Here is a 115,242-nt window from a genome sequence, read left to right as displayed (position 1 = left end):
CATACGACAGTATAGAATGGCTCAGACAAATTTTTTGGGGAAAACTGTTTGGATCTGGAAGCATGGGTCGTATAACATCAGCTATATTATCGCACGATGCCGCAAGTAAGTTTTGAGTAACAACATGTAAAGCCCGAACAATTTCTGCTCTGGTAGCTGCATGACGCTCTGGGATTAACTGTGGCTTGATCGGTGTTGCGTTCACCTCCAGTGCTTGGGGTCGCTGGTTGGATCCCAGCTCGCGACGTGTGGACTTTGTGGTGGACAAACACCGTGCTCGTGGGTTTTCTCGGGGTTCTCCCGTTTCCTCCCACTTTCTTCATTCCACCATTTCACTCATCTCTCATCATTACCGTCTCCTTTAGCCTAACCGGCATAAGCGTGGGACGTAAAACTTAAAGATTTTTTTTTTTTTTGGATCGGTGTTATTGTTTCAGTGAGAAGTGGTTGGTTTGGATACGGCAAAGACACTGGACTTACCGCACTCACAGTATCAGTTAAATCAGTACTCACGAAACTTCACTTCCTAAGCACATGCTAGTCGGGCAGATTTTCAACTGCAGCTCACTCAGTTTCTTCTTTGCATTAGTACCATGTTTTGGTGTTAACACATGCTGTGACACAGCTTGGAATCCTTTACTTTCAATGTTTATTGTTGCGCTACAAACGCGACAGAACACTTCCACTTCACTCTTCTTTGATAACCAAGATGATAGTTAGTGTAATAAAGCATCAGTTCGTTGAAACCAATCATCCAAAACGTGATACCTCGACTTCGACATTCTGCAACGCTCAAATTACAATTTCTGCACTCAAAAAACACTGACCTGCAGGAAAACACAATATGGCTCCATTAATGGCTGTTCCAACTAGAAGATTCACACTCTGAGATAAAATAAAAATTAAGTGAATGGCCTTTATGTAAAGCTTGGCAACTTTTAACATTATAAAAAGACTAACAAATAAAGCAATTCATTAAAATAAAAGCAAATTCATAGATTCAACAAGTTGGAAAGAGGCTCTTCCACAAAGCAGATTCACTCCCTTCCAGAGCACCAGTGAGGAGGCAATGTACACAATGCAGGGAAATTCAAATGCAGGTTTGTTCATCCATTAGTTTTTCCATTAATTAGTCATCCAGTAATTTTTCACCCATTAGTTTTCGCAACACAAGTTTGTTTAATCAGCCAAGAGATTTTATAAATGTAATTTCCACTTGAGAATTTAAATAGTCCGTAACAAACGGGGTCAAATGTACAAATTTCTCCCACTCAGCCACATTTAACTCAACTCCAAACACAAGTCCTTTGCCAACACGAATCACTGGTTCAAATGTATCACTATCCAGACCAATACAAATTAATTTCCTTTTCATTGAATTAAGTCCATATTCCACATTTAACAAGTACTCTTTCTTGGTATCCATAGTTGATGCACAAGCACTCAGACATGTTACTTCAGTAGCTGATCAACATAAAATGACACTATGCATAAAGATGACTAAGCATGCATGAAGAGGAGGGGGCGAAGAGGAAAATTCATGTTTTATCTGGTTTCTACATGCCACCATACACTTACGATGAATATACCAACTCAGTAAATTCAAGATTGTGCATATTACGTCCAGATACATTAATCTTCATTCCTTTATATGTTAAACATACATTTCCAGTTTGTAAATACGTTAATAATGCACCATTATCTGCTTCCAATTTTTCAGTACAGCGTCCTAGTAAAATCACTTTTTCGCCTCCTTCAAATGTTACACATGCCTTCCTACCATATATCGTAATTATCTCAGTTTACAATACGAAATGGTACGCCAATCTCCAAATCTCGTATTTTTGTAAAGGGTACCTGGCATATTAAGCTTATCTAATAAATTCATTGACGATACCATCTTTAATTTGACGTTTCTTCCTTTTGCAACAGCTGCTAATGGAATGATCTATACAAACACATACGTTCTGCTCATGCTCTTCGCAGGAGGGGCGGGGCTGGGGGTCCAAATAACTAGCCAATACACAACGAGAAGAGGAAAAGGCATGTTTTATCATGTTTCTACAGCCGGCAGGCGTCCAAGAGTATGAGCATAGCAACAACGGGTTCCCAGGACCAAAATTTTCCCACGGGGGGATCAAATTTCTGCTGAACGGGAGGGATCAAATTTCAGCCATAGTGCTTCATCTCTACTTACATATCAGGTACAAATTTTGGGGGGTTGGCCTAGAAAAAAGATGTATGAGAATGCATCTTGAGGAGATGGATAATAAATCATGACTTCATTTTATAGTGTATAAATTCAACGGCATTCTTGTGTTTCTGAGATGATGAGTCGTTGCTCTTTTTGTCTATAATAATAATAATAATAATAGCATAATGATGGTGGTGCTCAGTCAACACAAGCAATGTGAGCTGCTTATGTTGGGCCTTATCAACTGAGTAGATCATAGTTTAACTGGTTGGAGTGTGTTTCGTCTATTTTGGATTTATTTCTTTGAGAAAATAAGGATGATACTTTACGTATTTTAATTTAAATATTATTTATTTTTATATGTGAAGTATGTATACAAATCACAAATAACATACCATTACTGACTGATACAGCTAACGACGACTACATTTCTATTACGCTCTTTTTTGTGTTAACCTTTCTATTACTTCGTGATAATAGATATTTAGAATTTCTTCTTTTGTTAATTAAAATTCTTATTAAAAATATATACAACCTTGCCGTATGTAAGTAAATTATTGAAAAAATGTACTAGTTCCTACAAAAATTGGGGGAAAATATGCTGAATTACTGTATAGCTACATTGAAGTAGACGAACACAAGCCTCGACTGTCCCTGCCACCTAGCGGTCAATTTTTTGTTTTTGTCGTACGCTATGAATCGTTGTTTCGACAGGTCGTATAGAGAGCGAGCTAGAGGAGTGACTCCAGCGGGCGGTGGTCTAAACTATCAAGATGTCAGTGCTACAGAAGAATTCTTCTCACATGACTTCATGTGTGTTCGCATATTCCACTTCTGAGCAAATCTCTTCCCACATAAATCATACAAAAATTTACGCACTCCAGCATGAAGCTGCAAATGCGTTCGCAGGTTGTTGTGACGCGCAAATTTACGACCACAAATCTCACATACAAATGGTTGTTCACCTATGTGGGTTGTCATGTGTAGTTTAAGTCTAGTATTGTTGGCAAATTGTGCACTACAAAGTTCACTCTGTTCTGATTTATTGCGATTCTTCATATGTTGTGTAAAATTTCGTTTCTTCACCAATTTCCCACAAACTTTACAACAGATGAAACTTGGATTATGCGTTTTTTTTATAACTACAATTTTATTCTTGAAACAAACTTCTCATCACATTCAGGACAACTATACTTTACATTTTCTGCATGTATTTCCATATGGTCCTTCAACTTGATCCTTAGTATCTTTTCATTACACAATTCACAGTTCACACTATTCTCGTCCTTTTTATGAACAATACTAATATGTATGTTTCGTTGATGCTTATCGAAAAATAATTTTTTACAAATTTCGCATGGACAATCTTTGGAACGTGTTTTTGAGTGTATTATTAAATGATATTGCAGACGAGAAAATTCGCTGAAAAGTTTAGAACATTGTGGGCACTTATATTCCCCGACATTATGCTTCTTTAACATGTGATCTCGACGATATTTAGCATATATAAACTTCTCTCCACATATAGTACAAGTCTTGTTACATAGTTTTGTGTTGGGTTCTTTAACTCTGAATATAATCTTATTTACTACAAGAGAGAGAGAAAGTATACATAAAGCTATTCTATTATTCATTAAACGTAATACCTTATTAGAATCTTGTTGTCAATAGACCCTACATTTAGTTGTTTCGGAACACAATTTGAAATTTAAAAAACGTACTACACCTGTACAATATTCAATATTTTTTTTTATTTAGTTCTTAGCTGACACTTACATCCCTTCTTTCATTTTAAATTATTGATATTGTTTATCTTATTGGGTTTTGTACAGTCTATGAGCTTCTTGTATTAACTTTGCTTCAAATAAGATTCATGACAAACATAAAATGTGTTAATACTATTGTACTATCGAACACCTAAATAATGATACAGTGACGTAAATTAACTGCAGAAAACGAGTATATATATATATAAAATTAACTTAAGAGGCGTACATACTACGTTGAAACGAGATTTTGAAGATCTCTTGTTTAAGACTTCTAGGCCAAAAGACACGAATGATTAATGAACGTGAATCATTATGAAATACATTTGCTGAGGTGGAAATGTGGAACGAAACATGAAAACCCCACGAAAATCTAGGGTGTACAATCTTGTCCACCACAAACTCTGATGGTCAGAATCGAACCAGGAAGAATGCCACTCTATGAGTGTCACTGTACTATTGTGCCCTTCCACTACGATTTATGTTCTGAATTCTAATAATTAAAGTATAAGTTATAAACGTGTATTATAGATGGTTTATCATTATATAATTTTCAAAACATTAATATAGTAGCCCTACGTGATGCTACAATAGTTTAAATTTTATGACGAGTGTAGGTCGTCATTGTGTGATTTGGCACTGGGAGGCCATGACGAGCTAGACTCGTCATTTCAGTGCAAGGGGTTAAACTGGTTAGCGCAATACAGATGATATTGAAAGTAAATAACTGTATAAAAGTAACTAATTTCAATTATATGTTTTTTGGTACAGCGAAGCCACTTTTAACAAACACTTCCATAACAACGACAGTTTTTTCTAATGGCAAAAATATACGAATTATGAGAGAGAACCCTACTTTTTACGGACACTCAAACACAGATCCGGACAATCTTCTTCAACCCGAGTGTTTACTAATCTTTTCATAACGGACAGGAACTATTTGTCATACTTATGTAGTACAGAAAATACTTACTGCAACCTGAAAATAGACTTTCAATTGATCTCTTCAAGTGATTAACCAGTTACAAGTACATCTGATCAAAATTAGTGACCACAATATAATACGGTAGGCAACTATTGCAGACTTTTCCCCGTAATCATCATAAACTGTCATGATTGTTACGTTTTCCCTACACTTCTAGTATTTAATTATAATGTTGCACACATTTATTGGGTTACTTTTAGTTTTAAGAGTCAATAAGTGAATTAACGTATGACTTTTACTTGAGAATACAATGTTCACACAATAATTTTGCAGGATACTTCCATATAAACACATTCCCCATGGATATTTATCTTTCTTTACAGAGGTGCGGCCCTCATTTCCCCAATAATTCGTAAATTGAGTGCAGTATCTCGATATTACACTATATTTACATTTACAAATAATGTATATATAAATACTGCACACAATTACCACTGAACTTTAAGTAATCTAAATTTGTGAAGCCTCTGTATAACGAACACTTGAAAGATAACACTATATATATCACTATATATTGGACAAACCTGCAGACTATAGTTTAGCCCCTCCCTTGATCATATCCTGGATCCGCCACTATATATATATATCTGGAGCTGAGAGGTAAACTATGCCACGTCACTTTTTGACCGAAAATGAGTTGTAACTTACATTAGAACGAGGAACACAAGGCAAGGTTTGAGATGTGAACAACTAGAACGCAGGAAGTGAACAATTTTTCCGTCAATAAACAATCGACTCAATTCAACAAAATATTGTCTTGAAAACACTTTTTCGCTTGTCCTGTGAAATTAATATTTTATGACTTACACTACTTTACTTCTCAGCCCCAGATATATCGGGTGTTCTAAAAATGGTGGCCACTGACCACAGAGAACTATTCTACAGGTCAAAATAAAGTGAAAATGTTATACGACGGAATGTCTTCCAGGGCCTCCTTCAGCCACTATGGGGAATCAAAATTTCACTATGTGGCAACATGGCATATTAACTTGGAAACGTTAGCACTGTTCTACAAATCCATCAAACAGTTACATCGATTGTTAAGATAATAAATAGTGCTACTGTCAACGTCTACTGATTTTAACTGTCATCTAGCAAGAATCGACGCGTAATTATTTGATGGATTGATGGATCTAATTTGTGACGTTGCCACATAGTGCAATTCGCGTCTCCAGACAAGGACCCGAAAGGTAGGTAGGTAGGTAGGTAGGTAGGTATATATATATATATATATATATATATATATATATATATATATAGGTTTATTTTGACTTGTTGAATAGTGATCTGTGGTCCTTTGGAGCATTTTTAGAACACCTTTATTTTCTCACTAAATGAATAATGCAATAAATTGATACTGAATTCTTAAATTGAACATTCTGTTTTGGTTATTCTATTCTGAGTGAGAACGGGGAAGTCCAGTTAGTACAATTTTTTAGTAAAGAAGTAATAAGGTGTTGCAGACGGGACAAGTAGTGGCGGCCAGAACTGGTCACTCCCTCACTTTCCCGCAAGAATGCCTATACACTGGGTAAGTACTTGTCGCTAGTTAGAGTATCGTCCGTCGGTAAAGTGTTCACATCATGCCTGACGTTGATGCAGATTAATGAAGCTTTCAACGAAGTTGTTGACGAGTGTGTTACTATTAATAGCAAAGAACTGCAAGCAATTTTTAACGAAGTAGGGTGTGGATGAAAAAGTGGATTAGTAGATGGGATGAACTTGGGACGTCTGCAAACCTTTTTCGCGAACTAGGCATTGAAGATCCCCTTGAGCACAAAAGACATTTACGGATGTCCGTAAGAAAAAAAAAATTGATGAGCTTCTGCAAATGGCTGAACCCAAAATTGCAAAACAATATTCTTATGCGTCCAGTATACCTTCCCAGCGAAAACTAGTTATCCTCAGATATTTAGCAAGTAGTGACAATTTGCAATCATTATCTTTGTTATTTCGCATACCTGCTCCAGTTGAAGCTCTGGAAATTTTCTTCCTGAAGCTCTGGAAGCAATTGTTACATATTTGAAAAGCTTTATGCAAGTAAGTCGAAATTAGTAATACCTAATTAAGAATAGCATTTATATGAAATAATATAGATTTTATCTTATTATAAAGAATCGTAAGTAATAGGCACGAAGTAGTACCGGTATGGGTTGAATTAGAACTTATTGATTCAATACTGCATGTACCATCTTTTTAATGGCTTAATATTTAAATACCCAAAATTGTTTATTAACATATTTAAGGAAGAATGAAAAGACAAGTATATTCAATAGAATTGATGAGTATATTTGAGCAAAATATATAAACAGTGAATTATTAAAGAAAGAATGATGGTATTTAATAGAACTAAATTAGCTAAACTAAGTTGTTTATAAATTAATTAAACCAAACATTTCTTTTCAAAACATATTCATTACCTAATGCAGGATTGTTTCAACATATTCAATCTCTTTTTATTGTAGTTACTATTACAGAATTAAACAAAGGAAACACTATATTCAGTGGCGTATTTAGGGGTCTGGCTATCGTGCTCAAGACCCTCTCCCCCCCCCCCCCCCCCCCGAAATTCTACGTACAACAATAATCCTTCTTACCATTTCCAAGGAAAAATATAAGAAATTATTCACGTGTTCTGCATAGCCCCCGTCCCCCGAAACAAAATCGTAAATACGCCACTGACCGAATTGTTAAATTAATAATAAGTAAAATATTAAACAAAATCACTTTCAACATCCGAAAGTACACTATGTCTCAAAATGTTCAGTCTTTTTAATTTAATCTTTGGATTTTACCTACACTACTGAACAAAAGGAACACTGCAATACGAAAGTAATATGAAATAAAATTTAAACAAAATTATTTCCAACAGTGAATGTACCCTATAACTGAAATAATTCAGGCTCTGTTACTCAGTCATTTAAATTCATTTTTATGACGCTATAACAAATAAAAATTTATAAATCCTGAAGCATTATAATATTAAAGAGAAAAAGCTATGAAAAAATCAGAATATAATTTGCAAGGAACTTACTGAACAAACTTGCAAATACTCCCGTTATAGGACACCACAATGAATAGGACTAGTAAAAAAAAAGTATTAATTAATAAATAGGCAAAAGTGAATTTAAAACAATTGGGTGTACACCTTTGTTCCTTCGAGAAGGAGACTATCAATTCTCAATTGCGTCCTCACTGGTGAAATCGCCGTCAGGTAGACTTGGTTCTGAAAGCAAAGGTGAATTTGTACTGTCAGTACACACACTGAAAGAATACACTGATCGAAGGCTGTTCAGCCTTTCTTCCGTTATCAACCCTTGACACTTTTCTTGCAGCCGCAGTTCTCGTATTTGGGCAGCAATATGTTGTGCAAACACATCATATTGGTCCACAGACTTATTAGAGGAAGCAGTAGTTTGAACTTTTAGGCGGTCATCTGAAATGTTTTGCAATTTATTTAGTGCTTGATCCAATTTTACAAGTTTTCCAGCTCTGTGTTTTTTCTGTACACACTGGGACCGGATAAAGTTACTATGGGGGTTTGCATTAGTATCATTAGGAGATTCTTAGATATTTGGGGTTTCTGTGTTTTCTGTGAACACTGTCTGATCCTCCTGTAGCACATCGTTTTCATTAGGAAGTGTTATCAAATGATCCTTTACCTACCTGAAATAAATATGATTTACGTAAATTAGTTAGCACAGTGTATTGTATTTTGTGTGTGTGTGTTTCAATGAGTGTGTGATAATAATATATGGGTTTGTTTCAGGTTCCTCGTTGTAGCGTTTCTATCCGCTATCGGAAGCAGAGCCTATGTTAAGAGGTCAACATCTCGAGGATACTGAGGCCCAAGGTAACGTTGACCTGTCAACACCACCCTTATCCGACTGCAGAAGGATCTACTGAGACAGGCGAAACCTCACAACGAATTACGAGATTGATTGATTGATAGTTCTGCATAAGAATAGAACATAAATACTTCACCAATAACAAAAAATATACATAAAGCTACAATAAATAAAAACAACAATTTCAAAGAATAGCCTTTATTACAATAAATACAACAAAATGTGAAAAACAAAAAAAATCAATAGTAAAATTAATATTCTTTCTTCTCTCTCTCTCTCTTTTTTTTAAGATGCTGGAGTCTAATGGTCGACATAAAATTTTAATCAAACGTAATAAATAAAAAATATTATTATTTCAATTTGTCCTATCCAGTAATATTAACTTTCAATTGAAAATTAATAATTAAGTCATTAATTTCAAAATTAGCAATTTCCTAAATCCAAAATGATCCAGAGCTAGAGGGAATGAGAAGATTCCTTCGGTTAATCTGAAATCCATTCAAATGAAGCAGTCACAGATCCATCACGATCCATAGCAAAGACAATTTACAAAATTTGGGGGGGGGTATCGAATTTCTAGAATTCCATACATTAACTGTAGGCAATAACTATAAGGACTGACAATCAAAGGCAGTCTAATTCGTCGAGTAAAATTTCGACAGCCGTGCCCCATCACAATACTCGCCTACAGCAACTATCTATTAAATTCAATCCCAAATATAGCAAATATTTACTGAGAACAAAACCAGCGTTTCTCAGAGCAATCAACTGCTGAAATAAAAAAAAATATACCAAGAATAATTAATATACATTTCGGGTTTTAACCCATTCACCAAAATAATGATGCTGAATTATCGATTTTTATCAGAATCATTAAGCGGTCGTGGACAAGCAAAAAGATTCTAATCACAAGCCAGTTGGAATCGAATTGACAACCCACAAACATATAAACATAGTCAAAGGACAACCAAACTAAATATATTTAAATGGTAACTCACTTTTCATAATCTTCTTACTCTCATTTTTACCTTCGTATCCTCTCAACATTTGGTCTGCATGTAGACTGTTATATCGAAACAAGAATAATTTGTACTGATACAACTATTCTAAACTTTCTCAAGGTGACCATGACTTAGGTCAAAAGGCAAAAATGGGAAACCAATCTTAATAGTAAACTACTTCACTAGTTCAAAATTTCATGCTTCAGTATTATCGAGTATCTCGAAACTAATTCAGCATTCAAACAGAGAAGGCTACTGACCAAACTTAGGTCTAATTCACCCGGTGGGAATTTTACTTCAACTGACGAACCAACCTCCCACCTTGGCATTCCACCACACACAACTCGGGTAAAATACTATTATCTTCGTTTTCAAAAAAAAAAAAAAAAAAAAAAGCACAAGAATTAGACCAAAACTTAGGTCAACTAATCCCTTGGAAACACTATTGGGCACCGGAAAAATACCTTCAAACTTAGGAACATTAAACCATTCATCAATTATACGTTTTTCAGAATGCAGAAAAATATCGTAGGAAGAAACGAAACAAATACTTCAAATTTCACTCTATTTAGAGATACTCGGCGAATCCTTGATTTAACTATTTCTGGTTTCATGCTTCCCATACACTATTTCGCATGCGGTCAAAGGCCAAATTTCAATTTTTTTTCACCACAACTCTTTCATTGCTTCTTTAAAAAAAAAAAATAACGCACTTCCCGCACTATTATTCTTGCTTCGTTATACACACTGTAATTAACGTACACCAAAGATTATCGAAACACCAAAGAGCAAATCCAACAGAAACAGAAACTAAATCCCATTCTCCGGAAATACGAAGCTGCTACGAGGCACACCCGCCTCATACGAGGATTCACGACATAATTCACGTCCCTGAAGGACGTGAGTTGCCTCCAAAGACCATGGCGCTGCTATCGCTGGAACGAAACCACAAGCAGCGTAAGCAACCTTGAACTGCCAATAAAACCGAAGGAAGTTGCTTCTCTCTCTCTCTCTTTACAGAGAAAACATATACTCTTCTTTACTTTAAAAAAAAAAAAAAAGAAAAAGAAAGCAAGATCAATGACAGTTATTACATCTTAGTCAATTATTAAGAATGAATAGTACAAAATATTATCATTCTTCTTCTTTCCCCAAAACATAGTAACGGGATCGTTACATAGTACTACAGAAGAATGGATTAATGTCCAAAAAAATTTTGAAGTAAAATTGAATTTCTCAGCATGCTGTGATACCATTGACGGGAAACATATCTCAATTAAACGATGCCTTTCCAATGCGCACAAATTTGTTGAAACCCTTTTCTGGTTGAAACCTTTCAATGACACAGCGAACTTACAAGTATCGTTTACCTCGCGCTCGTAGAGCTGTAAAAAATGCTTTCGGCATTTTGGCTGCACGGTTTATGGTGTTTGGTAAATTGATTGCCCTTGACTTAATGACCCTACATCTTATTATTCAATATGCATGCACGCTTCATAATTGGCTTCGCTCAACATCCAGTGCAAGTTATTTTAAAAGGAAGAGTGTTGATTTTGAAGACACAGAAACGGAGCAATTCACCCGAGCGATTGGAGGTCTACCAACACAAGTCTACTATCCTTCGTCACTTTCTTTATAAACATTTTGTATAAAATGGAAATCTGTCCAAAACGAAAGAAAAATTCGGGCCCATCGCCTTCCATTTTACACAAGTTTCACTGTATATAAAAAGCAAGTTAACTTTTTGTAAATATTTATTTTTACATGCAAGTCCACACTTTTATCTACTTTTCTCCAATATTAAGGCACTTATCACATCGAACAATAAGCTTTTGTATTCCGTCTTGATAGAAGCTTGCTGCCTAAATTATAGATTTTCGAAGAATACCCCCCTTAAAATTTTTAACACCCTCCCAAATGAAAAAAAAATTGGGAAAACCCCTGCAACATCCTGTAATTTGCCAAACGCCCACAATTTCTCTGTACACATTTTGCTTACAGAAATATACAATATACAAGAATAATTAAGAATTTGATAAATTTTACCTTGAGATTTGAAATGTAAGGCCTTGTCACGACTACTCTTAAAAACGAGTCAGCTGCCCTATATCATGCCAACTTCGACTCGTACACTTCATCTAAACCTTTCCGCTTGATTTAGATTCAACAACTTTTAAAAGCTCTTGCCTGTAAGTGGTTCTTATAGATTTAATTTTTGATTGCAAGAAATTAAATATTAGTTACTGCACCACATCGACGAATAGAGAGGACAAGGGAGTGAGAATTCGGATATATAATACAGTAAAAGAAAGGAAAATGCGTGGAGTTATCACTCCAGCCAAAGGGGTAAGGCCTGTCGAAACATCAGGAACATTTGAAAGCAGAAAAGACGTGACACCAGACCAGAAGTTCCACATGCACTCTCTAAAAGTAACAGAATATCATATACTATACATAAATTACGTACATACTTTTTTTTTTTTTTTTTCACGAGGAAACTGTTCTTGGGGGCATGAGTCCTGGCTAATTGTGACAGTGCCAAAACATAAGCCATCAGAATACACATACCTAAAAGAATTTAGCGTGTCGTTTGCCTATAGAACACTTGAAAGCAGAATGTAATTTCATGTCCAGAAATTTCATCGCATGTCTTTACAAATTACATAAATAGAAAAACTCTCTTTCTTATGAGAGATTTTATTTGACTTCTTGGCAACGTGCAAGAGAAAACATGTAATTCCGAGGGAAAAAAAAGTCAAGAAAAATTTAAAACATAAGCAAGTTATAATCAAAGAAATCTTTGAAACTTTTTTGTGCCAAATACGTCTGCATGGAGAATAGTTTCTGTCCGCTATGAAGAGGTAAAATGCGAAGGGGGAGGGGGAGTAAAGACTGTTCATAATCATATCTAAGAGTGTCCGTGATATTGTGATATTGAGGGATCTTCCCACAATAATACACATATTCTTACCGGGACAAAAAAATCTGTTCATATTGTGGAGGTGTCTATTAATGGAGTTTAACTATATATATATATATATTAGTGTATCTGCATACAAAATGGCAGATTAAGCATTCTTGGTGGAATTAAGCATAAAGTTAATGAGCTGTTTTATTTTTTATTTTTTTATTTTTTTTTATTTTTTTATTTATTTTTTTTTTTTTTTTAAATTCGGCAATCACTTCAATACCTTCACCACAAATTGTAGAAGACAAATGGCTCGTATGACGTTTCCTTGGATTTCCCATACCGTTCAATCTGTCCTACAGGAAATGGATTGAACTCGGCAATAATCACTAGAGACATTATGTATTATGTCTATTATGTAGAGAATTGATTATTTTTTCATGGCTACGTAAGGGAAGCCTGTGACAGAACCAGCTGTCTGAAAATGTGAATGGAAGTATTTTCCGAAGTTACAATAGATTCCTATCTTAAAGAGTGCCAAATTGTACATTTTGGTCTCTTCAGAATTTTTATGAGATGACAGAATTTTTTAAATGTTTTTCTGTTTTAGACTGAAATGCAATTAGATGTGATCTTTGTCTTGCCCTTGAATAACCTACATGATGCACAACACACGGCGCCAGGCTGCACGAATGTACTATGTAATCCCGCAAAATCGATTCACCATTTTCAAGTTTGTAAAAAATAGTTTACTTTTACCTCATACTGCTAACCGCAATTGCTAATCTCACAAATCTCTTGTTTCTTTCGTTACACACATACATAATATATGTTGTGTTGAGTGTTTTCTGTAAGACTGTTTCTCTCTCGCTTTTCGTTCGTAAGTTTAAGATAAGCCGTTCCACTTAACTTTGCTCGCTTAACACGGGTAAGAACACAAAAAATATGGCTAAATTAACAAATCAGACAGCGACAGGGATGTCATTTGCAGACTGCAGGTGTCAATTGCCCCCCCCCCCCCTTCCTGGGTTTTAGGAACACAAGCTTTTTAATAAACTGAATATTATATATTAATATACCTACATAATATACTAACAAAGTTCAAGAATCCTATGTAGGTCGACAATCTCCCCCCTCCCCCTCTGGAATTACAGTATTGTACAGCGAATATCAAAAGTTTCACTCACCTGTCAATAGACTTCACAATGACGTACTGTATTTTCTTTTTCCTCCTACTCTCTTATCTTATTTTATTATTTTTCAAAGAGTGACGCTGTAATAAACACACGGGAACTTCAATATTAATAACTCATTCTAAACGACTTTCAACTCCACATTTCTTTCGTAAGTCTCTCCTTAAAAGTTTTATGAGCAAAGTTTGGACATAAGAATTTTAATTAGCTGCACAATTTTTACAATAAAAAACAGTTACAAACTGGGTATCTTCAGCAAAAATATTTTTTCACATTAATTTGAAGATAAGCAATTTCTGGCTATTATATCTGATGTTCTGGAAAACGTATTTGTCACTTCTAGGCATGTGTCTAGTGAGCTTATCGGCTAATCAGGCAATGTACACCTACAGCGATAGTTTGAGCTTCTTATACTGAAAAAATGCTATGGTGAAGTTTTGACCACGCCAGATTTCGTCCCGCGAGGTTTTAGCAGGCGAATCTTTGGTCTGCAAGACTGTGACCTGCGAGATTTTGTATGCACAATCCATATGTAATACTTCAGACATAGCAGAGTGAGCTACATACGTGTATACACTCCAAGAGTACATACTCCGTTACACTTCAAGAGTAAACTATCCCTCGTGGACATTCTCATGAAAGTTATTTATGCAACATTGTAAGAATATTAATCAAAAATTTATTTATGAAATATGAACAAAATCGCATGAGTCGTTTTTCAGAAGGTAGTCTGAAAAAAACTCACCCCGTGAGCAAACTACCCCTTGTGAATTTATTCGTAAGAAGGAATTTACCCAACATTATAGTTATTAATGAAACATTTATTTATGAAATACTAATATCACCTAAGTTGTTTTAGGAGAAATCACCCGAAAATCTCATTCTCAAAAATAAACTACCCCTCGTATATTTTTTGAGGACAAATGATTTGTAACATATTATCAGGTTATTAATGAAATACTTACCGGCAGTTATGAAATATGAACAAAATCGCCTGAGTCGTTTTTCAGAAAATCGTCCGAAAAAAAAATCATCCCAAGAATAAATACCCCTTGTATATTTTTTGAGGTCAAATTAGTTATGTCATAGTTATGTCAGGTTGTTAATGGGATATTTACTTATAAAATATGAAGAATAACACTTGAGTCGTTTTCGAGAAAATCGTTCGAGAAAAACTACCCCTTCTTGATTTTTTCCAGAGAAATGACTTAAACCAAAGTATGGAATTGTTATTGAAAAAAATGATTCATGAAATATAAACAAAATCGTTAAAGCCATTTTTGAAAATTTCGCAAATTTTTATTATCACCCTTCAGTAAACTACCCTTACTTTTAGGGTAAGAAGAAAATTCGAAAACTTCCCTGGAGAATCACATAAAAACCTTAAGTTTAAAATTTGGTTTCGATATGTTGAACGGTATGGCATCTAGCCGAATGTACACCATTACGAACGGACAAACAGACGGATAGATATGGAAAAATTACTTTCTCGGTATTTTTGAGCCATGAAAGCGTAAATCAGTTGAAATCTCGAATTCGATTTTTTCACGATCCTTTCTCTCCTTACGTCGCTCAAAAGTAAAAATTAAATTGAAATGCTTTAACTAAGCCATAAAAATTTGCTCATTATCCGTTTAAGTACTTCAACTGCACCACAACGCAGACATTCTTATTAATGTTGTTCTTTTCTTCCGGTATTAATTAAAGCCTAATTTCTTTTTCTACTGAGATTTTCCGTAATACCTTTTTCAATCTAGTAAGGTCACCGAACATACGTGTACTAATCATTTGGGTAGAAGGAAAGAATTTCTACAAACAGTAAAGCTGGGTTTCTAAAAATACGGTAGAAACTATCATTAGCGAATTGAGTACCCATTTCAAGGAGAAAAAATGTGAAAAGGGTATTACGGAAATTACTTTTTTAGATCCAATGCGAGTTAATGACTCCATGAGAACATGTATAGACTTGTTAAAGTATGAAAGAAAATTACGCAATTCACCAATATAATGATTATATAACGCATCCACACCTTATAATTCCAATTTAAACTCCTTAAGTTTTTCTCACAATATAGAACAATTTTATAATTCAAACTTTTTTTTTTTTTTTTTTTTTGGTACGTTATACAGAAACACTTTACAATATTAATGGTTTGTCGAGTACGATTTCCAGCACACATCTAACAGCTTAGCTGAAGTGCTGGCTAATATCGCATAAAGTCGCCACCAGAGGCGCTATAATCAAAAATTTGACAATCAAAATATTTAACCAAAGACCCCATATGGAATCAATTGAGATATAATAAAAAGCTGCTACAACTCTTTTTTGTTCTTTCTTTCATTTTCAAGTAACTAACAGAGTGACATGTTACAGTGGCTGATCAGGAAGCAAACTGGAGTCTTAGGGGTTAACACACTGGCACAAGTCAGACACAGGAGTTCGATTCTCAGCTCGTTCCTACATTTTTTATACTTTGACTTCCATAGCAGCGAATTAGATTAATATATATATATATATATATATATTGTCAATAATTGTCATTACTGAAAGTATGAAAATAGATATCACACCTTTCATTCATTACGTTCCAAAGTAACACGGTTACACTAATGTTCAAAACATTCGTGCTGCAGACGAATTCTTCTGACATGAATTCATGCGTGCTCGCAAATTTCATTTCTGACCAAATCTCTTTTTGCATAAATCACACCAATTTACGCACACCTACACAAAGCCTCAGATGTGTTTGTGTATGCAGATTGTTAAATCGCGCAAATATGAGATCACAAATCTCATATACAAGTGGTTGTTCACCTGTGTGGGTTGTCATACGAAGTTTAAGTGTCTGACAATTGACAAGCTTTGCACCACGAAGTTCGCATTATTTTGATTGATTGTGGCTCTTCATGTGTGATGTGAAATTCTGTTTTCTTACTACGTTCCCACAAACTTTGCAAGAAATGAACGTTTGGTTGTGACTGATTTTATGATCATAAAATTTTCTAGCTGAAACGATCTTTCTGTCACATTCAGGACAACGATACTTTTTAATCCCTATATGTTCTCCCATATAGTCTTTCAACCTGTCCCTTAGTATATTACACATTCTACATTTCACAGAATGTTCGTCTTTTCTATGAACATTCTGAATATGAATATATAGTGAATCGTCTGATGGAAATAATTTGTCACAAATTTTGGAAGCTAAATCTCTGATACGTGTATCTGAATGTATTATCAAATGTCGATGCAAAGTATATACGTGCTTCACTGAAAATCTTATGACATTATGGGAATATATATTTCATGATATTATGTTTCTTCAACATATAACTCTTACGATTTCTAGATTCACTAAACTTCTCCTCACATACAGTACAAGTTCTGCTACATATTTCTGAAATTTTGTGTTCAAGTCTGGAACATAATATCCACTTAATAGACTTCAGTATAAAAATTATTTTTATTGTATTAGGAAAGTGAAGCTAATACATAAAAAGATTTTTGTCACTTTTTTTACTGAATGTATTACTATATTAGAACCTTATTTTATTGATGATTACTTACCTACTGTTCCAAATATTGTTTCTGACACAATGCGTACTCAACTGTCGTGACACAAAGAGACACAAACATAACTTAACATAAATATAGTAAAGCTATATGAAGTTCAATATTTTTCCTTGAATGCAACGCAGACGATTACGCCGTCTCTTCCAAGCGAAATATATGCTTTAACCGTATTCTGAATGGAATCTAATATATTTTTTATTTAACTTTGTTACACGTAGAATACGGAACAAAGAAAAATACGCATATATATATATATATATATATATATATATATATATATATATATATCAGTCTCGTACTGATCAACTGAGTGCTTTTTATATAATTTCTTATTAATATCCATCAGGTAGACTTACTTTCTTTATTATTTGTTCTTAATTCATTTTTACTTATATCTTAAGCTCGGAACAGCCGAAACAAATCAGCTGGAATGTTATACTTGATCAATGCAGGGGTATATACCTACTTTTGGGTCATCCTGTATATTTCAGTGTGGCGAGAAAACAAAATAGCACATGTATCACATATAAAACTGAAACGGTACTGTTCGAATTCAATCTTGGACCAGAGTTAGTATCTACCTCGAACTGGATCTTTATTATGTCATATCGATCAAAATGCGTATCCTAAGGGGGAAGAAGGGTTTGCAAATTTATATCAAAAATAGAGTATCTCACGACCCCTCAAGTTAGGACGATGAACTTGGCCGTTCTTCCGTGATAAGGTGACAACATCGAATTCAATGTGGCGAAAAACAATTCCCTCTTCTTCTTACAAGTAGAATATTCGAAAATGCTAGAATACTACTTTCGTCACAAAATACTGTATTTTTGGCAGACATTTTGAATTACCTCTCACTCCTTAGAATATGCATTTTAATCAAGGTAGGTACTCACAATTTTCCAAAATGGGCAGGCTACTTTTTCGTGAACTGCATTGTACTATGTAAACACTATTGAATAACGTTCCTAAAATTGTGGCTCCGTTCTTCCTAGGGATAGAGCAGCAAATTGCATAGAACCGGCTCTGATCTTGGTGTTATCACAACCAACCCAATTAGCAGATAACCGAAGTTCCTTGTGGCTAAGCGCTTAGCGTATGCTTCTTTGCCGTGGGAGACCCGTGTTCGATTCCTGGCGGGAGCTCACGTGGTTCGTATCCTACGTTAAGCTGTACGTTCCTGTTTCATATAACCTCGCTTCCTAGAAGGGATGCTAAACTTAAATCAAATTAGCCAGTAGCTAGCTCATGGCTCCTCTACTATTTTTTATTTTATTTTGTTTTTTGGGATGGGAGAGTGGACTCCAATGCTTGCATTTTGCTTCGCAATAAGTAAATATGTGATTTGAATCCAGTGACTAATCATCATGACTAAAGTTATGATGACTGAAGGACTGCCTAAAGTCCAACGGGTTAAGGTCCGGTCTGCTAGAAGGCCAATCAGCGGTAGAAATGAAGTCGGGGACGTTCCGTGCCAGCCAGTCCTGGGTTGTTTTTGCTTTGTGGCATGGAGCGGAATCCTGCTGGAAGGTCCACCTTTCTCCAGGGTACATGGTAGCAGACAGTGATTTCACTATAGGTGTTAGCACTGTGTCCTGGTACTATGTGACGTTCTGTGTGACGGCAGAATCATGGTAAAGAATAAAAGAATAATTTACCAAACTGTAATTAGGTCAGCAGTGATATAAGGAGCAGAAACACGATCAATACAGAAAGCACGGGGAAAAAATATTGAAAGTTACCGAAATGAGAACGCTGCATTGGATGTGTGGGATAATAAGACGAGACAAAATGAGAAAGAAAGAGTAAGGGAAACCTCCAAGATGTAGAGATGTCTAAGAAGACTGCCGTGGTATGGCCACCTAATAAGAACAACAAATAACTATGTAGCCAGAAGAGTGGTGGCAATGGAAGTAGATGGGAAAAGAGATAGAGGAAACCGAGTAAGGAGAGAGGAAAGAGAAATATGGATATGGTTAAGAATGACTTCAGAGAAACAGATCTAACAGGAGAATAATTCCAAGATAGGGCTTTAAGAAGATGCTTCATCAGAAACGTCGACTTCACGTAAGTGGAAAAAGACGGTGAGGAAGAAGTAGCTACTTTTTCATGCGTTAGTAGTCTGTATAACACTATACGTGCGACGCAGATTAAACTAGAAAGTTCTGTTTTTTAACTACATTTTTTCGCTTCTGTCGCCGTCATTAAGTGATCGCATTGCGATATGGATTTATGTACATGTCTTACACGATTATCAAAACCAAGTCGGTTGGTAAACGTAAACGCACTTAATTGAGCTTTATTCGCAAATCTCCAGTCTGAATTGTGCTTTATTCCTGTACGTACACATGCTTTCCTTTAATACTTTTCTCGTAGTAAACCCAAATATCAATCATTGCAACAGGAAGAACCTTCTCACTTGACAATTCCAAAGACATCATTTTCTGAGCAGAGTCAACGTGCTGCAATATTTTTGTTTCACACATCGAGCTAACAAATTATACAGTAAGTCCAAAAGTGCTGTATGCATACAAGGAAATTTTTAGTGGCTTTGGAGACTGAAATTTTCGAAGAAACGCTTCACATTCTGCTGAAATAACTTTGAAACCTGCCAACTTACTCTTCAAGAAAGGGTTTTTCATCTGTTCCTTTAAAGAAGATTGCTGCCGACAACTAGGTAGTGTAGAATCTTGTATGAATTTCTTAGCATTGTCATATACTTTCACTTTTCTCAAGTAGTCTGCATTCTCAACACATCACATTGAGCAGAACTTCTTTGGGAAATCAGCAGATTCTGTAATGGCAGTATACTATGCCTGGCGAGCTGAGCTGTTACTTAAAAGGTAATACATGTCTCTTAACAGTCTCGTCTAAAAACCACTGTGATGCCTGTAGGCCATTCTTCATAGCACCATGCAAAATATGTAGTCCACATACACCATAAGTCTTTTTATCGGGATTTTGTTTGTACATTTCACTTTTCAGTTTTTCTCCGAAGCTGAGATTTACGTTTGGATCATCCATGGAAACCTGTATTAAATTGTTTAGTGGAAGACCTAGTTCTTCTTCGGGGACACGTCCTATGCAAGAAGAAAAGTTGGGGTTCAATTCTCATCTAGCCATTGGTTACTCAAGAAGGTTGGTTTATTAGCAATTATGTTGCAAACACATTCAATTTAAACTTGTAAACAAAGAAAATGATACATCTGAAGTAATGCAAAGAAGTATTTAAAAAATACATTATTGATCTTTCACAATAAAAATCAAGAAATAAAGTCTCTAGGTTTTCTAGTTTTAAAAGAGAGTTTTGAGGAAGAGATTTAGAGTATTCTACTGTGTTTTCCCTGACTTTCTCTGATTTTGTAAGCATTTTCTTGGTTTCCCTGACTTTCGTGACTAAAATCAAAGTATATTATACTTGAGACTCGCAACACTTACACAAAATATTGAAAATAGTAATTTAACAGACCAGTACACACACACATATTATATACACAAAGGAAAAAAAAATAGAAATGTGGAGTATCATTTGCAAGCAATGAGCAGCTCACTGACTCTATTCTTGAACATAATTGAAATAATCTACCAGGGAATTTAAAAGAACTTCCTGTGTATGGTTAGCTACCCTACTTTTGGTGTATTTGTTTTAGAATTAGATTTACAGTGGCGGCACAGAATATACTGAGTTCACTAAGCATTATTGGATAACTGGGAAGGTTCTTAAATTAAGGTATATTATGCTGTGGACAGCGAATCACCCAAATAAACATGTTTCATCTTTATAAAGGGAAAATGCACTTTTTTAATGGTAATAATTCGGTATTCAATGTACTAACCTCTTCACTTAAAATTAATTGATGTACCACGCATTTACGTAGTGTACTCCCCTCCCCCCCTCTAAACGGTCTTTAGGTCTTGTTGATCCTAGAAGCATCGAAGCATTAAAGGATTTCTGGGACAAAATGATTTCTAACAGTAAGTGGAGTTTAAACATAAAATAAAGTTTCAATAGGTATAAAATTCTATTTCAATAGGTATAAAATTCTATGTCAGGAAAAAAAAAAAAAAAAAATCTGCATCAATTTAACTTTACGAATGGGTCTCTTTACATGTTTCGAGATGAACATTTACTTCCAGCATTACGAGTACACAACAACGAAGCTGTAGCACCTTAACGAGCGATCCACCTCACAGATACCCTTACAAGAAATCAAACCCAGGTATTGCACCCAAGGCAAGAGAACTAGCCATCTAGTCACAAGGGTTGTTACAAAATTGTTCATGTTGAAAGGTGGATTTGCCTATACATATTTTCTTTTCGTAGTAACCTTCAAATAGAGGGAATGATTTCAGGAGTGCTTTTATAAGTTCAGTAATTTAAGACAAGAAACTAATTGTAGCTAAGAAAATTGCCGTATCTACTAGTTATAAATGGACTATCAAATTTCAACAAATTCTAACAAAATACATCATAATATTTTTTTCATCTTACGTGAAAGACCCTATGTATATATATATATTCGATAAATCACGTTTCAAAACGCCCTGATTTAGAAACTATAGGACCTATCCCAAGCGGTTTAAGGAATTACACAAGAACTAGTATGCGTTCTATCTAAATATCCATGTTTAACTATCCTCCGTTATCGGCGAAACGAACTGTAAAAAGGAAGTTGAGGTATAGGGATACTCCTTTAAGTACTAACGGTGCGTTAATTTCGCTGGTACCGGTGAATTCTGAAACATGGATATTTAGACAGACCGCATAATAGTTCCTCTGTAATTTCTTAAACCGCTTGGGATAGACCGTATAGTTTCTAAGCCAGGCCGTTTTGAAACTTGATTTTTCGAATATTCGGCGTTGTATAACTCTGAAAGGAGACGTATTTCGACACATGTTTATTAGAACTTTTTCCTTCCATTTCATATAAGGAATCACCTCCCAAAGTTTTCGGTGGAGTTACCTACAACCCTATATAGATATAGATATAGATATAGATATATTCCCTTTATTTACTTTTTGTTAACTTCAACTAGACTTATAAATATCTCGTTTTAAGAATATATAAAAATAAATAAGTAAATAAATACTTACGAGCGACATTCTTCTGATCTGGACATCCATTATTCCAGCTGATTTATTCAAAAACAATTCACGTTCTGCAACCGAAGAGTATGGTCTGTCGTTGACTTCAATATCATTATCATAATATAATTACCGCATCTCATACTGAGGAACCAATATCATCCACTGTTACAATAGTTGATACGAAGGATAAAAGACTTTAGAATGATGTATGATGGATAATACTTACCTAGTTTCTGGTCCTTTTTCCTGTGCATTCATCTTTGTAGAATTGTCTAGTCCATCTTTGCCAAGAGTGCTGGCACATTCATTACTTTGAACAGTATTTTTTTTGTTATTCGATGTAAGTTTAGATTGAGATTCACTACTATCACCAGCTGATTCATCATTTATTACAGAAGACATGTCTTTTAGAGAGCAAGGCACTTGACTTTCCCCTTTTAAGGCAATGTTATTCTTATCATTTGGTTGTTTACAAGTACCTTCTCCCACTGATTCCAGTTTTAGATTAATAGTGTCCTGTAATACATTCAAGATGTCAAGAACACCAGAATTTTCCTTCTCACTATGCGAAGGATTCAACACACAGCTATCTGTACTAGAACCTATTTCACCCATTTCGACTTTTATATTGTTTGCCGCTTCATACCTTCCAGGAACACGTAACACACTAGTGGTCAATTCACAGATGCTTGGTTTCTGTTCACTATTTAATACTTCCAACTGTGAGCTATAGTTTTCACTCACAGAATTTGAAGGATCGGATGCAAATCTACATGCAGAGAGTCCATCATACGAGCTCTCATTCTTCAAATGACTCTGTTTGACGAGATTCGTAATTAACTGTTCAAATGATTCAACACACCCAGGACTATCATCATTGATTCCTCCACTTGGACTCTGTAAATATATAAGTAAATTATTATTAGTTCCCTTAGGCAGGTTTCAATGACTTCTGCAGATACGGACAAATTATTTTCACAACTGAAACATATTTCTGACATACTGAATATTTTACGTATTTGTTATTTCACAAAACAAAACATCAACTGACTTCCTTGAAGTGAAACAGACCTGCTGCTGATGGTGTACAATAAATTTATTTTAATAATTTGGATGCATTCAATTTTTCTGAACTGCTAATGTAAGTGCGTATAAATGAAGTGTGACAATGTACTTCCGTTTAGCATTTTGTGTCGTTTCTTTTTATAAGTAAGAGTGAAGAATGATTATATGAATTTATTTCATCAGCTGTCGCTCCTTACACGTTCCACAATTTCCAAGTTTCCAGCAATATTAAGCGGTAAGTATTATCGACAAAATTAGTTGTATTTATTTCATTCTATCTAAATCATTTATTTGATTATTATATAAACTGTACTGTAGTTTTTCAATGTTTTACCATAAGTGTATTTACGATCATAAATTCCCTTTTTATCGTTTAGACATTTCTGCTCCTTTATTTCGCAATCCTGTTTGCCATTTATGGCTATTTTGCCATCAATTACGTGTTTTAGTAATGACTTCAAGCTACAGTGTTACTATTAAAAAAAAAAAAATCCTATTTTAGATAAGATATTCCACATACCATATAACAACCGATATATATATTTAAAAAAATCATATTCTGATCATCTCTATCTGATTTCACTTCATTTCACTTATCATATTTACCTCAGAATCTGACGGTTCTGCTTTCACACTTGTCAATATGTTATGGCACTTCAGACGGAATACATGCAAGTTTTCTAATGATTCAAGGCAGTCCATACAAACTTCATTAGAGAACGCATCATCTACTGATACCTGTCGAATATAAGAAAGGGGGGTTCTTTAATATGCAGTATTTATCTATTTATAATTATTTTCTTAATAAGCAATTTCTGTACCTGCAGTACAACTACTTGTTAGCAAGAGATACTACAAAATTTGTAAACAGAAACTACATATATTTACATAGAAATACTTAACAGAAATTAATGAAAACAAAAAAACAGAAAATCCACACCCACATCCAGACTCTGCATTCCAAAATGGCCCCCACCTATACGGTTCACAGCTACTTTCTGTTCCTGAAACATTCCTTCTCTTTTCTCCCTACCTTTTCGCTTTCCTACGTTACGGAGCTTGAAGAACAGGTTTTCAACCCACTACGTAGTGCAGGCTGTATTAACAATTTCAATAATGATCATGAACAACTACGCGGTATTTATGATTACCCACAAGACGAAACAAGACGGAACTTTCGTGGCAAGATATGAGACGAGCAATTGCCCACGATACAAGATTTGAGGCTATCTCGTCTCGAGGAAGCGTCTTGAAAGTGGAGTTTCATCTAGAAAAATATATCTGTTTTTATTGGAAAAGCTGTGTCTCGTCTCGTATCTCGAAACGAAAATTCAGTCTCGTCTCGTTTCGTAGGCAAGACTAGATAAGAGACAGAGCTCTTCAAATGGATACATATACACTTCTCGAGACGATACAGAAATTTCATGACAATAAATAAGACGAAACAAAGCTCTCTCAAAACACTCACTTGCCGACACAAGGCATTATTTTCACAACACTTTTCGACACGAAACAGAATTTTCGTAACATGATCAGGAGACGAGATAGAGATCTTTCAACAGAAATACTCTTCCCAATACATCATTTTCGCAACACCTTTTCGAGACGAGACAGCTTTATCTCTTGTCTCATAGCCAATCCTAATGGCACTTCAAAATTTTTCCATTCCATATTTTCCGGCAAAGAATTTGCTTCATCTCGCCAGTCGCTTTATGATTTATTTTATTTTATTTATTGAAACTATTACATACAGCATTAGACATCTAAAAGTACCACCTGAAATACCACAGAAGCGAGAAACGCTAGCGATATACGGTTTGCAGTAAACAGCAACATCAAATGGGACTCGTCAAACGAAGATATGATGTGGTAGAAACAATATCAACGAATGGGGCATCACGATCGAAGTGAATTTTTTGTAGTGGAACGATGCACAAAAACATAGATGAGCATACACGGAGAAACACAACGCCATTTGTCTCATGCTTCAACGGATATGACCATGGATTCCCATGGTTGTAAACAGAAAGAAAAGTGAACCATTTGACCGCCAATATTCCGGTATGCATGCCACCTGAGATATCTGAAAGAGAGTTCTTGACGCGGAGCAAGTTGCGACTGCCGAGCCATGAGATCGTACTAGTTCATAGCAGCAGTCGTAGTGGTAAGAATAAAGACAGTTTTCATTCATTTTGATTTGTGCTAGTCCAGTGAATTTTTGGTGCGCGTATCTTCTGTTTTGTTTTATTTTGTATAGTTTTCTTGTTATAGTTACTTCGTGTGTTATCTATTTTATTATTAGTGTTGTTATTAGTTAATTTTGTGTTTAACTGCTATAGTGTTTTTTTTTTTTAAGAGAGAGAGAGAGAGAGAATGACTGAAAATTCCCCACATTGTTATAAGAAGCAAAGAAAGAAAGGGAAACCTCTTTCTACTGGTGAGAAAACAATGTTATTAAACGTGTATTCATATTTTCGAAACCAGGCAGTGAAGGGGGGTATTGAAACTGTTTCAGAAGCACTGAGGAAGACCTCTGAAGCAACATTAGTGGGAATCACAACTATATCGAAAGTGCGTCAGGAATTCCATCGCACTAAAGGAAAAGTTTCTACTCCACGCAAGAAAAGACCAAGCGACAATAAAAATACAAGGCTGGAGAAATATGACTCTTTTACCCAAGCAGCAATACGCCGCAAAATTCATAAAATGTATAGGGACAATGAGCTTCCTTCTTTGCGAAAAATTCATCGTATTATTGCAGAGGACGACGACCTGCCTATTTATCGACGTTGCATCGCCTTCTACTTGACATGGGATTCAGCTTTATGTCTCGTAAGCGCCGATCTCTGTTGATTGAGAGAGAGGATATTATCGCATAGAGGCATCGATATTTGAAGAATAATAAGCAACGGAGGCAAGAAGGTAAGTGCATTGTTTATACTGACGAAACCTGGGTCAACGCTGGTTACACAAAGTCAAAGGCATGGCATGATATTACTATCAAAACAGCTAACCAAGCTTGGAGAGAAGGTTTGTCCTCAGGCGTCAAGGCAACTTCTGGAAAGGGGGATAGAGGGTAATAGTTATTCATGCAATGACTGAGAGTGGGTTAATTCCTGGAGCTGACCTCGTTTTTCGCGGCACAAAAACAGGTGATTATCACGGAGAATTAGATTCAGAAAAATATGAACAATATTTCCAAGAAAAACTCCCTCCGAATGTACCACCAAATTCCGTGATTGTAATTGACAATGCTCCCACACACTCAGTAAAGGACGAAAAAATCCTAACGAAATCATGTAGTAAAAAAGAAATTGTGGAGTGGTTAAAAACTAAAGGTGTTGAATGTAATTCAAACTGGAACAAATTTGAATAGAAATGTTAAATAAGGTTGCTTTCTCCTATAGACTAGACCGTATTGCAAAGGAAGCCGGACACGAAGTACTTCGTCTGCCCCCTTATCATTGTGAACTCTCTCCTATTGAACTTGTGTGGAGTAAAGTTAAGGGCCATGTTGCTTCAGAAAATAAAACATTTAAATTGTCTGACGTTCAGATTTTGCTCGAGGAAGGGATAAAAAAAAAAAAATTAGTTCAAAATACTGTAAAAACTATTTTGAACACATTAAAAAAATTGAGAAAGAAATGTGGGATGCAGATGGACTGATCGAAATTGTACATGACAGACTCATTATAGATTTAAATAGTGATTCAGAAAGTGAAAGTGACGAAGAAGCAGCCAACAGTTTTAATGAAGATCAGGACATGGACCTGGATGAAGACGATTTGGGTGTTTCTTGCCTCCGAGAGTAAATTATGTATGGTAAGTACTTACACTTCTTCTTCTTCTTCTTCTTCTTCTTCTTATTATTATTATTATTATTATTATTATTATTATTATTATTATTATTATTATTATTATTACTGAGTCGCTTACCGCTGCGCTGCTTGGTTTATGTTCCTGTTTTTTTTTTCTCTCTCTCTCAAATCGGCGTCCTAATACTCATTATAAGTGGCAACGTCGCGCTCGTTGAACGTCATTTCCGTTTTATATTCTTCATAAAGTGAAACAGAGAGTAGGCAACTTCGTTGGTGATCCAAATGGTGAAGCTTCGTTGACCTTGTACTTTTTAATAACATTTTTTATTCCACTTAAACTGATGTTGCAACCATTCTTCTTGAACTGCTTTCTAATGACAGAAACACTAAAATGGGCGTCATAAAGAGCTGCAACATAGCCTTCCCAAAACCGGCTTAGTTTGGACGACATTTTGGTCACAAAGCGGAAACCCACATACTTGGAAACAAATTTAACACAACACTCACAACAATGGTCCTGTTTTGTGTGTTATTGTCATCCGCGCGGAAAAACAACTCCGTTCCCAGGAAGCCACTGCACAACACTGCAGGACGCCACGCCATTCTGCCCGGGAGGGGAAGGAACGAAATCGGCCAAACGTAGGCTGAACATCCTCTGTATTTAAGCACCTTTACGAAATAAAGGCTTTCGAAAACAAGTCAAATTTTTAATCCCTTGTTACTTTGTTTGTATTCATTCAAAATTAGTCACATCAGATCATAGTATTATACGCTAAAGTATTTTGGATGTGCATTGAATGCCTGCCTCATTTGCGTTATTATTGATGTAGAGGCCATCAAAATTTAGATGTTTGTAGCGTTCTTAGTTTGCAACACTAAGTGACAAGTGTTATATTGTATGCTTTGGATTTACATGTACATTTGAAATATCAAATGTTGCGCAACTGTGGATTGACAACAGTGTCAACCTTGTATCAGTGTGGTATCTGCATAACAATTATTATAAAGGATATCAGGGTAACAAAGTCTTCATGTAAAAGTAAAGTTAAATCGATTTTTATGTGACAAAGAATGTTTAGAAAAGTGCTGGATATTATGGTGTTAATATGGGATGTTCAATATTACATTTTGGTTTTATTGAATAGTTTCTCTTATTGCTGGATGTAATGCTTTTGTATTTGAGATTTAGTTTTTGATTGTTGGTTAGTTTAAACATACCTTTTCAAGAACGAGCTTGTATGAGACATACTTCCAATTTAATGTGTGATCCAATCCATATAGCTCTCTCCAGGAATCGAACCTTGCTCTTAGGTACCAAAGGTGGGAAAGCTGATTACTTACTTACTCACGAAGGAGTCATTTTGATGTTTGTCAGAGAGTACTCGATATTACTGAAGTAATAGATAATATATATTTTGGAAGTCTAAACTACTTTCCGTTTTATAAACTGAGTTAGGGTGCAATAATGTAGTTCTCGGGCTAGTGACTGCGCAGGCATGTATTGAAAATAGTTTATACGAACTTAAAACTCTGATCAAATTAAACAAAACTTGTTTAGATTTATTACTTTCGTGTTTTGTGGGGAATAGCGAATACTGTACTAATATTGCAATAAGGAAAATATAAGTGAGTAATAACGATCCAGTGGATTGGTTCGACACAAGATAGAATCTAATTAACAAGTTCGTTTCTTCGGTGATGGGCCTTCGGAATTAGTTGTATTTTCTCGTAAGTATTCCATTTCTTACTGCAGTCTTGCCAAAAACCCGTCGTGCGAAATTTATCTTCCTTCACCAAGCTCTCGCTACTATATGCCTGCAACGCTGTTACGTGACTGTATTATCATAACGGTGCACGTTTCACAGATTCAGCTTCTGTCTTTAGATCATTTTTACCGTTATTTCAGTCCATTCGTATCTAATGAAGCAACATGCGAAAGAAAGAAAAAAATATCCTTTCTTCTTATGCTTTAAGCAATGACTCTTTCGAAATTATTCATATCTACAAGGAATTCATTGAGTATAAGAATTACATCTATGAACGAATACTATTATTACAGTTCAAGAAAATCCGATGAACTCCCTGGTGGCTAGATGTTAGCGTACGAGTCTTCGGCGTGGGAGACCCTGGTTTGATTTTCTGTGGGAGCTCTAGTTCTGATCCCACATTAACCTACAGGTCCATGCCTCGATACTAAATGGGACGTTGAACTCCAAATCAACCAACCAAGGGGACACGGTGGCTCAATGGCAGAGCGCTTAACTCTGGTTCGTGGGGTCCCTGGTTCGATCCCCGGCCAAGTAAGTTTGTGGTGGACAACATCGTGTTCGTGGGTTTTGTCGGGGAAACCACGTTTCCTCCCATTTTCTCATTCCACCAATTCTTCCATCATCATTCACTTGCTTCAATCATCGTCTCCCTTAGTTTAACCAGCGAAGTAACTACGCTAGTTATCGCCCGGGACAAGAACTCGCCTTAGCGCCCCCCTGACCAATCAAACCGAAACATTTCCTCAAATATTTGCCCAATTTTGCCCCCTCCCAATCCGTCGCCCGGGTCACAAGCGCCGTTTGCCCTCTTCCCTAGTTACGTCACTGAGCTTAGCAGGCACAATTGTGGGGCATTAAACTCAAAGTTTTCACTTTATTTTTTTCTCAAATCAACCAACCAAGAATACCCGATGTAGTAAAATACGGATAGATTCCAACCTTAGTACAACTTAATATTTGATTGGTAATTAAGAAGTTAGTGAAAAATTTAGCGGATCTACAATATTTGTTATACATTTCTTCCCTATAAGTGAAATTGTAATGTACAAATATTATACACTGATAACACACAATATAATACAGAGAAAATCAGTGAAAATATGCCGATTGGAAGAAAATAATATAACAGAATACAGTGAAAAGTACTTACTGTAATATTTAAACATAATTGAATCTTGGTAGTTATATTCACACTTTCTCCAGAGATATTGAATATATTAATCTTGTTGTTCTTCTCATCCGCACAAAGTCGACATATATTATTCTGTAAAGTAAAAGGAAAAGATCTACAGTGAAAGCTATTTGTGCTGGCCTTTAATTCCACTGGAAACTGAACTACTTAGACAGGTAAACCACTTACAAAAAGCCATATGCATATTTTGAAATAAAACACTAATACTGACTGCTAATGTACTTCTTATAATCTTATTGAATAACTATATAAAAACATAAAACTATTAACCTTTATTTTACGGCTGTCACTACACTGCCAGAATAGTAAATCCGTTCTTTACCGCGTGCCACTGTACTGACACAGGCGAAAGGTTTACTTTGACCCGCGAGCACACATATTTTTTTTTTAAATGATGTGCCTTATTGTATGAAGAGATAGTCCATAGTGAAAGGAACCAGAAACGTTGGTTCTCAACCGGTGTGCTCGCGGGTCAAAGTAGACCTTTCGCCTGTGTCAGTACAGTGACACGCGGGAAAGAACGGATTTACTATTCTGGCAGTGTACTGACAAGCCGTAAAATAAAGGTTAAGCAGAAATAATAATAATAAGAATATATGAAAAAGAGAAATAATGCATTTTATGGATGTATAAACTTCCGAACACTGAATTTATTGGTATAAATTCAATACTTATTTCCTTAACCCTTTTCGCCTACTTCGTTCAGCTGCAAATTTGCAATTGTTATCTGTTAACAACCGACAAATTTGCAATTGTTATCTGTTTCCAACGATGTGGTCATGATCCAATTTCCTGTGCCTTTGTTGAAGCAAACAGTGAGCGGTAAAACAGTGGAAAAGTTGAAGTTGCAGGATGCAACTAGTTCTTAGGCGAGTTGAATTACGCAAACGATAGAAGTCCAAGCTAAAAATAATCATGTGAGAGCAATTCATGCAGTCATTTATCAATCAACCAGCGGCGTGCCGTCAAGGGGACTAGGGGACTAGGCTAGTCCCCAGGCATTTTAATTAAAATATTTTGTGATAAATATATATCAAAGAAAACGAAAACATTGTTTGTATTTCTCTATTTTCGTAAAATAACACTATTTCAGTTGTTCTGACACAACTATAGTCAGTGCCCGTGTGCTGGGTGCGACAGCGAAGTGGAGATCGGAAACGCTCGGGTTTTAATCGGCTTTTCTCGGGGAAGGGAACAGGGTCCAGCCAGCTAGTCCTCATATTATGTTGTCTAAGCTCTAAGCACGGGCGTTCTGTCGTAAGCGAATTTAATGCTCGTTTGCTTTTTACAGTTAATAGTTTTAACGCTATTAAATTTACAGTATTAATCTTGACACTTTAAGAAATGTAGTGAAGTGTGAACTTTTTAGATTATCAATATATTTTGCAAATGACTCGAAGAATAAAGTATGGAAGGGGACTCGTCTGAGAAATCGAGTCCCTTACAGCAAAGCGATGGCGCAAACAGTGATATTACTTCAATTGGTATAGGGGACAGTAGGAGTGGGGATCGACCGTTTCAGTCTTGTATTCTGGTCCATTGGATTCCTTAATTTTCAAGGAATGCAACAAATAATAACCAGTGGTAGAACAACTCCAAGCATTTCCATTTAAACAAAAATGAAATATAATATACATAATATCAAAACGGATTATTTTGCTTCTTCGAAATAGTTAACTGCATGTAAGACAAGAAACAAACTGTATTGCTGGCCTTGTATTCTGTTCCACATAGAAAAGGACGTGTGGAAGAATGATGGCTTTTGTGACATGAACAATTTTCACAAACCCAAGTTGCGCCAAGAAAAATGTTATTCACACCTGTCCACAATAACTAAATTGAAAACTTTCGGGAAACCAGAATTGATTTTCAATTGAGCAAGCAATGCAGAAGTTAATTCAAACCGAGAACTAATGAACCGATTGATTTATTCCTCTTGTTTTATGGCTAAACAAGAGCTATCATTTAGAAGTCATAACAAACAGGAAGATTCTGTCAATTAGCGAAATTATATTGAAGTAATTCAGTTACTTTCTAAGTACGACACTAAATGGACTTGCAGGGGCGCGCGAATAAAATTTTCTAAGGAGGGGCCCATCTCCATGGTTGCTATGTTCCGTCTGGTATTTAATATACGTGGTTTGATATATTACGTATACATTTTCGTGAGCCAGAGGAGGTCCGGGCCCCACCCTGCCCTCTCGTTCGGGCGCCCATGTTGACTTGTCATCTTCACAGCATAGGAGTGTTTAAAGGAACATCAAACAGAATTCAGAATTATATTATTAAATGTGTTGGTGGGTAATTCTGGATAAAATTAAGTCAGAAATAAACAATACACTTCTTACAGCAATAATGTTGGACAAAACTACGGACATTGTGCTATCGACCACCGACAGCAAGAAAAATTAATGCGTATATTTTATTAAATTTATAATTGACTTTTGGTGATAAAACATAATAGTTGGCAACTATGTGCATGCTCGTTTAGCACATGACTTCTCTTCGACGCCACAAACTGACTTTTCTTGTGAATGTGTGTGTGCAAAGCAGAGATTCTTTGTTTCAAAGATGATGAAACTTCCGGTTGAATAGCTTCGAGAAAGTTCTAGAAGCTACTAGACTATTTCGTACTTCCGGTGATTTTCTAAAATGAGTGGTGATTGGACAACTTTTCAAAAACTGACCAATCGGAAACTATGTTACGTCCTAAGTGCATTCTGTACACATGCTTTGTGTGTTCAGGAGGGACGCTCAGCAATCGGGAAAGAGGACCCAATGGATGCGTGACGCGACCCGATTCAATGACACAGTTTTTCAGTGAAACTTCATTTTATTAAAAGCATCGTGATTTGAACAATATGTATAAAAAAGGTTTAACGTGTGTAAATGATTTCTGGAAGTAACGGTCGTCATATTAAACAAGAAGACTCGAAATTTATGCAATTGGTTCCATTAGAGCTCTGCAAGTCCAGAGGAACGACAAGGTGGCCACGCCATTTTTGAGGACAATGTGATGTAAGTAAATGTGAATTAAAATAATAGGAGCATTCAGGAAAATAAGCTTCGCGAGCATTGACATCAAGTTTGCCTAATTCAGGAACTTATCGACGGAATGCAGAAGTGATTCTAGCTTTGGGATTGTGTTTTACCCGCCAGGTATCTCGTATTGCCATTAAATAGTGAACTTCGAATTAAAAAAAAAAAAAGAAAAAGAATTGATAACAAACGTAAACTTACAACGCAAACGGTCGCAATCCATTAAAACGCATGCGTATAATTATATTATGTAAACATTTTCAGTTCTATTTTTTTTACATGTTGTTTAGCTAGATAGGGAATTCCAAAGTAATATTTCGAAAAATTATTGTTTATTTGATGTCATTGATGAGAGTGTTGTTTTAGTGATGTAAATGATTAATACTTATTGTTCATTCCAGCTCAGATATATGTTAGTATTCAAACTTCCCGTGTAAAACCAGTGCATGTAAAGTTATTAATTTTGCTTTCTGTTAAATATGAACGATTGATATCTAAGTCCCAGTGTTTCAATTGTTTGCCAGATATTTCTTTTTTTTGTGATTGTTTTTAGTGCTGAACAGAGACGCGAGAACAGGTTGCGGAATGTACATGATTTTAATTATATTTATGTAGTGAACTATCCCTCGCGCCAAACTTCCAGTTAGATAAGAAAGGTTTAAGTCGATATTTTTATTTACAAATTTTTATATTCGGATAGTTCGGACGCAGCCAAACACGTTGCCACCAACTCTTCCGCTTGAGTCTTTCCCAAGCTCAGGGGAAAGTTGGCAAAACATGCGTATACTTCCCGGTGGAAGGGATGATTGGGAAAATTTCTAGTTCAAAATTAGTGTAAACGAGAGACGTAAATAAGCTTGTACGATCCCCCTTTCACCAAGGCGATAGTATATTTAATTGGTGCCGAAACTAACCCGGGACAGGTTGATAATAGCATACTTAATTGGCGTTGCCTTCCCAGGAAGATATAGTTACTTGATCCAGAAACCAATTTGGGACAGATTCATAATACGGTGACCTTGTTTATTCTTATTCTGCACTGGTATTAATAAGCACAAAAGTAAAATCCGCGACCAATTTGTGCATTGCTTCAGAGTGTCTTACTTTTAAATAATTTGTTGTTAATTGTGTGTTTTATTATGTTTGTGTTTCTGTAGAGAAATCATTAGCAACCAATAGAGTGCATTCTTAGTTTGAATTAGAGAAATTATTAGCTTTCTTTAGTTACTGATTATTGAACCTGTACAAAATGTCCGAGTCTGAGGAATTAAAGAACATGCTTCAAGCTTTGTTTGAAAAGCAGTCCGCACAGATTAACGACACAATTGAGGGTTTGAAAAAGGAACAGGTAGAAAATGTTGCTAGTTTGAAGGAAGATATTGTTAGTTTAAAGCACGAGCAGGCAGAAAACGTTGCTAGTTTGAAGGAAAACTTAGAAAGTAAATTAGAACAAGTTGGTAAGGATGTTTTGCAAACTAATAATGCTATTGTTCAAATTACTACGCGTATTCAGGCCATGGAGGAGAAAATAGAGGAATATAAAAATGAGTGTAGATCAAATTACGAATCCGTACAGGCACAGATTGACAATTGTAGGACCGAGATAGTACAAGATCGCGTAAGCAACCAAGAGAGGTTTCAGGAAGCAAAAGATAGGCAGGTGTTATTAGAACTTAATACAAACCGGTATCATGCTCAGGTAGAAGAGCGCGTAACTAATTTTCAAGCAACCATTGACACCCACGGTACATTTGTGCGGGAAGCGATGTTTAGTTTGCGAGAACAGCGCGGCGAAATAAACGAAATACGGGATGACATGTTAGAAATTAAGAAAGTAGCTGCCGAAATAAAGAGGAAATTACGCACGTTACGGCAAGGGTAAATAAACTAGAGTCTCACACCATTCAATCTATTCAACAAGTTATAGACCAAGTACAGAATATCCCCACGCGAACGGTTGTAAAAGCGGAAGTGAATCGAGAGGTGAATGATCGCGTTTTGAAGTTAGAACAAGAGTTGAATAATTTACGGAGTAATCAGTTTAGTCGCGAACCTCACCCTTCCTCACGAGAAACTTACGAAAATAGCGAGTACGATAGTGGTAGTGAAGGTTATGAATCCGATCACTCGAATAGTAAGGGGAAGAATAATCCATTTTTCGTGAAAACTAGTAAACCTCGACGCCGTATTACAATTCAAGAAATACGAGACCTACCGACATATAGTGGGATGCCAGATAAGGAAACTGCGCGTTCATATTTACGTGATTTGCAACATAAGTTGGACTTATTGAACGTACACGAAGATGCAGTGTTGCCGGTACTACCAAGTTTACTGCAGAATCCATGTTTGGAGTGGTTTCGAACACGCCAACATTTGTTCACCACTTTTGAGGAATTTAGCAATACTTTAGTTAACGCATTTGAATCAGAAGCAATTGTAGTAAGTAGGCTGACCGCGTTGCGGAATACTTCCTTTGATCCAAGAGTACACGGTTCAGTTTTGGAGTTTGCAACCACTCAATACCGTGCATTAAGTGATTTGAATCCCGAAAGCACTCCAGCGAAGATATTAGCTAGTATTGTACCTACGTTGCCATACAAGTATCGAGAAATGTTTGCGTTTTATCCATGCACAGATTTTGCACAATTTATTGCTAGTGTCAAACGTCTTGAATCTTTACGTTTACCAAACGAAAAGGGTTTTAAGCGCGAAGGTAACAGTTATGAGAATCGTAATAAGCAGTACCAGGCGGTTCGGGTACAGTATAGCAGACCGACTAGAGAGAGGCCTAATAATACCAATAATCATCCACGGAACGGTAGAAATTCTGAACAAAGCAATTTTAGGAGAAACGAGCGAGAGAATAGGCGCGAACAGCAATTCACGAGTGATGCGCGCGGGAGGAATGAACGATCTAATCAGAACACTAGGTCACAACGTGGTAACAATAACTCTCGTGACTTTGGGAATCGCTTCAATTGGAGAAGGGGAAACAATAGTAATAATAGAAATAGTAGGCCTAATTTCAATTTCCAGTCCAATAATGAACGGCAGAATTGGCGAGAGCGCACGCCCGAGAGAGATGGTGGGCATACGTCCGATCATAGTCAGCAGGGAAACTAAGATCCGATGGGCACGAAGGGGTCGCGTCCATCGAAGGCGATTCGTTTATAAATTCCCCAAACATTCTCCGTGTCAGGAATTATACTTTCGCAAATGATGATATTTTAGATAGTGATGGTCGAAGTGATGTAGAGGAAGACAATGAGGAAAGAGAACTCGTCACCGCTTACGATCGAAATTATTCTGCGTACATAGAAACAACAGTTAATGACATTCCAGTTAAAACTCTCCTCGATACAGGCGCTGATGCCTCGTTGATCTCGTACGAATTTTGGAAAGAAATAAGCAAAGACATTTCCGCGCCTAGGTTGCAGTCAGCAGACGACGTTCTTTTGGTCGATTACAGTGGCCGCTTCAAAAGAAAGTGCAAGGGTAAAACAATAGTACCCGTTCAGATTGACGTATTAACGTTTTCACTCGAGTTGTATGTCGTGCAAGATTTAAACGAACGTTTTATTTTGGGTGTCAACGCGCTTTCACAATTACAGAGTATCATTGATTTTAGTCAGGGCACGTTTTCATTGGAACATGAAAACATTAGAATTGTTGTATCGTTACTCCCACTTTCGGTGCAATCTATGTCAGATGACAGCGATCAAGAAACAAATGACAGCAGCAATATTAAAGAACATCAGCGTATTAACCGTGTAAGTGTTAATGAAGGAGAACCCTTCCAAAAGCAGGTTGCCACGGATGAACAGATCATTAACGCAGTTCAGAGGGCAGATGGGTTAACTCAGTCACAGCGAAATCAGTTGTTAGACTTGTTATTTAAATACAGGGAAATATTCACTAACTACCCCGGGAAGTGCAAAGGATTTGTATACAAGGCAGAAATTAACACTACGGAAGCATTAGTAAGGAAACAATATCCTATCCCTTATAAAGCCATTCCATTCGTTAGGAACGAACTTCAAAAATTACTTCAGTTGCAAATCATAAAACCAAGCCAAAGTGTACATAGTAACCCACTCTTAGTAGTACCTAAAAAGAATAATCAATTCCGCCTTTGTGTCGATTTACGCATGGTGAATGGGCATTCCGTATTACGACAGGTTAGGCCAGAGCGCATTGAAGATTTACTCGCGAAATTGCAAGGAAAGAAATTTACCACGGTTATTGATTTACAACAAAGTTATCTGCAGACCGAACTTCATCCAGATTCCCAACCATATTTTGCTTTTAATTTCGAAGGTTTATGTTATCAATATCAGCGAGTGGCATTTGGATATCGAAATGGATCATCCGCTTTGAACGCGATGATGGCACATGTCTTGGGACCCGAGTTACATAGTAAAATCATTCGATACGTAGATGATAATTTAGTAATGTCCAACAGTTTTGAAGAACACTTACAATTGTTAGATGAAGTATTTCAGAAATTCAAGGAACACGGAATCACGTTAAACATAGACAAATGTTTGTTTTGTGCCAACGAAGTCCCATTTTTAGGATATGTAGTTAGCAAGGAAGGTATACGAAAAGACGAACGTAGTATAACAGCTGTACGAGACTTACCGAAACCAACCAACATTAAAACTTTGCGCTCAGTCTTAGGGTTGTTCTCTTGGTCTAGGTCATTTGTTCCCAACTTTGCTATGAAAGCCGCTCCATTATATGATTTGTTGAAACAGAAAAAGAAATGGCAATGGAGCGAACAATGTGAAATGGCATTTAATCAAATCAAGCAGGATATTTGTAACAACATCATGTTAGCTCATCCAGATTTCACAAAAGATTTTTATGTGCAATCTGATGCTGCACAATCCGGAATAGGAAGTGTCCTCTGGCAAAAACACGGCGACGAAAAACGTATCATACAATGTATAAGTAGAACGTTAACACCTACCGAACAGAAATATTCATCCACAGAAGCTGAGTGTCTTGGGGTCATTTTTGCAATTAGAAAATGGAAATCAATGTTGTTGGGCAATCATGTAATCATTGTCACGGATCATCGTGCTTTGTCATATTTAGATCGTGTCAAACCTTGGAATAATCGTTTGCTCAGATGGGCCGTTGAACTGCAAGAATTAAGTTACGAGGTACAATATATACCAGGCTCTGAAAACACTATAAGCGATACGTTGAGTAGGCTGTTCCCCACCCATGAACACCGCCTACTGAAGGTTCACACTTTCCAAGTGTTACAGGAAGAAGTTATGAACATAACACCTGAAAGATTAGCCGCACTCCAACGTGAATGTTCCGATTACGCCAACGTTATTGCTGTTTTAGAGGGTACAGTAGACGAGACTGAATATAAAAATGGTAGATCGTGGAAAAAGTTTTATAAATTGGATAATCATATCTTATTAGTTCGAGATTTTCACCAGCCAGATCAATGGAAAATTTGTGTTCCTCCAGCACTTACCCAGAACATTTTAGTTGCGTACCATACCGACATTCACCATCCAGGCGTTGAAAGGACTTTTTCTATAATTTCAAAAGCGTTTCATTGGAAGGGATTGCGAACAGCTGTTAAAAACTTCATTCGCGATTGTATTACCTGCCAACGTATGAAACCAGACCAACATCCACCTGCTAAATTGATGCATACCATACCAGTAAATGCAACTCGTGACGCAATTAGCATAGACTTTTTAGGAAGTTATCCCACTGGCCAAACTCAGAAAAGATTCGCTTTGGTAATAATGGATCTTTACACCCGGTATTGTACTGCGTTTGCATTGCGCACGTCAACAGCGAAGGCTGTAGTAAGGTGTTTGGAAGAATTTTATTTCCCCATGTTAGGATTGGTGCGAGTAATTATTACTGACAATGCAGCTGTGTTTCATTCGAAACCGTTTTTGAAGGCTATGAAAAAGTATAATGTAGTTGTTCGTCATACTACCCCATACCATCCTATGGCATCGTTAGTGGAAAACGTTAATAAAAATCTAGTGCAAACCCTCAGAACTTTGTGTTCGTCATCTCACAAGGAGTGGGCTGAATATCTGACCCAAGCAGTATTGTTGTATAATTATTCTATTTCCCAGAGTCTTGGTGTTTCTCCTGCCAGTTTGCATTTAAATATCAATTCCTCACGACCCATATTCACACATTTTGGTATAAATGTACAGGAGGCGATTACGCCTGAAGATTCGATTAATTGGAGCAATAAACTTGTTATGGCCGATTTACGTAGAAAACGGAAGATTGCCATACGTAATGAAAAATGGAATCAAGCCCAACAGGGAAAGAGACTCGTTGTTAAGGGAGATCTAGTGTTTGTTAGGCAACGAAATGTAAGCAGTCTTGTTAAGAAGGAAATAGCAAAGTTCTTTGAAATATTCCGAGGGCCGTATGTTTGTACTTCAGTTACCAGTAACGATCGCGCTGTAGAGTTATGGGATCCATACAATGGTCAAAGTATCGGTTTTCATTCCATGGACAGAGTAAGAATTTGGAACCCCACCCCAAAGACTTACAATACTTGGATTCTCATGGCCAGAAAACATTTACCTGAAGAACAAGTAGCTAAACTTAAAGATGTTCCTTACCATCCATCAACACATGAAAAGTCATTACCATTGCTGTACCCAGAAGTGGATATTGTTAATCAGCCGGATGAAACTAATGAGGGTAACCCCGAAACATTGTTAAAACAGAATTGTGTTAAGTTACAACACTGTGATCGCTTAGAATACTTTTTACGTAAGTTGGGTGATTTGTATGTCACGCATTATTGCAAAGACTCCATTGAATGGTCTGACGAGTGTGTTAAAGCGGTTATGACTAATTTTTCCAGTGGATTACAATTGCTCCGTTGAAAAAAAAAAAAAAAAAAAAAAAAAAAAAAAGAAAGAAAAAGTCAGGAACCCCACCAATCCGTATGTTTAGGGATTTCTCTTACAGCTTACCAAAGAAGACCATCCATCCAGCCAGCCATATTTCTCACCATTACAACAGGTACGTGACATAATAAATATGTGCTTAATAAAATTTTATTTCAGGATTAATTCCAATTGAGGATGACCAGGAGAAAGAAAAGGGATCCAGGAAGGATGATTACGGAAAAAGAGAGGTAAAGATAAACTGAAATTAGTTCGCGAATGTATTTTGATTCAAAATTTTATAACCACCACCCATTTTCCAACCATTACTATTTCGTGTGGACGCTACCACACTCACGAAATTTTAAATGATTTGTTTGGGTATTTGTGTTCATTTCAGGATAAAAGGAGAGGAGGTCTGAATAAAGTTTCACCTATATCATTTTGTGTTGTTTTATTACCATAATATTAAAAGAAATGTGGATTTGAAAACCTGTTAACCCTGTTTAAAGTCATTAATAGGAATTTTAGAGATTGCTTAGGTACTCTTAGAGACTCTGATAGGATCTTTAGAGAACGTATATCACAAATGTGAGTACATGCATATTTAAGATTATTCGCAAACGTTTCCGTTGTTTACTTTGTTGGCGGAAATATGTAAACACAATTGTATTTTGAAACATGTCTTGAAAAAAAAAAAAAAAAAAATAATGTGTTCGTTCGTCGATGATTGTCTTTGTCATTGAATATATGTAAGAGTACAGTAAACCCACGAAATTGAATTGGTTATACATTGTAGTGTCAAAATTCTAAAAATATTATTAAATGTGATTGAAAAAAAATAATAATACAAAACAAGGTTGAAACTGTTAAACTTGATCACAAATTGATTCATACGAATAATTATTACACAAAGTCAATAGGTATTTATTATCACATTAATAAAGTTTAAGGTTTAGTAAAATTCAAAAGTAATAACGTTATAAAATAAGAAGAATGAAGAGGTCAGAATGCAATCTAACCCTTAGAGGCGTCACTACTATTCTCTTTCAAAATTACAGTGACGAAATCGGGTTGGCATCCGGTTGGGCCCTCAGCTAGTGTGTGAATTTGGCCTTTAGACACACACACTTCAAAATTCCCTTTCGGTCTGTGACATTTAATATATATATTTAAGGACAAGATATCTAGTTTGACGCTTAAAATTTTATATTTTATCAGATGTTCATTTTTCATTGACTCGAGAAAAACACTAAATTGTAACTGTTTGGATTTTAATTAAACCGATTCCTTCTTCTTTTCTTCGGGGTGCATCGTATTCATAAAATAAAATAATACATTATTTTTATGTAAATATAAAATGTGATAATGTCATCATTCGCAAAGGATCGTTATATTATTTTGTGGGTACGATGGACCCAATGATAACCGATACAATTTGGTATCGATGTAAAAAGTGTTTGTTTTAATTAGGTAGCGATTACCTACAATAAATTTGGATCATAAAATTGGAATTGTAATAAAATTGGTTTATAAAAATGAAAGATATATATAATATATATATAGATTGGCCGTAATAATCAAAAATATTATCAACCTTGAAATTCATTAATGTCGGTAACTTTAAACAAAATTTGATAAGTGTTATTTTAAATTTTAAAAAGAAATTTATTCTCGGAAATGAAAAATGTGAATAATAATTGTTTAAAGTAGAATCAAGTAAACCACGGATATGTCATTTTAATTTTTTTTTTAATGATGGTTGTTAAATGTAACAATTAATTCAGGATGTGAAAATTTTCCAATTTCCGTTCTTTTTAATCTTCCTTCTATGAAAAGAGTCTGTTGGTTCTTAATTGAACATTTTCAACCCACTGATAATCATAGTCAGGCTCGTAATGTTGGCCTCATTTACTTGTTTCGTTGAGGTTATTACAATCTTATTCTTTATTTCTCCACATTGAAAAAAAAAAAATGGAAAAATTAAGCATGACACGTTTGTGCTGGAAGCCGATTAGCGTTATCTTACGTATTTGTAATTCTATCAGTCATTTGGAAAATTGTCATTTTACGTCATGAATTATTGTAATGTTAGGTTGGTGGATGATACACTCGATTGTGACTTTAATCTCGAAGGTGACCATATTGTAATGTTAGATTGGTGGATGATACACTCGATTATGACTTTAATCTCGAATGTGACTATATGCCCGGATTTGATAAGTGCACTTTGCCAGTGAGGCCGCACAATTTTTAATATCGGCCAGCGTTCCTTAAGAGAATGTGTTGTAAACCTACTAATTTTGTAGGTAGGAGCGGGCCAAAATTATTAATAATTAATAAATGGTTGATGATATTGAGATGCGGGACTGTAGTATCGAACTTTTCCCCCCCCAGGGTATTCTTCTTGTCCTTTTCATGTCTTTATTTTCTCGAAATACCTTCTATAGGTCTAGATACTGACAGTCCAATAGGGGTTGGAACAATTTACCCGATTATGACATAGCTGTAATGCTTGAAGCATTCAGCTGGGATGGGATTTGGATTTAGTGCAAGAGCGATTTATGTAAATCGTCGGGAAGTTCAGCGATCCCGCACACTCTAGCTATGAGAAACTAGTAAGCCAGCGCTCATTGATCTTCGGGATCAAATCATTAACCTATATTTTTGTTTAATTAATGGCTTACGACCTGTTTTGTCAACCAATGACACACAGGGTAGCGCTACGTCAGGCTTAATCGCCGTTTCACTCATACTTGTACATATGTACCCCAATGTTTGATAGTTTATTAGTTAAGTTACGCAAAGCAAGCTTGTATATGAATAGTTCAATTATCTGATACGTAAGGAACAAGATATAAAATAACAATAATAATAATAAGATTCAAATATCACGTATTGCATACAGAAATCATTAGTAATGTCAAACTTTGTAAGTCTTTTTGAGTATATTTACTTTGCATATTTAGTGAATAAATATAGGATTTGGATTTAATCATATACCATTTTATGTTCACATGTTAGGGTTTTTTTTTTTTTTGTAAGGTTTCACAAATTTTGCATTCATAGTTTAAAAGTTACTGTGTTTTACTGTATGAAAAAAAAATATAAACTCATATATATACATATATAGAAATGCACATTACAGTAAATTTTGTTGAACTTTAATATAATATACTAATTTTTCAGTCTTTCAATATAATTTGTATTACGTGTAATTTAGTCGTAATGATGCATACAATATTCCAATTAAGTAGGTTAACATTTTTTTAATAAAACGTTCACGTATTAAGTAATAAATAGCCGAGTTATTTAGGGAATTAGCTTTGATACACATTTTTCACATTTTTATTTTTATTTACGATAGTTAAGACCAAAGGCACAAGCAATATGCCTTTTATACGAAAGAAAATCTTGTTTATTTTAATAACTAAAGATTTTTATAAAATGTTTTAATAACTTTTATAAAACATTATAATAATTTTACGAAATGTGCTATAGTAGTTCTAATAATCAATGTCATATTATGTGTTGGTTCATATTTTTAGGTTCTTAGATAAATGTGATGTTTATTAGTAAATATATCGAAGAAACATATGTAAGCAAGTCACTGAAGAAGGTTAGTTAGTAATGCCGAAATATAGTTCAGTTCAATAATTATGCAGATACTATTGAATTAGATGTTTTTTTTTTTCTTATCGAACTTTTACATTTTTACTTCATTATTTTGGTTATCGATTAAAAAAAAAAAAAAAAAAAAATGGGAGGTAACGGAGACACACAGATACATTTTCAAACTTTTGGCGCTAATTCTAAAGTAAATTTGTCTAAAAGCAAGAATACTAATTTGAAAAAAAAAAAAAAAAAGGGGAAGAATAAATGAATAATTTCTTTTCGTCAACATAGTCAACAATCATTTGTTTTAGTGGGAATAAAATCAGTTTGTATTCTAAGTTTATTTTGATTATCGAGAAGTACGAGTGGTAATTGTAACGAATATGAGAGGTCAATGATTGCACAAGAATAATAATAGGTAACAAATTATCTGAGGCATAAGGCGAATATATAACGATGTTTGCAAATGGGTTCAAGAAATATTGCGGATATATATATATTTTTGCGTACCCTGTTGACAAAGTACGTCTGGAATAGAGATGTTATAATAAAATCAGGCTATGCTCTGATAGCAGTAGCAAGGCTATACTCTGATAGTAGTAGCGATGAAATGGTCTTATAAAAATGTTGTTTACCGAGGTTGACGTTGTGCCCTCGATGTAATTAAATGGGGATGTGATAAAAATGTGTTAATAAGAAAAACGTTAGAGATGATATTTCTTAAATACATGAACGGTTATGTAGCCTTAATGGATGCCGTCATATTGTTACAGAATAGTTAAACATTGTTAAGAACAAATTTTTGTTCTAAAGATCCTTTCAAATCTTGAACCACTTGATAGAACATATGAGAATAAGATCTATTGTGAAATATAACTTTTAGGATTGTTGAATTTTGTCCCACCAAATTGATAAGTGAAAGATTTTTTTTTTTAAGTTTAATAATGTTAAATTGTAATGACAAAGACTATTACATTGATAATATTTTTCATTTTAGACTGTATTGATTTCTTTTGAAATGCTCGAAAAAGATATCCGTACTGTTTGTGAAAAAAAAAAGAGAAAGGAGTTTTTCAAAACTTGTTTGTTGCCAATAAGTATTGAGGTTTATATATTGTAAAGCAATGCACAAATTCGATTCCGTTATTGATTCCATTTTAATTTCCGAATTCCGAATCCGTTTCCGATACGTTTCCAGTTAAAAAAAAAAAAAAAAAAAAAAAAATGTCACGTATAATTTCGTTAGGTAGAAAGAATATTTCTTTTCATATAATCTTAAATTTTTACCCAAATGGGACTTGTATACTTGTTGAATAACTTTTTTTGTAATGCTGTAGTGAATAGATTTTGTTAGTAGTGAATGTTCATAAAACATAAGCACACGGTGAGAAACCATAGTTTAGAATATCGAGTGAAAATTAACAAAATGGTAGAAAATTACATATTTTAATGAAAAGACATTAAAAAGACAGAAAACATGTCTTCATAATTGTATAAAAAGTGACCGAAAAAAAAAAGTGACCGAACATACAGGTGTAAAGACCTATCACTCAAAATAATAGCAAAGCATACAAAATAGTGCAAAATGGTGGTACTAGTGCTTCGTAAATAATGTTCCGTAAATAATACTCCTACAATAGTGACAACAATAAATAACCCCTACAAATTATACTGCCAATGTTCCACATACATCCCAAGTTGCTCCTACATAGTGTTACAGTGGCGTGTTCATCCCCACAAGGAAACATTGTGTTCATCGTTATCATAAAACAGTAAAATCAAACCATATACAGGGTGTATCAAAATTAAGGACCACATATAAACATCGCAGGGTCCTTTGGCAATTTTGTGAATACAATATTGCCAATTCTCTGTGGGCGCCATTTGCTATCGACCACCGACAGCAAGAAAAATTAATGCGTATATTTTATTAAATTTATAATTGACTTTTGGTGATAAAACATAATAGTTGGCAACTATGTGCATGCTCGTTTAGCACATGACTTCTCTTCGACGCCACAAACTGACTTTTCTTGTGAATGTGTGTGTGCAAAGCAGAGATTCTTTGTTTCAAAGATGATGAAACTTCCGGTTGAATAGCTTCGAGAAAGTTCTAGAAGCTACTAGACTATTTCGTACTTCCGGTGATTTTCTAAAATGAGTGGTGATTGGACAACTTTTCAAAAACTGACCAATCGGAAACTATGTTACGTCCTAAGTGCATTCTGTACACATGCTTTGTGTGTTCAGGAGGGACGCTCAGCAATCGGGAAAGAGGACCCAATGGATGCGTGACGCGACCCGATTCAATGACACAGTTTTTCAGTGAAACTTCATTTTATTAAAAGCATCGTGATTTGAACAATATGTATAAAAAAGGTTTAACGTGTGTAAATGATTTCTGGAAGTAACGGTCGTCATATTAAACAAGAAGACTCGAAATTTATGCAATTGGTTCCATTAGAGCTCTGCAAGTCCAGAGGAACGACAAGGTGGCCACGCCATTTTTGAGGACAATGTGATGTAAGTAAATGTGAATTAAAATAATAGGAGCAATCAGGAAAATAAGCTTCGCGAGCATTGACATCAAGTTTGCCTAATTCAGGAACTTATCGACGGAATGCAGAAGTGATTCTAGCTTTGGGATTGTGTTTTACCCGCCAGGTATCTCGTATTGCCATTAAATAGTGAACTTCGAATTAAAAAAAAAAAAAGAAAAAGAATTGATAACAAACGTAAACTTACAACGCAAACGGTCGCAATCCATTAAAACGCATGCGTATAATTATATTATGTAAACATTTTCAGTTCTATTTTTTTTACATGTTGTTTAGCTAGATAGGGAATTCCAAAGTAATATTTCGAAAAATTATTGTTTATTTGATGTCATTGATGAGAGTGTTGTTTTAGTGATGTAAATGATTAATACTTATTGTTCATTCCAGCTCAGATATATGTTAGTATTCAAACTTCCCGTGTAAAACCAGTGCATGTAAAGTTATTAATTTTGCTTTCTGTTAAATATGAACGATTGATATCTAAGTCCCAGTGTTTCAATTGTTTGCCAGATATTTCTTTTTTTTTGTGATTGTTTTTAGTGCTGAACAGAGACGCGAGAACAGGTTGCGGAATGTACATGATTTTAATTATATTTATGTAGTGAACTATCCCTCGCGCCAAACTTCCAGTTAGATAAGAAAGGTTTAAGTCGATATTTTTATTTACAAATTTTTATATTCGGATAGTTCGGACGCAGCCAAACACGTTGCCACCAACTCTTCCGCTTGAGTCTTTCCCAAGCTCAGGGGAAAGTTGGCAAAACATGCGTATACTTCCCGGTGGAAGGGATGATTGGGAAAATTTCTAGTTCAAAATTAGTGTAAACGAGAGACGTAAATAAGCTTGTACGATCCCCCTTTCACCAAGGCGATAGTAATTGCAAAGATCTCTCAACATTCAATCGGTACGTGAAAGACGGCAATTCATGAAATATTTATTTGTTTTGCAGATGTTACTAGTGATTGCACTTAGAGATGTGGGTCGGGTAAATACCCAGTGGGTAGGTAAATAAAAAATGGGTATTTACCCAGGTATTTACCCCTTTTGTATTTACCTACCCAAAAAATGGGTATTTTACGAAAGTTCAATTATTATGAAGTTTTAAGAATTGTTAACCATACCGGTGACGTTTTTCTGTTTTGGGGGTTCTCTCGAGCGTGATGTCTCATTCATTCACTATAAATATACAAAACAATAATCAATTTATCCACTTCAGGTGTGGAGCGGGTTATCCATGGCGCACCAGCGGTACAATTTTGGATATTATATGTTATTCTGGGTTAAAGCGATATCTAAAATCTATTTTTTTTTTTTAAATATTTTTCCTCGAAGAACTTCATAGGTAAAGAGGAAATCAAAATATTGAATCGAATGTTTTGAAAGGGGGAAATGGTGGGGGTGAGTTGTTACATTTTTCAGACGAAGCCCTTGTGTACACCTATATGTACATCAAAGTTTGATCAACGTCGATCAAGCCAATCTTGAGAAATAATTCACACCACATTTCCGGTTTTACGTCATCGCTCACGAACAAATCAGATTGAGAATGAGAATCACGAGTTGAAACTTGAGGTATTCATGTCTCCTTGGGATATCTACATTAACATCCACTTGTCGTCCCAAGATTGATCTTGGGCTATTTTACTATACTTATCCAACTATTCCCTTTCTTCACCAAGGTGTGAACGGCTTTTAAACTTGGATTAGTTTCACACCAAGACTTAAAAAAAATAATAAATCGTAGTATGACTTCAAGCCTTAGATTGTCCAAGCATTAAACCCTCTTTGTTGAATCTCTGGGAGACAGTCCCAGTTGTAAATGTAAAATCTGCAATACGCCACCAATTTTCAAGAACCCTATCAAGTTATTGTGCATTTTCATTTGAGAACAGATGTTTTGAGACTCCTTCAATCCAAGAGGTTTTCCTGAAACGTGCAATTTTGAAATTTTAAAATTTTCAGGAATGTTTCACAGAAAACAACTCAGACACCCGACACACAAATAAAAGATAAACGAAAGCTGGATCATGGATATAAAGCATTACATCTCAGAGGCTATAACTAGTTGAATAAATACACCCAAAATTATCAATATCTTTCAGAGTCGAACATTATAGACCTCAAGTTAATCATGAAAAAAGTGTGCCCTAGGTATACTAGTTTCGAACTCAAAAGGACATTTTAGAGTAATTTTATCATGAAAGGAGAAAGTGAGTTCGATATACTTGATGTGGTCGCATTTATTATATGAAAATATGCTGAAGTAAAAAACATTACATCAATTTCCATAAAATGTACAGGCTTTTCTTAACTTTTTATGGCTTCTTAGGTTCAACGTTACTATTTAGGAGTTTTGATAGAATCGTAATATTGATGTTTCTTAAAACAAATACCGACGTATGGAATGTTATCGAAGTCTTACAGGAAGTGTTGAACGAAAACATTGCCACAGCGATCTTCGTTAGTGGGTGTCCCCTGTCACTTGTTGATCACCCTTTGTGGATTGAATTTTTTAAAAGAATATTTGTCCTTCGTATGCTCTCCCATCAAGGTATCGCCTGGTTACGAGTTACTTGGATGCTCTACACAGTGAAATGCAAGAGGAAATTAAAATAAAGTTAGAGGAATTCTCCAAATCTACATTTACAGTGTGACGGTTGGACTAACTTGAGAAATGAATCTATCATTTATTTTGTAATTTCAAAGCTTGAACCTGTTTTTGTTGATTTTGCGTTGTCGAAAGATGCACATTGCTTGTCTGAAGAGATTATGAATGTTCTGTAAACAATATAACCCTGAAAAAATTTAGTAATCATAGGAGACAACGTATAACATGAGAGTAGCTTATATATTAGTAAAACAGAAGTATCCTAATATAGTATCTTTGGGTTGTCTTGCTCATCTCCATTTGCTTTGTTCTGACATCCTCAGATGTCCTTCGGTAAAGACATTACTGGGAAGTGAAACTGATGTTGTTAATACAAACATAGACATAACTTTCAAGCACTATTTACACAAATCTCAAGGGAGAAAAGGGTTACAATTTCGTTAATGTTGCTTGGAAAATCAAGAAGGGGAAGCCATTTACACTGGCTCCAAAGTTTGCTTATCAATAAAAGTAGGCTTCAGACGCTCGCTGTGAGTGAGGAATTGTCGCCATTACTTTCAGAAATCAAGAAAAGAATTGTTGATTATGTATTCTAGGTTTGTATTGAAAACCTTGCAGCCATTTTGAAACCTGTAGTGGATTTGATTAATTGCTTCGAGTAAAATAAGCCTCAGATGCACTCAAAATTCCAGAGCCTTCATCAAACTCTGACAGAACAGTTACCATCGTCAATTCTTTCAAAATCAGAAGAGTAATCAATAATGGAAAAATTTAAAGTATGAAGTGAGTTCGGCTTGGGTCCAATTCATCTGGCTGCAGATCTCCTCAATCCCACTTTTCAGGGCTGCAAATTGACCGCTGAAGAATTGCTTGATGAAGTAAACTTCGTTTGTGAAGTTGGAAAACAAATTGGGTTGAATTCTGTTTTACTGAGAGCACATTTGACTAACTATAGAGACAAGGAAGGAATATGGGAAAGGAAGTTTTTGTGAGACAGAATGGAACAAATGACCTCACTACTTTGGTGGAGAGGTTTTCGAGGCATCAGTGAATTGATGCCATTCGAATAGCTGATGTTGCCATTCGAATCCTTAGTGCTCCTGTTACATCTGCTGCCACAGAAAGAACTCTCTCTACATTTAGTTGGACCATAGTAAAACAATAAATTGTTTATCATCGGAAAGGGCAGGGAAACTAAGATATATTTCATATAACTGGAAGCTTTTAAGTAAGAAATTACCTGAAGTTTCACGGATGCAACACTCAGAACCAGGGTCTATAAGGAAGAAGTCACCAGCTGTTGGCATCGAACAGAACAAAACACCAGACACATTAGAAGGGGAAAAATGAGTGACAGAAGAAAACAAAGAAACGAGTGATAGTGATGTTGATACTGAAGAATTACTCTGATCTTACGGTTGATTCTAAGTAGAACAGTAAAATTTGTGATAGTTTTATTTATAATGCTCCGATTATGGTAGGAGTTAATTGCTGTTCTATACTGAATAATTTAAGGTATAGAACAGGAATAATTCTATACTGAATAAATATTACCTTCACTTAGTTTACTATGCAACTTAACGTTTTTTTTATCACATTAATATTTTAAATTACAATAAATACTTTCACAAAGCATTATTGGCAGTGTTAAACTCCGTTTAGTGAACACTTCTAAAAATCAGGAATTAGTTACTTAAGTGCTTTACAAAGTATTATTTCTTATTTTATGGATCATTTTCTTTCAACGGCATATTTAGTAAATAATTTGATCGAACGATTTATTAAATTCAGTTACTTTGATTATTCTGCAACTTTCGTAATCATATAATTACTTCTACAGAATGGCAAATTAGTAAATGTGTAATTTGTTTAGTTTTTAAATATTTTCTAGGTTATTACTTACTAGAGTCGAGTTTCTTTACTTTGATATAACTATATCAACAACTTAGATGTTACAATATAGTTTTCTAATTAGATTTAATTTGTTAATTCAGTAAACCAGGAGTGAAATATAAGAAACTTATTGGTCCAATTTTTTTGCATAATTGACAATTCAGGACATCTCATTGCCTAATAGATGAAATACCAAAAATAACATTATTTTGCGTGAAGATAGTAAGAAGCTGTATTTGGAATATCAATTCAGTTTTGTTAATTATTAAAAAAAAGTTATTTTACATCAGTACTATTCACATTTTTTAAGGTAAACTTTAGAACCGTAAAATAGGAAAGCAATTATTAATAATTTATTTTCCGCAATTAATGACTTTGGTAAACCTAAAGAAAAAGTGGTTGTTCATTTTAGTTGATCCCACTGTTACTTAAATAGTTTAGTTAGTGTGCTCATCGGTGATTTGAAAAACTGGTGAAGGTATTGGAAGATAAAAGAAGATGTGCCAGATGGAGAAAAATGGAGAAAGCAATTTCATCAAACGCGAATCTAAAGAAGAACTTAAATTCCATGTCATTAATACCAGGAGCTGCTGGCAGACAGAATACTTCATAATAATATATGATTAGTTTGGTGACAACTGACTTCACATTCTTTGGTCACCGTCATGTTCTGTCATAAATTTTATACTTTCGTGTTGGTTTGGTCCACTATTGAATTCTATACCGTGCAACTGATTAGATGCTTCAGGGGCACACTAAGGTAAGAATTTACGGGGTAGAGTGGTCAATTATTTTCCGCCAAGGGTAATAGAAGAAAAGTTAGTGTAAGTAGAAAGAAAATTATGGTGAGTAGGTAGGAAATCCGTACTGTATTACTTAATAAATATCAAATTCATTCTTTAATCGCAAGAAAAAATGATTAATTTAGTGATTATTTAGTGTTCCTGTTGCAGGTAATACAGATGACCATTATATTTTTCATTGACAACAATAAAATTCATTTATTGGTAATTGAAACATAAAATACCCACTAAAATACCCATTTTGGGTAAATACCCGGGTATTTACCCGGGGTATTTACCCGCTGAAATAAATACCCAGCTATTTTACATCCCTAATTGCACTGCGACTGCTTTAAGTGAGCATGCTTTCCAAATTCTCTCTCATTTTAATTGTAAGCAAAAGCTTGTAGCATTAGGCTATGGATGGATCTGCCACATTTGCTGGACATTTGAACGGTTTACAATCTTTTGTGAAAAGGTGTTTGAGTGCACTCATCATACACTGCTATCATCACAGACTCAATCTCGTTGTTCCACAGTCTGTTAATCACATCAAGGAATGTAAAATATTTTTTAGAATAAGTGGCATTCCATATTTCTTTTCATATTCATCGAAACGCTGTAACGCGCTTGCTGAATCAGAAGTAACTAAGCGATTTCCAACGGTTGCCACTATAATATGGAATTACAATTCCAAAATTGTGAATGCAGTAAATGAAAATCAAATAGAACTCTTACGGTGTTCTGAGAACATTGTAGAAGATTCAGATAATTGCGACACCGAAGCTTTCATGACTACAAAAAAGAAAAAAAGAAAAAATGTGTGTTATCACTGAAGGATTTCGATTTTGCATTTCGGATTTTGTAACATTATTATTTTATAATAAAACGTTGCTTTGCTCAGCATTTGTATTTTAGTGTAAGTTAATGAATATACCAAAGCTAGTATGAATCAGATAGTTACAAAATCCACTATAAACAGTAGATTACAAAATGATACTATAATGTAAATGCACTAATATTGGGTGAAGAGAGGGGACTCAAGGCCTGAGCAGCATAAGGCAGGATCTTAACAGAGCTCCGAAGCAAGCTAGGTGGAGTGGATTTTAGGATCCCCAATGTTCCGTGCAAGCAGTGAGGGGGTTAAGAGTCGCAGAGCTTCAAGCAAGCTAAGAGGGCAGATGGAAACCTAGAGTTCCGAAGCAAACTAGAAGCTTTGGAATAGGTATCTCCTAGAGCTTCAGAGCAAGCTAAAGAGGGATGACCAGTCGCAGACTGATGTCTTTTTATAGAATCCTCTCGGTTATATAGGTAGTCCAAGTGAGGCGATGGGGCTGCTGTTCCGTCGTTGTCATGTGATCAGTGGTGTTGCTGCTGTTCCTGTCGTCTGCAGCCATAATATTCCATACTAAAGCACCAATGATTGGTGTTTACAAATAGAAGCGCATGTTGGGTGTTTGTAAATACAACCTTGCAGGACATTATGTTTGCTTGCCGCAAGCTTGCCTGTTGCTTTTATTCGATTTTATTTCGCTTTGGCTTAAACACAAAAGCTTATTTCTGCTTAGCGCAAGCTGTAGTGCGGGCAACCCACGCTTCCCTTGCGAGACGCTTTTCTTTAGATTGAAGTAAAAAGCCAGCGCGCGTTCTATTTTCAGTTGTTCTCAAAAACTACGTGACGCTGACCTCTTAACTTTCGGCGACAAGGTAGTGTTCGCGTTGTTAGCGTCTTGTTAGCATTCAGCTGGAATAAAGAACAAACTTAATTATTTTTTTAATTGTGCCGTCTAGTACTCTAGTACTCTAGTCCCACGTACCTATAATGTCGCTCTTTATTTCCTCATATTTCGGTAACCATGATACATAACGAATTGTAGTATTTATGTATAAAGCATAAATGTGTACATAGATGGCAGCAGATCCTACTTATTTCGCGAAAGAATACAGAACTGTTGCAGATATTTCAATATAAACTTCAAGTTTAACTTACAGTATAAACTTTATCTGAGCGCTATGTTTAAAGTATAAACATTTTTCTGCGTTTTTATATAAAAAGGTAGAAATTTCAAGTACTCGCGGCTAATATAAAACATATTAGATATTTGTAAGAAGCAACGGCGCGTTGCTTGTCACAACTAAACCGTAACAATTATGCTTATTTTGATGTTTTGCAGAAGCGGATCGGAGACTTAGGTTCTTTCACGGTTGTGCATTTGCTTCAATAATTGGGAAGGTGAGGGGACAATATATTGTAGCATAGGTTTAGTCAGACGGTTAAATTATACGGATTTCATACTGTTTTATCTAAATTCGCTTACTGCAAGCTTCCATATAACTTGTTTGGCGTGTGTTTCGCTTGGAATAAGCTTAATAAAGCTTGCCATTGATGAGAATACGCTTATACTTCACTTGCGTTTGAGATAATTTGATTTGTGTTTAACTTGTGAAGACAAGCTTGTCGCAAGCCTTGCCCAGATGTAACTAAGTAGCTTCCACAAGCTTGCATCAAGCTAATTGGCTTGCTTAGTATAGCTTGCGGCAAGCTAATTGACCTTGCAACAGCAAGTTTGTGACAACTTGCAGCAAGTTTAAATTGCTGTCTGGGTGATATTCTCGATGCTAAAAGCTCCTTTAAAACTAAAAAAAAATTCAGTTAAAAACATATCAATGCAATGTAGAAAGATGTAGATGTCACGGCGATGATAGAACGTCATATTCATTTTCATTAGCTTAATAATAATATCACCATTTGATATGAAAGCTGAATTACTTTGTTCTCAAGATATTTGAAATGATGACTCTCATACCAGAATAGTTCAAGCATGAGCAGTAAATTGCAAAAGTTGCAAAGATACGGTACATTTGTATTTATAATCGGAAACATCTTTAAGCTTTTAGCTCGTTTATTTTCTTTCTTTCTCAACGGAAGGGAGAGAGGCTATAATTTAATAAAATATAATAATGTTAAATTGTGGAAACCAAAATTAAACTGCGGGAAACGCTAGTAGCAAGTAACGTAAGAACTATATTCATATAATAACTTTGTAGTGTCCTCGTATATATCCCCCCTTCCTCCTCGACCGAAAAAAAAAATCGGAGTGTGTAGTTGACTAAATATTCTATCCAAAATTTCAACGTTAACTGCGTAACGAAGATAAGTAGAAACTACACCCATATATTACCACATCAATTATATAAACACAGTGTTGTTTCTGTCTGTGCCTTATCCTTTATCTTATATTTTTGTTCACACAACTCACTTGATGTTGTAAGTAAATTATAAACTAGCATATTTATTTGCTGATATCTGTAATAAATGCATTCTGAGTCCGTGCAATGTAAAAATTATGAGTTAATATAAAGGTTACTGCAGAATGTGTTTATCATCCTGATGTGAACACTATCATACCGGTGTGTTTGCATCGACCACGGCGTATTCTCCAATGAAATTTTTAAACAATCCTATTGTTTTGCCACAGATATATATTACCTTTATGAAAAAAACAACAATACAGCACATTGTGCTTTCTATTTATTCTTATTTTAATTACGTAAACAGTTAGATATAACATTCACCTTAAATTTTTCATAAGCGCAATATGCTGTATTGTTGTTCTTTCATAATGTAAGAAAGTAATCGCGCCAAGAGACTGTCTTTTATCTGGTGTGCAAATGGAACATCAGTACCGGTATCTCTTATGTTTAAACATTTTATATTCAGTGTTTTAACAGCTGTTTAGCTTAGCGTCATGTCTACAAAGGAAGAACATTTTGCTATTTTTCACAGATCCAAATAGCTCTGCAGACACAGATAAGTCATTCTTTCATATTATTTTATATTTAGTTTGTTTTCCCTGGAAGATACCAGGCCTTTACTTTGTATTGTTTTTTATAGTCGGAACGTTTAAATAGTAAATACTTCATACGCAATACTTTTCTTTTTACATTCAATATATAAAGAATATATTGTAAGGATCCCCACATCACAACAAAAGCACATGCCAATACAACACGTGTTCTTGATTACAAACAATGAAGCCGACGAGAAGTCAAAACGGAAGACACGAAATCAAGACGGCGGAGCCCGAGGAGCCTTCTATAAAACGCAGCCTGAGTAGGACCAGCTATCAGTCGACCAACTGATCAACTAACCAACACCTGCTCCGAGGTCGCATTGGACTAGGGATACACCAGTCCTTAACCCGAGGTCGCATTGGACTAGCCATCCTCACCACAACCAAAACACACCCCTCCTTTGAGTGGTCAACAAGAAGAAAAGACCCTATTTATTCTTTTTAAATGAAAGACATTGTACTTAGGAGTTTTATATTAAGTTGGTGAAGGGGAAAATGACTCGCCCGGACCGTTATTTTGTCTCTGCCTATAGAATCACTGCATGGTGATATGCTTCGGGAGTTTTCTACGGGGCGCTCTTTTTATTAATTTTTTAACAAGCACTAAACTAAAGAGGTCAATATCAAAATTTATCTAAATCTCGCTATCTCTCTTTCCTTTTTTCTTCACCTTTCCTGAGTGTGATTTTATGTCGGAAACGAGGTCTGGTAAACAGACATATAAGTCAAAAGACAACAATAATACAAACATGACAGAGGGTGCATCTCATATATCTTTTAACATGCCTCATCTTACGAAATATTCAGGACACGTGCATGAGGACACAGAAAGATTTTTCATGTTGTTCGACCATATGGCAACCATGCAATCATGGTCACCAGCTACAAAGAAGGAAATCTTACCAATATACTTGAAGGACACGGCATTAGATCTAGTGTTACACCTTAAAAACCAAAACCAATTCAGAACGATGTCTTATGAAACTTTAAAATCTAAATTAGTTGCACTAAGTAGACCAAAGATTCCATCATACAAGGCGGAACAGGAACTATTCCAAGTCCAAAAAGGAACAGATGAACCCATAGATTCGTATTTTCTGCGTAAACTCCGAGCGATTAGACAGTTAATACCAGATGCGTCAGAAGAACAAAAGATCCATTTCTCTCTAGGATTACAGAGATTTTCTTAACAAGATCGCGTTAGAAAGATTTGAAACAGTAGACGCCTTACAAACAAAACTGAACACCTTAGAAGCCGCCAATGACCTTTTGCGGAGAAGAGAGCATGCAGAGCTATCACAAACATTGCACACGCTATACGGCCAAAACTCTATATTTAACCCACACAATCTATCGTACATATTACCAACAGAACCAAAAAGAACGTATTCTACACAACAATCATACCACCATACCTATCCTATACAGACGCAGCCTGTCATGCAACCAATGCACAGTTACGTACCTGCATCTCAACAGCAATTTAATACCTATCAATCGAATCCATCTTTAAAGACCTCTCAATCATCAGTACCTAATCTACAAGAACTATTATAATATGAGTCAAGAACCGAAGACCGTGCCCCATCACGAGCAAAATCCTCCACTACATGATCTATCTACCTTGGCCAATAAAATGACAGAATTGACATTAGTGATAGCGCAGTCATGCTATGGCAATCAACCAAAGAATAGAAATCACGGATATAAAAAGAGAAATAATCAATACCGTAACAAAGGGAAGAAAAAGCAGGGACAAGCCCAGAACAGTCAGCACGCCACACCTGCGGAGGATCAAATATTAGTATGCTCGATATGTCGAAAGCGCGGGCACGGAGCCTCCATTTGTTATAAACATCCAAAAAACGTGTACGGCAGCCCCTGGGCAAGGGGGCCGACAGTTAACATCATCCGAAACATGAGGAACAGCAAACAGAAATTAGTGAGCACAATGACACAACTTACGAAATCCCTGTGATAGAAAAACAATCAGAACAATTAGCAAAAAGACGCGAAAACATCACTCTAGAAGACAAAAATAATAGATCGAACATAACAATTAAAACTAAATTAGGAACTCGAAACGCAATAATTGATACAGGAAGCACGGTTTGCTTATGGCCTTTAGAATCTTTGCCATCCGGAACAGATTTAATTCCATTTCAGACAATAGTGAAAGGAATTTCAGGAAGGAATATTAGTTTAAAGCAAATAGCACTAATAACACTTAAATTAGGACAAACAACATTCAGTCATAACTTTCGCATAGTTAATAGGACGATGCCAACAAATTTAGGAATTGACTTTCTCCAACGTACCTATTCCACGATTGACTTAAACAAGAATATAATTTCTTTCTTCAAACGTCCACGGAAGCCTCAGTCACCAGCTGAAAACAAGGAAGATACACTGTCAGCTTTTACAACTCGCATTGTAATGCAATCACATCAAGACTGTTTATACGTGACTGGGCAGATAACACTTCCTCCTCGTTCACACACGTTCATTCAAGTGACAGGGAAAAAAACACCTGATGCAGAATTCCTGTACGCATCATTGCTTCCTGGAATACTCGAGAAACATAGATTAAGTGCTCTTGACCAAAAGATGGACGTAAGCAAAATGACAATTTTAATTTCAAATCCTAATAGTAACAGCGTTACTATAAAGAGGAATACCCCAGTGGCGGTTCTAGAGGAAGGGAATAAAATATCTTTTAACGCTCTAGAAACACCACATTTTCTAGAAAAAGCGTACCAGTTTACAACAAAAGAAGAGACTGAAGAACGGTGTTAAAATACACCGAAAAACTTTTCAATAAAGAGCTCTTTGACGTCAACCCCAACTTAGCCAAAAAGCAAAAACAAACAGTTTATGAATTATTGTTTAAGTATAGGGATGTTTTTACGTATGCCCCTGACGATATTGGATATTTTAGGGGATATGTACATAAGATTAGGATTTCTAAGTCTACTGTATTTCACGACCGTTCCCCACCAATACCAATTTATATACGGGATCAGGTAGATAAACAAATTCAAGAACACATTAATGCAAAAATAATTAGACCCACAGAGAACAATGAATTCTGTTCTCCACTTCTGGTGCTCCGCAAACCTAACACACAAGAATTTCGGATGGTTCTCAATTTACGGAGATGTAACAGCTATACCAAGTATCTCTTCGTTCCATTTCAATCTACAGAAGACGTTTTAAGCTCTATAAAAATAAAAACCATCACAACAAGTATTGAACTTTCTAGTTCTTATCACAAAATTTTGCTGCATCCTAACAGCCGTAAATACATGACCTTCGAGCTCAATCATAACAGAAAATCATACGAATTTTTAAGGTGCACGATGGGCTATCGGACCTCAAGTCAAGGGCTCAGTATCGCAACGAGGATGATTTTAGAAGGACTACCCGATACGATTACCAGTTTTGCGGATGATATAATTTGCAGCGCTTACAGCTTTCTACAGCAGTAACAGGATTTAGAATTACTATTTAAAAAGCTTAGAAAACATGATTTTCGTGCATCCCACAAGAAAACATTTAGGTTACCAAGAGCTTCACGTGTTAGGACACCTCGTTAGTGGAAAAGCTATTAAAATATCACCTAAAATAGCAAGGAAAATAAGAAATTTCAACTAGTCAACTACAAAACGGATTCTCAAAAGTTTTATTGGGTTGTGTACATATCTTAGAGCACACATCAAAGATTTCACAATAAAAATGAACCATTCCAATTAGTAACTTTCAAATCTAAGTTTAAATGGACAAAGGAGCATGATATTGTGTTTGAACAATTGAAAGAAGACATACTACAAGCTCCTCCATACTCTCATTTCGACGATTCTCTAGAAATTCGCGTGTATAGCGACAGTAGTCAGATTCAAATAGGAGGCATACTCGCTTGTTATGAACAAAACACTTACACAGAGTAGGTAGTTGCCTACTGTTCCAGAAGACTGAAGAAAACCGAACAGAAAGCTAATATTTGGCAAAAATAATTATACACGCTCATATATACCTTGCGGAAATTTAGTTACAGTAGAGCGTCGATTATCCGAACGTCGGTCAACCGAACGACCGCTTAACCGAACTGTGTACTCGCTCGCACCTGTTACTTACCCACCCTACCGTCCATCATCCCCCTCACTCCCAAACCAAGTTTCCCACAGTAGTCGCCGCACTGAGCCACCGCTGGCGGAACATTGCTTCTAATGGGGCCTTCATAAGGCGCTGCTGACCGGCCAAGCCGCCAGTCGCTGTGTTTCAACAATCAGCACACTTCTTTTTATGAATAAATTTACTGTACAGTACTTCTTTTTGGCAAATAAACATGTACAGTTCGATTATCCGAACAAACCAGTTTTCCGAACACCCATGTCCCCCAATTACTTCGGATAATCGACGCTCTACTGTACTTTTCACTAAATAGAAAATTCCATCTCTATGTGGATGCCAAATGTACAGCTACGTTGGATACACAACCGATAAAGTTGGGAAGTATACCAGATGCAAATTATTCCTAGCCGACTATGATTTCAATATTCAGTATTTGCCAGGGTCCAAACATCCTGCAGACATAATTAGTAGGCTTGAACAAACAAAAGACATCATGAAGGAAGAGAATGACGAAATTAGCGAAGAAAAAGGTGAAGATTATCATGTCTTTAGATTAAATAGTCTTCAAGTTAATACATTACAAGCAGAAAATAACAACCTTGTACCAAACAGAGCAAAAGAACAACGCAAAGACAATTACAAGGACATCATCTGTCTTACAGGGAAAGGAACCTGACAAGATTTCCAGTTAGATCGGCAAGATTTTTTTCTCTCAAAGACGGCATATTATACAGGAAACAAAATCATCCTGATTATGGTTTATTACATCTTTTATGTATACCCAAGACGCTAGCCAACTTATGGTTTACAACCTTTCACCGCCAAGCAACGATCTCTACTTTGGGTTTACAAAAACATATAAAATCGCTATAAAGAAATTTTATATGCCGCACTTTAAGAACTACCTTGCTCACAAAATACGCAGCACGTGCCCGGATTGTCAGAGATTAAAAAAAGCTACCAGAAAAGTATATGATGAACTGGGTTCATTACTCATTACCAAGCAAAGAGGGACGAAATAAATACATATTAGTAGCCACAGAATTAGCTACACGTTGTGTTATTGCAAAGACAGTGAACACAATAAATACCGAAAATATAGAGAATTTTTTAGAATATGACATCATTCTAAAATTCGGATAATCTAAAACACTGTAATGGGATCAACATCCAGTCCATGGAGTTACTCGTTCACAACACCTGGCAAGGAAGTATGATTTCGCCCATAAATATTCACCAGCATATAATTACGCTTCGATTGGATTGATAGAACAAATCAACAAAATTATACAAAATTGTCTCAAATTTTTTGTTCAAGAGCATCATACGGATTGGGAGAAATAGCTACCACACGTTATTTTCGGCATTAATACTTACATACAAGGTGGGACCAAATATTCAGCTAGCTTCTTATTATTTGGATACGAACCTAGGATCCCGAAAGAATGCATGCTAGAATCTACACAGCACATACAAGTTGACAAGGATAACTTAATTGCTATTAGGAAGAAAGTGCAAGCTAACCTGGAATAGGCATATATCAAACAAAAGAAGTTTTATAACAAACGCCACAAACGGACACCCTACAACCCAGGAGACCTTGTTCTAGTATATTTCCCTACAAGATTCGCCTACCCGAACATTTTACCATTCATTATGAATGGCCGGCAAGAATTTTAGAGAAGCTTAATCCAAATTTATACCGTGTGGAATTACCTCCTAAATTCAGGAACAGAATTCAAGAAATTGCGGTGGACCGTTGAAGCCATTTTACGAATATCAAACTGAGGGCATATAAATTTAAGACCTAGAGACAAATAGAAAAAAAAATACAATTACACTTACCCAATAAATACTAAAATGTATAATCCTTTTTTCGTTTAGGAACTTCTTATTAAGCCACACCGTAATATGGCTCCTCCTCCTATCACGAGTAGTCCGTCTATATTCTCAAAAAATTGGTCACTAGCTTTTCTAATTTTCGCTCTTTTATCTTTTTGAGGTATCTCAATCCACTTATGAACTTTCTGCAATGTATCTTTTTCACTTTATTTTTCTTTAAAGCCTTGTATACCTTTTTAATAAGCCTAACAGTCACTTCGACCATTTTTCTCGCAATACTAAACCAATATAATAAAATATTGCTTTTTCTTTCTTTCGTAGGATGAATCGGATAGCTAGATCAGCGATTTGCATCTGCATGCTTCTAAGTTCTACAACCTTTGGCAATGAACTCATATTCCGACAGATGGGACTCACAGTTGGTTATTTATTAACTATTAACCAATTATTAACTATGATGACAAAGAATTTGTACCGTATCGCCTGCATTTACTTCTTTGCAGTCCGACTCAAAAATGAATCATGTTCCGGATATGAACATTTAATCAAATTATTGCATTAAAAGAAAGCACAATTTATTAATAAAATTAAAACTAATCCCATGTGATTTTAGAGAAGGATGTTCACATAGACACAACAGAATGATATTTAGTCTTCTAATGGGGCTCACAAACCTAGCATTTAGTGGATATTTGCTATATGAAGTCCATAAATTAAAAGAACTCTATAAACCTTCTTAAATGTCAGACGGAACACCTTAATTCACAGATTCAGGAAATTAAAGAACGCAAGTTTCGACTAACCCACATCATCTCTAACTTCACAGTAGCAATCGAAAAACTGGTTTCTCAAACACATCATGAGATTTTACAATTAATGTGTACCATAGCAACAAATGAGCGATTTTTGATTACTCTCTTAAACTTTCAGTTTATAGAGCAACATTTCGACTTAATAATACAAAGCATATTGGATAACAGAATTATTGACGCACTAATTAAGTCAACTCTTGCTAATAATATTATACAGGGTAACGCAAATTTAAGAGGCAGGGACTTTTTTTTTTATCAAACTTCCAAGGCATATCTCGTATCTTTTGATCCAAAGAAAGCAAATTTAGATATCATATTACGAATTCCCATCATACGAGACAGTAATTATCATTTTCTACGTAAAATATTTAATAGTGGATTGTTGACAGACTCTTCTTATCTCCGTCAACAAACCCCAGAATTTGCTATGTGGACGTCGGCAGGGATTTTTTAATTCGATGTTTCACTTGGACAAACACACCGCATGATAGAAATCTGTAAATTTCAAACTCAAGCAAGATCACAGAAAACGGATTGCTTACATAATCTCATCTTACGAAATATAACAGCCAACTGCCACATTAAACCTTCGTTATCAAAAGCAGAATAATTTTATTTGTATACTCCAACGAGACTTCTACTAACAACAAGGAAAGTAGTACGAATAGCTCACCAAAGAAACCATATAGTTGTCACAGGTGAAACGGATCACAACTCTTAACTAATTTCTTTACATATAATGATTATGAATATATTCAGAGATCCTCAACTGACTAACCAGACATACGGCCAATTTCACAATAGAACACCGCACACTTCCTATCGATTATAATTTTAATTTTACTTTCAACCTACAAAATATTCAACAAACTGTGACATCTCCTCAAGCTTTACTTCAGCAAGGACGAAGCAATTTACCGAATTATTTTTCCGAATTACATTTACACCATTCTTTTCCTTGGACCACTCTCATTATTTCTTGTATTTTATTCATTCTTCTCCTTACTATAGGAATAACTTTACATTTCTTATATAAACATTTAAAAGAACACCAACACTAAAACCATCTTTTCCTTTCCAGAAATACGTTCCAGGTTCTAATACCGATAATTCTCCTCGCCTTGGCTCTAATAATAATAATTTATTTGGACCTCATCTTTTATAAGACCCGTTACAAAAAAAAAAAAAAAAAAAAAAAAAAAAAAAAAAAAAAAAAAAAAAAAAAACTAATCGACTAGACATATCTTTACCATTAGAAAGACTTAACTCACCGGCGCCTACTACTAAAGTTGAGATTCCACCGATACAAACTACAAATACAGGATGTAACGTAAACATAGATACCAATTTAAACTAACTATTAGTGAACTAGTATATGTTAGCTATTTTCGTATTTATTAACTACAGTGATGACACTTCTGGCCACTCTGAGGAAAATGATACAGACTACTTTCATCGTGCTTAGATGGGACAGAACCATAGTGTTATCACCATTACATATACATATCACAAATTTTCAGCTAGTAATTTTACAGTGTATTATAGTGTTTACAGTGTCTTTTACAGTCTTTCCAAGTGTATCAGTGTTGTGGTACAAATGACTTTCATTAATGACAAAAGTGTATCTTTGTCAAAAATAATCTTGCAGATTATTTTTTTTCAGTATGGGGGGTGTAAGGATCCCCGAACACAACAAAAGCACATGTCAATACAACATGTGTTCTTGATTACAAACTATGAATCAAAACGAAAGACACAAAATCAAGACCGCGGAGCCCGAGGAGGAACGAACCACCAAGAGGCCTTCTATAAAAACGCAGCCTGAAGAGGACCAGCTATCAGTCGACCAACTATTAAGTAACCAACACCTGCTCCGAGGTCGCATTGGATTACGCGTACACCTTTTCTTAACCCGAGTCGCATTGGACTAGCGATCCTCACTACAACCAAAACCTCACGAAGCTGCCTTGGACTGACGGGGTTTTCCTTCAAGACTCTCCAAAACCTTGCAGGTGCCTTGAAGACTGCTTTGAGAGAAGGGGCACCATGCTAAATACCATCTCCTTTACCTGGTCAACAAGAAAAGACACTATTTATTCTTTGAAAATCAAAGACATTGCACTTACGAATTTTATAATAAATTGGTGAAGGGGAAAGAGACTCGCCCGGACCGTTATTTTGTCTTTACCTATGAAATTATTAGAATATGTTACATAGTTTGGTGCCGGGAGTGATCGGGAAAACAAATTAATTTACAAGGTAAGTATCAATGAGCTCATATCAAAACCTACCGTAAAATTTCACTCAGAGGAAGAAAGTCCCACAGAAAGACTACACACAAAAAAGCAGCTGCGTTTTTGAAGTGGAATTAACCAAAATGACAGATTGAAATGTCGCGCATCCATGTCGCCAATTGCACAATACGTTCAGTACCACAAATTCACCAATTTATCTCAAACTGCCTGTTAATAATAAAAAGTCACACCAATTTATCTCAAACTGCCTGTTAATAATAAAAAGTCAATAACAACAATGTGGGTACATACTAAACCTAAGGGTAAGTCCTACAGTAAGGTGAACCTTGACGGCAGCCATCCTGAAATCCGCCATCTTGAATGCAGGTCAAGTTTTGTAAATAGGAATAGGGCAATATGATACATGATTTTGGGCTAGAATTTAAGCAGAAAAACAATGGTAGTAATAGTTTTAAGCTACGTGTATTTGGTGAAAAGTTACAGGCATATTTATTGTGTATGTTTCCATGTGCACAACTCCCGAATGAAGCAGCTGTCCAACAATTTGTAAAATACAAAAATATAGGAAACACCCTCTATATTTTCCCAATTTGTCCCAAATGTTGTTGAGCAAAGCTACACACTTGTAGGAGATTAGTCGGCAAATTTGGTCCAAATTGGTTGAATATGGGCGGAAATACAAGCCGAACAAAATGAAAATTCCATTCGAAAAGTACAAAATAGTTTAAACACCATGTAGATGTTTTCTGATGATTTGTTTGAAGTTATGGTGGTCACAACTAAATACTTTTGAAAGACTACTCTGAAAATTTGGTTTAAATCGGTTGAATAAGAGCGGAGATAGACCAGATAATACGAAAATTTGGCCAAAATCGCTGATAACAAAATCCTTATATTAAGTGCTGTATGTGCAATTTTCCTCTGATCTGTCTCAAATTTTAGTAACGTTTAGTTACAAATTTTAATTATATTTCAATAGCGACAACTTATTTTTGGCAAGCTGCTTGAATTCATAGTAGAATTCATTCTACAAGAAGGTTGTTTTCATCACCAACTAGCTCATCCAGCGGCAGTGTCGAAGAATCAAAGTATGAATCAAGAGCCCAAAGAGTACCGACATCTCAACGTAAGAAGCTCAAATAACGTATCATTTAACGTCGCAGACCTACGTTTCTTTGTTAGATATGATGGATATAACAGCAGAATTACCGCCAAATGATTTCTTCAAAAGTTTGAAGCTCAAGTCAGATTACAGGATATCTCTGAAGAGCAATACCTAGACGTTATAGCGCACCTGCTAGATAGTTCCGCGCTAAGCTGGTTCGACTTGGAACAACATTAATTTCCTAAAATGGACACGTCGTTGATTGATTTTTGTATCCGTAAATTCATTAGTATGAAGGAACTTCAACCCCAATTATCTGACCCCATGCTTCTTGCAGGCTTACGTCGTCTATTACCATATAAGCATCAACGAGCCATTCTGGGGATAGTATAAACGACTTCATTGCAGCTCTAAGCAATATAGAAAATTGTTAAACTCACCTTAACAAATATTATGTAGGACGGAGTAACGATTATATTCAAGCCCGCAATAATTTCACGAGGAACCACGGAACTAATAACTTGAATGGAAACTACGCAATGAGAAATATTCGATCTTCAATCACAAACACCTCTAGATCTGAAAACTCTCGGGGACGACCTAACAGAGATAATACTTGAAGAAAAGCACCTAGCCAAGGAAGGAGACATAACGAGAGAATTGAAAGAAGCTCAGAAAAAGATATACAATGGCGGGATAATTCGCAATACAGCGGAAGCCAGGATACCCAGGTCTTGAAACTAAGAGGAACGAAGATACAAGTCAAGCAAGCGGACTTAGCCGACGGGGAAGAGCAAACTCAAGGCAACGTATGCAGGAGGAAGAAAATTCAGGGGGATATAGCGTCCCTGGAAGAAATGCAACTTATTTTGTGCGGAGACATCCTGGCAATCAAACTCATTATGAAACTAATTTAAACTCATAAGTTGTGCTCTTAAGGGCCAAAGACGCACAATAGGCAATAGAGAACAAGGCCCAAGCATTGAAGCCAACACTTGTATACAGGATGGAAAAGAAAGTAACGAAACTAATTGTGAATCTACTTTTAATCAATCGAAAGATGAATATCCATCCGTATTATTATTATTATTATTATTTTTTTTTTAATCAACAACTACTATATATTCAACTTCCCGTGAATGGTATTATTCGAAAGACATTGTTGGACACTGGAGCCAACAAATCAATTCTGAGCTTCGATGCATGGAAATCGAAAGATATTTATGCACCCGCACTTGAGCATTGTAACAGGATGACGTTATTACATTTCACAGGTACAACCAAGCGTAAAGTGAAAGGAAAAACTGTCATCCCAATCAACTGAACAGGACATTGGATACCAGTAGTTGTGGATTTATTGAATAAGCAACTCATCTTAGGAATGGACTTCTTAACACAAATGAGAACCATCTTAAACTTACAAGAGAGTACAGTGCAATTCACTAATCCGAATGTCCAAATAATAATGGATCTTATATCGTCATTCTAGTAGTATTATTGATGAGAGTGAAGAAGTCAACGCCCGTGACGTTAGTGCACAGAATGTAATACAAGCTCACTATATGTCAAATCTGGATCGAACACAGTGGGAACGTCAAAAAGAAGTCGCAACAAATAGACCATTGAAGATTGATGCGCCGATCGACATTGAAATCGAAAATAATCACATGGAATGGAATGGATCTTCCATAACTGAAATGAAAGATGATTTGATAGACGAGGTTCTATATCAATCCAATCAACTGAAAGAAAAGGAAAGAAAGCTATTTACGAGTATAGGGATTTATTCTCAGAAAAGCCTGACAGATGCACAGTATTTGAATACGACTTGGGAATCATTGTAAAGGATCCAATTATTCAAAAACAATATTCTATTCCTGTCGCATATCGAGAAGAAATAGAAAAACACATTGAGACGATGCCAGATCATGGAAACATAGAACCGTCCATCTCACCGCATCACAGTCCTGTGTTGGCAGTTCCGAAATGTAATGGAAAGCCCAGGATATGCATAGATTATAGATCAGTCAACCCATACATATCTTTGCAACAAGTTAAATCAGGGAAGATCAACGACTTATTAGCACGTTTTCAGGGTAATCCCTATGTATCGACCCTAGACTTTGTAGGATCTTACTGGCAAGTTGGACTTCAAGATTCATGCAGGCCTTATATAGCATTTTCCTTCAATGGACAACTCTTCCAGTTTCGCCCCGTTCCTTTGGCAATAAAAAATGGATCAACAGCAATTAATGCGTGCCTTCAAATTATATTGGGACCAAGACTAAAGTCCAAAATTGTAAGTTACATTTATGATCTTTGTATTTTAGGGAAAACATTTGAAGAACACCTTAATGTACTGCGAGAAGTATTCCAAAAACTACAAACAGCCAATATGACATTCAATCTCGACAAATGCGAATTCTGCAAAACACCGATCAAATTCTTGGGACACACAACAACCCCTGAAGGGACAAGCAAGGATATGGAGGCTTTTAAACCAATTCTAAAACACCCTGTTCCAACCAAGACAAAGGAAATCCAACAGTTCCTCGGATTCATTAACTGGCACTCTAAGTTAATCTCTACTGTAGCAATTACTGCTAAATCACTATATGAACTTCTTAAAAAACAGAAATGGAAGTGGGCGAGCTATTGCCAAGAAAGCTTTTATCAATTAAAGAAATTAATCGCTGACGATGTTTTGTTAACATACCCAAAGCTTGGACAAATGTTTTACGTCCAATGTGATGGGTCAAAAGCCAGAATTGGGTGCATATTACTTCAAAAAGAAGATAGAAGGAAGCAAGTGATCGAGTATTACAGCCCCACTCTATCTACACATGAAAGAAATTACTGTTTCAGAAATTGAAAGCCCAGCGGTAGTAGCAGCAATCAGCAAGTGATGACATTATCTTATAGGAGTTACGTTCAAACAAATAGTAGATCACGAAAATGATATGGCTCAAACGAGTACGTAGCTGGAACGCTAGACTACATAGATGGGCAACTGAATTGCAAAGATTTGATTATGAAATTGAATATTGTAAAGATGAAGAAAATACCGCAGCTAATGCCCTTTCTTGAACCTTTCCATTAACTGAAAAAGAAATTGTCCGGGTTCACTTCACCAAATCAATGTTATCTGAGAGCCGGATAGTGCGGAGAGAAAAGATCCCGAACTGTCACCTATCATAAAGTACGTGGAAGAAGGTCAACCATCGGAGAAAATAAGGAAGAGAAGCTGGGACAAATTCTACAAAATAGAAAATGGAATATTGTTGGTCAAGGATTATCATGACGAAACTTTTAAAAAGATATTCCTCCTCTCTTCTTTGGTGAAAACTTCTTGAACGTTGTCACGATCATTTTGGACATTCACAATAGTCTCACAATCATTTCAGTGGAAAATCATCAGAACCGACATCAAGAATTTTGAAAGACTGCGTTACGTGTATAAAAACAAAGGAAAATGGAAGCCACATCAAAACCTCTATCATACCATAGAGATAGATGGCCCACGAAAGTTAGTCTTAATTGATTTTATGAGACCGTATTGTGCAAGCAAAAACAATGAGAGGTATGTGCTTACAGTATTGGACGGATACACTAGGTATTACATGAAACTAGGTCTAGAGGATTACATGAAACATCTAGGAAGGCCCAAAGCCATCGTCTAAGATAAGGGACCACAATTTACTAGTAAACTGTACCTACGAAGACTATGTGAATATAGAGTAAAGGTCAAACATGTCACCAGATATCATCGCCAAGCTAATCTTGTGAAGAGAATCCATGCGGAAATCGTCACTCATCGGATTATATTGTCACAACGATCACGAAATTTGGTCCAAAGAATAGAAAAATCACTGAATTTGTTAAATTACTCTGTGTCAGAATGTTTGGGTCTATCCCTTGCAGAGCTATTCCTAACTATTCGTACCGAAGTCTTACTTGTTAAACAGTTTGGAATTAACCTACAACCGAATACTGAAGATGGCGTAGATTGGAACCACTAGTTGATCCTAGCATACACCAAACAGACCAATCTAATCAAAAGGAGGAATGAGAAATATAATTTACGGCAATCGCATCGAGATACCATTAATGAACAAGGTCGTCTGTTCGTCAAACAACACAATCTTAGCAGCATGATTAATTTCAAAGTTGCGAAATTCTGCGATATCTATCAAGGCCCTTACTATTCCAGCAAAAAAATTAATGAAAGACTTGCGGAACTTTTAGATCCAAAGGTCGACAAAAGTTGTGGTATAGAAAACGTTGATAATCTGAAGTGAAACCAAAGCCCCAGCACTAGACGGCAATGGATAGAACTGGACAACACGTCAACAGTACCATTTGGGAGGAGATTGCATGCAAGAATTCCACATCCCCAAATGAGATGAACAAGACAGGCAATGCATAAGAACCGGAGGATAATGAACAAGCAAGAAAAAATAACGAAAAAATTGTATTTGTATGAATTTTACTTATGTCAGTGTAAAATCAATACTATAACGGACTTCTTAGTGATTTATTTCTTCCCTAATTGGATCTAGCAAAATACTATAGTTCTTTAATGCTATTGCATTTGTGTTCACCAGGGTTCTTGAACGTTAACAACTGTATTTTTAACTATTAATTCCCTTTTCCGGGATCCATCTTATGTCACAGATATATATATATATTACCTTTGTATTTATTCTTATTTTAATTACGTAAACAGTTAGATATAACATTCACATTTAATTTTTCATGAGCGCAGTATGCTGTATTGTTGTTTTTTCATGTGAGAAAGTACTCCCGCCATGAGACTGTCTTTTGTCTGGTGTGTAAATGGAACACTTAGACATTTTATATTCAGTGTTTTAACAACTGTTTAGCTTAGTGTCGTCTCTACAAAGGAAGAACATTTTACTATTTTCTACAGATCCACATAGCTCTGCAGACACAAATAAGTTATTCTTTCATTTTATTTAGTTTGTTTATTATACCAGGCCTTTGACTCTGTATTGTTTTTATAGCCGGAACGTTTAAATAATAAATACTTCATACGCAATACTTTTCTTTCTATATTCAATATACAAAGAATATATGTTACAGTTTATAAATTACTTTTTACTCTTAAGTTTAGTTAAGTTTAACTAACGAAATATTTTTGAATTTGTCTTTCCCATATCGTTTTATGATTTACGAATATATTAACCTAACGAGTTTATAGTGAATTACCTACAAGTATTCTGATTACCAAAGGATGACGTACTGCTCGTAGCATCTCTGATACGTTTCTATCCTAGCTTTAATATCTCTTTTGGCATACTATTATATAAGTTCCATTGCAGCTGTATGTAGGTTTGTAGATGTTAAAGAGTAATTGAATATTACGAATTAGTGTTTACGTCTCATGACTTGTGGAACTCAGAAAAAGAAATGTGCAAACTACATTTAAAATTATTGCAAATACTGAAACTGCTGGGAGCTTAGAATCTCTACTTTAGTGTAATGGAAATTTATCTTATGTCACTTTGAAATTTTCTTTTTCCTATTTTTTTATATTCAATCTCATCACAACGTAACTATTTCTATCGAGTTTCAATTCTGTAGCCTTTATTTTGGCCGAAGCAAAAAAAATCCTTGGTATATCTGGATTCAAAGTCGACTAAATGATCTGCGTTTGATTGCTTCTCCTACAAAATATATTACTCTCACTTGGTTGGATTAAAACTTCATTTATCATACCTTCAATGCAGTTTATACTCTATTTGCAAATAGTATGTTGCCTAAAGAAATTAAACTATAAAAGCATGCAAAAATAAATTTACCTGGGAACCTCTGGCGTCGTTGGTTATTTTTCTCTGAGCAATCTGACATGTTTGTTGGAAAGTATCCACTTGATTTAATTGGTCCAAACATGACTTACATATATATTTCGACCACGGATCACTCTGATACACCTGCAACGAACAAGCCTACGTTAAAACGCCAGTTAATTCAAACACATACAAATATACACAAAACCAGATAAAAATGCAGGAACTTCGAAAAAAAGGAAGTCGAATAGATGGCTATCTATAGGTACTTATGTGTAATATTAGCGACGATCTGAAATATAAACACGAGATGAAAGGATAGAATTTACACAAGAAATGCTCAACAACACGAAAGCGTACTTCTGTTGCTCGCTGAATAAAGTATTACAACGAATTCTTCATAAGGTTTCTACCCAGCGATGTATTATCCGAAGAAAATGATGATAATAATAATAATAATAATAATAATAATAATAATAATAATAATAATAATAATAATAATAATAATAATAATAATAATAATAATAATAATAATAATAATAATGGATATGAAAAAGCGGCTAGAAACTTTCGAAATTTAGGTACGTAAAATAATAACGGAAACTAGATTGAACGGAAAACCGGTAGGGAAATATTACGAATAGCTACAGAAAAAGAGAATAACATTATCTAAGAAGAAATATGTTTTCAGAAAAATGATGAGGTATGATGAAAAGAAAAAACAAGAGAAGACATTATTACTGGCAGAAGGTTTTAAAAACATAACTGCTACGTCAGATAAAGAGGATAGCTGAAGATTGTAGAAGACATTATATTTTAAGAGATGTGACGAAAGCTACGGTGAAAAGAAAAATGGGACAGAATTAATATTTATTACGTCAAGATAAAGAGACTGCATGAGGAATGTAGAAAAGATTGTAATTTAAGAAAAACGTGACAGAAGTTACGGTTTAAAAAAACAAGAGAAACGCTTATTACTGACGGTAGATAATTAAACCAGTAACACTTATGTCAAGACGAAGAGCTTACCTGAGAACTGTAGTGCATGGCAGAATCTGGAATAATTAAGCATATTTACTTTCCAAATAGTATGTCCCTTATAGTACAAAAATTAACAGTATATTCGAAAATTTGAGAACATTGTAAAGATTACTGTATGAAAGTAAATGCTGAAGATAGGAAAGTTATGATAACGGAGAAGAATTATGTACAACCAAGAAGTTGACGGATACAAGTAGAGCAAGTTAAGGGCACTATTATTATTAAAGATCTGAAAGTGAACATATTATAAGTACCAAAAATAGAAACGTCGAAAATATCTTAGGAAGCTGGGAATTATATTTAAAGAGTTGAAAATTGAGGCAGAGAAAAGGTGTATCAAATGATTTGTGAGGTATATTGTAATATGTGGAAGAGAAATGTCGACATTACGTAAAACCACTAGGCACATTCGAAATGTGGTTATGGAGAAAATAAGAATTTACCTGAGTTTAAAGAAAAAACAGTATGTGAGTATTAGAAAAACAGAATAACTTTCTCTTTTTCTAAAAAAAATAAATAAAAATATTGTAGTTTTGAAAAAAAAAAAAAAAATAAACGATATAAGACATTTAAGCAGAAGCTGTCTTACCCGGTATGATTCCAAAGTTGAACCTTGAATCTGAAGACAAGGGTTTGTCGAGAAGGTTCTAAAGAACAGGTTTCAAGTCTTTGCCCGGAAATGATCTCAACTCTTCAGATGGAGAAATATATAGAGCAGCTGGACCTATATGTCCTATATATCAAAGTGCTCCGGATAGTAGATTAAGAATATAATATGCACTACCCAATGATATCCTATATCAAGGTAATAAAATCAAAACTGATTATTTCACTATACATATCCTATATTAGAGGACATATAAAGCTGTGAAAACCATATCGATAATACCCAGTCAACAGTAAGTCATATGGTATCACAACTAATGTGACTCATTATTAAGGCTACATGTGACACATTCGGTGCATTTCAATTTCTCTATTTTCCTTGATTTCACCTATATACGTTGTCAGATCCATGCGTTCCTTATATATTCGTCAACTGGTCGTATACAGGAGTTGTTTGATGGGTCTCACGATACAAAAACGTTCATAGATTCTGGGTTACTAATTAGATGCAAACTAGTCGTGATGGTAATTTGAATTCATTTACTCGAACAGAAAAGCTCTTTCTTTGTATCTACATAGACCCGATTGGTCGCCCTTCAGGGTTTAAGCCCTCTCGCCAAGACAAGATTTGGATAATGAGAGGGAAGAAGGCTCCGGCTGGATGTTGTTCTGGAAAGATAGTGCTGCCAGGACTTGGCCTTTGGTTTTAAGGTGTGAGGGCCACGTAACTCACACTTTTCCGAAGTTACTGGAAGTTGGACATATATGGATCCTCTATGTAAGGATGCGCCTCATCCAGAAGTCGCTTCAACTTCTCACCTCGGGTATATTATTTTGGTTTTAATACCTTGATATAGGACATAATTGGGTAGTGCATATTATATTCTTAATCTACTAGTTATGAGGAACACTTAAATATATAGGACATAGACTGTAGGTCCAGCTGTTCTATATATTTCCACCCCTGAAGGGGTGGGATCACTTCTGGTAGAGCAGCTCAAACCTCTTTCAGAACTTGCTCGACAAACTATTTCAGGAGATATATAGGTTGTCCCCAGATTTATGGTTCAATTTTGGAATTATCCCGGGTTAGCGGTAAAAGCTTTGTTATCATGATAAGAAGGATTAAAGAGAGTAAATGTTACGGTAAAATGAAAAAAACTCATGGGAGAAATATATTGACGTGCAATAAAAATGTCGAGTATCCTGTAAATGCTTACCTCCCTTTTCTTTATATATCGACATTTCTGAATGGTTCAAAAAGGAAACATTAATGAAAAATATTTATTCAGTATTTGCTTTCACTATTTTCTAGATTTCATTGCACTAGTCGTAACGAGAGAAGCCATAGCAAGATGTTGTAGCTTGAACAGGTAACTGTCGAATGAAAGCGCGCTAAATCACACAGAATGTCTGCAAACAGATAGAAACAAGTTCTTTTTATGGTTCTACTTTCAAATTTAACTTTGTAGTAATATTTGCTTAATGAAGTTACATTTTTACTTTCGCGCGACTATAGGAGAGAAGAAAGTATTGTGATAGTGGGAAAAAAATCGAATTCGAGATTCTAACTGATTTACGTTTCATGATCATTACAAACCGAAAAAGTAATTTATTGACGTCTGTCCATCTACTTGGCTGGCCGGCCGTTCGTCCCTATGTAAATGTGTTCATTTGCCTAGAGACTGTTGAACGTATCCACACCAAATTTTAATTTTAAGGTATTTAAAGGATTTTCGAGGTGTTTTCCAGATTTTTTTTTCATACCCCTCAAATTAAGAGTAGCTTACTAAGAGGTGAAAAATGAGTTTTTTTTTTTTCGAAAATAACTCTAAATTTAATTAATATTTCATATATCTATATTTCATTAGCAACCCTATATTGTAGTACACGTCATTTCTCTGAGAAAATATCTACGAGGGGATGAAACCTTAAATAGTTCTCTTTTGGCGTTCAGCAGATCTCCGTAACTATACGCGTAGCACCCTGGTTCTTCTTGAACCCTAGTTGTAGATAGGACGGGATTTTTAAAAAATACGTATTCTAAAGCACGATAGGGTTTAAAAAGTTTGTGTGTGTGTGTGTGTGTGTATTTTTGTGTTCACGAGATCTCCGAAAATACAAATCGTAGATTCTTGAAATTTTATACAGAAGCTTCTCTTGCACCCTAAGCTGCAGATAAGACGGGATTTTTCGAAACACGAATTCTACGGGGAATGTAGTGGACTTGGAAGACTTTTTGCCCAGCACCAATCTCCGAAACCATTAGACATAGAACCTTAAATTCTTGTATAAATATTCTCCTTTTGCCCTAGGCTGCAAATAAGACAGTTTGGGGAATATTGTACCCTGATGGGGGAATGGGGCTTAAATGTTTTTTTCGTGTTCGCCAGATTTCTCATACTATTACAGCTAAAACCTTGAAGTTGTATACAAATGTTCTACTTATGCCCATTGCATATCATAGCAGGATGGAATCTTAAATGCTTTTATTTATTTATTTATTTATTCTATTTATTATTAGCAGTATTACGAGAGATGTTCAATTTATAACCAGAATTTATTTTATCCTGGTGTTGCTGTGCGTAGCTTGGCGTTCATGTCCCATCCTGTGATAGGGTAGTCCTGACATTTTTCAGCGACGACAGGCAAGTTGAGGAAATAGTCTCAGGCAGTGGCGATGAATGATAGCAGCCAGCCTAGCAGTGTGGAGTTGGCGGCCCCAGCGGAGCAGCGCTGTATCATCAAGTTCCTTCTCAAGGAAGGCGTGAAACCAGCTGAAATCTTCAAAAGATTAAGTGCGCAAAATGGCGAAGAAACTTTCGGTCGCAAGTGTACAAGTAATATTCAAAATTCAAGGCAGGAAGAGAATCAGTTCTAAACGTGGCCCGTACTCTACGCTGAGCTACTGCAGTCAACGAAGTGAATATTCGTCGGGTAGAGCAGCTCATTCTGAGTAATTGACGCATCCGTGTGAGATAGTTGAATGCGAAAACAAACATCAGAGTTGGAAGTGTGGAAACGATCATCCACGAACACCTGCACTTCCCGAAAATCACAGCCAGATGGGTCCCAAAAATGATCGTCTGGTCTCAGCATTTGCAGCTATTTCAGAGAGGTGAGAACTTCCCCTCTGCAAAGATAATCACCTATGATGCGAGCCTGATGCATCACTACACTGCGGAGACAAAGCGCTTTAGCACTGAATGGAGTCACCCAGACTCGCCGGAAAAAAAAATCAAGAGACAAGCGTCCACTGGCAACGTGATGCTGACGGTATTCTGGGACAAAGACAGGGTAATATGCACGGATTTCCTGGAACGCGGGGTCACAATCAATGCAGCATACTACAGCAACATCCTCTAGACCAAAGTCAAAGAGACTTTGAGAAAGAAACGGCCACAGACGGTAAAGAAGGCATGATCATCTTGCATGACAACGAATGTTCTCATACGATCACGACAACAGTCACAGCTATCACCAAACTTAATCGGGAGATCCTATACCATCCCCCGTATAGCTCCGAATTGTCGCCTTGCGACTTCCATCTTTTTGATCCCCTCAAGGAGCACATTTATATTTAAAATTTATGCAAGAAATAGAGTACTAAACGATCCAATCAAATTAAATTAGGAAGATGAAGCTCGGTATATAAACTACTCATTAAAAGTAAGTAGATATGTATTCCAACAATTTAGAAAATTTCCGCTTAAAGGAACATTTCCGATATTTTTCCGCTATTAAACGTTCTGTGCCGTTTGTGATCGCATCACGTAAAAACGATTTAGAAGTTTAACATGAATTCTGGAACACAGTATATACCTCGAGCCAGGTTTTTGTTATGTTACTTTTATTTTTCCTGTATCTTCAGCAAATTAGGGATGGTTCACAATTTACGCAAAAAATAGAGTACATTAGGAGTAAATCAAGTTACAAAAATAAAACAGCATATAAACTTTGCATTACAGATACGTTGTGACACGTATCCCAACGTTTACTAAACCTCTGGATTTACGGGCGGGGGAAGATTTTCCATATTTTTGGCCACAATGAAACTGACATTGTCTATTTGATTTACAACTCCGGAAAACGGCTGAACCGCTTAAAATTATCTTTGGAACTTATTTAGTATCTACGTCAAGCTTGGTTTCAACCACGCCACTTCGACTGACGAGCGTGCCCTAATGTAGATAGGTATTTTTAAAATATTTGCCAAAAAGTAGAGTATCTTACGGCCTTTTACCATTATACTTTCATTGAAATGCGTATCCTAAGGGGCACGAGAGTTCAAATACTTTAATACAACAGTACTTTCCATGTGAAGGACAGGCATTTGTTAGCATATCATTAAAGTTAAAAAGACGTTGTCCGCTACTTTATAATAGTAAAATGTGTAAACTAATTCAAGTAAGGTTTTAAACCTGCCTTGGGCTGCTTTTGTCATCTCAATTTATTAAAATACGTCTTCTAAGAGTATTTCACAAGCTTCTCACGCTAGCAAAGTGAAACTTGGTATATGACCTCCTTATTAAGAGCAAGTGAACACATGCCCCAACGTTCTTGCAAATTCCGTTTTTAAGGGCAAGTACAATTTTCATTTTGTTCTCATTATATATATAACAGATATCAAGGTTGTATGCCTCACCATCAAAACGGAAAATACCTTTCAAATCAATTTTTGAATATAGTTAGTACTTGGCTTGAGCCTGGCTTTTTATCATGTTATTTTGTACTAAAATGCGTATTCTAAAGAGAAGAGAGGCTTCAAAATTAATGCCAAAAATAGAAATGAAATGAAATCTTTCAGTTTAAAGTTCCACGATTATGTTCGTTAGAATAAAAGAGACGATGATTAAAACAAGTGAATGATGATGGACGAGTTGGTAGAATGAGAATGTCTGAGGAAACGAGACTACCCGAGAAAACAAAGGGACACAATGTTGTCCCCCACAAAGTTACTTGCCCGAGAATCGAGCCACGGACATAACGCGCCAGAGGTAAGAGCTCTACCACAGAGCCATCGTGCCCCTGTAATGCCAAAAATAAAATATCACAGGAGCTCCTCAAATCAGCGAAACTGAACTGGGTGTATAAGCTTATCATTAAAAATAAGTGAATGCTTACTCCTACCTTTCTCCAAATTCTGCGTTTAACGACGAAAGGGTTGCTTCACATTCAAACTGATGATGTATCTATTTTCGGCTGAACCACTTAAACCTAACTTTTGAACATAGTACTATTCTCGAATCGGCTATTTAACATTCACTTTTATTAGTGTTCTGAGATCAAGATGTACGCGAAAAATATGGTGTCTCACTAACCCCTTAAGTTTGACAGAGGAAACTCACTACATAAACTCGATAGTAAAAATAAGTTGACACATGTCCCAGTGTTAAGATCGAGAAACATCGAAGAAACATTTGGAATGGAAGGAGTGGAAATCTGATGAAGACACAGTTATTGTGTTGAAACTGTAGTGTGATTTTTTTTTTTTTATTATTCATATTACCACATAACTTTCTTCAGTGTGTTATTGTGTTTAAGAAACATTTAAAGGCCCAAACCAAGAAAAAAACTCATTAGTCCCAAGATCTGCCACAGACAGAATATTTAATAATAATAATAATAATAATAATAATAATAATAATAATAATAATAATAATAATAATAATAATAATAACAGTAGAGTAAGAGAACAGTTTAAAATGAATTTTTGAACATAGTTAACACTTGAGTCAACTAGAGCTTTCATCATTTCACTTCGATCAAAATATATATGGTAAGAAAAAGGGTTTAAATACACCTTTCATTTTTTTCCGTAAAAATTTCCTTTTGTTACGAAGAAAGGGCCTAGTAAAATATATATGACAAAAAATTATCCGAAGTTCTTTTACACACAAAAAATTAAAGAAACTGCAGTTCACATACAAGATATAGGACGTCCTACGCGGTGGAAGCATACAGATGTTTTCCAACCTTTGCCAACAGCTCCTGATTTTTAGCCAGACGTCTCCGATGTAAGAAAATGTCGCCCGACCCAACATTGCAAAAAGTACTTTCCTGATTTTTTTTAACGTAAATGTAAGCAAAGCAACTAACACATTATATCATGTTAAGACTGGTAAGATCTTAAACGCTACGCCTAACGAGATCAAAAAATTATTTGGAGTTACAGTTACGATGTATTTGAAATATCCTGGGCAGCGAATGTACTGGGCTAGAGGAACAAGGATTTCAGCAATTGCAGACTGCATGTCACGCAACAGATTCACATTTTTGAGAAATAATTTGAAAGTTGTAGATGAATAGCTGGTCCGGAGATCCCAAAAGAAAATGACACTTACTGGAGAGTTATATCTTGTACGAGAAGGGTGTCTGTCAAATGCTGGAACTAAAACAGGTTCAATAGATGAGCAAATAGTTTCATTCTGGGTTCATGTCAAGATGAGTCAGTACATTAGGGGTAAACCAAACCCCTATCTGAAGGTATTTGTTGCACGTTTGCTCGATGGACTCCCGTTAAACTTTTTCTTCTACAAAGGCAAAGGGGACACCATTTTAGAAACAGATAATCCTGAAATGAAGAATCTCACCATGGGTGAAAAAGCTGTTATGTAACTAACTTCATCTCTTCCGGAAGATGTACAATACATATGAATCGATTTTTTACGTCCATTACACGCCTTGATTTAATTCATTCGGAAGCCAAGATAAATGGAACTGGTACCATAAGAAAAGGAAATATTCCCCTAGCTGTACGTTTGAAACGTGACAGGGAATTGCAGTCACTAGGTAAAGGATCAATTGATCAGGTGGTTAGAAATGATGGACAAATATGTAAAACAAAATGGTTTGATAATAAGCCTGTGTTATTGGCATCTTCCGTAGACGGCTGCTTACCATTGGATGAGAGTAAGAGATGGGGTAAGAAAGAGAAAAAGTATGTGACTGTCCAGAGGCCAAAAATTGTAAAAAGTTACAATTCCGAAATGGAAGGTGTTGATCTTTTGGACAGAGTTATCTTATACTACAGAATTCAAACAAGAACGAGGAAATGGACAGTCAAAGTTATTACGCATCTCTATGACTCTGCCACTGCAGCCAGCTGGTTAGAAGTGAGGCGAGGAAACAGTAAGAGGCACATCTAGAAAAAACAGATTACAGCTTCTCGACTTTAAAATGTCTCTCGCAGAATCCCTCCTCCACGGTACAATGGGGGGGGGGGGCGGTGGCTCAGTGGTAGAGCGTTCAACTCCGGTGCTTGGGGTCCCTGGTTCGATCCCAGCTCGCACCGTGTGGACTTCGTGGTGGACAAAAAATGTGCTCGTGGATTTTCTCGGGGTTCTCCCGTTTCCTCCCACTTTCTTCATTCCACCATTTTATTCATTTCTCATCATCACCGTTTCCTTTAGCCTAACCGGCATAACCGTGGAACGTAAAACTAAAGATTTCATTTCATTTTTTTCCACGGTACAATGAAAATGATGGATATGGAGAGACAGAGACAGGGACAGAGAATGAAACTGATGAAGAAAGTGAAATGACAAGAAATCTAGGTAAACGACAAGCAACAAGTCCCCATCCCTCAGTTGAGTTCAAGAAGAAAGGTTCTCTTCATATGCCCGAAATTATGGAAAGCGAAGCACATAGATGTCGACTTCCTGGATGTAAGAGCAATAAAGCCAGAGTTCTATGCAAGGCATATAATGTTGACTTGTGCCTGGTAGCTACTAGGAATTGTTTCAAGGAGTACCACAGCACAGTGTAATTAAGAACAATATATCTAAATGTAGACGAAAAGATTAAATGTCATCGATATAACAAAAGTTGTTCATTATACACATTTTAAATGCATATCTATATATATGTATGTATATTTATAATTTACAGCCTTTTGTTAATCCTTGTAATAATATATTTTGTTTACAATTGTAAAAGAATAGTAAAATAGTTGGAATAAACTTTGACTCATTCTCAATAAACTTTGAAAAATACTCTCACAAAACATAAGCTCGAGGCTCAATGTTATTTCTACAGGGAACATTCAATTAAAACACTAAGAAAAATCTGAGTTGATATTTTTTTCTAATTGACTTTTACATCCGATTTTCATCTAAGAAATGCATTTTTGATGACAAAATTCATTTTGGTCTTGTCTTGGGTCTGAGGAAGCCACAGAAAGCCGAAAAGCTCACAGCTTGCAATTCGCAAAGCAAGAAGTTACGGGTGGGAGAATATAGTAATTTGTTTCAAATTTAAATTTTTCCATTTAGCTAGATAGATATACACATTAAACAACAATTTATTTATTATTTTATACTTTATTTGTTTCATTACATTTATAGAATTGTGTTTGCTCAGTAGGTCCCTCTTTTGTTTCAAATAACCTCGGCGCTGAAAAGGAAGTTAAACACCAATCCGGGAAATTAACAGATTCACGTTTGAAGCAGTTTCTGTGATGATTTTTTCTAAAAGTATAAACATTCAGAAAAACTTAAAATCAAATGCATATTTCGGTACGAAGTCGGATCAAAGTCTAGATATTGTCGGTATTACATCATTATACTACTTGTAAAACTACGGCCGAATGTGAAAAACTAGTAATCAGAATAACTAATCACGGGATTTATCAAAACACCTCTTGTTAGTGAAGTGAAATCAATTGTTTCCTTAAATATTTTTTCCAAAGTGTAGATTAAAATAATGACCTGTCTACTGTCGTGATCCGAGATGTATTTTTGATTTTGCTTATTTTGATCGAGTGCTTGGAGTTTAGTGTACATTTTCAACACCGAGGTTATATGAAATGTTACCTACAGTTGTGAAATTCGAACCATCGTAATGAGTTAAAATTCAAAGCTGTTCCACCGCGAATGGAATCCGGAACCCCGTGACCAAAGACGCCCGCCCAAGTCACTACACAACGCTTTAATAAGCTTATTATTACTTTAGCATCTCCTGATTATGCTCGAAGCTAAGGAAAGCGGTGACGATGATGAAAGAAACTGTGGGAATAAAAAAGTGGGGGAAAACAAGAGAACTTATAGAAAAACATCGCACACGGGTTTGTCCACTACAAAATATTAATAGTAATGAGAAATGTATAATATTTTTGTATTTCCTTATAAAGCTTAGGAATACAAGTGTGTATGCTACATAACATTTGGACATGTTATTTATTCTTTCGTTTAACAAGAGAAAATACACAAACACACACAGAAGTTAAAAAAATCATTTCAAACGTTTAACTGTTTTCTAGTGATGACGTAAGAAGTAACGTTGATTTCATTCTTATTCATCTAGATTTACAGTCGCGGCCACCGATAAACGGCCCTTACGCATAACCTTCGTAAGAAAGAGCCCCTTCCCCAAGCATAACCACAAGTGACCACAAAAGTCTTTTCCGCACGTGCTGGAGGACAAGGTTGTCACATTTTTTTCTTGAAAATATCTGGACACCATATGTTCTTCTCTTCTAGAGAAAGCCGTAGTAGAAACGTATTGACGCGTGAATTGTGTAGTAAAAAATGATCTAAGAAAAATATTATGTGATCCATTGCCTACAACATAATTCAAATCGGGCGAAAATATCAGAACTCAACACGAATCATTCTTTTTTCTTTAAAATAAAAGAAAGATATATACACTATTATATAAACAAGATTAAAATGACTTACTCATCAATAACTAAGTCAAATTATTATAGATAGAAACATGAATTTGTAAGTATGTTCCTTTGTCACAAAATCAAGGATTAAGAATAGATTGTTTAGAAGTATGTCTTATAGGGGGGTAAAAGAGGGTTCAAATAGCTTTTGCTAAGAATAGAGTATCTCACGAATCCTTTAAGTTATTTTATTTTAAAAATTCCGTTGCTGAGAAGGGGAAATAGAGTCATTTTCTATAATATTATACCTATAATTTTAGTTTTATTGAAGAAAAAATCCCAGGTAATTAAAAACAAACATTAGTGCAAAATATCAGAAAATTGCAATTTGATTAGCACTTGGTTAATAAAGCCGTTAGTAAACTACACTTAAAATAAAATTTAAAACAGGCTATTGTGAAAATGATGACTTGTATGTAAATATTTTACTATTATATTAAAATCAATATAATTCAATTGCTTGCAAATGCCTTACATGAAAACGTACCCTAAGCTTAGTGGCTTGGGCTGGGTTTATGGTTCTTATCATTGAAGCCAACAAATAGGCGATATTAAAGAAATGTTGTTTAGATTAATTGTATATTATCCCAATTGGGACGCGCGGAAACAAATTAACTCGATCTTGATTAGTATTGCCCACGAGAAGAGACGTCTTGTTAAGTATGAAGAAGTCTTGTCTCGATTCTCAAAGAATTCTTTTTCACATCGTCTAAAAAAAAAAAAAAAAAATCATCTTGTTCAATAATTTCATATTCTTGACTTTTAAAAGTAATCTTGGTAAATTCTTACATTTAACAATAAGAAATTTAAATGCTTTATTGGAATAGGTGTTAAATAATTAGCATTAATTAAAGATACATATCGCCCACGTTTCTTAACCAATGTTCATATCGAAATCAACTCTGTAGCTAGGATTAGTTCGTCTTCGACTACTTTCAGCCCTCCTGAAATTTTCACTTCTTTGTTGGTTGTATATCAGGTAACTTTGCTTCTATGTTATTTTCGGTCTTCGGGTAATGAATCATAAAGGATAAAATAATAAAATAATTATAGTAATAAAATTATTACCATATTATTACCAGTGGTAATAAAATAAAACTGCCACGTATTACTCTAACTGTATGTGAATTCTTCTACAAGAGCAAGCGTTATCATATTACAAATTAAAAACTTGCAATAAAATATATCAATATTTTAATTAACGCAAAAATAAATAGGGAAATTATTTTTAAATGGGAAATTCTGTAAAAACATGCAATTATATGTTCGCCCATTCGTGAATACAAATATTTTTGAACAAGAAAAAAATTTAATTGAATAGTAACCAACCACAAATTTTATAAGGTGCATGATCTACGAAAATAAGAGAATATTAAAAACTATGGAGTACTGTCTTCCCTGGAAAAGTGCTACTCCTGATCTAAGTCAGAATCGTCTGTTGGCGAATCTGTTATTTTCACTAAAACTCTACTTGAGTTGATTGAAGATTTCTGTAACTGTCTTCAATATTCTCGTCAACTCTAATTCTGTTGAATGCACTATTTAATAAAAACACCAGTTTTGGTAGGGGTTCGCCTTTCATCTTTTGGGATGCCAGTAGCGGATCCAGGGGGACATTGCCCCCCCCCCCCCTCCCAGAAAAGGTAACTTTTTAATTTTATATATAAATAAAACCCATCCCAGAGTTTGGAGCTCTTAAAAGTAGCTCTAAGTAGCAGTATTACAACCCCCTCTGAAGTCCGTCCTGGATCCGCCCCTGTGGGGTGCTACGGTCCGTTTTAATTGTGACCACACCATTCAATTGGGTTAACTACGCAATGATATGGAGGTAATCTTAAAACAACATGCTCATATGATGCTGCCGTTCGTCTAATTGCATACCTTTTTCTTTTTTAGTTGACAGGCAGTTATTTATCAATAATCTGGAGAACAGGTATTATCGGGACCGGACTAGATATGGCACTATTGTAGATTAGCATATAATTAAGAATAGTTCCTTTTCTCCACGAAGTATTAGGCTTCGGATGAATTACACGACTATGGGAAGGGGTAGTATACAAATATATAGAAGATACCTCCTCTAAGCGTTTTAGTATGGAGTGTTCAAACCAATGCTAGAAAATTTCTGCGTTTATTGTCCTATGATAATCGACAGGAGGAGCATCAGACATTTTCTTGTGAGCTATAAATAAAGAACTATCTACAAAAGCAAATCGGCCACTAAAGTGCATAATAACGATCCTTTCCCCTTTTTTGTCCGAAGTTGCAACTGTGCAATTGTCAAGAGTCGTTGGACCAATTTTTGATTTGGCATGCGTTGCTATCGTACCAAGTTTCGTCTAGGTAGTATCTCGTGGAACGGTAAGCTTTAATTTTTTCGAGATAACGGTATCTCTAAGTAATAACTTCATTGGACTCGCATTTTGCCCTTTTTCTTGACACTGATTTATACGAAAACCCCATACTATGTAACAGACGACGTAATGTTCTGATGGGATAAGGAAATTCATAGTTAGTCTCGCATGTCTTCACAAATCATCACATTTCTCAAAAAAAAAAAAAAAAAAAAGACAATCCCTTCAGTTCCAAGATTGGGAGACATGTCCCCCTCATACCTCCGGGATATGCGCCAGTGAACTATTGTTGGCTATAAACAATAAATTGAATCTTTCTACAAGGAACGAAGTTTATTGAGAAAGCATTTTAAGCTAAGATTTTTTTCCTTCTTTCTATTCGTTTCTTTAATTTTCAAAACAGTAGAAAAAAACTATTTTGACTTTAACTTCTTTATATGTGTTACCGCTCATTCATGGATGAAGAAGACCTAAGTCGAATTGTCTTTCTTCCCCCTCCCTCCCTTTATATATACATTTCAAAAAATTCATGTTTAAATTTACAAGAATGTGATTCATTTTATTATGGTTTGCAAAATCCGGAAAACTATAAAACTCAAGAGGAAAAAAGGTAAATAACCCTACTACCTGCCTTAAGTTGTATATTGTAGCACCGAAGACTCTTGCAGGAATTGACAATGAATACTTACCCATTTAGAGGCATTTACACTCTTCGCGCTTTTTTTTATTATTTTTTTTATGTCATTCTGAAGGAAAGAGGATCCTTTTAAAAAATGAAACCTTCGTTAGTTCAGTTTAGAAATCTGGTAGCATTGACGCCTTCGCGAACCCCAGTGAAGTGTGTGGTTGCTAAGCCACATGGGGTAGAGAAAAGTTTTTTCTCTTCCAGGAAAAATAGTCGTTTATCCATGGCCCCGAGATTACCGAAATGTTGGACAAATCTGCCATGAAATCAACAGACAGCATTTATTATTAAAAAGCAGCAGAGAATGCCTAAACTGAACAGTTAACTTTTTGGAATCAAACTATTACGTAAAATCAGCGATTATCAGCGTTTAACTGCTATTATTAGCAGTATTTTTAAAAATATTGATATGAACTTGAGCGTTTGAACACACATCGGTATTCTGTATATGCCACTGATATATGTGTATTTGCTTGACATTTCACATACACGGGATGTTTAGTTGGTTGGTTAGAAATTTAACGTTCTTCTCAGTACTGACGTTACATGAAAGTGGGCCAACAACTTAACGCAGAATCCAAGTCAGATGAGCTAACAACAGGAATCGAACCAGGTCGTATGCTAACCATATAGCCGCGAGGCAGCTGTTTGATCATAAATAAGTATATGCCAATACACCAAATGTATTAAGTGTATAGGATAGCACAAATCCTGGTGACACCTACATGCAACCCAACATGCGTGGTCGCATGTAACTTATTTGCATAAAACCATTTGATACTAGCATCTTTGTAGTAACCTGACTTGAACGTTAGGTGCTTATCAACCCGATTATTTTTAAATATTATTGTTCAGAAATGAAAGAAAGAATAATATAATGTATTTGTATAATTTTCTAGAGACACAACATACTACCTAGTAAACCAGCGAATGTCTCTGAGATGGTCTTAGTTCTTACTTAATATGCCAGCTAAGCCAATAAAATCATAATTGAATTGATTATTCTTTCAGAATGGGGAACGTATCAACAACAGAAAATACTCCACCAAGTGATATTTTCTAAGTACCAAAATTTTGGAAGACGAATAAAAATACTGAACTCAAAGCTGGCAGCCCAAGACAGAGAAATATTGCCCTGTCATCTCTCCGTCCATCATTAGGCTTGTTCGATTGTCAGTTGCTCTCTTAATCACTTGTGAGATTTGTTGCATATTGATCAGAATATTGCAAAGTCTCCATACTTTATTGGAAAATTCGAAATGAGTTGAGACAGACAATTTCGACACAAGACGGTGTTTTTTGCAGACAAGACATCTTAAGGGTCTATCCGGTTTGCCATAAGAACCAGACTGTATGAAGTGATTAGGTCAAAAGTCAGGCTGCGTGCTAAATCGAATTTGGAGATTTAAAATCCAGACGTGAGATATTTCAACCACGTAACCTCTGTGTGGGTGCCCTGGGTAATTCGCAGATACATATACTTTATTATTATTATTGATTTTACTCAAACAATTTGACTTTTGACAATGTTCTATCCATATTTATCTTACGTGTTATACATCATTTTTAAGCTCTTCATTACGTCTTTGCAATAAGCTTTCAATTAGCCATCTCCTTAGTATAGTTCTTGAGATACGTGGACGACTTTATTTATTTATTTATTTTAGTGATTTCCCATTGACGTTAATGTTCATGTGTCGTGAGTTTTTGACTATATTCCATCCATGTTGGAACAATTCTCTGTTGGAATATAGGATCTACATAATCTCTCTATATTTAAGCTGATGAGATAAATTGTTTGTTTTTCATTGATTTTCCATTGAAATTAATGTTTCGTTTTCTTTACTACTACTACTACTACTACTACCACTATGTTCCATTCATTTTAATTTGCTTTTAGAATATAGAATCTACATAGCCTCTTCTAAATTTTAGTTGAATTTCAGCAACTCCCCAAAGTCTGTTCATATCACTGCAACCGGATAGACCCTTTTCTCTCTTCTTGCGCATTTCCCTAGACATGGCAATTATTTTGTAATTTGTATTTAGCAAACTCCTTTCGGCATGCTTCTTTATAATAAGCTAATTCCAAATTATTTTACACGGTACTAAATACAGTTTCTGGACTAAGATACCTAATATTGCCCCATTACTCGTATTAAAGAATATGTGGAGTTTCAGTTGAGAAATACTTAACAAAATGACCTTCGGTTCAAAGAATACTGACATGAAAACCCAGCCATTTTGAATACTCTAGAGTAATTATTTTTAATCTTAAAATATGATGTTACCACCAGGTCTGAAAGCGTTAACGTAGAATTGCCTATGTTTCACTTGTTGGCAAATGCTGACAGCTGCAATTTTGTCCAAACGATGCTTTTCATAACAACTAATGTGTTTCTTGGTGTGTATGATGTCACTGTAGCACTACGTCAATGATATATACAGGGTGTCCCAAAAGTAATAGCGAAAAATGAAACTCTCAGATTCCTGGCGCCAAAATAAAAAAATAAAAAATTGATATGACATATAGTCTGGAAGTGGACAGGGGCGGAGCTAGACAGCTTCGAATGTGGGGGGTAAGGAACTTGCCAATTTACAAAACCACATTGAAGATGCGTGTGAACAGTTAACGCAACACACTGGAAATGATGGAATGCATTTGAAACTGACGATTAGCACGTTGCAGAGATGTGAGAGGACAGTACTTTGCATATCTTCTGTAGGTACGTTTATTGTTAACACGTTGATTAACAATTGATAGTGCTATTCTGTGTATGTACAAATACAGTAGGTCATTGTGGGTTTTGACTGTTATTTCAGTACATAACACAACTAGTTACACTTCTTATTTCTACCCTCTATCTGCAAGTTTCTATCTGGTATACTACTTTAGATTGCCCCCTGAGATTATGCAATCATGATAACTTCGACTCCCATTGCACATGTGCGTGCAATCGTGCCATGGATAACAACTTTCTTCTGTATGGTTTCCATCTTTACTGCACCGCTTCATTACCCCTGCCGTACAGATATTCCGTGAATCCCTAAATGACGTATGGAGAATCTCCAGCGCAGTTATGTAACATGTGTTTAACATGTTAAGCCGATATGACTTTTTTCTGAACCCCTTTTCAAGCTCGTATCATTATTCCGCTGGCAAGCGTGAAATTTTTCTCCCCATAATTCGAAGCTGTCTTGCTCCGTCCCTGTCCATTTCCGGACTGTATGTCACATAAACATTTTTTTCTTATTTTGGTGCCAGGAATCTCTTGTTTCATTTTTCGCCATTACTTTTGGGACACCCTGTACATATTTCTTGCTTTATTTATTATTCCATAACTTCAGTTAAGAGTGTTCCTAGGGTGGATTCGACTTCCTATCTTAATTTTATCAGCTTTATCTTCCGATATATTTTACCACTGGACTACTTTTTCGCTTGCTATTAGAGCTCGTCTGCTAGTTTATGTAAGAAGACACAGAAGTTTGTTATTCCTGTATTTTGAATTGCAATTGTTTGTTTTATACATATATACGTAAGGCTATGTTTAGATACGCATACTGGGATACTGCAATTAATATCTACAATAATTTCATGACAGAAAAAGACTGGATAAGATTTGATAAAATATTTCGAGTACGTATTTCTAGAGCCATGATATCCCTTGTTTTCGGAGTGAGGTTTCAAAGTTCAGCGTTGACAAATGTAAATGGACACGAGTAATGACATAACAAGATTTTGGAGTATCTGAAAATTGTTATGGAGAATGGATTGTCACTACTTCTGCAACTTCTATTTACTTCGTATTGATCTGCACAACTTTCCTCTACAAAATTCTCCTTTCACAGGATTGATAGCGAATGAAGATAAGCTATATTTAAGTTTTTTTAAATTTATTTTATGATATTATTGACTAAATCTATTCAAAATACATTTTTCGATTTTGTTTCCTTTTAAAACCTTCAAAAATTACGAATTTATAAAGAGAAATGAAATATTCTTGATAAAACGGTCATTTATAGGATACGCAACACTTTTATTGTACATAGCTGCACGTGGAAGTTTTTATATATTGAGATTACATTGGCAATTACTTTTTGTTTCGTACAGGAAAGAAGTTTATTCCTATGAAAGAACAGTAACAAACGGGGAACACCCGCATATAGCATTGGAAGTTAATAGTAACTAGTTAATTAAACAATAGTAGAAACACAATGCAGGATAGTTTTAGGAAGCTCATAGTTTTCGTGTTTATGGAAAATGGCATTGTTCTTATTCCAATGCATGATACCAATATCTCGGGCCAAGACCGGTGGCGTGGTCCTGTAATCTAGCTCTTGAAGGCAGAATAAAATGGTGGGGAACGGCATAGGTTGTGAGGTATGATCGTGCATGATAATCAACACACCTATCAACTGCATCGAACTCAAGGCCCGATCATAGCTTTACAGGCATGTTTTATCGTCAACTATTTTATAATATCTTATAATCTAACGGAAAAATTTATTAACTTCTCAGACGAAACCACACGAACAAGAGGAATATAATTTATAAAATAAAACTCCTACCTCATATTGTAAACTTCTGGTCAGCTTTAAATAAATTAACTGCGCCATTCCTTCCTTTCCAAAGATATCTATGCATTCCATACGGCGGCCAGAACACAGGCGACACGTTTTCCAATCCATTGTGTACTCTGTAAGTGAAAATAAAGATTTCAGCAAATAACAATTTGTTAATTCCCATCTCTCATCTGTATTTACATACAACTATTCAATAAACAACATATTATTGTGCCAGTGGCTGTATGTAATTGCACTAAAATAACTTCTCGGAAATACCTAATTTAGTTTCTGGTTTTAGGTCTCTATGGTCTACGGTCACAAATGGATATAATAAACATAGAATAAATGAAAGAAATCCAATATAAAATAGAAAATCGTCTTCAGTTTTCTAGTTCAGATGCAACTGACCAATAAGGAAATTTCTCAATGCTTTTTAAACAAGACAAATGACTCTCTAATTTCTTTCTTGTTTCCCCTTTGAAAATGATCTGAAATTAATTTTCTGCTCCTATAAGTAATACGCACTTCCTTTAACTTACCTAAAACAAGTAATCAGAGTGAGTTTCGGAAATGAGTCTCTGGTTAGTTTCGTAACATTGTAAAATATAAACTCATATTTTATCTCCGTTATTTCAGAATTCCCCACTCACACAAAGTGCTGTTGTAAACTTCATTTTAAACAGTTCAACGTTTCCCCGTAATTCTGAGGCACACAACGTTGATTTCACTTTTATATATAGTGAGAAACATGTTGTAGAAATTGCTCTCTCTTGTTTTCCCCGTTAGAAGAGTAAATTGCAAAGACGCTATGCATATCCACTTACGTTCAATAAAGAGTTAACATACTAAGTTTCAACTAGGGATGTATCGATATCCCTTTTTCACCGATACCCAATACTGATACCGATACTTTTGGACACATTTCTTATATATTATCAGGAAATTTCAGAATAATAAAATGATCAACATTGTAATAGGGTATATTAGATATAAGGCCAAAATTTGACATACAAAGACAAAAAGCAGAATTTCAAATTACATAGGTTCCACACAAAAAATATATTTCTTCTAAATTTAATCCAGCTCACATAAAATGTACTAAAAAGAAATAAATCCTTATATATTGTAAACTTAATTCTAAGAGTCAGTGATTGATATTTAGAGTGACAATGTGCTTTGATAGTTACATTGCATTTACTAGTCTCTACTACATAATACAGTGGCGGCGATTCGGTGTTAAAAGTGGAAGGGGGGAGCAAGACATGGTTTGAATATTTGTATATCAATGTTAGTTTTCCTGATTGTTTCCAACACTTTGTTTGACGAAAGGTTGTATAATTAATAGGAGAGTATTTTTTCAGTTAATATACCGTATATCATATTTCATACTTTATTAAGAAAACTGACAAGAGCAACGCAAGTAGGTACTAGGGTTTGGTGCTGATTGCCACGGGTGCTGACTGCCACAACCAATTACTAGTGCTGATTGCCACGACTGGCGCTGATTGCAAATATCAAGGTGTTGACTGCCACGACGGTGTGTTGACTGCCACGAGCCTCGAAGAAACTGTATTTGGAAAGATCCGGATTAATCCCTCGTACTAAATTTACTAATAATCATGAAGTTAGGATGAGGGATTAATTTAGTAATCATCACAGCAAATCTATGTGGCATCCTGTAAGTTATAAATTTGCTCACTAAGTGGAACGACATAAGCTTGGATGTTTATAAAGGGATTGTCTTTTCTGTTCTTAGCATAAAGCAAGACAATTCCACGTTTAAAGAACTAGATTTTCCGGAGGATCATCTTCGCTTCGAAGACGGAACTTCCTTTCTGCAGTGCGATAGATTGGAACAAGGTAAACGAATTTTGTGTTTTCGATATGATGGTCTGAAGCCAGCACTGACAAGGGAAGTTCAGGAGAAAGCACTCGCTTGCAGAGAAACTATCAAGCATGCCATTTGAAGGACCAATTCATGCAGATTACAGGTAATAAAATTCCTGTACGGTTGAGAACTGTTCGAGATATTCAGCTTGGAAGTTTATATGAGAAAATGAGTGGATGCACATTTAAACGCGTTAAGTATTCTCTCCCATGGCGAAGCCTGATGGTTCGAACTTGCGACTGCTTGATCACTGGGGTTCATTCACAGACAAATTGTCCATTACAAGTTGCATGACGGATGGTAAAGACGTAATGGTTGGTAAGATACCTAAGAACTGCACACGATTTGTACAACCATTTGATGTGTTTGGATTTCGACGAATCAAAGATTATGGCAGGAGATTTGAACATAGTATGAAACTTCTTCATCCGGACGTTATGATGTACCAACGAAACAATTAAATAAAGTTCGTGTCCACACGAATCAGTTCCGATCACCGCGATGAATTGGATTGTTTGTTGGCGTTCCACAAGGCAGGTTACGAACAAATTATAGACCTATAGCTTTTGAATCACTTGTCGAATTTGCCTATTGCTTTGGTTCTGCGACCTGTTTCCTTGACGGATGCAACGCAATTGCACATATAAAATGTTCATGATGCAAGAAAGTATTTTGCCTGCGTCATTTCTTCATAGAACAGAAGAAAAACAGTGATCAATTTTCATCTCTAACCTATCATTATTGTTAACAATATAATGACTAATTGTATCTAACAACCCGTTAGTTATTGCAAAACAGTTTTTTCTGTTACTTCCGATAGCTTTCAATTCGTATGTCAATATTCGTTGCTAATTATGTTGTACTTAACGCGTTTAAATGCACATATTCTCATTTTCTCATATAAACTTCCAAGTTGAATATCTCGAACAGTTCTCAACCGTACAAGAATTTTGTTAGCTTGTAATCAGCATGAATTGGGGCTTCAAATGGCATGCTTCGTTTCTCTGCAGACGAGTGCTTTCTCCCGAACTTCTCTTGTGAGGGACAGCCAGCAGTGTTTTTTTGATGGAACTTTCAAGAGCTGCTCAACACAATTTGCGCAGCTGTACACAGTTCATGCTGACATAGGGAGTTCAAGTGAGAACACATAAATCGTACCAATTTTGTACGCGCCGCTCCCTAACAACAAAACTAAAAGTACATACAGAGACCTGTTTACGCTTGTTAGGAGTTGGTCTGAACTACATGACCCTAAGGTTCATCACGTTTCTTTCATGCTTCTTGGCGTCCGGTAATGTTACGTCTAGCAACTTTCTCTCAGGCTAGTGGCAGTCAGCACCCCAGCGGCACTAGCCCTTCGTATTCTTAGAAGCTCTAAGAAGATATTTGATTCCTTGCTCATAAACATCTTAAAATTATGTTTGGAAAATTATGTGATTTGGCCAGTGACCACTAGTCACTATTTGGTACCAAATTTTCATCCTCCTCCTAGGTATTGATCAACGCCAATATCATCTCTCTATGAATTACCGTTCCCAAGATATTGGCCAAAAAAGTTCCGATTTCGGGAGATTTAAGAAGCTATATCTCGGGAACTGTAAATCATAGAGAGATGATATTAGTGTTGATCAATGTCCAAGAGGATGGTACTACATAGTACTACATAGTAACCGGTGGCCACTGGCCAACTGGCCACCGTTCCCCAGATATTGGCCAAAAAGTTCCGATTTCGGGAGATTTAAGGAGCCATATTTCGGGAGCCGTAAGTCATACAGAGATAATATTGGTGTTGATCAATACTTAAGAGGATGGTGAATATTTTGTTAACAAATAGTACCCAGTGGTCACTGGTTACATCTTCATTTTCAAAATATATATATACGGTGATAAAAAGTGACAGCTCAATAAAGCTAATTCAACATAGCCCCTAATACGCAGGTTCCAAATATATAAATGTATTATCTATTGAATTTAATCAAATACATTTAATATATTTGGAACATCAAAGGTCCAAAATATGAAAATATATGGAATTATAATTATTTCCTTTTTAGAAAATAAACTAGCAGGTTTACACAATTATTTCATTAAAAGCTGAAATTAATAAATTTAAACAAAGTTTCTAGTTTGATGTCCCACGGTTATGCCGACTGACGATTAATGAAAATGAATGATTATTAATAATTCGACATTAAACATGGGGGAGGAAACGTGAAAACCTACGGACACGATGTTGCCCACCACACACTTGTGTGACCATGGATCGAATCAGACACCCCACGCACCAGAGAGGAGTGTTGTGTCACTGAGGTGCCCTCCTTACGCTTAACGATTATGGTTGTATATACAGGATGAGTCTGTAAATTCGTCCAATGCCTATAAATCAGAAACGACTGCAAATAAAAAGATGAAACAAAATTAGATAGGAAAATGCCGAGTTGAGCTTGTTGTTACTCGAAAATTTCATTACGTGGTATATTAATACTGATTATATAGTGGCCGTGTATTTCCCTACACAATAACTCCCATTGAGCGAAATACTGGAATATTAGGTAGTTATAATCTAGCTATATACAAATGAAGTCGATGTTGTTTGTTATCTTATTATGAAAAAAGTACTAACCGTTTGAAATGAATGTCTGAACATAGTTAGAAATTGGCTCGAGCCGGGTTTTTATCATGTCACATTGATTAAGGGGAGAAGAGGAGGACTCTATATTTATACCAAAAGTAGAGTTCCTCACGAACCGATCATATTACGGAGTTGAAACTAGAGATGTACTGATATATCGGTATCGTTGATATCGGCCACTTTTGGAAGTATCGGTAAATGAACACCGATATTTACCGATACATTTTCCGAACTATTTTCAATTTGTTTAGTAGTAACAGTGACACTTATATTTCATCGATTTCTTTTAGACTTAAAGTTGATCTAAATTATTATCAATTGTACAATCGATTTCTTTATGCATGTGCATTGATTTGCAATACTCGTACTTAACTGATATTTTTAGTCCCTCGATGCCAAAATACTGGTGAAGAAAAGGCAAAAGTCCTCAGTCAGGATCATGGGCGTCCGAAGAAATTTTCTAGGGAGGGCCCATTACATGGTTGCTATATTACGTCTGGTATTTAATATACGTGGTTTGCTATAGTACGTATACATTTTCGTGAACCAGGGGGGAGGGCCCCACCCTGCCCTTCCCCTTCGGGGGCCCATGGTCAGGATAGCAGACTCGTCATTTGAATCTCAAACAAGACAGAAGTTTCGATTCAGAAGAAAATGTTAGGAAGAAACCCAAAAGACGCTCACTTTGTCATTATTTTCTCCTACTTGCTGTTTAAAAACAATTAATTCTAAAGTTAATAAGTAGTTTTATCCAGTGTTCGAAGTGGAAAAAAAAGCAGAGACGGTATGTCTTATTACGATTTTGACTCGACATACCGGCTATCTAAATGTTGAAATACAGTGGGGGTATGTTGCCTAAAAGATTGCATTTCTATTTACATAATGACTGAAAACCGCTGGAGAGCTTCTCTTTAGTTATGAGGGGGGGCGGACATGGAGAGACTTTGATTCCCCGCCACATCTTTCTGAAGAAAAAAAATTCTTGTATGTTGTATTATAGAGAATTATACACGAAAATGCTCAAAAACTGAGTTTTTATATTAAAATTTTACTGCGGCAGAACTCTCGTACCCCGCATTCGACTGAGGGATATCCCAAACCCCCAGAAGATCCGATACCACAGCACACATGTCTTAAATTCTCCCATGCTCAAAACACGGCATTTATATGAATTGAGACAAGAAGACACACACATACATACGAAAGAAACAATTCAATATGGCACATTAAAATAGAAACTAGATGAACTTGCAACTTTATCCATCACGACTCTGGAACTCACTAAATAAATAATAAACACTTCTGACCAGAGTATATACCTAGGTACACTTCTTTATTAAAAACTAAATTACAGTGTAACGGTTTCGAGAACTTAACGTTGTCTTCATCAGACACTAACTGTAATTTAGTTTTTAATAAACAAGTGTATATACTCTGGTCAGAAGTGTTTATTATTTATTTAGATGAACTTTGAAGACACCTCACTTTAAGAACAAAAGATAGGAAAAAGGTAACAAAAATGTCGGTTTTGTTAACTTAGAAATTATTTCTACGTAAGAAATAAACTCTTTTACGTGCAAAGCTATTCAATTAATGTGTATAAAAATTGATGTATTAAAAGTATTTACCATCTACTCTCCCGTGACGGTATGTCTTGATCGCTGAAAAAACAAAGGTGGTATGCCTTCATCAATGAAAAACCAGAGGTGGTATGGCATACCACCACATACCGTCTCACTTAGACCACAGGTTTTAACGTTTTCGACTTCGCTTAAATAACCCTCTTATTTTTTTATGGTAAACACAGCAAAACCTGGTTCACCACGCATTTGTTTTTAAACAATAAAAATTATTTGTAATGCTAGTAACAGTCTGCATTATATGTATGCATGGACGGCGATTAGGGGTCAGGAGAAGCATTCCCCACTTTAATGAAGTGACTACCTAATGTATATAGTTTCATTTGGAAATGTAAAGTTTTTGTACGTATTACTGGTTCATAGGAAAAATGGTGCCTTCTAATATTTGCCGTGGCGTGACTACGTATTAGTTATTTGTCTTCCCGTGGAGTTAAGAAAGCTACACGAATTGCGTTTTAATTGACACGCGGAATGGCCCAAAAATTTACCTTTTGGACCGCAATAATTCCAGCGTACTTTCATTTCTTCTTACAAGGGCTCGATAGTCAACCGCTTTGAAACTAATTGAGAGAACATTTCGCAAAACAAGGAAAGTCTTTCATAAGTTATTTTTTACTTGCACAAAAATCGCTAATTCCTGAAGTGTCTTTTCTTCTTTCTAATAGTAAAGAATATTGATTAAAAAGAGAGTAATAAGAATCAACTTCTACTTTTTTCATTGTTTTACCTACAGTATGTATGATATTCCGCAGTTACAAATTGGTGGTGAAAAAAAAAAAGTTTCTTTTTTTACTAGGAGACACAACAATGCCCTTTTCGGAAACGCAGAAAAGGTCTTTTCGTCAGCTTTATTTTTTTTTCTTTTTTTTAACAGAAGACAAGAAAGAAACAGTTGAGAATGCTCGAAGAGCATTGCCAGAACGAACATAAAAAAATTGACCTTTTCGAAATGTATATGAAATTGTACATTAAATATATTTGATTAAGTTCAATAGATAATACATTTATATATTTGGAACCTGCGTTTTAGAGGATATGTTGAATTAGCTTTATTGAGCTGTCACTTTTTATCACCGTATATATATATATTGAAAATGAAGATGTAACCAGTGACCACTGGGTAGTGTTTGTTAACAAAATATTCACCATCCTCTTAAGTATTGAACAACACCAATATCACCTCTGTATGACTTACGGTTCCCGAAATATTGCTCCTTAAATCTCCCGAAATCGGAACTTTTTGGCCAATATCTGGAGAACGGTGGCCAGTTGGCCAGTGGCCACCGGTTACTATGTAGTACCAAAATGTTCACCATCCTCTTGGGCATTGATCAACACTAATATCATCTATATGGGGGGCCTGTGTTTTAAAGCCTTACCTATCGGCGGCTTATATCTGCAGAGCGTACAGAACCTGTATCTTATGTTAACAAGTGGAGCGTTACTAGTATGAAACCATAACAAGTGCTATCGAAACTTAGTATCATTGCCTAAACCCACTTTTTTCACTACCCTCGTTTATACATACACCCACCGTTGCCGACGCACCTTCGAGCTATTGCGCACCCATCAGTTTCACCCTGTTCTGACTTTGTTAAATGGCATTCGTGTTCCTAGTAGCTATCTAGCACAGCTTGGTGTGCACTGTAGTTTTTGTGCTATAGACTCGGAAGCCGAGAAAAATCGAAAAGGAAAATGCAATTCAAAAAGTGTTCTGGTGGCCCCCTTGAATTGTAATCATGCCACGTGAGATATTTTCATGTCGCATATTGTAAATCTTTTAGGGAACAATAAGAAGGAAAACAGTGAAATAATCTTGCAGTTTTTACTTCTGGCGTACCATTCCAAATAATTATTGTAAATAGATTATTATTTCTCTAACTATTTTTCTTCTTATTGTTTCCTAATTGATTTGCGCTGGCAACATGAAAATAGCTCACATAGCACAGATAAAATTCAAGGGGACCATTATAAGCAACTGTTCAAAATTTACAATTCTTCCACGATTTGCGTAAAAATACAGCATCCGGACGTATGTATAAAAACTGTAGTGCAAAAATGCAAAATAGTCTATGCTAAGTAGCCACTAAAAAATACGAAAGCTATGTAACCGAGTCAGGGTACATTGCAAAGCTGGGAACCCGAGCGTTAGCGACAGCGGGTATACGGGTAAGCGAGCAGTAATGAACACGAGTGGATTGTTGCAATGATGCAAGTTTCAATAGCACTTCTCATGGTCTCATACAAGTAGCGCTCCACTTGTAAACATAAAATACAACTTCTATACACTGTGCACACATTCACTGCAGCTTAAAATAGTTTCTAATAAAGTCAACTTTCAAATGTACTCACTTATATTATCAGTCAAAGCATTTGTAATGATTTTACACTAGTAACCCGGTCTTTATAAATATTACTTTTCATGCAAAGTATTAAATTATACCTGTAAATCTTCAAAAATGTGGTGCGCCAAAAGTAAATCAGCACCGTACTATTTTTTTTCATCAATCATTTTGCGTGGTGCGTTAAAAGTAAACCTGCATGAATTTGTCAACGATTATTTCTGATGACCCTTTGATTCCTGGCATTCCTAAATTTAACCTGCACGAACATTTCCATTCCCCTTGCGGTTATAGTTAAGGAGCCGTACTTCCCATTTAGGGAAGGACGAGAAACGCCATACTTTCAGGAATTATTCATTGACTATCTAGGATGTTAAAAAGTAGGTAATAGACTGAGTTCTTGCCCTTGTACTTAGGGTGTTTAGGTAGTGCAACAGTAAGATGTATCCTCGTGCACGGGAGATGAGAAGTAGCTGTTCTTAACTATTACCCACCTTGCTATACGCTGTTCTTCCTGCGTATGTTTGGACTTGGCCGCGTTGAAGCAATGTTATTCTTACGCTCTTAATGTTAAAACTACCCCTGTATGATCGATCACTTTGATACTTCAATTAAATATTCCTCTCAAAAATAAAAGAGACAACCACGTTTTCTCAGAAACAAATCAACAAAATAGTCCTGTTGCTCTTGTTCTTGTAAATGAAACCCACAAAAGGCGTAGAGTGCTACGACAAAAGGGTTTTAAATCCGAGACGCGGCCGCCAGCTGAGCTTTTGTTGTTGTTTTGAAAAGTGAATGCAATATTGCCAACGAGTTGGCGCAAAAAGCGCCAAACGAGAGACTAGTGATGAGCCAGCAAACCGATTCACCTCTGAGATCGCCGCTCAATAGTTCGCTCACTAAAATGAATCGATTCATTTGAAGACTCAGTGACTCATTTATATTTTTATAACGGGTGGAGGGGGTAGTTAAAAACTGAAATTGTATTATCAGACTAAATGCATTACATAAAATGAATTTAAGTTATAACTCTAATATTAAATTACAAGCATACTGCTATTAACAAATTTAACTTTAAAAAATCACTGGATGTTACACTTTTAAACTAATGCAAATTACAATTAACAGATGTAACAAACAAAAATGCAATTCAGATACAAAACACACATCCAAATTAGACTAAATGAAATTACTACTAATGAGTGTGAAAATACATCACAAATGCAAAACAGCTATATGCAAATTACAGCCTAAACGAATCAAAATACGGAATGCAAAATATTACAACTTTAGACTCAGTGCTATAGCAATACAATTTTAGAATTACTGCAAAAGTGTCACAACTTTAAATTCAATGCTATAGTGAGAAACTAAATTTTTCCTAAAAATGTTGGATGTTTCCTAGGCGAAACAGGAATTCCTGTTCCGCTTACTGTAAAGACAAAGGAAAATTTTTGAGTTGGGGATTTTAGCTTTATATTGCAAAGATCCCCACATCACAACAGATGCACGTGTCAACTCAACACGTGCTATTATTTATAAACAACATAGCAGTCAGCAAGCAAACACGGAAGACCGAGAAACGCCGAAAGCAGACGGACCTGCAACATTACAATATGAAGCCGGGATATTAATTTAATGCTAGTCATTAAAAGGAAGGGAAAACGTTTTAGCACGAAATAAAAGTAAATGATGAAGTTGAAAAAAACAAAAAGAAAAATAGAGAAGAGCTATGTTATTGTACATGTTCATTTATTTGTACTTCTTTTTTTCTGTCGTACACTCATACCCAGTTTTCCAAACATATGCAATAGGATACAGTATTAATGTAATCCATTAAATCTATACCTTTAGATTTTAATCTCTCCTCCAAAGTATTAATTCGCTTATCTAAGCGCTTGTGCTTCAATTTCTGCACTTTTGACCGGTTCTCTACCTCCAGCAACAACATTAGATTTTCATTCTCCTGTTCTTGCTTCAATAACTCCAACAATGTATATAAATATATTGGGATGCTCATGAGACAATTTTTCCTTGTTTTGACTGCCATTCCTCAACGCTGTTAGTTCTTCTTGTCCTTTTGTCACATTTTTTAATATTCCATACAATCCAATAAAAATAAATGAGGACTAGGGTGACTATTAAATTTTCTTCACTCTTCCACTTGGCTATTCTATTGTTCATTGGTGAAATCTGACAAACCAACTCTGTGCTCATTATACTACGAAAGTCTGTGACTTGCACTATGATAGCAATAGCCCCCCCCCCCCCGAAATAATAATAATAATAATAACTAAATGTCACTGTGCTGAACCTTAGAACAAAGAAATGAACGTACCTGTAAATCTTTGGAAGTGGTTGAATTGGATCCTCGATTACCCTGTTTGTCATTTTATCCACAAAACTTCTGACTTTCCTTGCGGCTAATGCGAATCTATAGGCCTAGGTGACGATTTTATGGGCTCGTCTCCAAGAAGAACAACAGTGGCTTTGCATCCGAGCGTACATATCATGTAAGTTTTCTCACTATTACGCTTGTTAATCCGATATAAATAATCTTTATATTCAAATAGTTTGCTCCCACACTTAGTGTTAACAAAGTTCAATGTATCTGTGAGGTTAAAGACACCCTTGTGAACCTTCCCCCCCCCCCCCCCACCTCTCGGTACAAACAATTTCCGCATATCAATATAAAGTACTTTGTACCGGTTTGTACCGCAAACATTTTTGTTTGTACTGTACTGCAATATGAGAAATTAGAAAACAAAGTGGGGGGAAAGTTCACGCAGACCCCCACCCACAATGTCCTAGGATCGATTTAACTGGCTCATTTGAAAGATTTTCGTTTATACATGATCGTACCGTAGTTAGTTTCGTTTGTACCATTCTGGATTATGAAAAATTTAACGAAACATAATGGGGGCCCAGGTCAAGCAGGTCCTCAAATCACGACTTAATACACCGGGTACACATGATTTTAGTATGTCATTTGAAAGTACTTAGTTAGTATCGGATTGTACCACAATGAGTTCTAGTTTATCCATAATAATTATGAAACATTAAGAATACAAAATTGGGGGCTGTGTGAACCTGCCCCCCCACCACCACGTTGTACAAAAGATTTAGTTGGCTCATTTGAAAGATTTTCGTTTGTACCAGATTGTACCTTAGTTTGTTTCGTTTGTACCGTTCTGGATTATGAAAAATTAACGAAACAAAATGGGGGCCCAGATCAAGCAGGCCCTCAAATCATGCCTTAATACACCGGGTACGCATGACTTTTGTATGTCATATGAGAGTACTTGGTTAGTACCGGATTGTACCACAATGAGTTCTAGTTTATCCATAATAGATTATTTAAAATTAAGAAAACAAATTGGGGGCTGTGTGAACCTGCCCCCCCCCCACGTTGTACAAACGATTTAGTTGGCTCATTTGAAAGATTTTCGTTTGTACCGGATTGTAACGTAGTTTGTTTCGTTTGTACCGTTCTGGATTATGAAAAATTAACGAAACAAAATGGGGGCCAGATCAAGCAGGCCCTCAAATCATGCCTTAATACACCGGGTACACATGACTTTTGTATGCCATATGAAAGTACTTGGTTAGTACCGGATTGTACCACAATGAGTTTTAGTTTAACCATATTAGATTATGAACAATTAAGAAAACAAACTTGGGGGCTGTGTGAACCTGCCCCCCACCACCACCACCACGTTGTACAAACGATTTAGTTGGCTCATTTGAAAGATTTTCGTTTGTACCGGATTGTATCGTAGTTTGTTTCGTTTGTACCGTTCTGGATTGTGAAAAATTAACGAAGGAAAATGGGGGCCAGATCAAGCAGGCCCTCAAATCACGACTTAATACACTGGGTACACATGACTTTTGTATGTCATATGAAAGTACTTGGTTAGTACCGGATTGTACCACAATAAGTTTTAGTTTAACCATATTAGATTATGAAAAATTAAGAAAACAAAATTGAGGGCTGTGTGAACCTGCCCCCCCCCCCCACGTTGTACAAACGATTTAGTTGGCTCATTTGAAAGATTTTCGTTTTTACCGGATTGTACCGTAGTTTTGTTTCGTTTGTACCGCCGTACATTATGTTAAATTAACGGAACAAACTAGGGAGCCAATTCAAGCAAACATTCAAATCAAGTTTCAAAACAAAGGATACATATGAGTTTCGAGAAATTTGAAGTTTGTCATGGCAGGTCAACCTGGCCTGCACATCTTAGTATCCTTTCCAATTCGAATCAAACGTCACCAAAAATTTGTAACCAATATGTACCAATTTATAGCATCAAAGTAAGAATTTGTACCTCCATCAATTTCGAGAAATTTGAATTTTCGATGGCAGGTCAAACTGATCCACAAAACATTTTTTTTTCAATTCGATTGAAACCGGTACCGAAAATTTGTACCCAATATATGCCAATTTGTACTAGCAAAATAAGAATTTGTACCATTACCAGGTTGTAGATGTTTGAATTTTTGTTGGCAGGTCAAACTGGAATGCATTTCCTTTTCTTTCCAATTCGAACCAAAAATTTGTACCCAATATATACCAATTTTTACCAGCAAAATTAAAATTTCTACCCCCACAAATTCCGAGAAGTATGAATTTTCAGTGGCGCGTCAAGCTGGGCTGGACAACTTATTTTCTTTCCAATTCGAACTAGAAGCTAAAAAAAACTTGTACCCATTATGCACCAATCTGTATCACATAAATTAGTAATTGTACCCCGAATATTTTTTTGAGAAAATTGAACTTTTGTTGGTAAGTCAATCTGTACAGCGCAACTCAATTTTCTTCTCAATTTCAATTAAACCGGTAACAAAATTTGTACCCAACATATACCAATTTGTAGCACCAAAATTAGAATTTGTACTATACCAATTTCGACAAACATGCATTTTTGTTGGCGGATCAAACTAGCCCGCACAACTTATTTTTCCTTCGAATTTGAATCGAAACGGCACCAAAAATCTGTACCCAATATGTACTAATTTGTATTATGAAAATTACAATCTGATCCCCCATGAGTTTCAAGAAATTTTAATTTTTGATGGCGAGTCAAACAGGCTCACACAACATTTTTTTTCCATTCAATTCGAATGAAAACAGTACCAAAAGTTTGCAAGAATTTTTACTCCCACCAATTTCTACATATTTAAATTTTTGATGAGTCACGCTGGCCCGCACAACTTGTTTTTCTTTCCAATTCAAATCAAAACGGTACCAAAAATTTGTATGGAATTTGTACCACAAAATTTAGGCTTTGTACTCCCACCAATTTCAAGAATTGTGAATTTTTGATGGCGAGTCGAACTTACTCGCATAACTTATTTTTCTTTACAATTCGAATCAAAACGGGACCAAAAATTTGTACTCTATATGTATCAATTTGTATCAACAAAATTAGAATTTCTACCTCCACTAATTTCGAGAAATTAGAATTTTTTATAGCGGGCCAGGTTGACGACAAGCTGGCCCGGACAACACATTTTCTTTCCAATTATAATCAAAACGGTACCAAATATTTGTACCCAATATGTATAATCCGCGGCTTAGAAATTGTTACAAAAATTTTAAGTCCAAATTAATAACAAACTCTTGCCCCGTTTTCTTATGCAATCCAGAAATACGTCTCGATCGATTAGTTATTTTTTGTCTTCAATCCAACTCTCTCCCTCCTCCTACTCTCCTTTTCTAAAGCAGTGTGTGTGACGTAGTACACTCTTTCCATTCAGACGAAAAAAAAAAAACAGGAATCGAGTTTACAATGTTAAAGCTCTAAAATAGCATTTATCATTTATTTGTTCTAAAATCTTTAAAGAGCCTATTTTTTCAAAAAAAAAAAAAAAAAGTCATACAATCTTCCCATAGCTTTATTAATACCTTTAGTTTCATTCTTTCCCTTCTTTAAAGACTGCAAGCTAGTAAGATGCTCCCTAAGAAATCTATGGAAATTGCCAATAACGGCAGTAAGTTTTGTGTTTCCTAAAGTCTGTAATGCACGCACAGAGCTCGAGAATATCTACGGACAGAAATGAGTGTTATTCAATGATTCATTTCATTTATTTTCAGTAATTGCAAGAAAATGTTCTAAGAGCGTCATTTGGGCAGGACAGGAGGGTGTAATTTCGCCTTTCTTGAGCTTCATAAATGCATATTGTTTGAGCAAATATATAGTAATACACTAATAAAAAAGTGAAAAATTTTTGTTGGCTGAGACTCCCCTTCCCCCAAATAAAATCTAAAATGGCGCTGCTTTTAGCAATAAACCTATAGAGTTACGATAGCACATTGCTAGAGAGCTTACATTTAGTTTCAAGAGTCGAAGGTTTGATCTCAAGCCATATGAGTTCCTGGGTGACATTGAGAGAGACAGACAGAGAGAGAGATTGAAATATGGAGACAGAGAGGAATGATTTATATACACAGATTTAGAACTGGGGGAAAATGATCGGACAGCATTCGTATTATGACGAAAATTGTGATTTTGTGAAACAGAAGAAGGGAAGGTTTCTCACTGTGAGGATCACATTAGGCAGTTGTCGAATTAAGGTGGAGAACACTTTTGAGAACATCAGATGATTACGAATGGAGAGAAAGATCTTGAAATCTGAGGAATTAAAAATTTAAAAAAAAACTGAAGCTTGCGAGACGGGTTTCGAACCGCGAACCTTGTACTTATCGAACCATGACTTTATCCATCCTGCTACGGTGAACTCTGTACTCTTGCACATACGTTTCCTTTAGCTACGTTGAAAGCTAACTTAATGGAATATTCCAAAAGTTGACTTGGTGGATGCGCCGTTCTGATAGGATATAAACCTCTTGTAACTTAGAATGTGCATAATGAACTTCTCCTTGTTCAGAACACTTTTTAGGGCAGTAAAATTTGTTACTATTGTGTTAATTAGGTTACATTTGATAGAACCATCTGATAAAGTAGTGCCAAACCCTGTGCGTCATTGTCTGTTAGGTGAATGGTTAATGTAAGTTACTCCTACGTGTATGGTCCGAGCTTCGAATCAAGACATTCTTATTGATTATTTTCTTTGAGCTACGCTCATACTGTGCATTCCACAAGTTCAATTTTGAAGTAATGTAGTCACAGCTAGTTTAATTCGAAATTATTTTCAAATATGATAGTTGTTATTACATGCGTTTCTTCAACTTGCGATGTTTCAAACTTGATATTAAATCTTACAACCTTAATGCAACTCATTTCCCTACGGCATATCGTCATGAATGTTTGCACAAGGACGACAGTCAGGCGTTAATACAAAATTCAGTTCTTACTGTAATGTATGTATATATATTTAGAGAGTTTGGCTCAGAAAAAAACGTACAGTGCAACAAATTGACTCTTGGAGGAATTTCAAACGAATTTACTATACGTTTAAATTACGATCACAACAATCTGCTGTGGGGGCTAATACACTGAAACCATTCCAGGGAGGGAAAGGGGTTATAAGTAAAAAAAAAAAAAAAAAGTAATAGAATACGAAAAATATTGGTGTCAAATTCATAGTTTTCTGATTCGAAGAGATGAATAGTGGCTACCAGATGGCACTCCTCTCTTGTTTGTAGCCTTGCATAAATGGAAAATTATTTTAAAAGTACATTTTACATTCAAGTATGATTGTTTTTTTAAAAAGCTTGTCCTTCAACATTATGTTTTATAATTATTTTCTACTGTATTTCTTCTTTATAATAACATATTTTCTATACATATGTTGTATTCTATGTTATACGTTTCTTAATTACATTATACTTCTTACATTTGAAGAGGAGTTTATGACAATTCAGAGCAGCAGAGTCATACACAGAATGCAGGCCTTGGCAATCCAGAGCTCCTGCCCCACGAAATCACTACTTTTCTGTAAATTATATCTAATTTTAGATATGATTATAGACATTTTAGTAAAACATGCCCTCAAAAAGCCTTGTCTACGCCCCTGCAAAGCAGTGAAAATTTTAGAGTGCAGAGAAAAATTTTGATTTGATATTACTTTATATTAGAACGAATTAAGTTTGTTTTATGTTTGTTTCAGTTACAATGTCAAACGACTTTCTTGCAACTGTATCAATCAATTTTCCATTTCTCTCTAGGTATTTTAAAAATCACATTCATTTTTACTAAAATAGATGTGAATAATACTGCTAATAACAAAACTGTATCTACTCATTTTTCCGAGAAGAACAAGTAGAATAACATTTATAATTTATGATGAAACCTGAAGAAATAGTTATTCTTACAGAATCTCTCACAATTAAGAAGAAAAATTTTCTAGAAGAAATCCCTCCCTGTACAGAATTCCCCACATTCAAAGATAAGGCAGAAAGGGAAGTGTTGAAGCTTTCGTAATCTGGAAATAAACTTTTTGTTTGGTTTTAATATATAAAAAGCCTGCTCCCCTAGAAAATTTTGCAGGTTACACCCCTAAATGACTCTGTGGTGGTTTCTGCAAACGTATTGTATTGCATATTATATTAGTAATTTAACGTTATTTGTTGATTTTTTTTTTTTTTTTTTTTTTGCTTATACATATCAACTCTATCAAAGCTCACTGTGAAATATAGTAACTGTATTGCATAATAAATGTTCTTTGTTCAATTTTAAATTTACTGCGTTCTTAATGTATACAGTTGGTATTTAATGTTCACTTGTGAAATGTCTAGTGAGCTTTTGTCCTAATTAAGTTTTTTTCCTACTCTTAATAAAATACACTTCACACAGTATATATTGCAATTTTGAATGTTTGCTTGGTTTCAGAAGTTGGTAAATTATGCTTTTTAATAATTTTTTATTTAATTCTTTTTTTAAAAGGAATTTGTCTTGGGATTCTCGTATCTCCATTTGAAAGAAACGAATTTCTTAACCAATTATATCATTAATTCTTAGAATGAAATAGGTTATATTATGTAATTCGTGTATAAGTGCAGAACAGATAATGAGAATAATAATCTTAGTAGTATAAATATGACTGTTACCGTTGGAATTAGCTACGTTCGTAACATTATCCCTATTAGTTGCTGCATCGTCGCAATTTCGTGTGGTGGTGGTGAATTTCAGAACTAAAGCAAGTGAATGAAAAGGGCACAAGATGTAAACGGCATAAGACCAAAACAGAACAAGGCCTAAAAATCATTTCACGGCACAAGTCCTAAAGGGCACAAGTCCTAAAAATCATTTCACGGCAGAAGTCCTAAACGGCAAAAGTCCTAAAATGTACAAGTCCTAAACGGCTCAAGACCTAAAATTTAGGTCTTGTGCCTATATTTTTAGGACTTATGCCGTTTAGGACTTATGAATGTCACCCAAATCAAACGGTTGAAAAAATATACACTATATACTAATCTCTAATTTTTAAATCTAAATAAAATTGTTTGAGTTTTTTTGGGAATAAATAGAATTTCAATTATCAGTTTTCGGTTTTTTTTATTATCCTCATTCTTGAAGAAAGAGCTGAAAGTTGAAAAATCTACTCTATGAGTCTCATGAAGATCTAAAAAAAATTGGCATATAGTAATGTTATCAAAGGATGGGCAGAAAATAGATGACTAGCGAACAGACAGATACCAAACATTTTTTTCTGCGGGTATAGGTCATAAAACAGTGGTGCCCACCCCCCCTTATGTCCATGACGCACCCCCCCGCAATTGTCTATCTATAGGTATTCTTCCATGAAAAAAAATCTTTTCGATTAATTTTACCCCCCCGCCAAACATATTTATATAGATTTTTAACCCCCCCCAAATATTTCAATGACGCAGTTTGCGTCATAGCCCCCCCTTGTGGGCACCCCTGCATAAAAGAATTAAATCGGTTGAAATACCAAATTCAGTTTTGTTCGCTATTATCTCTCTTATTCTTGTTCAAAAGAGCAAGGGGAAAATTTGCAATATGTTGATTGAGCTCTAACATGTAATTATGAACATAATATTTATTTTACCGTTCAACAGCATGGTGGTACGATTTACAATTTTTTCTCATTACTGCCTATTACCTTGCAAAATTACAATTCCGAAATTAAGTTTACAACATAATATACGATGAAGTCAAATAACATTTCATTTCTTATTAGATAAGCGTGTCTACAAAAAAAATCTGTGATTTCAATTAAAATGAAAACTGTTTGCAATATCTTTATACATAAGGTGTCGGGAAATGCATTAATTTTTTGTTTCTTCCCTACAAGTTTCAACATCCATTCCTTGATCACTATGTTAGAGGGCAGTAAATTCAAGATGGCGCTCGACAAACAGCAACGCAACTGGTGTATTTTGGAATTTCACTCATGTGCGACGTGCGTTGAGGCGCACATCTGATGTGTAACCACCTTTGGGAATTCAATTCTGAAGTGATACTCCTCTCTCCACGTAAGCTTGGAAACTCGCTCAGACTATGTCCAAAAAAAGTGAGCCCAGATCCATCACAATTCAAGCCGATCTATGTAGAGGGAATTGCATTTTCCTTCTGTTCTTTATATACGCCCTAAACTGAAAGACGTGAATGTGTCGCCGGTAGCCGAACGCGGCGAGGCACTGAATCTTCATAAAGAACTTCTGAAACTTTAAGATTAAAGGTTCGATATTATATCTTAGAGGTTTTGTTAATTTTATTTTAAACATGAAGATATGACGAAATAATTAAAAATGCGACATTTGTTAGACATGTAAATGTTAAATTTAATGATTTGGTGTAAAACTTTTTTTTTTTTTTTTTTTTGTAGTTCCAAAACAAATACTTCTAAGTCTTGCCGGTTTAAAATGTCTAGACTAATCAGTAACACTTGTATGGGTGTGAATTTGGACTGAAATACATGCAAATAACCATGTAATTAGAAATCTATACATCGAACTAATTTTGTATTTGATAAAATACATTTCTCCAGCAAACATATTTGATAAATTAATCATACAATACTGACAAATTAATATATAAGTTCGCTTACTGCAAAGAAGATTATTTTATTTTATTTACTACCACGAATATAGATATCCTTTCTTTACTGTAAAACAAAGAGTTGCGCTTCCAGCTTTATGAAGAATTTATATATCCTATTCGCGCTTTCGTAAATAATCATCCGATATGTCTTGTTAAAATTCGGAATTTGCTAATGAAAAGGGGTATGAAATTTTCCACATAAGTTGTGTGATTAAGTTGTTGCGTTCTCACAAGGCAGGTAACACAAGGAAGGAAGGCCGATGCAGATCTACAAATCGGGCGTGCTTCTTGTATTTTGGTTATTAGTCATGTCTGTATACGGAAATTAATTGGTTTATTATGTAACCATTTGAAATTGAAATTCAAGAGTCTCAAAGTATATATATATATATATATATATATATTATGTCTCTACCGAAGTTAGCTCATTAAATTACCTTCCTCTTGTGGACCCACGAGATAATGATCCTTTGATTGATAATCAGAAGGCCATTATCACGACAATTTGTACTGATATGTCAGTGCTTACTCAGGCTCCCATACTTACACAAATAGCCTTGCATCAGAAGGAGACAATCATATATTATGTACAATTTGTATCTGTCCTGAGTGCGTCTATCTACAAGAAGTAGCACCCACCCACAGGGTAGTTCACATAGTTCACCCAGTGGCGTACGCAAAGGCTCGTCAAGATGGCTTCAAGCTCCAAGTTCGTATAATTTCAGATGTCCGTGTATATATATATATATATATATATATATATATATTCACCACTTTACCACCAATTTATTCGTAACGAAACAAACTTTTAATTTAACTTAGAGCTAAGCGAAGTGGTTAATATTCGTATGGTTCCGGTTTCGATTCCATTGAGGGTACTTGCCTGTGAGAAAAGTAAGAGAAATGTTTTGAATCTCACTTTATGAAATAAGGCTTATTCCATATAGCCTTTGTATTGAACTGTAATGTTAGTACCCAATCAAACAATCGATTGTGAATTTTACCTTAGGATACATGAAGATGCACCTTGTCATAATCTTACTGTCATACTTTTAAGGTACTTTCTCTTACACAAAAAAACTCACTTTCTGAATTGCAATACAAAAGAATCAGTAGACCAGGTAATCCTGAACACCTGTGGAAGAGAAGAAAGTCAAGAAAGATTCCGATAAGACTAGTTGCCACCCTCCCCACTGCCCTCATTGATAGAAGAGTTTCGTGATCAGAATATTATTAGGAGGGACACAAAAATCACATAAAGGCTTGGTTGTTTGTAGACATGCGCAGTAGACCCTATTTTCTCTCTGTCATACATTGTCTATCTGTTTTGCAGTATTGCTCTTATCTGATTCCATCTATATCAGTTCATCAACTGGGTCTATTCTTGAACTTGTGTTGTTTGGTTCCGTCCTTTAGTTCCATTAACCGAATCCACTGTCTCAATCCGTCTCTTCCTTCCGCTGAGCGAATCCGTTTTTTCATTCCGCCAGTCAATCCTATTCCTTTCAGAGATTCGATCCTTTCATTTCACTAAAGGATTCGTTCTTTTGAAACGAACCGTTCCCGAACTACCCATCACTAATTGAAAGTACGAATATTATCGAAGTTTCGTGTATTATCGAAAAGTTTAATATTATCACAGTTTCGGATATTTGAAAGTTCCAGTGATTAAAATTTCAGGTAATTTTGAAAATTTGATCATTACTGAAATTTCGGGTATACTCGAAACTTCGAATATTAACAAAATTCCTCGTATTCTTGAAATTTTGGCTATTTTCGAAATTTCAAGCATTATCCAAACTTTCAATATATACTGACATTTCGGCTACTGTCGAACCATTACGAAACTTCATTAGTCGAGTATTCAAAAGTTTTCAAATGTCACCAAATTTTGTCAACCATGGTTTCTGTTTTTGATGTGGTTTTAGGCCCGTCTCTTATGCGCGAGGCTAATGGCGCCAAAAGAAATATATATGCCTGACTGACATTCGAATCAAGGATCCCTAGCTTCGGCGTGCAGGAAGCTAATACGCTTTGCTAGTATAACCGCCACCAGGTTATAGAAGGATTTTTTGTGGACACCCTGTATATTTCGTAAAGACAGTGATCATTATTTTCGATTTATACTTTATTCTGCGACGCATATAAGTTCTTTCTTCGGTGGGAATTGCTTCTTTCCCACACAATTGGACAAAGAAGTCTTTCATCGTTTTCTCATATATATATATATTTAAAACTTTGCTTTTAGTGAGAACATTTCAGTTAGTGACGAACCATTTCAGTGTTTCTCCCTGACTTATTATATGCACAGTATATATTCTATAGTTATTTGGAACTGAATTAAGTGTTTTCTTTAATCGCTTATGGAAATATTGCAATAGATTAGAGAAATACGGGCTGACCAGATGTTCCAGTGACCAAAGTGGCACCAACTGCGTTGTTTCGTAGCTCTTTATCTGTACTTTCTCACGCCAGAGTTATCGCCGTGTCTAGTGCATTATAGGCAGTTGACTAAAATTAACATAAATTGTTTTCCGTATTCTGTTTGTATGTGCATACAGGTGAGTTAACTGAGTGATTTTTGGAATGAACTGCCAACACTTTTAGTTGACCATTGCAACCCGTACCTTGAGCTTTTGTGCTAAGGGAGTTTTGACTCCGATACGGTACGCAGCCACTACACACGTTGCGTTGGGAACCAAGTACGATTGTGTGTTAAGGGGCACAAGCTATTAGCCGGCGAAGGACGTTTTCTTACGGCTAGCCCCAACTAGTGAAGTCCCAGGTTCACAAACCTAGTGCGCTAAAAAGTTATATACGCGCCCTCCAACATCAGCATTCTACTTTGGAGGATTTCTTGTTTAATTTGCTGAAGACTCATCTTTTCGCTGCAGGGTTGTTGGCGCAGCAACTGGATTCACCGTGGGACGATCCAGACAACTTTTCCCCAGTGCTAATCCCCCAAGTGCGTCAATGGTGTGAGAGAAGCATTTATCGTGAAATCTAAATTATAATCTCGTATATGTATAAAGGGCTCTATTGCCTTTAAAGGACAAAGTGTGATTTCCGTGACGAAAATTATTACACATATTCAGTGTTTAGTGTTGTGTTCATTACTCTTCGCTATATATATATATATATATATATATATATATATATATATATATATATATATATATATATATATATATATGATAGTGTTCTAATAAATAAGTATAGTGTCATTTAATCTAGTGCGTTTTCGTTGTTTGTATGAGTGATGTTTGTGTGCGTTATGGTCTGGATGACCGTCTGATCGTCCGTGAGGTTTTCGAGAGGAGGCATCCGAACATCTCGGCGCCTAATGCTCATCTCATCAATGAGACCGACGAGCGATTTGGGAACAGTTTGTAATTCTTCTTGGAGAGGTTCTTCATCGTCCTGTCCAGGTAAGTTCCAGTCTCAGGAGAATACTTATTGGTAGGACCACGAATAGCGACCAGATTACACGAAGTGGTTACACTAGCAAGGTTGCCATGAAATCTTAAGTGCCGGTAACAATGCGGAAAATAAGAATAATTGTCAGGTATGAAGGGAAAAGTGCTTATTAATGCTTGTTATTTTACCAGTAATTTCAAAGATTTAGAATTTATCAATATCGCCCCATAGGAGAGGGGATGGATGCTATTAGATGTTAACATGGCTTTCCAAAACATTGGGATTCAAACCTTATAGCTGTCGGGCAGTCCGCTCTGACCCATTTTCTCTCCTTTTTAGCCCACCCTATAAGAAGGGACGGGCTAAAGTAACGGCTCGCGAGTATATGTGTGTGTGTGTGACATGCAAAGGGAACCAGATAAAGCAATCAGCTTTTGCAAGCATTAACATTGTAAGTTAGTGTCACAGAGAACAGAATCGGCACGGTAAAAGTTGTCAGTCGCACCATTTCATTTCAACATGGTGGCTAAAAGAAAATAAAGGCAACGGGAAAGTGACGAAGTATAATCACGCTAATATTGTAAACTGGTGAACCGAATCGAGTGATTCTTTGCACGAGTCACCTAGAGGTTCCAGGCTTAAAATTTCATGGAGGCGGGCTCCGGTGGTGCCAAAAGGAGTTGAGTTGGTTTTAAGTTTAACGTCCCGTTCAGCAGCGAGGCTATAGGAGACGTGGACCTACTGATTAACGTTGAATCCGAACAACATGCGCTCCCGCCGGGAATCGAACCCGGGTCTTCCACGCCAAAGACGCGTACACTAACCGCTTAGCCACTAAGGAGCTCGGTGCCAAAAGGAATGTTCGAAAACGGCAAAAATGAGGGTTCTTCTGCGAACCTTCTCATCAGAGGGAGAAATAGGTCCGAATGCGGAACGTGGTCATAGGCATTTCAAGATGGCGGCCAAACAAATTTTGATCATAGAACGGAGGTTTCAAGTCCCGATTTCTAATCGTTAAGTATTACTGAAGTACGTGATCATATGCATTTCAAAATGGCAGCAGAGAAGAAAATGGAGGGCAACAAGATGATGGTAAAAAAAAAGTGGCGAACATTGGCGGAAGTGCGGGTGTACCTTATTTTTCATTCACATACGGCAAGTATTTGATGGAAAGAGACCTTTAGTAATGTAATAAAATTTAGTTTTCCATTACCATAGCAGTATTCGCTTTGTAGTTAAAATTTAATTGGGTTGTATAACTTTAAACTAATCTAAAACACATCAATAATTTGGTGTAAAATCTACCTACTGCACATAACCTAGATAATACCATGAGTCTACTATGAAGAAAGGAAAAAGGCTGAAATATACTAGTGAAACGTATTAAACGTCCGATCCAAAAATGACAGTAAACGATTATAGTGGTAATAGTAATAGAAGCAGAAGTAATATTAATAGTGAGAAAATAATAATATTAAAATAGTCATATCATCACGAATACACCCAAAGAAAGAACAAATACTCGAATTCAAGGGAGTTCTCCTTATCGTAAGGCAACCAAAAACAATAGGTGTATGATGAAAGAAAAGAGGAACATTTTGAAGTTAAGTTCCATCAAAATCGTACAAACTACTCGAAAGTTATCGTCGGACATCACATACAAACAGACAGCGCGATCTATAGGGAGCTTCGCACCCAAAATTTCCAGTTTGTTTCAATGATACTCGAAGTCCAGATACGTATTACACGAAATTTAGACAATCTCAAATACTCCAAGAGTTTCAAGTATCGGATAATAAATTCTCAAAACCGAAGTTCGATAAGT

General features: G+C 35.6%; 1 protein-coding gene across 1 annotated transcript; it reads right to left on the bottom strand.

Annotated features, from left to right (window-relative positions):
• Positions 1-8,592: 8,592 nt before the first annotated feature.
• On the bottom strand, positions 8,593-99,837 carry LOC145676650 (uncharacterized). Its single transcript, XM_081747494.1, has 7 exons — positions 99,525-99,837; positions 90,532-90,659; positions 71,622-71,753; positions 30,361-30,474; positions 24,230-24,361; positions 22,785-23,455; positions 8,593-8,611 (listed from the first exon to the last, which is right to left on the bottom strand). Exons 2-7 carry the CDS (start codon positions 90,649-90,651, stop codon positions 8,608-8,610), a joined length of 1,173 nt encoding a protein of 390 aa, XP_081603620.1. The 5' UTR covers positions 90,652-90,659; positions 99,525-99,837; the 3' UTR covers positions 8,593-8,607.
• Between the last annotated feature and the right edge of the window lie 15,405 nt (positions 99,838-115,242).

This window comes from Thermobia domestica, unplaced genomic scaffold (genome assembly GCF_964235325.1).
Source record: "Thermobia domestica unplaced genomic scaffold, izTheDome1.hap1.1 HAP1_SCAFFOLD_269, whole genome shotgun sequence".
NCBI lineage: Eukaryota > Metazoa > Arthropoda > Insecta > Zygentoma > Lepismatidae > Thermobia > Thermobia domestica.
The sequence above is the reverse complement of the archived record's forward strand: the minus strand, read 5'-3'. Positions and strand labels throughout refer to the sequence as shown.

Bases quoted from the DNA above. Each gene is read 5' to 3' on its own strand.
- LOC145676650 (XM_081747494.1), bottom strand. From the start codon at position 90,651: ATGGATTGGAAAACGTGTCGCCTGTGTTCTGGCCGCCGTATGGAATGC. The intron at 30,475-71,621 runs GTAAATTTATTT...TTTACTTTACAG, and splicing joins ACGACGCCAGAGGTTCCCAG to AATAATATATGTCGACTTTG. The intron at 24,362-30,360 runs GTAAGTACTTTT...TATATTCGACAG, and splicing joins AATTATGTTTAAATATTACA to GTATCAGTAGATGATGCGTT.